General features: G+C 39.2%; 5 protein-coding genes across 15 annotated transcripts; 4 read left to right on the top strand and 1 right to left on the bottom strand.

The window, feature by feature from the left end:
• Positions 1-18,945: 18,945 nt before the first annotated feature.
• cpeb2 (cytoplasmic polyadenylation element binding protein 2) lies at positions 18,946-48,775 on the top strand. 4 transcript variants are annotated; one of them, XM_038271645.1, is made up of 11 exons: positions 18,946-20,262; positions 23,068-23,337; positions 31,006-31,096; positions 34,705-34,755; positions 39,953-39,976; positions 42,384-42,557; positions 42,637-42,726; positions 44,628-44,746; positions 46,629-46,743; positions 46,845-47,026; positions 47,426-48,775. In XM_038271645.1, exons 1-11 carry the CDS (start codon positions 19,417-19,419, stop codon positions 47,651-47,653), a joined length of 2,190 nt encoding a protein of 729 aa, XP_038127573.1. In that variant the 5' UTR covers positions 18,946-19,416; the 3' UTR covers positions 47,654-48,775. The 4 variants fall into 4 exon arrangements, with proteins under 4 accessions (XP_038127573.1, XP_038127575.1, XP_038127574.1 ...); XM_038271647.1 differs by lacking the exon at positions 34,705-34,755; XM_038271646.1 differs by lacking the exon at positions 39,953-39,976.
• A 9,708-nt stretch (positions 48,776-58,483) lies between these two features.
• LOC119774238 (complement C1q tumor necrosis factor-related protein 7) lies at positions 58,484-68,333 on the top strand. The gene is made up of 3 exons (XM_038271661.1): positions 58,484-58,700; positions 61,588-61,824; positions 67,498-68,333. The coding sequence occupies exons 1-3, from the start codon at positions 58,679-58,681 to the stop codon at positions 68,124-68,126; spliced, it is 888 nt and encodes a 295-aa protein (XP_038127589.1). The 5' UTR covers positions 58,484-58,678; the 3' UTR covers positions 68,127-68,333.
• A 4,331-nt stretch (positions 68,334-72,664) lies between these two features.
• On the top strand, positions 72,665-96,143 carry cc2d2a (coiled-coil and C2 domain containing 2A). The gene is made up of 39 exons (XM_038271662.1): positions 72,665-72,824; positions 72,919-73,000; positions 73,299-73,352; positions 73,529-73,609; positions 73,695-73,833; positions 76,148-76,239; positions 76,336-76,446; positions 76,517-76,597; positions 76,682-76,882; positions 78,037-78,193; positions 78,267-78,403; positions 78,504-78,635; positions 78,762-78,971; positions 79,093-79,199; positions 79,287-79,427; positions 80,662-80,818; positions 80,903-81,162; positions 81,300-81,477; positions 81,591-81,744; positions 82,293-82,440; positions 84,256-84,388; positions 84,462-84,665; positions 84,775-84,867; positions 84,957-85,048; positions 87,095-87,262; positions 87,358-87,415; positions 87,502-87,611; positions 90,118-90,214; positions 90,286-90,384; positions 90,462-90,632; positions 92,636-92,650; positions 92,781-92,984; positions 93,053-93,142; positions 93,213-93,326; positions 94,311-94,445; positions 95,027-95,149; positions 95,216-95,274; positions 95,358-95,535; positions 95,701-96,143. Exons 1-39 carry the CDS (start codon positions 72,796-72,798, stop codon positions 95,884-95,886), a joined length of 4,980 nt encoding a protein of 1,659 aa, XP_038127590.1. The 5' UTR covers positions 72,665-72,795; the 3' UTR covers positions 95,887-96,143.
• A 1,126-nt stretch (positions 96,144-97,269) lies between these two features.
• On the bottom strand, positions 97,270-110,422 carry fbxl5 (F-box and leucine-rich repeat protein 5). Its single transcript, XM_038271660.1, has 11 exons — positions 110,264-110,422; positions 109,442-109,657; positions 107,548-107,643; positions 107,201-107,396; positions 106,919-107,104; positions 104,649-104,774; positions 104,243-104,397; positions 104,075-104,157; positions 103,223-103,933; positions 101,267-101,415; positions 97,270-98,071 (listed from the first exon to the last, which is right to left on the bottom strand). The coding sequence occupies exons 1-11, from the start codon at positions 110,345-110,347 to the stop codon at positions 97,995-97,997; spliced, it is 2,079 nt and encodes a 692-aa protein (XP_038127588.1). The 5' UTR covers positions 110,348-110,422; the 3' UTR covers positions 97,270-97,994.
• nek1 (NIMA-related kinase 1) lies at positions 110,315-135,820 on the top strand. Of its 8 annotated transcripts, none has more exons than XM_038271653.1 (36): positions 110,315-110,456; positions 112,776-112,924; positions 113,039-113,135; positions 113,220-113,317; positions 114,084-114,167; positions 114,260-114,327; positions 114,453-114,539; positions 114,965-115,019; positions 115,191-115,391; positions 115,490-115,562; positions 115,842-115,954; positions 116,071-116,136; positions 116,452-116,511; positions 116,593-116,640; positions 118,569-118,649; positions 118,755-118,936; positions 120,135-120,257; positions 120,346-120,463; positions 120,902-120,988; positions 121,397-121,480; positions 121,571-121,648; positions 125,503-125,598; positions 125,678-125,857; positions 125,932-125,985; positions 126,072-126,300; positions 126,415-126,537; positions 126,616-126,753; positions 127,667-127,801; positions 127,893-127,998; positions 128,159-128,235; positions 128,321-128,538; positions 128,905-129,062; positions 131,068-131,435; positions 131,572-131,705; positions 131,785-131,917; positions 135,094-135,820. In XM_038271653.1, exons 2-36 carry the CDS (start codon positions 112,808-112,810, stop codon positions 135,105-135,107), a joined length of 4,083 nt encoding a protein of 1,360 aa, XP_038127581.1. In that variant the 5' UTR covers positions 110,315-110,456; positions 112,776-112,807; the 3' UTR covers positions 135,108-135,820. The 8 variants fall into 8 exon arrangements, with proteins under 8 accessions (XP_038127581.1, XP_038127584.1, XP_038127583.1 ...); XM_038271656.1 differs by lacking the exon at positions 110,315-110,456 and adding an exon at positions 112,333-112,393 and having other exon boundaries at positions 120,361-120,463; positions 128,324-128,538; XM_038271655.1 differs by lacking the exon at positions 110,315-110,456 and adding an exon at positions 112,333-112,393 and having other exon boundaries at positions 120,361-120,463.
• The last annotated feature ends 8,359 nt before the right edge of the window (positions 135,821-144,179 follow it).

Below are 144,179 nucleotides of genomic sequence, written 5' to 3'. Positions count from 1 at the left end.
TTGGTGGTGATTAATTTCAATTTTCAATTCAATTCAGTTTATTTATATAGCGCCAAATTCACAACACATGTCATCTCAAGGCAATTTACAGTTCAACCAGATCATACAGTCAAATTGATACAAAGTTTTCTATCTAAGGAAAACCAGTTGATTGCATTGACTCATTGACTCAAATACAATCCCTCACACTAAGCATGCTTGTAGCGACAGTGGAGAGGAAAAACTCCCTTTTAACAGGAAGAAACCTCCAGCAGAACCAGGCTCAGTGTGAGCGGCCATCTGCCGAGGCCGACTGGGGTTCAAGGAGACAGAAGCAGAGAAACAAAAAGCAGCTGTAAAAGGCGGCACCGTCCAGGAAACACACAGCCAGGTAGACGAGCTCCAAGGCAGCTCCCATGTCAGAGGACGAAGAGAGCACATCCACTCAGTCACGGTCAGAGAAACAGGACTACACTGGAAAACAGGCCGATCTCCAACATCTATAAACAAGGGTGTTGATGGCAGCAGCACAGCTGATGTTTCTCTCCAGGATGACGTCACAGCCAAACAGGAACAGATTACTGATCATAAGGAGGTGGTTTAATTGTTAACAGGTGGCAGCAGTGGGAAAAGGCAATAAATTTGGAGTTAAACTAAGAAAAGCATTAAAAGAAAAATACAAACAGGGGATATCTACACAGTCCCCAAGAATATTGACCCTCAGTTAAAAAAATAGAAAGCAAGGGGACAGAAAAAGAAGAAGTTGAAGGCTAGAAATCCAAATAAGAAGTTTTACCTCGAAGAAAGAAGAAATATTAAAGAAAAAACTCAACTGAACACAAAACCAAAGTCCTAGAGACATTTTTCATCAGAGTTTTGGTTCTAATAAGAAAGAGAAATCCAAACTGAAAATATGAAATTCACTAAAAAGGGAGGCAGCTGCTGATCGTTAGCATAAAGGGTCAGAAAGCATTTAATTTATTTATGGAAAAAAATTGCTCATACTTCTGTAACTGTTTTGATGGCCTTTCACCTCTATGTTTTCTCAGGGAGATTAATGTGAACTGTGCTCCAGTCTAAATGAACGACATCCAAACAAAGAAATTGTTACTTCAAGAACAGAAGGAAGGGTGTGACAGATAAGAAGAACAATAAATGAGGAGACAAACATAAATGCAGGATTGTCTGCATCAGTTAGAGTCTGAGTTGTATCTAAGTGCAGTTTTATATCTTTATAAAGAGGTCAAAGGAGTCAAAAGTTTTGTAAGAAATTATATTTTAATAGGACACACACAGGCCTCTCCATAAGGGCCCCTGCAACACCCTTTTAGGAACACATTTAGGAAACAACTACTGATTCTTAAGTGTTTCAGATTCACAAATATTTTATCAACCCAAGGAGAAAACTGTAACACAGTTGAATTAATGGTTCGTAAAATAACAATTGCACAAAAATCTCATGATACATTATCATAAGTTTAGTGTGGAATCAGGATTCTATTCTTCTATAATCAAATCATTAACCTGATGTGAAGTCCTGATGCATCTGTCTGTAGGTGGCTCAAAGATTTACGTTTATGTTGTGGACAGAGGTTTTAAGGCTTTACTTTTAGACAGGTATAAAAATAAAATGTGCTCAGATTGTATTAAATTTGTTCAGGGGTTGTCAGCGAAAACTCTGCTGCCTGTCAGTGAGGGAGGAAACCCAGAGGACGCTTTAGTGGAACAGACCATAAAACCCTCACCTTATACTCCATCTACAACATCTCAGTCAAGTGAAGCATGTTGTAGAAAAAGCTCTGATTTAAATTGTTTTAAATAGACTGATTGACACACTCTGGTATTAGAACTCTAGAGGAAACATCACAAACATCTGCAGAAATGGACAAAGAAAATTACAAAAAAAGAGTAAAAAAACAGGATTTTATGGCTTTCAGTCAAACCTTGTTGCTTTTAGAGCAATTTAAAGATTTAGTTCTTTATTCCCTTCTCTGCTGGGAGGAAAGAAAAGACTGAGACTGCCCCCTTGTGGCCAGATCACAAAATTATAAATAGTTTTTCTGAAGATGAGCTACATGATTCATCATCTATTTATCAGCGCTCAAATTTTATCTATAACAAACACAGAAAATAAGAGACAAATATTAAATAAGCAGGAAGCTGCCAACCCAACCAAATACAAACAGAGCTATGACATCACATAAAAACATTCCCATATAACAATATATCCACTTTCCACAAATTTTGCTGATGTTTTGACTTAGTGTTTAAAATATGTTTCATGCTGTTATTTTCTACCCATCATTGTATTTGATAAATGTAGAAGAAGAAGAATTTTTTCTAAAAACTGAAACATGAAACAACACAAGAAAGAAAGAAAGAAATAAGAAAGAAAGAAAGACAGAAAGAAAGAAAGAAACAAACAAACAAACAAACAAACGGAGCAGGAAAAACTGCATTCATATTAGAAAAATACAGTCACACTAAGCCAACAATAAACCATGCAAACAAAGCATTGTAAGACAAGAAGAAGTTAACCTATACAGTAGATGACAAACAAATAAATCTACTTAATTCAGTTGTGGTCAGTTGTAAAACACATATTGTATTAGATATTTTATTAAAATAAATTCATTCATGCTGCATCATGCATATCCCTGCTGGGGTCTGGAGGGGTGCTGGTGCCTATCTCCAGCTGTCAATGGGGGAGAGGCGGGTTACAACCTGGACAGGTTGGCAGTCCATCACAGGGCAACACTGAGACAAACAGGACAAGCATTCACACACTCACACCTAAGGAGAATTTAGAGAAACCAATTAACACTAATGTAAACTGTGAGAGGAAGCTGGGGTACCTGGAGAGAACCCATGCATGCTCAGGGAGAATATGCAAACTCCATGCAGAAAGATCCCAGGCCAAATCTGGAAATATCTTGCTGCGATGTAGCAGTGATACCCACTGTGCCACTGTGCAGCCCCAGAGTAAATTCAAGTTTTAGAAATATAAATCTGCTGACTGTAAATAAACACAGCAGTTATCTAACTACTCTAAGGTTTGGGACAACTGGAAGGTTCATCTTTATTTATTTATCTTCAATTGTGTATCTTAATTTTCTTTGTTTATTTTCCCACTAGATGGGAGAGGCAAGCAGAGGTTGATTCTGTTTTGCCTAAATTATCATTTTTAAAGTGAACTCATAAAGTTTTTTGGAATCTGTGGACTTGTGTAAAGAAAATGACACACAGATATAGGCAGAAGATGTGCAGGAAAACTCACACAGGTAAGGCTTGTCCGTTTAATTATGAACCTAGTTAAATCAATCCACAAATGTAGGGTGATGTGTTCATTCCTTACTTCTACTAATATTTGCTTTTCCTGTTCTTTCTCCAAAAATGTTTTAGCACTGACTACTGAAGCTGTTAGCCTGTATATTATTAATGGATTATAAACTGCTTACAAAGTAAGGACAATAGTAATAAATGTGTAGATTTGGGACACACCTGGATGTGCAGGAAATTGGAGAGTCAATTAGGAGGGATGATTTTATTAGATAACTGTGAAAAAAAAATCCAGAAAAAAGGCTCACCCATCTTCTTAAGCTCCATTATCATTTTTATGTGGAATTAGAGGCCATAAGAGTGAAGAAACAGAAGAGGATTGGAGTCTATTTCTGGCTGTGGTCCATTGCAGCCCGTCCCCATGCCTACAGAATGGCCAAAAGTTTAGCCAAATGAATGAGGGAAAGCAGGGAAGCTGGCAGGAATGAGGCACCTTCCACTGTGAACCACACAGAGGCGTCAGGCTTCTCTGTAATGATGCCAGTACTGACTGATCCTTTAAACGCCACTAGATCTTTGTTAGCCTCAACATTTAGAGACAACCATATGTTAATTCTAGATTTAATTTTATCCCAGATGATATAAAAAAAAAAAATATCTGCCTTTTTGACCAATCTATTAGTGAGAAAAATTAAAAGAAGTTTATCACCTTTGAACCGTGCCTCCAATCCCTCCTCTAATACTCCACTGTTTATTACCTTGTTTTAGACTTCCTCTATAACAACCTGTTTTCTGGTTTTCTGGAGTTTTGCATTTTTTTCACTAAGTTTTTTTGTAATTGTGATCCTTTGCCTCTGTGTGCAGTTGGACCCTCCATTGCAAAAAAATCCTCACATTGAATAGATGAAACCTTAAAGAAAGATGCCTTTCGTAACTGTTTGTTTCCTGAAATAAAATGAAAGCTGTAGCTTGATTATGCTCCAGAAACAACAGCTTGAAACGGGGTTCAGTCCAGACTTCTAATGTTAATAATGAGTCCTAATTTATCCTAATATTAAACCTCAATTTTTGAGCATGGCCGGCTAAAATGTACACATTCCTTAGAAGCTCAGATAGAATTAAAAACTTAAGTAGTTTTTCCTAAAACTCCATAATCTGATTAACTGAACTATATTTGTAATCATCTTTCCTTTGTGATAAATATCCCTAAAACTAACTATTGTGGTCTAAGTGTGTTTTTCACTATAAATGGTTGTGTCAGAAAGATTGAAGGGCCATTTGGGAACCTTTTAATTCATTACTTCATTAAATTCAAGGGCATGAAGCATTTTTGGATTAGTAGCATAGAAGCTTAATAACATGTATTATATTACATAATTGATTAATAATCACGATTGTAACCAAATTCTCAAAAGTCCCTTTTATATTAAAATACGTTATGTTATTGGCTGTAAGATATATTAAGCTTTTACAGCACTGAAACACAACATGGATTACTAATTGGTAATTAGAGTATTATAGCATTGTCAAGCATTGTAGGCACAGTTAGCATATTTAGCTTTACAATAGCAGTGCTTGTTGCTGAATAAACATCCTCAGGTGACCTCTGGGAAATATTTGTTTAAATTCATTTATTTTTTTGCACAAAGAGATCAATTTGCCCAAGGGTGAGCAAAGGCCCCTCCCCTCCATCAGTGCACCCATGCGACTGCGGATCAGTCACCATAACCTTTATGTGATGTTGATGTTTTTTCACACTTAGAAAAGATAGTTAAATAACTTTAAAAAATAAAAAAGTGAGAAAAATAATCAGACCTATGTTTTTTTTTTTCAGGTTGGGAAGGATTTAACTTCCTGCTTTTAAATGAAACGTTTCATCAAGGTGAAATCAAATGGGAGGTCTTACTGATTATACAAGGAGTTTCATCAAACACGCTTTGCAACACAGCAGATAAGTATGCAAAAGAGTAAGGAGGCACCTTATCTCATTTGACAACATCTCACCTCCTCATATCCTGCTGTTGCCCCCAGGAGCGATGCAAACCGGAGAGGTGAGAACAAGCAAAGTGCAGAAAGGAGATGAAGTGACAGGAAGGCATTTAGTAACGCCTAACATGCCTCTTTTATAAGAAGCTAAATGGCAAGCAGAGCTTCCTGCTTCCTTTATAGTTAGTGGTATGAGGCTCTGGTAATGTATGAATCTCACATATTTCTTATTTTAACATTATGTTTTAAAGTATTTTGCCTTAATACTTTAATAGTACGGCTATAGATTGATAGGTTTGCTCTCTCACACACACACACAACAACAAAGATAAATATGAAAAGTGCTTCAATCATGACTATATATTTTAAGCATCAATAACTTTCCTCTAAAAAGTGATTCTCCGCCTTTGCATATTTGGAAAGTATAGAACATTAGGGCTATTTTACAAGAAGTAAAATCTAAAAGCTGTTGCATGCTTTTGTTTGCATTGATGAAGATCTTTTTGTCATGATTCTGGACTTTTCTGTTTGAAATTTTTTAGTTACACTTTGATTCATGTCTTTCTCTGTTTGCTAGTTCATTGGTTTCATTTCCATTTTATGGAAGTCTAGTTTTTGGTTATATTTTTTGACTTCTTCTGTATTTCTTCTCTATCCTCTGTTGCAGCCATTGTTTCATTCTCCTTCCACTGGCTCCCTTCTAGATGCTTCCATCCTCACCTGTTCCTTGTCAGTTCATTAGCCCGAATCTTTATTCTGTCTCCCATATATACTCTCCCTGTGCAGTTACTCATTGCTGGTTCCTCTCGTTTCTTGATCCTCGTGTTTTCTCCCTCATGTCTTCTAGTTTTTGATTTTCTGTATTTTGTTATTTTTGGGTTTTTGCCTCAGTTGCCATCCTCTGAATAATTAAAATTGCAAGAAACCACTTCAGCTTCCATCTCCGCATTTAGATCCTGCAAAACCTCCACTAAACCTGACACTTTAACAGTTAGATTTAGGTCTAACTGTTAACTTGGCAATTCTATTAAAAAGATCTGCTCTAGTTTGGTCTAAAAACCACTTCAGGTCCAGCTTTATGTTTGGGGAAGCTGCTTAAACGTGAATCTGTACCAGTCTGAAGCCTTTTTCAGCATCTATCAGGTTTCCTTTCCTGTGTTACCCTCTCTTTAGCTCCATCCATCCTCCCATCAACTGTTGAAAAGAAAAAACGCTAACAACTTATAATATCTTCCATTTAGACCAAACATTTCCCCCTTGGACCTATTGCGCCAGAGCACCATTTTCTTTATATATATTTGTTATAACCTCCCCAATCTTGTACATGTTGCAAATGAGACTTCCTGCTGTATTCTCCAACCACTAGTTTTCTTCCTGACTTTGTTCCAGAAAGAACAGATCACACTTGATTCGATTTTACATTTCATCTAACAAAAAAAGTGGGTCATGCAATGTCCATACCGATTAGAACATGGGGAAGTGAATGGGGCAGCACAGATAGCTTGTGGTTCTTCCTGACTGCTCCTCTGACTGTCTGACTAATCTGGTCAGACCTGCGCTGCATTTAAAGAGTCAGAAAGGAAATGAGACATGGTGGTAAGGTTAATCATTTTGGGAAAATACTACCTTTCTTTAAGACCAATACTATCTTTTTGGACAAATTTAAATTAGATAGGGGAGTGCAGAGTTTGGTTATAAGTGATGTGTTTTAGGTATAAAGTAATTTTCCTTCCATCACAATTTTCCACCTGAGCTGCTGTTCTTTGCAGACCCTCCTGAGCTACCATCGGCCCTTGGATGCTTCTAAGTGAACTATTTACTGAATAGGGGGATTTGGCAGGCAAAGCTTTGCACAGATGAGGAACGAGATGAGGAAAAAAGGGAAAGTCTTGTCCCAATTCAACTTGTCCAATAAAAATATAAAGATAATTCAGGAACTGTACAACAAGCCTAAGATTCAGATTGATGGGGTGCTATCAGAACAAATAAAAATTGAACAAGGGGGCAGACAGGTATGTTCCATGTCCCCGCTACTATTCGCCATATTTATTGAACATTTAGCACAATGGATTAGGCAAAGTACCAAAATACAGGGCATAAAGGTAAACCATACTGAACAAAAAATAGCACTATTTGCAGATGATATTTTAATCTACCTGGTAAGACCCTGGTATTCCCTCCCAGAAATTACAAAAAATCTTGTTGGAGTATGGAAATCTTTAAGGTTACAAACTGAATTTCCAGAAATCTCAGGTCTTGACATTCAAATATTCATCCAACAGTAGAAAAGTTCTAATTAAATTGGAACATGGTTTCAATTGTATACTCTGGAGTGACCGTTCCTAAAGATCCAAGAAATATTATCTCAGCAAATTATGACCCATTAATGACTAAAAAAGAAAAAATGACGTATTACAAAGCAGAGCAAATTAATTTATTGGTGGAGATGTGTGACTCCTTCTACACAGCAAAAGAAAGGAGATTGAATGTACAAGCAATGGTGTCTCCCTGCAAGCAGCAATTGCAAATATAGATTTAATAAAATACCTTAAAGAGCTCAATCCATGTGCAGAAACAACACTTAAGAACTGGTAAAATTAGTAAAAAAAATAAATAAATAAAGAGTTAATAGCATATGATCAAGATAATACCCAAAATAAAACAGATAATACTTTTAAAAATGGATAGAAAGGGTCTTGGTAAAATAGAATGATTAATATCATAAAGGCTGTCTGAGGACCTTTCAAGAAATTATGCAGAAATATGGTCTCCATAACAGGGATTGTTTTCGTTACAACAAATATTTAGAAAAAAACAACAAAAGATACCTTTGTCGGCATATTGGATATCTTTCTGAAATCATATCAATAAAAATCTGTTAATAGATTAACATTCAAAATGTATAACGAACTACAAAATTTGGAGGGAGGGGACACATTATATATTAATAGAATCCATTTATTGACCCACAATGGGGAAAATATGGTGTTTACAGCAGCAAAACGATTATAGAAAATATGGTCACACAAATGTGGACCTTAGAAAAGCGTGTAAGAATAACTCAATGGTGAAGAATTAATAAATACCCAAATTAAACACTGTACTGTAAATAGTTTTCAATACTGTGCGGCTTGAGAATAAATAACCAATATACTGCTATGATCATAAGGAGAAATGGGATAAGGAAGAGAACCACCTTATTCACATTTAAGATTGGCGAGACATTTTGAATGTACATCACTAATATATGGAGAATTTGCTTGGAAGGCTGTTACAGTTCTTCAAAACACCAGCTTATAGGGGCAGAATACAGATAGAACATGCTGGAGGTTGTGTGGATTAAACAAGCTGGCTATTTTTATATTTCATGGAGTTTAATTAAACAAAGTGTAGAGATGTTATTGGGGTCAATATTTCTCTAAACATTGTGACTATATTCTTGGGCAAAAGACCAAACTGTGTGAAGGGATTTGATAAAACATACCTATTTAATATAATGCTAATTGTCAATAAATATGCACTCACTCAGAAATGGATGACTGACAAAACACCCAGACTAGAACACTGGATAAACATCATCCAAGGCATTTACAAGATGGAGGGACTGACTTTTGCTGGAGCAAGACAATATGTTGGACCCTTTCATGAATGCCAGATTTAAGGATAATGAAAGTAAGAAGACACCCATTGCTCTTTACCCATATTTCAGTTTGGACCTTTTTCTCTATGGTTAAGAAAAGATATTCTGATGTGATATTGGTTTGTTCATTCTTTTTCCTCCCCATTCTTCTGAGAGGAATTGGTGTTAAGAAGGAGGAAAGGAAAAAATGGAAATAATTACATGAAGGGGTATTTTGTAGAGATCAATATGACAAACTAAATAAATGATTATATAAATCTATGCCACCTTTTATGAACATAAGAGATGCACGTTGTTCACCTTGTTCCTTATGAAAAATTTTAATGGAAAAAAATGGGGGAGACAATATAAACCCTTTTGAAAGAAAAAAAAAATCAAAAAGAATAATAATGTGCTGTGCTGCTTTTTACCTCTTTAAAATTTAACTCCTTTGGTACTTAAACAGACTTCTGTTTCCCGGGAGTCAACCAAGCATTCTTTCAAAAAAAGAAAAAAATAGCTATAATAAATTTTTTTCTTTTGACCAATTTTTCTAATTACTTGCAGAGCAAATTGCACTGACAGCATTGGATGAGTTTATCATATTAATAATCAGCAGGAGGTTCATGAAAAGCATCACCCTGTTTGGGGGGTGGGAGGGTGGGGTCAGCTAAATCTGCTACACCTGCTGGCTTTTCACATGACATCTGTAAATCAGAGACACCTGTCACAGATGACCTCTGACCTCCAGCTGCAGCTCCACTCCGGAGACACATGAGACGCTCTCTAACAATTTAGATGCACAGACAAACATCGGGACATACATGTATGCAGGCAGTGAAAGGGGGCGAGCACATGCTTAATTGTATTACCAGCAGTAATGCATTGGTGAACAGGTGCTTGCAAAGATCGAATCAGAAAACACTGCCTGTGCCCTTTGTTTGTCCTTTATACAGTAGAACAGGCATCCCTGCTTTTTTAGCCCTGTTTGGGTCTGACGCTAGAGGATGGGGGCGTGTCCTGTGCGTGTTTGTGTGCAAATAAACTGCCAATGAAGAACAGAAGGCTTCAGGTCGGTTATCTCCTCTTGTGAGTGTTTGCTGTTACAACAGCGCTCTGGCTTCTGTGCAACATCTGAAGGAAATTTACACTGACATTATGATAACACCCTCTCTTCCCTTTGCACAAACACAAACACATGCACGAGCTAGCACCAAGAAAACAGATAGATGTGAAATGGAGATGATCACTGGACAGCACTCATGGGAATATTGGGAATTGGATTAGGAGAGAGAGTCCACAGAGAGCTGAGACAAAGGAGACAGACAGATGAAAGTTCACTACATGGGCTTGGCTGTTCATTTGCTTGCTCCCACAACATTTTAAAGTCATATACCAAAGAATGAAAGAAAATATTCACCTGTTTGTTTTTATTTATTTTTTCCTAAATGAAAATGAAATGATTTTTTTTTTTTTATCCTTCTCACATATACAGTCTTAAATGGCCAAGCTCCATCTTATATCAGAGATCTAATTGTACAACCAGTTTTAGTCTATGAGGCAGACACTCTATCTATTTTTAAGGGTAGGCTTAAACTTTCCTTTGTGATAAAGCTAATAGTTAGAGTGTCTCAGGTTATTCTGAGCTATCACTATAGTTATGCTGCTTTAGGCTTAGACTTCTGGAGGACATAGGGACCCCCATTTCATCATCCTGGTTCATTCTGTCTCTATTCTCCCACTCTACAGAATCTGTTAGTTCAATCTCTAACGTTATGCTCTCTCTGCTTTTTCTCATAGTAGCTTCATCTGGTCTGTTCCTATTTGGTTGTGACACCATTTTGGAAAAAAATATCAGTTGTGCTGCTGCCATCAACACCTTTGTTTATAGATGTTGGAGATCGGCCTGTTTTTCAGTGTAGTCCTGTTTTTCTGACTGTGACTAACTGGATGTGCTCTCTTCATCCTCTGACATGGGAGCTGGCTCAGAGCTCGTCTGCCTGGCTGTGTGTTTCCTGGATGAAGCCGCCTTTAACAGTTGGCTTTTGTATCTCTGCTTCTGTCTCCTTGAACCCCAGTTGGCCTCAGCAGATGGCCGCTCACACTGAGCCTGGTTCTGCTGGAGGTTCTTCCTGTTAAAAGGGAGTTTTTCCTCTCCACTGTCGCTGCAAGCACGCTTAGTGTGAGGGATTGACTTTGAGTCAATGAGTCGATGCAATGAACTCAATTTTTCTTAGATAGAAAACTTTGAATCAATTTGACTGGATGATCTGGTGAACTGTAAAGTGCCTTGAGATGACGTGTTGTGAATTGGCGCTATATAAATAAATAAACTAAACTAAACTAATGTTTATGTTGTTTAGGGGGAAAATGTATCAAAATCATTGTAGGTCTATATAAGACTAGATTTAAGTCTGGACTTTGACTGAACAGCTGCAAAACCATCACTGAGGTTTTCTGAGGGATTCAGAAGGGAAATTGATTTAATACTTTGGATGATTATTGTTGGATGATAAACTCTGATCTTAAGGGAAGCAAATAAGGACAGTTATGAGCTTTCGGAGCCAGTTTCTCTCCTCTGAAGATATACCATGTACCACAATGTTCGGTTCAGACACCTTTATTTCTCAGCTTTCGTCATCCAGCTGTAATATGTTAATTCAGAAAACTGTAGTTCAGGCATACCTGGCCCATGATGAAGCAGATTCAGTTGGAAACCTTAATGTAACGTCGTTATCGACACCTCCTGACTGCATATCTCTGTGTTCTGCTTTATGCGTGAGGCAGAGATGACTGTTTGCTGAAGCTTTATCAGTCAGCAAACACAAAGAGCTATTCACAAGCCAGACAGACGCAACAAAGGGACAATTTACAGCAACAAAGACACCTCCATAGTGGAGGTCATGCCGGGTGCAAATTAGGACCAAACCCCTCCCATCAGCCAGCTTCAACTGCTGGATCATTGTGCAAAATTAGAATTCAAGATGGAGCAATAATTATACGTCATCAGTTTTGATAAAGGGTAAAGTGTATTAAAATGCACTGATGTGTTATTTCCTATTCATCTTAATGTCTTAAGAGCAACCAGATATAAACTTTCATCTCCTCTCCTCCTCCCCCCATACTCTACTATAGTCCTGCACTTTGTACAAAACACCAGAACCTCTGATTGTTTCCTATTTGATTTGGTTGATTAAGTTAATCTAACATATGAAATAAAAAAAAAAAGATAAACAAGAATGTATTTTTGGTTAATCTCTACCAATGTTGATGGAATAAATTTTATCCATCTCCTATAATCCTTAACTTTCTCTATTAGTATAGGAACCTAAATTCACTTTAAGATAAAAGGGATTTTTAGTAAGTTACAATATGTACCAGAAAGTAAAAGTTTCTCATATGTAAATATATGCAATATTTCTAATTTTACCAAAGTTCTTTTGCAAATGTGCATATTTTGTTGCTCATTAGCGAGCTTCTGGACATTTAGGGGTGTGGCCACTGCTTCAGTGTTACTCAGGTAATTGGAGTGGAGCCACACAGCTTTTTTTAACTCATTCACATTTCCCCTAATCTTCTTTTATATTTCTATTTTTGATGGACATTTCATACCTGTATCGTTTGTACTTTTTGAAGTAAATAGTTTAACCCCAACGGAGAGAATCCTGTTTGTATTTTTTTGCCATCAAGTGGATTACAGAGGGCGAAAGAACGTCAAGCTTTTGGCTTCACCTGGGTTTGAATCTGGCCTGTGGGTCCTTGCCGCATGTCTCTCCCCCTCTCTCATACCCCTTTCCTGTCAGCCTACTGTCGAAAAAAAAAGCCACTAGTGCTGTAAAAAACTCAAAAAAAAAAATAAGTTTATGGCTTCATTACTTAGAAACCTACAGTTACTGTATGCTGTGTATTTTCAGAGGTTTGGAAAGTATACGGCAATAAGTCTTCAATTATATTTATAAGATATTTTAGTTAAAATTTCACAGATTTTGAATTCAGGTTTTCAATGAGTTCTGACCTGCAGATTCTGATCGTGTCACACTGAGCATTTTTGGTTTTTAACACTAAAAAAACCAAAAAATAAGATAAAATGCGCTACAGAGTTATTAGGTAATTACAGGATTATTAACTTTTTTTTTTTTTTCCAAAGTGTGTGTCACAAACTTTTCTCATTTACCAAACTCAGAACACTGCATTCTGTTTGGTTATTATTATGCAATGTAAGCAGGGAGAAAGGGGCAGATCTTTCAGTGCTTGACCTGATGATAGATACAAAATCTGCAGATTCCATTTGCTGTCTGATTGCTCAGTGCATCTCTTGTTCTTCTTAGTTAAATGTCCTGCAGAAAAAAAACAAAAAAACTTCTGCTCATTTTTAATGCTATAACTGATTGCATTACTATTTCATTCAAATCAGGCCAAGTTGAAAACATTTGCACCAAATAATGCACTAATCAGTTTACATGGAAACTTCTGCTGCTATGAAAACCGTTGACTATTGACATCCACTTCAGCTCTATTCAGAAACACTTTATCTTTAAGAAAAATTTAATATTTCTTTTTTTTTTTTAACTCATACAAGTTTCTTGTGGATAATAAAGTTAGATTAATACAGCCATATTTCAAAACTGTTTTTATGGTTTAACCTTTTTTTTTTTTTTTACCTTTAATGATCTTAATTACAACTACAAATAATTATAAAAACCATTTTATCCAAAATGCAACAAACCAAGAGTTCTAAAAAAAAAATGGAAACAAACAGGGACGGATGTGATACAGATATCCTACAAATGCTCAGAAACCTCTCAGAAAGCATACTTGACCCACCTCAGCCTAATGACATCTTCTTAAGCGAGAGACATGTGTTAGCAAAGATGAAATTAAAAGTAGTGGAACACACCCTGCCAGTGCAAAAGCAATCATCGGCACTGATGGACGGCTTTATCAGCCAGACGATCAATGCCATCAGCCCAGCCCTGCAAAACATACACACAGACTGAGACAGAGCCTTTAGTCCAAACAGACTAATCAGGCATATACAAAAAGGAGATGCAGATTACTTGTTACTATGACGACTGCAGCTGTAGTGTGGCAGAGGGCTAAATTGAGCAGGCTTCAGATTGATATGGTTTAAGAGGCCAGGTGTGTGCTGATAAGAGAGAGTAGCAACATAACTTGTTAAAGTGAACATGGCTGCTTTATTTCAGTATCTTATATGTGTGACTGGAGAATATGCATAAAGATCAGAATGTTCTCTAAGTCATAATAACCTCTTTTTGGCTGTTTATTTTAGAAGAGACCCCCACCTCCTTTTCCTTCTCATAAACCCATTCCCTACCTCCAGCTCACTCATGAAGGGCGATCCCCCTACACTCCACCTACCCATCCCCAACTCATCCTCACCATCAGACACCAGCTGCTGGTAGGCTGCACTCAGTGAACTCCCTCCAGCTCTTTCCTGGGCCTGGCTAATCACTGGTGCTCACCAGCAACTGCAACCACCACACCTGCCCCCACTCTCACTGGTGGGACCGTCCCATCTGGGACCCAATGATTTGGGGTGTCTTCTTACAGCTCGAAAGAGGCTCAAGGTGCAATGAGGGGGAGGAGGGAGGGGAAATAAGACATCAGGGGCCGTGGAAGAAGGGCTATCACTAATGGGTTTGATGTGTTCGTACTGTGGGAACCATGGATGGAACAGAATAACGATAGAGGACCAATTAATGATGATGTATTTCATTAAAAATCTTATCTCAGTGTTGTAACAACTACAACAAACACCATTCTGGGTTTTTGTTGGGAAAAAGCCTTTGAATAGAAGAACATTGGATGCTGATTGCAGTTTGTGCGTAGATAAGCAATCACTATTAGCTGGGACCAGATGGCAGGCTGATAAGGCACATTGCTTAGCTGCTCTCATATCTACGCTTCTCATTAGGAAGCACATTCACACACAAGCTTTATTCTCAGACTCTGTCAGATATCAGCCTGGTTGTGTTCTCCAAAAAAAAGAAAAAATGATGTCATCATCACACAACAAAGCACTGGAAAAGCTCAAACAAACCCTGACCTTTAATGTAAAAAATAAAACACAGTGCTGTGGCTAATTTTGGTAGCAACACAGCTCAATCTGCATTGAAATAAATCTAATTAGCATTTTAGCTGGTCATTTACATGGGTTTAGAAAATAATTTAGCGGATTTTAATGATTTAAGTTTACATATTTTAATAATGTAAATTTTTGTGCCCATAGTGCTCGGTTTAAAAATGAAACTGTCACTCATTATCTTCCTGCTAAACAAATCTACCAGTTGGACACATAGGAATAATATTAACAATTGCAATCTATAACATATTTATTTTCTTAATTATTAATTAATGCTTTGATCTGAGCTTGAAATACATTTCAAGTCCCTCCTACCGAACCTCCTTGATCCCCTCCCTTCCCTCTCCCTTAACAGCCAGCTATAGGATTCACAAAAAGTCTAGTCCTTCAATCTGCACAGAAATAGACTTTCCCAGCAGCTATGCAGGCCTGGGGCCGCTGCTGATGGCCATATACGAGGCTGATCATATGGTGGGGTTGCTTGCCAGTCGATGGAGATCCGTCTCCCCCAGACAAGGGCTGACATAGAAAACTATATTTAGAAGCTGGCATCTGGTAATGTGACGCTGCTGTAGACGAATGCCTGTGAACTGAATGCTGATTGGCAGGAGCTCTGGTAAATGTAGTCCTTTTATGTTTAGGGACAAAAGTGCCTAAATCCAATTCATAAAAAAGTTATTAAACTCTTCACTCACTATATGAAAATAATATAACTAAACATTTCTAAGTTAAAGGTATCTAGATAATCGAATGTAGATATACAATATAACTTTGTCGTTATTATAGTATCGTTTCATAACATTTTGATCCTTGTTTTAAAGTGCAGCTTTAAATAATTTTAATACTAATCAGGCTCTGTCATCTCATTGGTAAACCTGCACTCTACGTTCACTACAGGTAAATATTTCATAACAGTAGTTGTATTAGCATGTTTAATATAAAAAGATAATAAAAAATGCTTGAATGTGTAATTCTATACCTAAAATAGAATGAAATCCTAAATCAATTAAGAATTAACCAATAAAAAATATTTATTGTTGTCAAAATTATTTGGTTGAAATATATTTTTTTTCTGTAAATATGATTCTTTTAGTTCTGTGCTGCCGAAAGTTATTTTTCTCTGTTAGCGTGGGGCGGCTCTAGACCATATCTGTTAGGGGGGCCAGGGTAGAACCAGCATGTTTTTTTATGTGTCATGATTTTACTAAAATGCTGAAGACCAAACAGGGAGACCAGGAGAAAAGGTTTAACAGGTTTTATTGAAGAGATAATGCAGAGAGAAGTGTTGCTCTGAACACTGCTCAACCGGAACTGAAAAGTGAGGGGAAGACACAGCGGTTAGTTCAGGCTCAGTGGGAAATTTGATTCGTGAACTCAAGAAGAGGATCTGGTTGCTGACTCACGTTTCCAGAGAAGTTGTTGAATCTTTGACTCCAGTCTGTATGCTGTTGTTCCAGTGTTTGTCTGATTCGGTGGAGGGCGGAACAGGGTTTACCCAGAATGCAGTTGCTTATAGGTGAAAGGAGAAGCTGACTACCAGTCAGATTTCCTGCGGCACTTGAACAGATCGTAGTGGAGATGAATCCCTTTCTCAGTGTGAAGCTCAAACGATCTCTTGGGGAAAGTGGATCCAAACTAGAGACTGACACGGGAGTGGATTTTCACTCCTGTCCCGTCCCACTCCCACAGAGAAAAATTTTGTCCCGTCCCGGGCCAGAGTAGATTGTGTCCTGTCCCGTCCCACTCCTGGTGAAATTACTCCCATTCAGAATGACTCCCGCTCCTGCACCACTCCCATTCTTGTTGTTTTCAATAAGATTTCACTTTTTCAAACTTTTCGAAGTCGAATTCGCCACTAACTGTTGGTCCCTCCATTGTTGTTTTTTAAGCGGGTGAACAACTCAGAGCGGAAGCACTGTTGGTTTTTGGGTCGTGTAGTTTATTTGACTCGCATTATAGTGTAGGCTCCAAGGAAAAAAACTACAAAATGGCGATGCCAGTACTGGATTTTTTTTCTTTCTATTTTATTTTTTGGCATCGATCCTAGTTTTTTTTAAGTTACTATTGGTTTGCTCCCGCTCCCGTCTGCTCCCGATAATGTTTAATCCTGTACGGTCCCAATCACGTGATCGTTACTAATACTGCCTCCCATCCCACGGGAATGGGAGGCAGGCCATGGGATTCCCGAAAAAATGTCAGTCTCTAGTACAAACCTCCTGTTTGTAACCCCAGCTCAGCTTGAAGCTCTGTTGATCCTTCCAGGGAGAGAAGGTCCGAGAAATCCAGTTTGCAGGACAACTTCCTGCCGAGAGGCAAAGACAAAAACAATGTTAAAACTCAGGTTGACAAAACTCAGTTTGACTCAGCAAAACTCAGCTTGGCTAGAGTACCCAAAACTGGCAAACACTCTGGCGTCAACATAGTGGCACTCAGCAGCTTAAGAGCACTCCGTTAACGAGGAAACCATCAGCAGGTGTGTGAGGAGGCGGACCAGAACCAGGTGCCTCCGGGTGGAGGAAGGGAGACAAACACAGAACACAAACAGAAAGACAGGAGTCCTGACATAATGGGGGCGTAGAAAAACATTGAACAAAAAACAGAGCAATAGTTCAGCATTTAAGATATATTAAGAGAGCTGCAAAACCAATGTGTTACTGGTGGCTCTGCACTGAATGAAGTGACATTTCCATTTAGTTAAATTAAAATTAAATGTTCTTCTAACAAAAAATTTGGATTATTGGCTTAAAAAAGTTACTTCTTACCTGAAATTAGAAATTCCCTACCATAAAAAAGCAACTGCAATGATCAGTCACTAAATACTAAATGATAAAATAGAGCTATTTTCTGGAATATTGTTTTGATGTAAATTCATAATTCAAGAATATTACATATTTTTGAGTTATTGTAGATGAAAATCATCAATTTTAATGAAATCTGAATTATGTTTTTGTTGGGTTCAAAATAACATTTGGAAGATTAAAATTTTGATTATATCTGCATTTGACAGAATCTAAAACCTTTTTATCATGATTACTTTTATCATTACATTTTATTTTACTTCTTTTTCTCTTTGTATTATTTCTTATCACAGGGGTCATAACAGGGGGCGAGGACCATTTCTACAGGGGCACAGGCCCCAGTTGCCCCCTGTAGAACCGCCCATGCTATAAGTATTACCCATCAAAGACAGTTTGTAGGGATAACAATTGTGATTTTCTTTTATAAACAGTTTTTATAAACTGTTTGCGCTTCAGGTAATTAATATTCTATTTTAATGCCAGTCTCCTGTTCTTCTACATCTGCTGCCTACCTGCTCATTTATCACCAGTCCCTACCTCATCCTCCTCTCTTCACTTATTTCTTTCTCTCTTTTTTTGTCATCAAAACATATTTCTTTTTTTATTGCTCTCCTGCTGCCCCCTCTCTGCATTTGATTCCCAATCAACCATCACCAAAACAGGGCCATGTTTCATCCTTAGTGGTACTTTTGTGAATGTTATATATATATATATATATATATATATATATATATATATATATATATATATATATATATATATATATATATATATATATATATATATATATATATATATATATATATATATATATATATAGATAGATAGATAGATAGATAGATAGATAGATAGATAGATAGATAGATAGATAGATAGATAGATAGATAGATAGATAGATAGATAGATAGATAGATAGATAGATATATAGATGTAATTGATGCAGCTATATATTTTTATACACATTCAAACTAATAAAGGGTTAATTTAGCTTATTTTTCTATATATATTGTGGTACTTGTGGTGCTTAAACCTTTTAATCTGTGTTAATCAAGCATAAACTAAAGCTGCTGGTGCCTCGCCCTGCTGTAGGGCTGTAGTGAGGGTGTGTAGGCCTACTGCACTTTATGAATAATGAAAAAGTGACGTAAACAATGCGGCTCTCTTTGCGGCTCCAGGCTCGAGGCGGGCGCAAGGAGGCGTGATGCGGCCGTGACGTGGGTTGAGTCGGGGATCTTTAATCCTCTGCCGCAGCAGCCCAGCCGGTCACCGGAGGAGGGGGGCAGCGAGGGTTCGGACAGGAATGGGTCGATCAGGAAGGGTCAGCAGGCCGAAACGGTTCGGTGTTTAGGTGGATGAGTCCGCCGAGAGGAGCGGAGATCACGACAGAACGAGGCGAGGATTTCTGCCTAGGCCTGACCCCCTCCAGCCAATCCGCTCCCCATGAAAGGACCACACACAGATAAACGGCTGCTTTAATACATCTATATATTCATTTTGAACGCATTTTTATTAGTATTAGTAGATTAGTCTGCGTAGGGATCCTGCGCCTCGCCCTGCCGACACTTTCCTGTGCGTAATTCCTTCCTCGGTTCGCCCTTCAGAAGCGTCGCCGCGTCCCGTTTTTCCTGTCAGCTGCTGTGCATCAGCACAACATGCAGGATGAGCCTGTGGGGGTGACAGCCGCGCACTTACCCCCATCAGCCGAAGAGGACGAGCGCAGCAGCAGCGGCGGCAAATCCGCAAAGCAGACGGAGAGCCAGCGGAGCTCCTTCTCCTCGGATTACAGCCACCTAACCCAGAAGATCGCTTTCCCCGAACATTTCTGCCCGCCGCAGTCCCTCTGTGACCTTCAGCACTACCGAGGCGTCCATCAGCAGTTAGAGTCGCCCCCACCGCAGACGCGTTTCAGTCACCTGCAGCCTTTCTCCGGCGCTGCTGCTGCTGCTGAAGCCGATGCTGTGACGCCATCGCCTTCCTCTGTGAACCTGAACAAGCTCCAGATGGACTCCCCCATCGCCCACCATTTAAATAACGGCAATGGCAGCAGCAGCAGCACCGGCAGTATGCTGTCCGGGGGGCTGAGCGCCGCTTTCCCAAACCTCCCCGGACAGGAGGTGCAGAGCGCCAGCGGCGGCCCTTCCTCGCCCTCCCTCCCCGGGTTTGGCACCCCTTGGTCCGTGCAGACCAGCTCCTCTCCGCCTCCTACAGCCAACTCCATCAACCCCATCCACGCCATCGGACAGATTCCCAGCGCGGACTCTGAGAACAGCTTCTACCCGGGCATCCCTTCATCCATCAATCCGGCCTTCTTCCAGAGCTTTTCCCCGGTGTCGGCTAATCCGTGCGCCGGGATTAACGTGCAGGGCTTCAGCGGGCCCTTCTCGCCTCAGATGAACGTTCCTCAGCAGCCGCAGAGCCGCAGGTCACCGGCCAGTCCCCAGATGCACCCCCACCAGGGCGCCTTTCTGCAGCAGAGGAACAATTACAACCAACACCAGGTGAGCTGCTGGACAGCATCCATTCACATAACATTGGCATGAACCAATAGGATGTGGTTACATTTAGGCCTAATGTTAAATATTTACTAATATTCTGGCTTAGGTTATGGGTTACACCTACTGACAGTACAACGCCTTATAGATAAAAAAAATATGTACATGTTATAATGTTTGCAGAATCCACAGCCAGGCTCTCTGGGGGATAAACATTTCTTTTCATAATGCATTATGCAAGGGTTGGAGTTTCTACCCCCAAGGCATGCAGATAGAGTAGGGAACACTGTAACAAGTGAGCATCTCTGAATCTTCCTGTTGTTCTCTCCTGGAAGCTGGCAGTGGGATGCAGTCACATGGCGTCGAACCATCCCTGTCTTGTGGCTCACTCACTGGGAATACAAAGGCCTGCAGGGTTGTGTGTCCTAAATGGATGCTTATTTGGGTGGAATGAAAACATCCAGTGTGTTGCTGGCGTGGCACACCCTTAGGAGGAACAGCAGAGGCTTACACCAAGAGCCCTGCTCTGCAGGAGGAAGGTTTACAAGCTGGTAGCCTTCAGCTTCAGGTTTCTCATGTGATTTGCACACTGGGTGTGAGCAGGGGAGCGTGTGTGAGTGGGACTAGGTGTGACTGGTTGTGCTTTTGCATTGTTGTTATTTCCTCGCCCTTTAACCCTTTTCCTTCAGTCCATTGTAAATATATTTGCATGAAAGCAACAAAGACAATTGCAGGATTGTTCTCTGTCACTCCACCCAAAATCAAATAGTTATCCAAAAAAAAAAAAAAACACATTACCCCGCTGAGAACAGGAGCCATGTTTATGAGCGATTTGGTAAAAAGTCGTCTGCCTTCTATTCAGTGATGTCGCTGGGATCTTCAAACTCTGATTTAACTTCCTTCTGAACTGAGACAAACTGCAATATTCCATTATTCTCATATCCTATTGATCTTATGACTCCCCATCTGGCTTTATTCAAAGTCTACACCCATTAGACACATGTGGCCCTTTTTTCAAAGGCAGATTTTAGCAAAAGTCTATCCTGCTGATATAGATTTTAGATTATTCTAATTTAACTTGAAATACAAATAAAATAAAGAGCAATGCTATTTGGATTGAATTAAACTATTTTCTCCTCAACATTATATAAAGATATTAGGGGAGCACTGATCACAGGTTTTTTGGCCGATCCTGATCCGATACTGATTTATTTTTATGACTGCCCTGTCAGTCGTCATAAGATCACAAGACATCTTCAATATTTCCATCTTAACTTGTTGAAAACACATCAATCATTTCCTATGAATTTATAAAAACTGAAATAACAGCTCTCAAATATAAATTCAAGTTTATGGCATCAACAGTTGGTGTTTTTCAGACCTTTACAGAGGTTGATCAGATTGGTGAAGGAGGTCGGTTTTACTTCCAAAATATCTAAAAATCCCCAAATTAAGAAAACTGAGGTGAATCTATTGATGCACCCTTAAAGGACACAGTAATGACAGTAAGATTAGATCACAGGCCTAATGTATATCCTTCACAATACTGAAACTATAGATATAAAGCAGATAGCTATGAAGAAAATAACCATTTAGAAAGAAAGCTAGAATACCTAGAATATGATTTATACTCCAGATTTTTTATCAAAGCACATCAGATAATATTAGTTCATTATGTTATAAGATTATCTAAGAATTGAAAAAGCTACAAAAGCTCCAATCCAACACCCGGTACCTGGATCAGGTATCACTTCTGATTGTGACTAATCAGCTGGATTGGATGAATAATGCCGATCCAGCATTCCAATCAATTATTTTCCTTTTTTATTCACATCACACACAGCAATACAGTTACAGCGATCTGTAGCAACATACATACATTTTTATATGACATTTCTAATTATGTATTTGCAGTACACTTTACATAGAAGTGTTATTTATTCCCTTTTTTGCTGCTAATGTGTACTCCATCTGTTAATAAATACTATGACGTAGATTTATATCTTTTCTCTTTTTTTTTAACGTTAATCTCAAGCCTGATGCGTTCAGTCACATGGCAAGATATACGGTTTATTCACTCAACAGTAGCATCAGAGCAGAGCAGGAATAAATGGTTTGGTGCGTATCTATAAAAAACTGATTATTCGCTTGATACATGAGAAGGAAAAACGGTCAAATCTAATGATCTAAGATCATTTATTCATTTATTTATAGAGAGAAATATCTTATTTCTATCAGATTAAATCCTGGTATCTTCTTCTTAATGAGACAGTGTGAATGGAATGCTGACATCCCTGCATGGGAAATTAATTTTCTTTCTTTGAACGCTCTTTTAAGTTTCTTCCGACTATTTTTAAACATCTTATTAAATAGAAGATATCTAGGCTAGCTTCTTTGATTCTTAAAGAAAAAAGACAAATCAGATAAAGGTGGTTCCTCAGAAAACATTCAGATTTAGCAGCTCAGGAAAACCTAATAATCCTGCATTTGATTTCCACCTGGGATGCCAAAAAGAATCAGTACATGATGCGTAAGCAGGAGACACAAGGTCCAGGTGGAGAGAGTGTGTAAGTTACAGTGGTGGTGTCGCAGGGCACGGGATACTTAGTATTAGTCTTAAAGCTCTAAATCTTCTTATCTAGCCACCCATTACAGGAGCAGATAAAGTTCGACAGAGGCTGACGAGGGGAAACGAGGGATATAGGATTAAATGTAATAACGTAGTTTTATGAGACAGATGCTTATGCACTGTATTTTTATGTGTTTGATCTTTCTAAACCTGTGTTGGCCCTCTTCATGTTGCTCTCACAGCCTATGGTGAAACCATCCCCGTGGGGGAACCATCAGGGGAATGGCTGGGGTTCCGGGGGGATGTCCTGGGGCCGGGACCACCGCAGAGGGAGTGGCATGGGCGTGCCCGGCTCAGTCAGTCACATCTCCCCGCTGAAGAAGCCCTTCTCCAGCAACGTCATCACTCCCCCAAAGTTCCCGCGCTCTGGAGGATCGCTGGGACCCAAGTCCTGGATGGAGGAGAACATGTTTCGCACAGACAGCAACAGCAACACCATGTTGCCCCTGCAGGTAGGTGTTCAGATGACCCGGCAGCTGTCGATCTGTTATTCTAGGACTGCAGCACTGGATTGACTTAATGTTCAGGTCATATACATGCATAGATGCTGATGGCAAACAAACATTAATATGCAGTATGGTACAGCTGCCAGCCTACCGGAGCTGTAAGGAGAGTGTTATTTATAGAAGCAGCCAGGAGGCACATGGTTGGAGGAGATGTTGACAGGACAATAATCAGCTGTTAAGGATGATTGACAAAAGCAGAGACATTTAAGATGTTTGTTATGAGAATTTCACTGTTTACCACAAGTCATGTGGAGGAAACAACAAACATCTGGGGAAGGAGAGGCTCCAATCGGAGGAGGCAAAGTTACAGATTGACTGATACAGGTTTTCTAAGGCCGATTATTTTGACATCAGTATAACCGAAGACTAAAGATTGAGCTGAAGAGATTCTCTTTCCACTCAGACGGTGACCTAATGCAATAAACGAGAACAAGATAGAATGGTCTGGGCCAAAGCTTCATGTGTTAGAATATACAGGCTTAAATTCAACTGGGAATCTATGACAAGACTTGAAAGCTGCTGTCCAGTCTGACTGGGGGGGCAGAATTACTACAACTGAGTGTATTAACTAATGGGAACTGAAGACCAATTAACACATAACTTTTCCGATTAGATTAGGAAAGTATCCCTTTATTGCTTCCTCACACTTTGTGCTACTTTGTGTTGCTCGCTGAAATTAAAGCCTAGTAGCAATTCAATTCAATTCAGTTTATTTATATAGCGCCAAATTCACAACACATGTCATCTCAAGGCACTTTACAGTTCAACCAGATCATACAGTCAAATTGATACAAAGTTTTCTATCTAAGGAAAACCAGTTGATTGCATTGACTCATTGACTCAAATACAATCCCCCACACTAAGCATGCTTGTAGCGACAGTGGAGAGGAAAAACTCCCTTTTAACAGGAAGAAACCTCCAGCAGAACCAGGCTCAGTGTGAGCGGCCATCTGCCGAGGCCGACTGGGGTTCAAGGAGACAGAAGCAGAGATACAAAAAGCAGCTGTAAAAGGCGGCCTCATCCAGGAAACACACAGCCAGGCAGACGAGCTCCAAGGCAGCTCCCATGCCAGAGGACGAAGAGAGCACATCCACAGCAGAGACGTCTGTGGTTGTAACATGATCAAATGTGGAGAGGTTCAAGGGAGAGGAATATATTTGCAAGGCAAAGGGCTAAATCACTGATTCGCATCATTGTTTTGCTGGTTTCTAAGGAATACAGTAAATCAGTTCTCCTAGGACTTTCCAGGTGTAGTTGTGAAGGAATAACAAATAGAAACAAGAGAAAAAATGTATTTTAATAGAACCAGACACCTGAATAATAACAATATTCATCCTCATTACCATTTTGCAAAAAAGCTTGAAGTAAAACCAGTTACAACTAAAATTTGTCAAAGGTGAAGTGGAGGATTTTCTTTTTTCATCTTGATCATCAAATAAGTCGTCCTCCTAATTGTCAATCATTCTGGCAATATGTTTGCGTAACGCCGTCCTACATGCTCGCCCCCTTAGCTATCTTTTTTCTGCGCATGCACACTTTCAGGCGTATATCTGTTGTGAGCTATGGTTTCAAACAGTCATAGAAGCTCACCTTTCTCACCATGGTTTTTTGAAAATGGAGGATGGTCGTAAGAGAAAACATGTCTACGAAGTGTATGAGAATAAAAGAAAGGCCTCAGAAGAGGCAGATATTACGCAGACTGCTTTGCGCAGAGAGCTCTCCTCGCAAAGCATTATGGGATTTGCTGTCAAAGCGGCCCACTGTTGCCATAGTCTGTCACTACCCGACATGGGCGATTAATACCAAAGATGGTACAGGCAGCACAGATACGTGACCAGGGGAGCATAAATTAGTGATCACCTGTCCGAACGGTCAGTTAACCGAGTTCACTATAAACTCCACTATATAGTACCCGCTCTATATAGTGATTGAAGTGATTGAGGGGTTTAGAGGTTAGGGCGGACGTTCGAGCACAGTAAGCTTTTATGAGCTATGAGAACAGCAACTTTTAAACAGAGCGTGCACAAGGAGAAATGGGCTCGTGCACGCTCTCCCACGCGTTTAATAGGCATTCCCTCCCGGAGCGGGTACAGAGTTGTGCATGTGCAGTTTTTTTTAAAGTGAATAGGGCGGTTCTTCTAAAAAAAAATCATAAAAATCCTCTACAATACCTTTATCAACTGCAGTTAACAAATTAAAGAGGAAAACTGACTCTTTTGGAATAACAGTTGTAAGGGAAGTTGCTGCCTGTCATTTAATATTAGTGATATTTACTGACATCCTAATCTTTCCCAAGTTTAATTAAAGGTAACAAAGATGTTTTTGATGCGTTTACGGAACAAAAACAAAGATTTACAGAACATAAAAAAAGTATTTTATTTGAATCACACTTACCTTTTGTATTGTGAGTCATCACTTGTCATGACTATACTAGACTGGGAAGAGTTGTACTAGTTTCACTCAGTTAAGGGAGGCGAGACTGCAACTCGTTTTGGTTTTAAGATACATTTCAGGTATAAGCAAGTGACATTTTCTATTTAAAACATGCAATAAGAGAAAAAAAGCACATTCAAATAGATCAGCTGCATCACACGAATCGACTCCAGTCTTAAACGAATGTAACTGAACTCTCTAATCTGAGCTGTTCTCTCACATACACAGCAATGATAAACTTAACAGCTCAGATGATATTAAGGAGAAACATTATTATCTACACATTATCCAGACTTCCTCAAACTGGAGCTTTCCTCCTTAAATTCTCCCACCAAGGCCTTTAAACAGAAACCATTGATAGAAACCATCACTGATTTTACACAGCTTAGATCTAAACCTGTGTGTTGGAAACTATACCAAAAATACTTGCCGTATACAGGATGGAGTTAATAATCTCTACCTAATGAAGCTTTATCAGAGTTGAGTTTTTACATTTATTAACTGTGTTTTACATGTTTTGATTCACATTAAGTCTGAGCGCAGTAGGGCTGTGGCTCTGACTGATGATATCAGCTGGAATAACGTTACCACTGAGTTGCTATGAGTTTGTATTATTAGTCGCATCGGTGCCAAGAAGAACAACGCTTCCATTCCAGGAAACAGGCTTTGACTTCATGGATAAATTTCCATAAACAGTGTCAGACTCAGAAATTTTTCAGATTCCAAGTCTTTTCCTTCCTTCCTTTCTGTTTAATGTTTGGCAGTCGCTGACGGACCGTTTCTCTGCTGCGGCACCTTCTTACCATCACAAGGGAAGGAGGCTAAAGGGGAGAGTCACCTCTGCTTTCCCTGTCAGAGTTCAGAATAACTGAATAAACAGTTCTGCTGGAAACAATCAGCGATGATCGGTAGCCATCACTGTTTGCAGTTCAGACACTTTAATAGGACTAAAGGGCAGATTTGTTTATTTCTAATGACTGGACGTCACTAAGAAAATCTCACTGAATTGAATCTCATTGAAAATAGCTGATTCTGAGTCTGATCAGCTTGAGATTATCATCAGTTTTTAAGTCTTGCTCCAGATTCTCCACTGAATTCAGGTTGAACGTTAACCAGGTCACTCTAACAAATATTTATGAATGGATCCAATCCATTCCTTTGTTACTCTAGCTTTTTGATTAGGGTTGTTTTCCTGTTGGAAGGTGAACCTCCACCTCAAGTCAAAGGTTTTTATACAGCCTTTGACAGGTTTCCCTTCAGAATGGTTCTGTATCAAACAGTTTCTCTGTCCCTGCTTGAAATAAGGTTAGAGCAATGGAGTCATCAACCTGTCCCATCTGAGCTTTATATGACGGGGATGAACAGTGCACCGTAAGGCATTTAACCCTTCATAGGGCAAGTTACAGTTTCTGATTACAAATGGAGGCCACCCCTGTCCCTCAGTGAGGTCTAGAAGCACAAGATCTATATCCAGCCATTCAGCAAAGATACTGCTACATGGCTGTACATCTTATTTTGGCGTTAAACCAATTAGATGAGCTGTAAATAATAATAGTTTTGTATCGATGCATCAATCCTACAGCTGACGATCCCACGCATCGACACGTCTGCAAGAGTATCGATTCATGTTTTATCCATTTGCTCCTGGATGTAATTCTGACTCCCGTGCTGCGGTGGCACTAAACCTATTTTGCCCTCCTACCTCGCTTCCTTTAGCCACTACCCTCTTTCTGCTTGCACACACACTCGCATAAACACAGAGGCATTATTATTTCTCCCTGAATGAGGTTTTCCTAGGCCTAGGTGGAGTAGAACTTTGCTACTTCTGCTATTTGCTGTTGCAAATAAAATGCATAACGATATTACAGCTTTCATTGATTTATTTTAAATTTGAAACATTATCTAGCCTGTAAGGTTAAAAAACTAAAATATAAAAAATTATTTGAATCGAATCAAATCGTGGTGTATTCTTGAGTATAGAAAATAATCAGATCCTTGGGTCAGGAAATTGATACTGTATCGAATCACCATGATGGATGTGAGTTACACCCCTACTGTAAATTAAGTTGGGGGAAAAAGTGAACAAGTCAAGAGAAAAAGGTAAAAAGCTAATTGAAAAGTTAAAAAGTAAAGTTCAAAAGTTAGTTAGTTAACAATTATATTTACTGTAGGCTAATAAACGAAAACATTTAAGTGCTAGTATCAGCATGAATTCATGCATTTCTTATAGAAGCACTTTTGTTGTTTTTCTTAATATGTATTTGGTCAAGTTGGCGTATCTTGCTATTGCATTGACATTAAGCTTTGCCATCAAAATATCCATATATTTTATAAGGACTAATAAGGACTTGTCCTGGATTCCAATAACAGTATTGGCTGACAGTATTGGGGTGAACAATATATCAGCATCAACATCAGCCAATGTTGTTCTTTATTAAAGATATAGATATTAACAACCATATTATTACCATTCAGTTGCTGTCTTGTTTCCGGAGGGGAGGGGTTGATCATGTGGTGTTTGTTTAGTCATGTGACAGCAATAATGGTGCACTGCGGAGAAGCAATAGCTACGGTTAAATATGCATAAATTCCAATCTAAAGCTTTGTTGATGGGAAATTCCACATCTCTGTTCATATGGACACTGAATAAAATGATCCGATCATGACCTGTGTATACATGTACCAAGCACTGAGTTAGATTAAATAATTTAAGCATGCACAGGACTGTCTAATATTGTGGAAGAACGGAGGGGGGGTCACGCTGATGTTGTACACATGCAGAGAGGCATGGAGATTATTTTGCTCCAAAGAACCGAATGGGCGCATATGGATGCCAAACGAAACTGAGAACCACAAAAGCCATCTCTTATTTACTCTTTCTTTCCAGTTGGACGGAATCAGATTAGAATCTTTTTCAGAGGCCAGTTTTTCAGTGTTTAATGGATTCTAAATATCAGTTCTCCGCCAGAACTGTAGTATTGACATAAGATTTCAGCCCAGGTATCATGTTGGTTATCGTTATAGCGAAAAAAGTTCCTTCATCCATCCATTTTCTTTATCCCTGCTGGGGTCGCAAGGGGTGCTGGTGCCTATCTCCAGCTTTCTACGGGTCGTCAGTCCATCGCAGGGCAACACAGAGACAAACAACCATTCACACTAACACTCACACCTAAGGAGAATTTAGAGAAGCCAGTCAACCTACCAGTCATGTTTTTGGGATATGGGAGGAAGCCGGCATACCCAGAGAGAGCCCACACATGCATACTCCATGCAGAAAGACCCCGGGCCGGAAATCAAACCCAAAACCTTCTTGCTGCAAGGCAGCAATGCTACCTACTGATCCACTGAGCAGCCCAGAAAAACTTCCTATCATTATTAAAATGTTGATTTATCAATTGAATAATAAATTAGGATTATTTATGTTAACAATCTAGAAAAGAAATGGCTTACTTGTTGGAATTTATAGATTTTTTTACTGTGTTTTTGACCATAGAGCGTTAAAAAATGCACAGAATGTGAATAACTGCAGTTATTGCGTACATTTAGTGATAGAAATCCCTCGTATTTATGTAACCAGGATCCTAAAAAAGCCTATGTTAGCCTGTATTGTGGAGGATTTTCCTGATTTTTTTAAAAATTGCTCCACTTTAAAAAAAATTGGGCGTGCGAGAGCATGCACAAGCCCATTTCTTCTGGTGCAAGCTTACTGTGCCCTAACGTCAACCCTAAACCCTAAATCCCTCCATCACTATATAGAGCAGGGACTATATAGTGAACTTCATAGTGAACTCAGTTAACTGACCGTTCGGACAGATGATCACTGCTTTTTGCTCCTTTGGTCACCTAACTCCTCCTCCACTGTGCGGTGCCTGCGCCATCTTTGTTATTAGTCTCTGTAGTATAGTGACAGCGTGCCACTGTCACTATACTACAGCAGTTCACTGTGACAGCAAATCCCATAATACTTTGCGAGAAGAGCTGCAGGATATATCTGCCTCTTCTGAGGCCTTTCTTTTCTTCTCATACACTTCGTCGAAACTTTTTCTCTTTCCATTTACAAAGAACCGCTGTGAGAAAGGCGAGATTCAATGACTGGCTGAAACAATAGCTCACCACAGATATACGCCTGAAAGTCAGAGCATGTGAGCGTAGCGGAGCGTGGAGAGAACATTGGAACGGAACGGAAGAAATATGGTGGAGCGCAGAGTGGTTTTCAATTCAAAAGCCGGAGCGAGGATTTCGCTCCGCTCTAGTTTGCTGCGATGCGCTCACAATGAAACAATGTTGGATCATAAAGTTTGTAAAATAACCTTTATTTGATTTAAGTGTATTTTTTTTACAACAATTAATGATTAAATAGGAAACAGCCCTGGCATAATTACATGAAGGAAAAATGTCAGAAAATACCTTCTCCTGAAAATCTGAGCGAGTGTGGAGAAATTCCGCCGGAGCAACAGGAAAATTAAGGTGAGCGCAGAGCGGATTTTGAGCGGAGCGTTTTGGCGTAACTTTGAGTCCGAATCAGCGAACATACTCCTGAGCAAGGAGCCGGAATTGCACGGTGCTTTGCTCCGTTCACATGCTCTGCTGAAAGTGCGCATGTGCAGAAAAATGTAGCTAACAGGACCAGCCCATTGGACGGCCTTACATAAACTGAAATCGAAATATTTTTTTGTATTTGTGATCATGGGGCCTAATGCAGCTACATCCAGACTGCAAGGAACTAATACAGTTTTTTATTGTCACTTTTAAACTTATCACAATACTACCACAAACTATATTGATAAGATTTCAGTTCTCCAACCCTAGTCTCTAACTAACCTCTTTGTCTTTAACCACACAACCCTGCACCTGCTGAATCTGGTCCGTCATAGAATCTCATTAGAATACATTGATTTTCAGCGTTTGTTATGTACATGTTCTCAGTTTAATGTAAACAAAGGTTTCTTACAGTTAACCGTCGGTTAAAGGTTTACATACAACCTCCTTTGCTTTAATAAATATGTAAAGAATGTAACCTGAGGGCCCTGCACATCTAAACCAACTGCATGCTAAGGATAACAGCCACGTTTGAGAGGCGTCAGAACAGTGTACGTGGCTTCCACGCGCATCACGGTGAGCCGTGAGCTTGCTTTATTTAAATCTGTGGAATTAATGAACACCCCGTTTGTATTTTTCAGGACCGCTCCAGAATGTACGACAGTCTGAACATGCACTCCTTGGAGAGCTCTCTGATTGACATCATGCGAGTGGAGCAGGATCCAATGAAAGGTAAGACGGCCGTTCCCTTTTGGTCTTCGTTTGCGGGGTCAGAGGAAGGTGATCTGTCATTCTCTCTGCACAGCGCTGTGCAGAGAGAATGACAAGCCTGTTTCCCACCGGAGCTGTGTTGTTTTTCCACACGTGGGCTTATTTTCCTCCCCGCTAAGAGCTTAAGGCTTGTGCCACCAGCTGCATGTTTACCTGACTTAAAGCTCTGATCTGGTGGCTGCTTAACCTGTCCAGCACAGATCTGGGTAAGAAGCAGAGAGGGAGCACAGGAAGAAATCTGCTGCATTTTGTCAGTAAGCTCTGAACTTCAACAAATAGGTGCTGAGTTTCTTCTGAATTATTTCTAAGGGTTTGACAGTGACATGCAGAGAGGGTCCTATAGTGTGACACTCTGCTGGCCGCCTGCGCTCAGCTGCTGAGCATCAGAGCTGCAGTATCAGATGACTGCACCCCTCTTACCCTCCTCGGCTGCCACCGCCTTCCTGTGGCTCATTTACAGCCTTGCAGGCCATATATGCTCTCAATTTACAATATTGAAAGAACAGAGGAAGAACAGCAGTGGCACAAACAGGACCGCCTGCTTTGGTTACTGATTTGTTTGTGGACAAGCAAAGAGCCCCATCCTTTTTCAGTTTATTAGGGTCCCACCTGTGTGTGTGTGGTTGGGTGGGGGGGGTCATGGTTGAACAGATGGACAGGACATGGACCGGTGTGCACAGCAGATAGAAGGAGGGAGGTGGGCTAATTTTAGATGAGATCACCCCTCCACACTCTGTGTCTGACAGCCAAGAGGGAAGATGACAGAGGGCGATTGCTTGCAAGGCTCTGATTGGCTGGTAACGGCATTTTGGTTAACAGATTTCCAATATAAGAGCATGAATATCAATATTACATTCTGATAAAAATATTATCAGTTTGTTTTTTTATTAGCCAATCAACCCAAGAAGCTTAATACATTTATTAGATTTAACCTTTTTCACCTAAACATTGATTTTCTAGTCAGTTATATAATCTGGAACCAAAACACGACATTGCAGGAACCCGTCATCTACTCCACTATGACTCATCTGAAGATGACAGCTTCTGAGTCGGAGCTTTGGCTTTATTTAGGAAGAAACCAGATAATTTAAAAGCATAAAATTGGTCAGCACAGCTCAGATGACCTGAAGATAGAGCAGATTCTCAGTTGACACACCCAGCTGTCACCTAAAAACAACAGTTAGATAACTTAAAAGGAGTGGGCCTTATACCAAATTCAGTATCTTGTAAAAATACCTGTGAACCAGCTCATCTGTCATCACATGAGGACCACACAAAAGTATAGCGTTCATTAGGGCTGAACGATTATTTTTCCCAAAAATCTAAACTGTGATTACTTTTAACCAAAGGTTGCAATTTTATTTCAATTTTGTAATCAATCTTGTAAATGTTTCACCCCAGGCTTTCGAGTTTTGAACACTTTCTTGCCCAGAGTCCATTGTTACAGGACTTTACTATAACTATTGTGTAAATGCATGGATCTATGTCAGCTGCAACTCTCTACCTTTCTGTGTCGCTGCAAACCCACTTCAAGTGTTTAATCACCACCTAAAGGCTGGAGGGAAATATTTAGTGTTTTAGCGCCTCTGCAATTTGAAAATTGCGCTTTGTTAAATTTGAATTATACTTTAAATGCAGTGAATTGCCCAGCCAGCCGCCTTTTCTCTGTTACATCTGAATAAAATACAATCAGTTTTGTTTGTATTTCAGTGTAAACCCAGCTGCTCTTTGTGGGTCTTAGAATAAGCTTCAGTAGATCAATCACACTATCAGTGTGAGCTAGACATGGGCTGGTGTGAAACCTTATGGTATGATGACCTTTGGGGAAAAAAATCCCAGTTTCACAGTATTATAATTACAACTCTGTTACTGAAATGTCTACATTAAAAAAGAGAAGAGTGTGAGAACTTTTCTTCTCCCTAGGCATTTTGGCTAGTGGTTTTCCAATATTACTTGCCACTCTTTTCACTAGCCATAATTAGAAAATTATTATGTTTTATATGATTTAAGCTAAATGTGGCATTTTCAAGTTTACTTAAACTACACTGCACTGACCCTTCTACACATTTATCTAACTACTTAAAATGTCTTACACTACCAGTCATCAAGTATTCAGTTCAGATAAGATGTTGCATAATGTTATTTTTTTTACAAAGATATGTAGTGTACTGTAAAAAGTAATTAAATGTGCTTAGGGCTGAAACAATTAATCTTGATTAATCGATTATTGAAATAATCATCAACTAATTTAGTAATAGATTAATCATTAACTGGAGTATAGATACTTGAAAACATTGCTTTAGCTGACAGAGCAACCGACTTAGAGCAGAAACTGTACCAAAATTGTAAAAACAAATATACATATATATAAATATGTTAAGATAAAAACTTTTTTTTTTGTCAGTATGCTCTATCCAGGAGAAGTTTTAGTTTGACCTGGTTTAATTCTGTAAAAAATCCTCTTTAAGTAACTGTTGCGTTCAAATTATTAATCAATTAATCGAAAAAAAATTCAACAGATTAATTGATTATCAAAATAATTGTTAGTTGTAGCCCTAAACGTGTTGATGTATTGCTTTTGAAAATTGTTACAGGGATTGGAGTACTAATATAAAACATAAAAACTGAACCGTAAAACAACAAAAAATGCAAAACAGTTTAAATTTTGTTTCATTTTCTCATACTTACTGCAAGACTGAATATTTACTGTTGACTGTATTTACATATGTTATTATTGTTTATTTATTTGGATCCCCATTAGCTGTCAGTAATTTGACAGCTACTCTTCCTGGGGTCCTTTTAAAATTATACAGATACACAAAACATATCAAATGATCACATCATAAGAACAACTATACATTTCAAATTATTTCACATTACAGTACAATCTGTTACACAAATATTCATATATTAAGGCTTTCAACAAAGTATTTTTTTTTAAATATCGTAGTAGCAGTCAAGATGTTATGAGGCAGTTTGTTCCACAGAGTCACAGCTCTGAACAGCACTATTAGCATCATTGATTTGCAATTACCTCCACCAATAATGAGATATATTTTCATAAAAGAAGAATTCTAATATTAGTTTCTACATAAGGCTGGTCATCCGTTTGCGAAGCCCCATTCCACCATGGAGGTCCAGAGTGATAAAATAGCGCTAACACGCAGGATAATCTCAGAAGGCATGGTAAGCATCTGAGCTTTAGCTGTAATTGTGTAAACAGTCATTTAGCAACAGGAAGCCAGCATTATGATCCATACTCTGACTGCATAAGGGAGGATTCTGCACTTAAAACCAAACAGCATGATGATGGTAAAGTCTTCCATATGTGCTTTCTTTATTTAAAATGGTTTTTCTCCTTTATGCTCCAAATGTTGCACACACATTACTCACGATGTGATCATCTCAATTGGTGCCTGTTTCCCCCCCCATTTGTTTCTGTATTCGCACACATTTAAATCCATCATCTTCATCCTGTACTGTCCTCCTGCTTCTTTTTCATCAGCACCTGTGTTTGTATTTCTGGGGCTTTGTGTGTGTTTGTAACATATGCGTGTTTCTCATGTCAGGCCGTGTGGGCTGCCCTAACCCCGGGGCCGACGGTCTTCTCATGCTCAATGGTAATTATCTCTATGTATCATCTCTCCTCCTGTGTCTCCTGCTCCCCTGATGCATCCTCTGATACTCCTTAACCTCAGTGGACACATTCTCCTCTTACTCCATATGACCTGCCGTACACCTTGTTTCAGGCTTATAAAACCTCTGTTTTAAAATCCTAGTTTTTTAGGGCGACAAACTCCCAACATGCCTTAGAAATGCTTTGTAATATACGCTTCCGACATGACCTACTTTGTTTAAGCCCAGTCATGGTGGCGGATTGTGCCATTAGAATAATTATCATGCTGCAGAAAGCTGCTTTTAGCATCACATGCAAGTCAGGAACATTTTGAAATGTAATTTAAAAAATGTAATTTTTCCTTTGTTTTTTTTCTCCTTTTCATCAAATTTTAAAATCTTTTAATGATTACAATCTTACCTCAGCAGAACCTGAATTTGGTTCAGAGATCAAGCAGAAAATGATTGAGGATCTTTGGGGTTTTATTTTAATGAGGTCAGTTTGCTGTGTCCTCCTAACATGCAGCAGTTTAAACATCATTTTAGGAGTGGATTTGGGATTATGCTTTTAAAGCCACGCATTTTGCTGCTGCTTGTCATTTATGTTGTTCCCTGACACAGGTAGGATATGAATGTATTGAGATTCAGGTGTAAGGATTTGTTTAGGCTGATTTCTGATCTCCAGCTCTTAGAATAAAACTTTGACCTCCTAATATTATTTTAGCTGATTTAATTTCTCTTTTAGAGCCCTAATATTAGGAGATTACTTATTAATCCCTAAAGAAATTAAATTAGACGCACTAGTAGACCAAAAATCATTCCTCATCATTTGGAGATTTGGATTTAAAGTTGCTTTTCTTTGCCATTTTATAAATAATAGCCAAACAATGTACATGGGGGAGTATTTTTGAAAGAAAGTAGTTTTCCTTTTATTTAAATTTAAATTCAAAATTCCCACGCAGGATTTTTATTTTATTATTTGTAAGAAATATTTTTATTAGTTCTTCCCTTTTTATATAATTAGTTAGTTGTATTCCAGTAACAAGCCATTATAGGTTAGAAGAGCTTCTTTCCATCACCCTAATTTTTAGTTCCAATTATGGATTATTTCTTAGATTTAAGTCGAGTCGCTGGATGGGCAGAACAAATCATGAAGGTTAATGATAAAAATTAATGATTTACGGCTTAGCTGTAGAATTATTGTATTCAAATTATTTATGTCTAGTTGTCCTGCTAATATATTAAAAATGAAGGTTTTGGCATAACCAGTGCGTATTGACTTACATAAAAGTATTGTTTAGAAATGAAGAACCATAACTCTGAGATTTCTGAAATTTAATTAAATCCAAATCCAGTTCATTAACCAGCAGACGGAAAGTCTTGCTCTCTCTCGCTCCCTTGTGGTCAGAATGAAACGCGGACATTTATCAACTGGTAGCAGCTGGTGTTTTCACTGGGGAAGGTTCCTTTATTAATCCCAAAGGGAAATCAATTACTTTTATAAGGGCTTATTCAACAAGTTGTAGATCTGGATAGCCATAGAAAAGAAAGGATCTACTGCAGGGGTGTTTCTTACAGAAGACTGGAGAAGCTCACATTGAAGACACAGAGAAGATATGCATCACCTTGCTGCAAACATTGAAGGGCCTCCTTATAAAGAACAATCTGGTAGCATAATGTTTATAGTGTTTGACCAGTTTCTGTTTCTCCTGACATTTGCACCAGTGGCGGCTGGTGAAAAATATTTTTGGTGGGGCTGATATAGCCTAGTGTATGTCTCCAACTAATCCGGAATAAGAATTCGATTAAACAATTGGACAATACATACAATTTAACAGTAATGATTTAATTTACTATATAATAACAGTAACAGTGATGATTTGGGTCACTGTGACGGGGTTCTTTGGCCTCCAAGAATCCAGGCTCAGTCTGGTTACCGGTGTTGGTGATTTATTGAGCTCAAAAAATCAAAACAGGGTGCAAAAGAAACTAAACATATACAAGATACTCTGGGCCTCAGCCTCCCTCCAGTTACCAGCAACGTAACAAAGAAACAGAAAACAAAAATTGCCGCTTTTCTTCCCACAGCCCTCATTAAATAGTTTAAGCCCCTCACCTCAGGCTCTCTTATTTCTGATTTCTTCTCATTAATCAGTTTTGTCCATATATTACCTCCACAAACAATTGATTTACAAAAACAAATAATTTTTACAACTTAATTCTTTTACACAGATTCATTGACTTATTCAATTACACCAAACTGGGTTTGAACCCAGCAAAGACGCAGCCAGACTGAAGATGACAAGTCCCCATAGCATAAACACGTACACACCCACCACACACACACACACCCCCCACATACCACACACACACACGGCTAACCCCACTGAAATATTAAGTGTGCACCCTCAATACGCCAGCAGGTAACCAGGAACAGCTTGTGTGTTTTAAGTTCATGGAGCTACTGGTCTCAGCGCGAGTGAATTGGTCCTCACAAACACAGTATAACAGGAATGTGTGTGTGGCGCGCAAAGTTAGAGGATGTTTTAAGCGACGAGGTGGATTCGTCACAGTCACAATAACCATGACCATCCTACAACAGGGATGTTCTTCTGGCAAACGGGTAGATAAATAAGGATCTCACCGAATTTGGTGGAAGCTGCATCTCGCTCGTTACATTCGCCATCTTCCCTCTAATTGTCTGCACCTGCGCTTGGGTTCAGAAGCCTGTAAAAGTGCAGTATTTTCAGCGCCCCAATACCATAAAGTTCCGAGACGCTGATTGGCCATTAAATTCACCTAGCAAAAGTACATGATGGACAGATTCTCTGCAAATGTGGGTCAGTCTGATCAGCGCCCCCAGAACAGAGACGGTAGGAGTCTGTCTGTGGAAATCCACAAATTAATGACAGTAGATAGCGAAATGTTGTTTATATAATTTGTTTTGCTTATAGGTACACAGTCTAGAGAGTAAAACTGACATTTATGAGTTAATTTCTAAAAATATATTTTACGTTTCTCTCTTCTTATCAGGGAGGGCGGTGCCCCAGCGCCCCCTATGGGCCGGCCGCCACTGATCTGCACTCATCCTCCTTTTTATTTACATTTAAGCTGAGATGATTGTTTCCAAATCATGCCATGAGTGCTTCACCGGCTCCCTGTATTCAGCTTTCTGTCCATCGCTGATACAAGTACAGAGTCATCTGAGTGTTTCTGCTGATGACAGAAGTCTGTCTTGTCCAGGAAGTCAGAGGTCTAGAGAGTAATAATGAATGACAGGAAAACTGCTCCCTTTGGTGCTCCTGTGCTGCTGATTTTCATGTTAGACAGCTGACCCTTCAGTCTAAAAAGCTGTGGTCTGTTTTTCAGCTAGTCTTTGCTCCAGATGATTGCTGAGGCCTCCATGTGACTCTTTTATTGTTTCTGAAAAAGCATATCAAGCTGAATCGTGTTAAATGCATTGGAGAAATCAAACAGGGAATGGATTAAAAGCAGAGCGCCGCAGTTCTGTACCCTGTATGATGCAGGCGCTATTAGTATGTAAAAATAAGGTGGTAATCGTTCTGCAATGATAGGCTTTTTATCAGACAACCTAAGGTTTTACCTAAGAAACATTCTGATTGGATTTAAAACACAAGAAACATGAATAGTAAAACAAATTCAGAAGTTATTTACGCTATATGGGAAATGCCTTGTCACAAATATAAGAACTGCTTCAATCTTTCTATTAACTTTTTTTTCCCAGCCACGTCCAGGGTGAATCCAAATGCCAAAAAAAAAGTTTTTCTTCAAAATTGAAAAACTTAAAGCCGCAGCAGCTCTCATAACTTCCCAGTCGCACGCGCTCCCTAAACATTTGGTGCTGCCATGTTTTTTTTTTTATCCCTAATTATTGCAACATTTTATTCTCTGAACAGCTGACAAGGTGAATCCATATAAGATGGAGAAAATGAGCTCAAAAACTATCAATGAGAGGGTTACTTTAAGCCAAACCTTTTTTCTAAATCAGAAAACAACTGAGTTTTTTATCACCTCCATGTTGCCTCGTTGTGTTTCTCTCATCGCTCATCTTACAACCAGCTGCACTTTAGGGTGTCACACCCATCTTTGTATTACCAACATCAGCCTTTGAGTGCAGGATTAGTTCACCCTATATCTCCTTGCTTTCTGTATCCCTTTGCTTACATTGATTTATTTTCAAACACCTCAGTGATGCTGCTAACTTTGAACCTGGTCCATCTTAAAGGTAGCCTGGGTGCCACTCCGAACTTAGTCCCGCCCACAACGTTTGAGGTCGGGAAGTTCGGTCTGGCTCTGCTCCATAGTAGCGCGAGTATCATCGCCCACTCTCTGGCGATCTAATCAAATTGTCAGCGCGGGCTTTATACGATGATGGACAGATGAACAACAGTAACGTAATAAACCACGTGACCAAAGCGCGCATGGGTGACAACAACAATGACTGCCGCTGGATATTTGAGGTGTGTAGATTCTTCTATTAGGTCTGTTCTAGAAGATATCGACAGCAAATCAATTTTAAAAAAGGAACAGAGAAACGCGATCAAGGCTCATCTTCTTATTCTTGGCGTGCAACTGCACGCTTTTTTTTTGAACTATACAAATATATAGATTTTTGTTGAACATACGTCACGCACTCCGTTGCTCTTATTGGTTGTAGGTCTATCCAATTGAGTGCAGAGGCATTTTTTTTCCTAGTTCGTTCGAAACACGCCCCATAATCACAGCTCTATGGAGCAGTATCAGACTCATATTTTGACTAGAATTGAGTCTGACTACGTCAGGCTATCTTAAAGGCTGATCCAGTTAAAAATCATCAGATTTTAAACACCAGCTTATTTCAGTTGTTTTTTAGTTTGTGCATAAATCTTTTTTTTTTTATTGAGTTAAAATTCTGGGTTTTCATTCTCTACATATAAATTAGTAAAATATGCTACATTTGCTATTTATTTTTTTTAATATAAGGTAGATGATACAATAGCAAAGAAAACCATATTCACAAAAAAGGGGAAAAAAGATTTTGCCCATCTGAGGAGGTTGAAAGCATCAGAAGCATTTGATTAAAGTATTCCTTATAAATGATTTGTAGTTGATAAAGATGTTGCTGGTTAAAATCTGCCCAAATACCCTTTAACAAATGTTCATTGAGCTGAAACTTGCCCTCTTGTACTTTTCCACATGCAGCCAGGAGCTATGGGAGACGTCGAGGTAAATACTCCGCTGTGTCTGTTCTCTCTGAGTCTATGAACCTGCTTACTGTAAATGGGCCTTTAGAACTCACTGTATTCTGGGTTATAGGTTCTAGATCATGTTGGTGTTTTTGTTCTGCTTGTAATCTAAAAAGGTGTATCTTTTATTTTGTTCCAATACTGCTAAAAATGATAATTATTTGAAAAAAATTTAAAATTTAAAGATGATATTATTTTAGTGTCCAAAAATGTATGATAGCAACTGTGTTCATAGCACATAATGAAAGGCTTTGGATGTGCTTCCTTTCAACACAGAGTGGGAACATATTACCCCAGACTTGCCAAGATAACCTTAATAAAATACAACAGTTTAAATGAATCTGGGTATTTAAACCAAATCATAACAGACAACATGATGTATTGAATTTTTCCTAATCTGAACTACAAGAACTATGTTTTACCATGCATGCAGTGCTGAAGTTTTGTATTTATGTTTATAAAAAAATAGTTAATATTATACAATAATATTGGACATATACCACATATTATTGCATGCATAACAAAATACCCTAATGTGTACAGTCTGTTTTAAAAACATGTGAAAGCTTCGTTACATTTAAATTAGAAGTTGGCAAAATAATAAAACACTCTTTGTAGCTTTTTTAAATAATAAAGTTTTTTTTATTTAAATGTCTAGATATTTTCCTCGACCCGAAGGGTTTATTGGCAGTTTTACTGTTATACTGTATGATTGTGTTTTTTTAAGGTTTCTGCTAATTATAGCAACTTTGGTCTTTCCCAGATGAAGCGAAATAAGCATCTCTGAGGTAGATACCTAAATCTATCTATAATACAGAAAAAAACAAATACAGTAGATAGTTTTTTTTTCTTTTACAGGAGATGCAGCCAAGTAGAGCTAGGTATCGTCAGCATAACTGTTAACATTAACAAAGTGTCTGCTCTTCATAACCTAAAGATAATGGATAATAATTGTACTGCCTGCTTATGTAATTCCATTTCTCTTTGAACCATTGAATGCTTTAAATATTGAACTCTAAAATAAAGTGTGCATAGTTTGTGAATGCATTATAATCATAAAATTTGATTTTAAAAACCTAAATAATTAGCATTAAAAAATGCACCATCACAGTGTTCTAGGCGTGTTTGCATCCCTTACCACACATAATTTGAGCCTCACTTAGATGAAACCTTTCAATCAATGCAATAAAGCTGTTTGCAAACGCAAAATATCAGTGTTTAGTAAGTGATTTCAAATGATCTGAATGTATGAGTCAGAGTCAGTCATTGACAGCTGTTAGCAGGACCTGCAGCGTCTTGCTAAAATATTCATACCCTTTGTTCCCGACCTCATTTTAACTTAGAATCAGCAGTTTTATACTGAGGTTAAATCACACAGGTGGACTGGATATTATTAAGGGGTATCAGAGTAAAGAGTGTCAGATACAAATATATAGATATATATATATCTGTATATATATATATATATATATATATATATATATATATATATAGGGAGAGAGAGAGAATGATGCTTACATTTTTTGCCTCTTCGCACGTAGTCTTCACTCTTTGTCTTGATAAGCGATATTTCAATTGAATATATAATGAAATGGGTTTAGTTTAAGTGGTGTGAATACTTTTGTAAGGCACCCCAGGTTTGGTTCAATATTTTCCAAAGTCCAAATTGATCCGAGGGTTTCCCTTTTCCCTTTTCTGACAGTCTTGTGATTTTTTTCTCTCAGGAACCTTTGCTGACACCCAGCTTTCTAAATTTGTAATGCAGCCTCATTTCAGTTTGTGAATGAATGTTTTAGGATTTCTTGGAATTCAAACTGTCTGTTTCATTTAAGCTAACAGGAGCTCCCTGCTTATTTGGTATCCAAAAACCTTTTTTTTAATAACCACAATGGAATGGTCTATATAAATCAGAACATTTAATTCAGATTAAACCAAAAATATTTGCCTTCTGCACAGCTGTGGATAATTTTTTACTACACCTGTCATATCTGTCATTTTTATCATTTAATTGGCATGGATTAGAAACTGAACATTTTGGTGTCCTTAGGATTTTGTTGCAGCTTTTCAGTCCTGCTTTATCTGCCATGGTGCTTAATATGGAGAACAGATTATTATGTCACAGTCACAGATCTGATCTGACAAAACTGAACTGCACATAATCCTGGCTTTAAGCTGCTGCTTTGTCTCCGTGTTGCAGTGTAATGAAAGCAGACATTTTTTTTCTAATAGAGAGCTTTGCTTTTAATCTCTCCCATTCCCAGAGGAGGAATGATGTTCCTTAGAGAGGTACTGATGCTGTGACCTAACAGGAAGTGATTATGTGTTTATGCAAAGACTTTTTTTTTTCAATCTGCTGTGCCCTCACCTTCCCTCTATGTCCCCACCAGGCCGCTCCTCCCTTTTCCCGATTGACGACAATCTCCTTGACGATGGCCACGGCAATCAGGGTGTTCCAGGTGTCCTTGGATCCCCAAACTGTTACCCCCATCAGAACGGGGAGCGCACCGAGCGCTTCTCCCGTAAGGTTTTTGTGGGGGGGTTGCCTCCTGACATAGATGAAGGTGAGGATCACTTGAACACTTTTTGTTATTTCAGTTCTGTATCTTGTCTTCATCCCTCTGTTTTCTCTTTTTTATTTAGATGAAATCACCTCAAGCTTCCGTCGCTTCGGTCACCTGGTGGTTGACTGGCCACACAAAGCTGAGAGCAAATCCTACTTTCCACCTAAAGGTATAAGCTAAAAGCATGAGCTGCTGGTATTTAACTACAGAGACATACCACTTAACCCAGGGTTAGGCAATTCCAGTTCCTGAGGGCCTCCATGCTGTAACTGTTAGAGGTGTCCATGGTCCAACAAACCTGATTCAAGTAATTAGATTATTAAAAGAACTGCAGAAACTGACAGCATACTGAGGAGGTAATACAGCAAATTGATTCAGGTGTTTTTGACCAAGGAAAAATCTAAAAGCTACAGCATAGCGGGCCTCGGGAACTGGAATTATCCACCCCTGACTTAACCACTACCTGCTGGAAACTCTAATGAAGATGTATAAAATCATTCAAATAGATTAATCTTGTATTGCGGTAGCAATGTCTCACACTAAAAATCTTTGAATAGTTTTTATTTTCAATAATCTGTTAAATAATCCAAAACATCTTATTATGCTTGGGTGTTAATATGATATGGAAGTAAATCTGTGTCGCTGGGATTTGAATTAAAAATGCCACTGAAATTTAAATGTTGTATGATTGTTCTTACTGTTTCAGTGTTAAAATATATTCAGAACACATTTTTGACCTAAAAAAAATTTTTATTGTCATTATTTCTACACAGCTGAAATTTCATTTGTTATTTTCTCTTCAAGCTAAAAATTCACATTACTATTTCAAAGTGATTACATTTTCAATACTTATTTTTCAGTAAAATGTTTCAGTGTTAAAAACTCAATATTTTCAGCCTCCTGAGATTCAACTGGCTCTATTTCACTGTCTTAAATTCGGCGTCTAAATTCAGTGTAAAAAGGGAAGGGTTACTTCAGGTCACAGACATTAGCCATGGATTGTGGTGTCCAACACCCAGCCAATCCCATTACGTTTTCTTAGTCACATTAGTCAGTTTTCAATATAGAAGAAAACAGTAGCTCCTCATATTTATTTTTTTTCTTGGTTGAAATGTGTATTTTGGGTTTTCTGTCTCTCTTTGGAAGTCAATGATTAGGCAGAAAGACACATTATTTGCTATTCGAGGGATTCTGCACCAAACATTATCCCAACAAATCTGTGTAGCCACCTAAAATTCAAACTGCAGTGATCCGTGAGCAGCTTGATACACAGAAAGAGCTGGAGTTTATGGAGGGGACTTTTCCTCAACTTAAATACATGCTTCATGTTTTTATTTCCATCTTGTCCTGTTCAGCATCTTAACAGCATAGTGGTGGTCTTACTCTTGTGTGGTACCAATAAATAAACTCATTATGTTTAATTTTTATATTTTGTGTAAGATATTTCTGTTTTAAAAGTTGATTACACATCAACATTTTTTATTTAATTATCCAAGTTTTTTCTCTCAGGGTACTCTGGCCTCCTCCCACAATTCCCTTCAACGGTAGCCTCTGGCCCGGTCGCCTCTTCAGGGTTTTCATCTAATGTTCGCACTGACTGGAAGGCGTTTTTCATTTACAAACTGCAGGCATCAGAATAATGAAAGCGAACATATTTTGCTTGGAGGTTTCGACTTTTATGTTAATTTAGGCGTTAATAAACTGTTATCATAGGAGTGATCATAGTGATCTGCATCAGCAGTGCTGTGTCTGTCTCCCTGCCAGCTCCCAGATCAGCTTATCTGATTGGTTGATGTGGAGAGTCGAGCCGCAAAAGTTACATTTTTCCAACTCCAGCAGCTGCTGCTTTTGCAGCGCATGCTGCATCTCAGATGCTGAAAAGCTCATGAGGTGCTGCTTCAGCTGCTCTAAACGCACTGCAGGACCTTTTGCTGCGCCATGATGCGCATCAACCATTGACTTTGCATGTAAACTAGCTGCTTCTTCTGCCTCTCGCGCATATGGTCTGTAGCATAATGCTTTTGCAGTGAGCTGATATTAAGATCCTGGATGTTTGTGTGTCTCTCCAAGGATACGCCTTCCTGCTGTTCCAGGAGGAGAGCTCGGTGCAGGCCCTGATTGATGCCTGCATGGAGGAGGATGGGAAGCTCTACCTGTGTGTTTCCAGCCCCACCATTAAGGACAAACCTGTGAGTTTAACATGCAGCTCTCAGACAAAGACAGAAACAAAGTCATGAACCGTTTTTTTTTTGTCTTATAATTATGGATCCCAATAAAAACTTTTAATCAAGTTAAATACAGGGGCTGTAATGAATTAATCGCATTTTAATCAAAAACCATATCAACAAAATAAAACAACTTTTCAATTCAAAAAGCCTTTTTGCTCCCCAATTATTGAATAACTACCCCCTAATCCCAGAAAAGCCCATAATCTTTTATGCAACATCTTTGAATAACTACTTCTAACCATATATTATACCAGCAAGGCATACAATATTGCCTTTAAGACTTTACATTTGCTGTAAACAGAAAATAATTTGTCTATTTCCAATACTGACAGAACTGACAGGTCAGCTCTGCATAAAGCATTGCTTTACAAATCCTATTCAATGTGCAGCATTTAGTGCAGTTAAAACATTTGCCACTGAGGCTGCTGTTTCTTGTTAAGTCAGCAAAAAATCAATGTTCCTGGTCCTAGCTCCTTCCTTAATGCCAGCACTATTCAGATAGCATTTATTTTTCAACTGTTGACACACTAAGCTTAGATATCCATAGCTTAGATGTCCATACCCATTTGAGGTATTCAGTTCGAGCCATGATGGTTTTTCAGCCTGAATATCCCCACCTGCTTGCTTATCATATTTACCGGAGTACAAGAAACATCAACTACGAAGTTCAAAAAAAAGAAAATAAAAAACAATCCACTGGACTTTGTTTCCAATTTTGAAGACGTTTTGCTTCCCATCCAAGAAGCTTTTTCAATTTAATATGTCAGGAATATCTTTGAGTTGGAAGTTTTATTTAGTAGCCCATCAAAACCTTGAAATTGAAACAGACGAAGGGTCCATCCCTTTGGAATGGGGGTCGTTTGGCTTCTTTTGTTAGACTGCAATGCCCCATACCTGTCTAAGTCTTTGAAAGGGGGGTCGTTAAGGGAAATTGTTGGCCTGGCTGAATAGATGAGGTCCTCCACTCTCCTGTGCAGAGGTTGGGGCTGCGATGATAGTGGGAAGGGATTAACTTAATGCTGCATTGTAGGTTTTTGAAAGCTGGAACCTAAATCCACCCCTGTTTAAGGTTGTTTTTTCTTTCTTAACATAGATGGCTTCTTCCCCTCTCAAACCACCTATTTTCTTTTTCCAAAATGTGAACATTCTGGTCCTCAAAAGAATTGCCTTTGTCCAAAAGGTGTAGATGTACTACAAAGTCTTTTCCCGAGAAGGTTGCTCTTCTGAGTTGGGCCATGCGTTTGTGGAGAGGTTTCTTGGTTTCTCTAATATAAAGATTCCTCACTGCATTGAACTGCATACACCACTCCGCTCATATTTGGTCTGTGGGTTTTGTCCTTGGGATGCACCAGTCTAAGTCTAAGGGTCTCGTTTGGTTTGAAATTTATTTGGATTTTGTGTTTGGGGAAAAACCTCTTGAGTTTTTCAGAGACTCCAGCAACATATGCGATGGCGATGTTTTTGCATTTAATCTTCTCACCGTTATGTTCTGCTGACTGTCTTTTGGATTTCCTTGCTGATTTGAAAAAGGTTCCCACATGGGAGTTAAGTATGTATATAAGGAAATCCAATAAATTATGTCAATTTTTAACAATTGTTTTATTAAAATGTTACTAATTAATTAATTAACTTGTGATTACTGCGATGGACTGACGACCTGTCCAGGGCGCACCCTGTTTCTCGCCCGTAGACAGCTGGAGAGGCACCAGCACCCATCGCGACCCCACTTGGGATAAGCGTGTTAGAAAATGGATGGATGGATGGAGGGACTTGTGATCAATTCAAGTCCCTGCCCAACTGTTCACAGATTAAATAAAAAAAATCTTACTGTGTTTGACTTTAGGTGCAAATCAGACCCTGGAACCTGAGCGACAGTGATTTTGTGATGGATGGATCTCAGCCTCTCGATCCCCGTAAAACCATCTTTGTGGGAGGCGTCCCTCGACCCCTGAGAGCAAGTAAGCAAACCTGACTTTGTTTACTGGACACCAGCATAACACACATATCATCCAGAGTATCTGAACATTCCTCTCATCCTGTTTTTTTACCCCCTGTTCAGTTGAGCTGGCCATGATCATGGACCGCCTCTATGGTGGAGTTTGCTACGCAGGAATCGACACAGACCCAGAGCTCAAGTACCCCAAAGGGGCGGGGCGGGTGGCCTTCTCCAATCAGCAGAGTTACATCGCTGCCATCAGTGCGAGATTCGTCCAGCTGCAACACGGCGATATTGACAAGCGGGTACACATCTAGCGATCTTAACCCTTTAAAGCCAAGTGTATCACATTTGATACATGAGTTTTTGAAACCTCTGCATCATCAGTGTGATGTTTTTGTTCTTGAAACCCTGACTTACATAATCAGACACATGTAGTGAACAGAAAGCATATAAAAAAATGATATAGAAATATAAAGAAAGAAATATATCAAAATTGATGCAAATAAATGATGTAATTTAATGTTTACAAAATTGATATAGTTATTTCATTTGTCACAAAGTTCAGTGACAATTCTAATTTTGGAAAATTAGAATCTTCTGTCAATTTTTTCCTGGTTCAGGTTTTAAAGGGTTAATGAGATGTGATATTCACACAATTTCTGGATTCATAGCACGTGTTAACGTCATCGTTGCGATTGCAGGTGGAGGTGAAGCCCTACGTCCTGGACGACCAGCTGTGTGATGAGTGCCAGGGCGCCCGCTGCGGGGGCAAATTCGCTCCCTTCTTCTGCGCTAACGTCACCTGTCTCCAGTACTACTGTGAGTTCTGCTGGGCTAACATCCACTCCCGTGCAGGGCGAGAGTTTCACAAGCCCCTGGTGAAGGAGGGCGCCGACCGTCCGAGGCAGATTCACTTCCGCTGGAATTAGCGGCTGCACGTCCACCATGGCGGTCAGAGTTAAGGGAAACACTGGCTGATGGGAAAAAGAGCCTCACTCTGCCTCTCCTGCTAACCTAAGCTATCAGTATAATCGAGTGCGTAACACTATACAATATATACTAGCTACATATAGCTATATATCTTTTGTAGCAGCCAAACACCGCAAGCCTCAGTTTTTCACCAAAACCCCCCCTCACATCTCAGGCTCTGACAACTCTACAACTCTTTTATGGTACTTTCATCTTTTTCTAAGAGGAGATTTAAAAGTAAAAATAAGAAAAAGAGATTGATTTTTGTAGCTTTTTTTATTATTATTATTATTACAATTATTTTTATTTTTGTATGTGAGATCTAAGTAGATACGGGAATGTTTTTTGCATGGGGGGCAGCTCGTCTGTCTGTCTGTCTGCTGCTAGCAACCACACAGTGTGTTCAGCGCACACCAGTTTCTAGGAGAAAAAAAAAAATCTCTAACTTCGACTCGTGCCGCAGGGGATTAACCAAAGGTAGCATAACGATAAGAAAGCTCAAAAACTGACACACTGTCTGCCGCGGAAACAAGCGTGACTTTCTAACGCTATCATGGGCTTTTTTTGTTTTATTTTTTAGAGTTTATTGAAAGGAAAGAAAAAAATAGGGTTATTTTTTTCTGCTCATTCTAACCTGTAGAGCGATACCTCAAAATACTAAATCTGGTTTCCGCTAACATTTATACTTAAAAAAAAAAGCTATTTTAGAAGCTTTGCTGCTATATATAAATATATATGAATAGATATGTAGGTGTTATATTTAAACCCAAAATCATGTAAAGTGAAATGCAGTATGCACACAACCACTTAACGGCGCCACCGAAAGAATTAAAGTGCATGCAATCACAACAGGCTTCTAGCTGCAGGAGTAGCATGCAGAATATGACGTGAGAAAGAGAAATAAACCAAAACACTAAAATCTTATTTAAACGCTTAAAAACTGAGATTCTTTACTGGGTAGCATGATCATCAATGACAGATTCCCAAGTGGGGAAGCATAAAATAAAAAATAAAAATCAGAGGAGGTTAAGAAAAAAAAAAAAACGTACATAAACTTGCATGCTTCGATGTTTCTTTGTTGTTTACATACTATCAATACAACAAGTGATATTGGTTCTAATGTAGACTTAGTCGACGCCGTCTTCTGGTGACATGGCGGCTTGTATAGAAAAACAATAGGAAATCAAAAGCAGAGTGGTGTTCAGTGGTTTGTGTTTGTGTTTGTCTGTGTTGTGTGATTGTTTTTAGTGTAGACTGAGACTCTAGTTTAGTTATCAACAGATGATGTAGAAAATAAAAACCCAAAAACATGCCTTCACTTATCCCGTCTTTGAACCTTGGAAAAGGCTCTGGATGATCTCAGACAGCGTCTCTCAAACCGAAGACGTCTGAGTCATGATATTAAGCGTCCTTCATCTGTGTTTAGCAGAAGTTTTCATACCCATGGAGCTTCTCCTCACTACAGCTACAATCTCCAATGCTTCATTGTGGCGTATATTATGTTTTAGACCAACACAAAGTAAGGTAGGATTCCCAGATGCCTTTAAAACCAGCTGTTGCTGCTGTTGTGCTGTTGCTGTCTAGAGTCTGACATTTCTTTGGAGACGTAAGGCCAGTCAGTTTACACTGTTGCATCTGTAGATATCAGGTTTTTTAGGTCTTTCCACTTATTCTCGATTGGATTTCAGTCTGTGCTCTGACTGCGCCACTCTAACACATGTATGTGCTGTCATCTGAAACACGGTGTGGTGTATTGAAAGTCAGGATCGAAGGCTAACCTTTTAGATTTAAGTTTTTAAAGACTCATAGGTTTTCTTCTAACATTATTGCATATTTAGCTCCATTGATTTCAACAAGCTTGTCTCTTTAAGCATGATACTGCCACCACCATGTTTAACAGCGGTGTGGGCTGTACACCAGGGCACTTTTGAAATTTTAAACACCAGTTTTCAGCTCTCTATTGTTTCATTAAGGTTGGATTAGCTGAGATGTGACTGAGGCTGTGTCTGAATGTTCACCCTAACCCATTAATCCTTTAATCACTAGAGCGGGGACTATATAGTGGACTTTATAGTGAACTCAGTTAACATTCGGATACAGGATCACTACTTTTCGTTACGTCACTTCACCTCCCTTCATGGTGCCTCTGCCATCTTTTTATTTGCCGCCACTGTCAGGTAGCGACAGCTGTGGGCGACAGCGGGCCGCTTTGACAACAAATCCCATTTGCAAGGAGAGATCTACTTGCAGAACATTCTGGAATATATCTGCTTGTCTAGTGACCGTGGATGATCACTATTTTTCAAGGTGCATTGTGGTTAATTGTTCACTACTTTTTCATCCAACACTCATCTAAAATGGCATAACCACTATATAGCGCCCTATATAGTGATTGAGGCGGACATTCAGACACAGCGTTTCTATCAGCACATCTCCCTCATCTAGGCTGCAATTCTCTGCAGTTCCTCTACAGTTACTAGTTGACTGCTTCTCTGATTTCAGTTCAATTCAGAAACACTTTATTAATCCCAAAGGGAACTTAAACGTTGCAGTTTTTAATGAGATATGTAGGTGTTGATAGCTGCAGGCAGGAAGGATCTCCAGTAGTGGTCTGTCTTGCACCAGATCTGGGGAAGCCTCTTACTGAAGGCGTTCTGTTGTGGTCTAACAATATTCTGAAGAGGATGCTCACTGTTTAATGCTCTGCTGACCTGCCTGCTGTTTTCTCTGATCTCTAAGTAACCTCTGAGGCCTTCACTGAAGAGCTGCATTTAAATTAGATTACACACTGGTGAAATCTGAAGGGACTCAGTTGCACTGGGTTTTATTCGGGGGTCTCAGAGTCAAGAGGGATCAACTATTTCATGCCAAACTTTTTATATTTCAGACAACAAAAAGTGCAAACATGTCTCCCTTTTTCTTCTTTTCCACGGTTTATCCAGTACTTTGTGTTGGTCTGCCTCATAAAATCCCAGTTAGACACAATGAAGCGTGTGGCTGTTATGTGAGGAAGGTGAGAACGCTCTGGGGAAGCTAAAATGTTTTGCAAGGCTCTGTAAATTTTCTAACGTGACACCTCCAAGCTTTGCGGGTCCCATCTTGGCTCGTTTCCGGGAGGACAAAGTAGCTCCTCTCCAACGAGGAAGATTATTATTTTTTTTTATGAATCTCATTTGTTTTTACACGTTTCCTCCTCTACCCTTGAAAGACTTTTGAAAAAACTGTTTAGGGACAATCTTGTCTGTGAGGAAGGCCTCCCGGCCCTCCGCTCAGTACTGTACGCTCGTGTCGCTCCTGTGTCGTCGTGATTTCCGTGTCCCCTCCTCCCTCCCCCTCTATGTCAGTCAAGTGACTGTGTTACGAAACCTTAACAAGGACGGAAACTCTAAAGCTTCTATATTCTTATAGCTGGTTTGTATAATTTAAACTGTCTGTGTCGACCTCTACTTACCCATCACTTGCTCTTTCAGATGTTTTTTGATAACATTATTATGCACTACTTTTCTATTCACCCCCACCCCCAATGATTTCAGTGCAAATGTGACCTCTGCTTATTTATTATAACTGTATAGAGGATTTATTAGATGTTATTTTTACACGATTTCTTATTTAACTCGTAGTGTGATGCAGTGGTCTTAAGTTATCTATGTTCTCTGTGATAAGAGCCAGAATCCCAGGTTTTCTTATAATAATAGTAGAATTTGGATGTTGTTAAGGAGCGGGAGTCAAAGGAGTAAGAATAAAGATTTTGCGTTCTGCAAAGGAAACCCCGCCTCCCTTATGTTGCCGCTGCACCTGATGATGTGTGAATATGGTCACCTGTAAACACTTGACTCGTACTGTTTTTCCGTGAGGTTCTATTTTCTATGTTGAACACTGTTCATTTGCTCTGTACGTGTCCTTGTGTTGCTTTTGTAAAAGCATATTTATTTCACTATTTTTGTAGAGGAGAAAAAAATGTTTTGATTTTGATTGTATTTTTCTATTTAAATAGGATTAATATTGCAATTTATCCCCCCCACCCCACTTTATTATGCCCCCAAACGTTCAGAGGAGTCACATCATTCATAACACCATCAGATGTTTTTTGATACACAGGGGAATCTTATTTTAATACAAGAGGCACATGTTTGAAGGAAGGAAACATGAAGGTTTTCTTTTTAATCTGGGAAGACACTTGACATTCTCACCCCCCCCCCCCCCCCCCCCCAACCCTCTCTGTTGCATCGAGGCCCCGGCTGCCTGTCCTCGTAGATGCTCTGAAACTTGAATATAACACATTTTGAAAGGCCGACTAACCTCGACTCTGTGTTGTGATGTGCAATACTGTTTCTAATGTTTGTATAAAAGTAAGAACTACAGTGTAGACCTTTTTAAATGCAGATTTATTTTTTTCATTGCATATTTTGCAGATTTCTGATCCACAGTGTCATTTTTTACCGTCAGAAAAACGAACCCCGTTTTTTCATTGCGAGTATTTTTAAATCCAGATATCTTTGTACTGATGTAAATGATTGTAGTTATTTTGAATAGTGTTTTGCTAACAAAAGGAGAGACTTTTTCATGCGTATTTCTATTTCCTTTCATCTTGTTTTATCCTGCGTTATTTTTTTTTATTTTTTCCTTTTAACGGTAGCAGGTTTTTTTGAATAATTTTGTCATATATTCAGATGTCATTGTTTTTCGTGGGTTTTTCCTTTGTATTTTTATGTGGAGACGCATAATATATTTGAGAAGCTAACTGCTGAGATATTTTGACGTTTTTTGGTTATTTTTAAAGCTAAGTTTTTGTAATTTTGTTGTTAAAGTGACTAATTTCTAAATTGAAGTTTGTGTAAAGATTCACTATGGGGTGTTTGGATCGGGATTATTACTGAATGGTTCTTTGATAGGCAAGATGAATATCATGGTTATTTTTATTTTCGTTGCTTTTGTATTTAAATGGGGTGTTGATTACAATCTTCTCTTCTTTTACTTCCTGAATAAAGACCCATTCTGTTTGGACACACTGTCTCTGTGTGTTTTTCATTGTGAGTTTCAACATGAGGCAATGAGCAGGAATCAGTTTAGAGTGGAGCAGGTCTGTTTAGATTTGACAAATCCATTTACTTAAGATTTTAAACAAAAATGATCAAATTCACCCCTGAATCCTTAACAAATACATTGATTTGCATTTTGGTTTGCATTGTATTTTATTACACACTAACCTTTAAGCTTTAATTTACATTTGTTGCTGCAACTTCCTGCATACAGTAAATGTGCAATTAACCACAAATAAAGCTCTCCTGCAGGGAAGGCGTGGTGCTAGCAGAACCAACTTCAACTCCACCAGTCAGCGCCAACCAAGTTCAACTCAACCCAGTCCTGCATCATCTGCAGCACCATATTTAGGCCAATTGTCAGCATTTCTGAGCATTAAGAATGCTTAAGGTTAGTTTAAGTCAATTAGTCCATTGAGGTGCACAGTGAAGAAGCCTTTTCCGTTCCACATCTGGTTCTCTCTGTGGGACAGACATGATGGATCACTGTTTCCCTTTTTTTTTAAACATCTTTAAGTATTTGTGACACCCCTGATTGAATGGCATCCAGAGCAGTGAGCCAAAAAGTTAAAATCATTTGTCACAGTTTAATCAAGTTTCTTAAAGTTGAAAATTTTACTAAAACAGAATTGATTAAAAATTTATTATAAATATATATTTTTGTTTCTGATGGTTTTGCTGCTCTATTTAAATCAGTCACCTGTGAGTTAGAGGCAGTTTGTTCATTAGGTTTTATCTATATGATTTGGTTTATCTATTGTATTGGTTCAATTCATGCTGCCACATTTCAGATAACATAGTTCTAATATTAAAAAGCTTAACTGATAAAAATTAAAGAAGTTGAAATTGTTTTGTCCAAAAAGAATAGAAAATATACACTAATTAGCTAATTTCTTATACTACCTGGCAGGGGAGGAGCTAGATGGGGGGGCTAAGGGTGGCCATAAACTTTTCATGGTCTTAAAGTTTGGCTATACAATAATGAGACAATGTCCAGTTTTTTACCCATTTCTAAACTAAATTGCTTTCATCAGCAATAGTTTTCAGACGAAACATATTTTCGTACGTACAAACAGCTTGATATATTTTTCTGTAATATCTGAATCTCTAAGAGTAATGATCTGACTTTCCAGAGGCAGGCAGAGTTCTTACTTTCCAGAGGCTGGCAGAGTTCTGACTTTCCAGAGGCAGGCAGAGTTCTCATATTCCAGAGGCAGGCAGAGTTCTGACTTTCCAGAGGCAGGCAGAGTTCTCATATTCCAGAGGCAGGCAGAGTTCTGACTTTCCAGAGGCAGGAAGAGTTCTCACTTTCCAGAGGCAGGCAGAGTTCTGACTTTCCAGAGGCAGGAAGAGTTCTCACTTTCCAGAGGCAGGCAGAGTTCTCACTTTCCAGAGGCAGGCAGAGTTCTGACTTTCCAGAGGCAGGCAGAGTTCTCACTTTCCAGAGGCAGGCAGAGTTCTGACTTTCCAGAGGCAGGAAGAGTTCTCACTTTCCAGAGGCAGGCAGAGTTCTGACTTTCCAGAGGCAGGCAGAGTTCTCACTTTCCAGAGGCAGGCAGAGTTCTGACTTTCCAGAGGCAGGAAGAGTTCTCACTTTCCAGAGGCAGGCAGAGTTCTGACTTTCCAGAGGCAGGAAGAGTTCTCACTTTCCAGAGGCAGGCAGAGTTCTGACTTTCCAGAGGCAGGCAGAGTTCTCACTTTCCAGAGGCAGGCAGAGTTCTCACTTTCCAGAGGCAGGCAGAGTTCTCACTTTCCAGAGTTTGTCTATTAGGTTTTATCTATATGTTTTGGTTTATCTATTGTATTGGTTCAATTCATGCTACCACATTTCAGATAACATAGTTCTAATATTAAAAAGCTTAACTGATAAAAATTAAAGAAGTTGAAATTGTTTTGTCCAAAAAGAATAGAAAATATACAATAATTAGCTAATTTCTTATACCACCTGGCAGGGGAGGAGCTATATGGGGGGGCTAAGGGTGGCCATAAACAGACAGAGCCATAAACTTTTCATGGTCTTAAAGTTTGGCTATACAATAATGAGACAATGTCCAGTTTTTTACCCATTTCTAAAACTAAATTGCTTTCGTCAGCAATAGTTTTCAGACAAAACATATTTTCGTACGTACAAACAGCTTGATATATTTTTTCTGTAATATCTGAATCTCTAAGAGTAATGATCTTATCTAAAAACCTTGAAAAAATTTTCACAGCAAATTGTAACTTTTTGTCATTATATAATGACTCAAATCATGCATTCATATTGGTTATTATCTGTCTTTTCAGTATTTACCTTCTGTTGTTGTTGTGGAAATCTCTTGCAACATGCTGTAGCAACAGTGGAAAGGAAAACTCTCCTTCAACAGGAATACACCTTCAGCACACTGTTGCCAACTCTTAAGCAAGGAAAGTCACTATTGGGTGTCTCAAAAGATGAAGTAATCTCCAAATCTGCACATTTGGTAATAATTATCCAGCCTTAGGAAAGAGAAATATCAACATTGGCTAAACAGAAAGTGATTAAATGCACTCTACTTACATTTAAAACTGAAAACTAACTAATTAATGAATTAATTAATGAATGTGATCATTCATTAACACCTTACCTGAACCCAAATTACATAAATCAGTCTTATCAAATAAAGAAATTCAACTTAAAGGCAGTTTGCAGAGGTACAGGATGAGCCTCTTCAGGAATTAAATAAAGGGAGGGATGTATTTTAGTGAAACCATTCTAAAGGGAAAAAAAATTAAAGATTTACATAGTGTAAACACAGACATTTGTTGTCATTTTGTTTATTTTTTTAATAAATAATATAATATAAACAGGCAATATATGTATATATATATATATATATATATATATATATATATATATATATATATATATATATATATATATATATATATACATATATACATATATATATATATATATATATATACATATATATATATATATACATATATATATATATATATATATATATACATATATATATATATATATATATATATATATATATATATATATATATATATATATATATATATATATATATATATATATATATATATATACATATACAGGTGCTGGTCATAAAATTAGAATATCATGAAAAAGTAGATTGATTTTAGTAATTCCATTTAAAAAGTGAAACTTGTATATTATATTCATACATTACATACAAACTCATATATTTCAGATGTTTATTTTGTTTAATTTTGATGATTACAAATGACAACAAATGAAAATCTCAAATTCATCATATCAGAAAATTAGAATATTGTGAAAAGGTTCAAAATTGATGGCCCCTGGTGCCACACTCTAATCAGCTAATTAACTCAAACCACCTGCAAAAGCCTTTAAATGGTCTTTCAGTCTAGTTCTATAGGCTACACAATCATGGGGAAGACTGCTGACTTGACAGTTGTCCAAAAGACGACCATCGACACCTTGCACAAGGAGGGCAAGACACAAAAGGTCATCGCTAAAGAGGCTGGCTGTTCACAGAGCTCAGTGTCCAAGCACATTAATAGAGAGGCGAAGGGAAGGAAAAGATGTGGTCGAAAAAAGTGTACAAGCAAGAGAGATAACCGCACCCTGGAGAGGATTGTGAAACAAAACCCCTTCAAAAATGTGGGGGAGATTCACAAAGAGTGGACTGCAGCTGGAGTGAGTGCTTCAAGAACCACCACACACAGACGTATGAAAGACATGGGTTTCTGCTGTCGCATTCCTTGTGTCAAGCCACTCTTGAACCACAGACAGCGTCAGAAGCGTCTTGCCTGGGCTAAAGAGAAACAGGACTGGACTGCTGGTGAGTGGTCCAAAGTCATGTTCTCTGATGAAAGTAAATTTTGCATTTCCTTTGGAAATCAAGGTCCCAGAGTCTGGAGGAAAATAAGAGAGGCACTTCATCCACGTTGCTTGAAGTCCAGTGTAAAGTTTCCACAGTCAGTGATGGTTTGGGGTGCCATGTCATCTGCTGGTGTTGGTCCATTGTGTTTTCTGAGGTCCAGGGTCAACGCAGCCGCATACCAGGAAGTTTTAGAGCACTTCATGCTTCCTGCAGCTGACCAACTTTTTGGAGATGCAGATTTCATTTTCCAACAGGACTTGGCACCTGCACACAGTGCCAAAGCTACCAGTACCTGGTTGAAGGACCATGGTATCCCTGTTCTTAATTGGCAAGCAAACTCTCCTGACCTTAACCCCATAGAAAATCTATGGGGTATTGTGAAGAAGAAGATGCAATACACCAGACCCAACAATTCAGAAGAGCTAAAAGCCACTATTAGAGCAACCTGGGCTATCATAACACCTGAGCAGTGCCACAGACTGATCGACTCCATGCCACGCCGCATTGCTGCAGTAATACAGGCCAAAGGAGGCCCAACTAAATACTGAGTGCTGTACATGCTCATACTTTTCATGTTCATACTTTTCAGTTGGCCAACATTTCTATAAATCCTTTGTTTTTATTGGTCTTCAGTAATATTCTAATTTTCTGATATGATGAATTTGAGATTTTCATTTGTTGTCATTTGTAATCATCAAAATTAAACAAAATAAACATCTGAAATATATGAGTTTGTATGTAATGTATGAATATAATATACAAGTTTCACTTTTTAAATGGAATTACTGAAATCAATCTACTTTTTCATGATATTCTAATTTTATGACCAGCACCTGTATATATAATATATCATTACCATTCTTTAGATAGAGAATAACGTTTGGCGCCATCTAAAGGTAAACTGCGGTAGTGCATAAAGGTCCACACTAATGTCAACAAGTTGCACACTATTTTGCTCTCTTCTCGGTTTCACCTTATTGTACTGCATTTAGCCAACTGTGCGATGATTCTCATGTGACCAGTGGTGTCAAAAAACACATTTGTTACTTAAGTAGAAGTATAGATACTGCAGATTTAAAACACTCTAGTAAAAGTTGAAGTATCAACTTCACCTCTTTACTCAAGTAAAAGTGAAAAAGTATGTGCTCCAAAAACTACTTAAAGTATAAAAGTATAAAGTAACCTTAAAAGAAAACAGTCAGATGCCGTTATATGAATTGAAAGCTCAATTTTTCGACTATCTCAAAAATTTTCTGAGATAGGGCCAAGGATGACGGAGGTCTTGTTGGTCTCCGTCTCCCGATTCGCCCTCGCCCTCACCTTTCAGACATTTCAACATCTTTTTCTGAATCCCACATTGTAGCATGGCATAGACAATTCACGTTTGCAGTTTGAAAAACAACTGCTTGCTTCTGATGATAAATTCTTTTGGCGTCATCATAAATTTGATGAATACCTAACCAATGAGTGTTTGCGTTGTATGACATATGCAATTACACTAGTTTTCACTAGTTGTGGATGGCGCCAATGATCTGCATTGGATGGAGCACATGACGGGAAATAAATATTTATAAACATTAAACCGAAGCCAAGAGTAACGAGTAATGTTTGTTTTAAAAATGTAAGGAATAGAAAGTACAGATAATTGTTTGAAAATGTAATAAGTAGAAGTCAGAAGTAGGAAGAAAAATAAGTATTGGAGTAAAGTATAGATAGCTAAAAAGTGTACTTAAGTACAGTAACAAAGTATTTGTACTTCATAGCTTGACACCTCTGCATGTGACTCATCAGTCCTCTTCCATAACTCTGTGGACTTGATTACACATGCGTTCACTGGGTTTGACATGATCTAAGCTGTTTGCCTTGAGAAGTTTATGGAACAGAGAAAAGGGAGTGGATCAGGAGGAGGAGGGAAAGTTAGATGAACTGTGAGCCGCTGTCAGCAGCAGCAAAGCAGCAGAGTCCTGCACACCAAATGTGTGAGAGGAACATGTTGTCCGGGGGCTTGTGTCGTGGAAAAGGCTGGAATCAGAGCAGATAAGAGGCGGATATCTTCAAAGTGAAACACTGACCAGCAGTAGGGATGCACAGCTGCAGATTAAGGGGTAAGAAAATGTAAAATGCATGTATCCTTTGGACTCTGACTAGATGTTATTCATTTGGAAGGATGAGCAGCACAGGAATCCTTTGTATATGCATACTGATGTGGTGAAATATATAAACATGTTGCATGACAATTTGCAATAAGTTATTACTGCAATGAAATGTGTCTGATGTAGGGGGAAACTGTTTTTTTTATTTTTTATTTTTTTATTTCTTCCTCTATCTTCAATCAGGAATGGTTGACATCACATTTTAACAGTTAGAAACATCTTAAAGAAATTAAAGCAACCACATTTAATGTGACAAACACACACTTTTATATACAGTAGTCCTTTAAACTGAAATGAAAGTGTGTATTCTGATAATAGGAACTTCATTCCACCTTTTAGAAAAAAAGGGTCAGAAAATGTTGCAGTTGTTACATGACTTCATGGTGAGGGACACTCGTATTGGAAATAATCCACATGAATGACCCAGAGGTGCTGTTTAGGACATCCCTGCATGCGGGTTGGGGTGTAGAATCCATGTAAATGTGTAATGAAGGAGAAACAGCTCACTGTCTGTTTGAGGACTGCCAATGAAGTGATCGTTCCCTGTGGGCCTGACCCGAATGTTCCACTGACCAGAGACAAACAGCAGATGCACTGTATGCATTCTTACACCCACTACGGGAAATGTGCCAAAAGAAAAATGATGTGCATCCATCATATCTGCAAATGCCCTCTGCAAACACTGCTCACTGGAAAGTATTACTTGCTAAGTATATATCCAAATAGTGTGAGAATGTTCATCTGGAAAGTTCCTAGATGAATAGTTGATTTGACTGCACGGCTCCTGCGGGAAAGACATCCAAAGACGGGTCTCAGCCTTTTTCTGTGGGAAAGACTATTAAAATGTTCTAAAGAAGTCCCTTTGCCTCATGTTTGTAATCTCCTGACAGAAGTCACTCTGTGTGTGATGTCAGAGCTAGAAAATGTTTTGGCAAAAGAAAACTTGGAACAGATTTCTGTTTTGATTTCTCTCTCATGTAATCCTGGCTGGTTGAGAAGTATGTGAATGAAATATTAGCTGATAAAAGAATCACATCTGTGCTCATACTCCATTCAATAAAGACAAATGAAGCTCTTTTTATAAACGTTTTTATGCTTCCTGCCACCTTGACAAATCTAAACAAGGATTCAAACTGAACCTTATATCATTCCTTCATTTATCATCTGTATGCCATCTTTGAAGAACATTTTTAAGCATGTAAAGTGCCTCACAAGAGTATTTAAACCCCACTTTTTACATTTAGTCATGTTACACTGACAAACTTCTATCTGTTTTATCAGGATGTATAGAACAAACCACCACAAAGTAGGACAGAGTTTGTAATAACAAAGGAGAGGGATCAATTCCATTTTTCTTACATTTTTTTTAAACAAACCAATAACTGAAACAGCCTATAGAGAAAAGGATGGGGCACATATGCAAAACAATTATAAGCAATATAACAGAAGAATCCAGCATAGAAAAGTTACAAAAAATAAGAGCATATACTGATGGTATGTTGGAGAATGACATTGAATGCATTTGTGTTTATTAGGGGATAATCTGAAGCTGCAGAGGCAGAAGAAAAGTAAGGAGACTAAGGGAGGCAGACTGATTAACACAAATTGAGCTAAACTGAAGCACAAAGACAGCAGTAAACCAAGGCGGAAAGACTAACTGAGCTAAAAAATACAAAAAATAAATCAGAAATACTGTATATAGAAAATATACATAGAACAGAGCTGAAGAACAAAATAAGGGGCAAGGCACAAAGAAATTAACTAAAAAAGGAAATCTGGGGGGAAAAAATAAAGAAAGAAAACCAAAACACAAACATTGAAAACCAAAATCCATGACAATGTATGATTTCCTCTCTGCAAATGGAGGCGTTCTGTGAATAATTCCTGAAGACGAAGAAACACAGCAGACAGGTCAAGGATAAAAATGAATATGTAATCTTTAGGACTTAAATCTGCTGGAATAGTTGTAAGAACAAAGCAGAATCAGGCCAGGTACTTAAGGGTGTACAGCAACTGTGGAGAATGCAGTCTGGTCAATTTTGACCTTTTTGCTGATGCCAACAGTTGTGGAAAACGGAAATCAGAAATGGATGTTTACCTTCCCAGGAGCTATTGGAAAAGGATAGAAATAATAGGAATAATTATGGTTTAAAAAAAAAAAAGGGGAGTGGTGGCCTAGTGGTTAGGGCATAGAGCTTGGAATCCTGAGGTTCTGAGTCCGAGCCCCACTTCCAAAGACTGCCACTCTGGGTCCCTGAGCAAGACCATTAAGTACACACTGCTCACCGGGCAGAATGGAACCCAACTGCTCCCCAAAGGATGGGTTAAATGCAGAGGTAAATTTCTCCAATGTGAGGTCAATAAAGTCCAATTATTATTATAATTTGTATTCTTGAAGCCATGTGGGAAAGACAGTTACAGTGGTCTAAAGAAGTCCCTCTGCTTCATGTTTGTAATCTCCTGACAGAAGTCACTCTGTGTGTGATGTCATAGCTAGAAAATGTGCCAAACTCCCAATATATGTAGTTGAATGGGCAAGTATTTCAGTAGAAAACCTAAAATACTCTAAAAATACCCCAAATACTGCAAACACTATCTACACCACAGCTAAAGTTGGTTTCAGAAAGTATTGAAGTAGATACTAGAATAAAATGAATACAACATTTTTTACATTTGCTCCAGATCATGTTTTTACCATTTTTTTATTCATTTACCAATTTAAAAGGATAAACTATTTCTCGTCAACCAGTCAGCATGAATGAAATACCTTAAACTTCAGCACTCTACATGCTCCTAATATAACACTAACTTTCCCGAAATAAATTGTGTGATTCTGCAGATTTGAAGATGTGGGCATTCATGGGAGCGGTCTATCTTTGTCACTGTGCCACTGGGCAGCTGCTTGAGGCCAAGCTAAAAGGGACACCTCGACTTGTCTGCAGTGTCCCCGGGTCACCAGGCCCGCCCGGCAAACCAGGTCCCAGTGGGCCGCCAGGAGCAGATGGGAATGTTGGCATTCCAGGACGAGACGGCAGGGATGGTAGAAAGGGGGAAAAGGGAGAAAAGGGAGATACAGGTATGATATAATGAAATGAACTGACTCTTTATTTGACATACTATACATTTTAACGAAATAAAAAAGCTTAAAAACAGGTTTAAATCATCATACTTGTTTTGCTTTGAAAGATGCGTTACCATTCTGTGTGCAACAAGCTAAAAGTTTAGGGTTCATGAACTGAAGAGGTAATAAACCAACTTGTTTAAGAGAGGAAAAAATCATCCTCACACTTTAAAGGAACTAGCAGCAGGATGAGGAAATTAGACGAGTGACACACCTGGCGCTGCGGGGAACTGCAACCATCAGCCAACCCAGCAAGAGAGTATGCAGAAACACTTCACAGACAGGCAATTTTCACTGCACTGGTAATGCTGAAAGACCGTTTACTACATGAGGGTTAACTGTTAATATTTGCAGGTTCTATAACAGCAACAAACACAATGTCAAGCAAGTCTTCAGTCAAGCTCAGAACAATAGGAGCCAGTATTTAAGGTGGACAGTTTGACTTCTCAAACTTTTATTGGAAACAGAACCGTAGGGCGAAGCATCGGCGTCTAAAGCAGGAACCTCTGTGGGTGGAGACAGCAGGTTAGTGACCACATATTTCTGGAAGCGGATGATAACGATAACGATCACTAAGCTGGTCTTATAGTTCAGTCTGAGCCCAGAGGTTGAGGTTGGTTCCAGCTGATTGGCTGCCAAGGCAACGCAGCGGGCACCGCCCAGAGAGTCTCAGACGCTGATGTATCATTGTTGGGAGAAGAGGCAGGAGATCAGAACCGACCAGACGAAGGTAGACAAGATTATCCAGAGGGCGAAGCCAAAGCTGGTGTTGTTAACGTTCTTATGCAGAACAGAGTCAGGAAACAGTTCCAGGTTTGATTCCCAGACAGGCAGAGATCCGGCAGCAGTCCGAAGGACAAGTCAGGCAAACAGATCAGACGGGGACAGTCAGGCTCAGAGGTCGACAGGTAGAACAGGTCAGGGTCAGTATCAATCACAAAACCAAGAATGCTGGAGAACTCTCACCACCGGCTCCAAATAAACTGGCACTAATAACTGTGAGCAGACAGGTTAAATAGAGACTGAAACAGGTGGATCAGAATGAGAACTGGGCGGAGATAGGCAGGTAAGTGAAATGAGTAATTAAACCAGATATCAGTGCCAAGATCATATCAGTCTTCTGCTACTACTACTGAAATAAAACTTGACATCCTGTACCAAAACTGCTGGGTGCGCAGATGCAGCATCAATTTACATCACATCTGTAGGACTGCGGCAAATAAGCCCCCTAATCTCAGCATATTATGCAACATACAGTTCATTCAAGGCAATAGAAAAATACATGGGTTGGCTCGTTGGTTTTGGTTTTTAAGCTTCATCAACAAAATTGATGATGCATGTGTACATGTAGTCTTTCACGATTCCTGCCCCTAGTTCCTTTAAAAAGTTATCAGATATCAGTTACAGTTTATAACCAACCAAAAACACTAAAGCTACCCTGAATTTCACATATCTAAAGTCAGGGATAAAAAAACAAAACAAAGCAGTATCATGACACCTCCACTGCTATGCTACACAGTTAGCTTCATGCCCTTTCTAATAAAACTATCACCACTGTTAAATACCATGAACCAATTCTTTCAGACAAAGACTTAAGGTGATAACTACAGGTATATCTCCCCCTGGTAAGTAAATGGCACACCCTCTCCTGCCTGCTCCTTTTCTCTATGGTTTGTCGGCTGACTTTTGACATTTACAGTAACTTACATGTCAAAAATGAAAATGCCAATCTCTTTGTAGCTCCTGATCTCCTTTGCTTCCCTAAGTTGACATCAATGTTCAGAAGCCTGACCAATGTTCCCTCTGTTTTTTATTTATTTTTCATTTGTTTTCTTGGCCTGAAATTGAGAAATGTGACAGAATTGTAATCAAATTTAAATGTGTTATATACTTTGTACCCATTGCAACTTTTTTTTTCCTAGTAAAATGAATACATTTTTATTTTTGCTCCACTCTAGACTATTTGTGGTATTTTCCCTCCCAGTAATTGTTTCACACAAGCTGCACTTGATGCCAATCCAAGTTTCTCCCAATATTATTTGTAAATTTGATATATAAATATGAAACTTTCCGAACTTTGTCAGAGGTAATCAAAACTGCCAGTTGACTTCAGCATTTTATTGACAAGTCTTTTGACTGTTGTGTTTTTATGCACCGCTTGTGAGTTGAGCTGCAGTCCAACGTAATACTGGGTGTCTAATTAGCCAAGAGACAACTTTTGGAAGAAGCTAACCATGCAATGCAATTTTCAGGCATGCACCAGCAATCCCAAGCCCAGCAACTCTATATTTGTATTAAAGTAACACTGTACAGGTAGATAGAAAACAAGAGGCTTATTACAAATATATTACAATACTTCCCATTTAGAAAGGTAAATTAAAATCAATTTAAAGATTTAGATCTTAATGAAGGCTTGTGTGTTTAAATCAAAGTCATACTAAAATATTAGATTATTTGCGCGTGAATGGCTTATCTATTATGGAGATCAGATTCTATAAAAGTTAGAACCATTATATTTCACATGCATTTATTTTCTTAAGTATGCTTTACATGTGACCCTTACACAAAGGCTCTAATTTAGCTGCAAACCTAGAGCTTGCATTTCATACCAACATGAAATACCAAGATGTCAACACCTATGATGTCTGCAGCACAACAAATCTGTCGACGGTTAAAAAAAGGAAGAGGAAAAAAAGTCACGTGTTTATGTTTTCCATTATGTGTGAAAACATGAATTTCTGTCTAAGCCTTCCGGCCCTCTAAGCCTGCTCAAACATAAAGTGTTTCCATGCTCTGGGATATTTATTCTGGAAGGACCTGATTGGTTATTGGGCAGTGTTGACTGGAATCATGCCAACACTGTGCAGCTCAAATGTCTAGGTGGCTCCATTCCAGTGGTGACCTAATAAATGGAGTGGGCGTAGAGCTACAAATGAAACATCTAATAGAAGAGGAACATAATAAGGAATGAGAACATCATGGGAGCATGACGAAAACATCCACTCAGCCTTTGAACTTTTCACATGTTGCTACATTACGAGCACTAACTGTGGATGACTTTACTAAGATTTCACGTCCCTGATTGACAAAAAGTAGTGCATAAACTGTACAGTGGATGGTAAAATATACACCGTTTTCAATATTTCCAAAAGAAAAATCTAACCAGGAAACCCTCTTTCAGATTAAAAAACTCTTATACCAGAGAGTCATGCCTCAAGACAGACATAACCCGGAGGTTGAGGGTGGAGGAGGTGCAGATCCACTGCTAAGGTTGAATATTCTGCCAATGGGACATCTGTGTCATGCACTCCACAATTCAAGAATAAAGACATAATAAAAGAAATTGTAATGTCACTGTTGCAGTTTGCTTCCAATTGTTTTTTTTTTTTTTTGGGTTGACTAAGAGAGCTAGGCAGATTGGAAGGGGAGCTGTGTTGAGTCAAATACAAGGCAATAAAAGAGAGGCTAAACCAGTGGCGGCTGGTGAAAAATATTTTTGGTGGGGCTGATATAGCCTAGTGTATGTCTCCAACTAATCCGGAATAAGAATTCAAATAAACAATTGGACAATACATACAATTTAACAGTAATGATTTAATTTACTATATAATAACAGTAACAGTGATGATTTGGGTCACTGTGACGGGGTTCTTTGGCCTCCAAGAATCCAGGCTCAGTCGGGTTACCGGTGTTGGTGATTTATTGTGCTCAAAAACTCAAAACAGGGTGCAAAAGAAACTAAACATGTACAAGATACTCTGGGCCTCAACCTCCCTCCAGTTACCAGCAATGTAACAAAGAAACAGAAAACAAAAATTGTCGCTTTTCTTCCCACAGCCCTCATTAAATAGTTTAAGCCCCTACCCTCAGGCTCTCTTATTTCTGATTTCTTCTCATAAATCAGTTTTGTCCATATATTACCTCCACAAACAATTGATGTACAAAAACAAATAATTTTTACAACTTAATTCTTTTACACAGATTCATTGACTTATTCAATTACACCAAACTGGGTTTGAACCCAGCAAAGACGCAGCCAGACTGAAGATGACAAGTCCCCCATAGCATAAACACGTACACACACCCCCCAAACCCCCCCCACACACACACACACACACACACACACACGGCTAACCCCACTGAAATATTAAGTGTGCACCCTCAATACGCCAGCAGGTAACCAGGAACAGCTTGTGTGTTTTAAGTTAATGGACCTACTGGGCTCAGCGCGAGCGGATTGGTCCTCAAAAAACACAGTATAACAGGAATGTGTGTGTGACGCGCAAAGTTAGAGGATGTGGATTCGTCACAGTCACAATAACCATGACATGAAATTTTCCTATCCTACAACAGGGATGTTCTTCTGGCAAACGGGTAGATAAATAAGGATCTCACCGAATTTGGTGGAAGCTGCATCTCGTTCGTTACATTCGCCATCTTCCCTTTAATTGTCTGCACCTGCGCTTGGGTTCAGAAGCCTGTTAAAGCGCAGTATTTTCAGCGCCCCAAGACCATAAAGTTCTGAGATGCTGATTGGCCATTAAATTCACCTAGCAATAGTACATGATTGACAGATTCTCTGCAAATGTGGGTCTATCTGATCAGCGCCCCCAGAACAGAGACGGTAGGAGTCTGTCTGTGGAAATCCACAAATGAATGACAGTAGATAGGGAAATGTAGTTTATATAATTTGTTTTGCTTATATGTAAACACTCTAGAGAGTAAAACTGACATTTATGAGTTAATTTCTAAAAATATATTTTACGTTTCTCTCTTCTTATCAGGGAAGGCGGTGCCCCAGCGCCCCCTATGGGCCGGCCGCCACTGGGCTAAACTCATAGCCAAAGACTAAAGGTTCACACTAAAACTTGCAAAGATGGTAGAGAGACATTCAGGAAAGCTTGGTAGTTCTCAGTGGTATTACCGGTAAATTAGACAGAGATGAGTTCAACTGAATGCCACACATTTCAGATTTCTGTTTTTATTATGAATACATTGTATAGTTTTCTTTACCATTTCGACATTGGTCTATCATAGAATCCATTTAGCAAATATTGAGCTTGTAATGTCACCAAACGTTGAAAAGTTTAACCTCTCAAAACCCACCAGGACCCATTTTAAAGCTTTTACAACTAATAACTCAGAATGCATGAAAATTACACTGGTAAAATGTTTACCAATATAGACACTTCGTTGAAAAGCTTAGATTCTCCATTATTCATCCACCAAGTCCATTTTATGGACACAGTTAGCATCAGAGCACAATTAACACAGATATAACAGCATGTCAAAATGTAAACATGACAAAGCAACCACAACAATCAAGAATGTCTTTATTACTGTTGTTCAAAAAAGACCTATTATTTTCAAGAATAAAAAAAAACAACTTTGAGTCTTGTTTGAACTGATGCAGCTTGGGCTGTGTTTTACTCACCCAATTTTCATGTATATATTCAGAAACAAAGGCGTTAGCTTTCAAATATCACACATGTAATTTTGGCTTAGAGGTCCTAAGTTATTTGCTTTTCCATTTGGGTATGAAAAATAGGTCATTAGGTGGATGTTAAGAGGTTCAGTGTAAAGCTCTGTAACGCTGAAAAACTCTCATTTGACTTGTTTCTGTTTTAGGGGTAAAGGGCAGAGTTGGCCCAACAGGTAAAATTGGAGAGCGAGGTGAACGCGGCCCTGCTGGAAAACGAGGCCCCACAGGAGACGACGGAGAGGTGGGGCCCCCTGGCCCTCAGGGCCGAGATGGAGACAAGGGGGATAAAGGCGGGCGAGGACCCCGTGGAACAGCGGGAATCTGCAAATGTGGCAGCCTGCTACCCAAATCTGCATTCTCAGTGGGGATCACCAGCAGCTACCCAGCAGAGAAGGTGCCCATCAAGTTCGACAAGGTCCTCTTTAACGAAGGTGGACACTACAACCCGCAGACGGGCAAATTCATCTGTGCATACCCAGGCATTTATTACTTCTCCTATGACATCACACTGGCCAACAAACACCTGGCTATTAGTTTGGTGCAGAACGGTCAGTACCGCATTAAAACCTTTGATGCCAACACTGGAAACCATGACGTGGCGTCTGGGTCCACTGTGATGTTCCTGAACCCAGAGGATGAAGTGTGGATGGAGATCTTCTACACTGATCAGAACGGTTTATTCACAGACTCCAGCTGGGCCGACAGCTTGTTCTCTGGATTCCTGCTCTATGCAGACACAAACTACTTCGACACACTGGCAACGGACTATGCATAGAACTGGAAGAGCAAAGCAGAACCAAAAAAAGTGTGTTACTGTTATCATCACACATTCAGCACACCTTTGGGATGAAACAAAACATACCTGGACTGCCTTAAGAATAGAAAGGCATTCATTTAAGGCTGTTTTATTTGGTAAAGCTTTCAGTGATTTATATGATGTTGATTCAAAAATGATGTAAATAAACATTCCAGTCAATTTAAACTAGATTTTGTTAACTCATTTTGGAAAACACTATAATGTAAATCAAGGTTTTTTTGTTTTCACTGTTCAATGACCCTCTAATGTTTCCGATCATCAAGCAGTTTTATTTAATATGACAAGCCAACATGCATAAATATAAGAACAGTTTTTCTTATTTCCTAATTTCCTTTATTTAGGGGAAAAGCTTTTGGAAGGATTGTACAGTAAATAGCAGCTGCTTCCAAACCTAAAATTGTGCAGTACCATCCTTTAAAGGAACAGTCTTTTACAGAATAGTCACCCTATCTAAATAGAATAGTTTGTTCTGTCACGTTGGGTGGTTCTAGAGAATGGTCTATTTATCCCTCTGCAGAACACTCTAAAAACTTTATTCTATTGTTGTTTCGTTTTTAGCTACACATAGTGGGGGGCTTGCAGGTGTAATTTAAAGTACAACTCAGCTCATAATCTATGGATTATGAGGTAATGGATCAAAGTAAGATATTGTCCTTCTGGATTTTCAGTATCAATGCAGAATTTTTGCTTTAGACGTCAAAATCCTGGAGCTGCAAAGCATCTCCACAGTTACTGGTTCACTGTCTGTATGATGCTTCTTTAGAAAATACTTTTATTAGCTCTATGGCTGTGAGAAAACACTTTTTCTATTTGCTAAATTTAGCCCCTGCCTCAAAATATAATGATCAAAGTTATTTAGGGTAATCCTAACTGTTTTCAATAAATATGAGACAGGCCTTTTGTGCTCTTTTTTGTTTAGCAGTAATTTTGGTCTCAGAGGTCTTTTTTTTTTTTTGGCTTCGTTTCTCCTGGATCTGCAGCTTGGTGTCGCAAAGCCTGATATCTGCTTCTTGTTTCATGCAATTCAATCCAGCTTAGTTATACAGCACAAATAAACAATATTTCATGGCACTTAAGAAGTAAGTCAACATACACTTCAACTGATTCCTGTTATGAAAACAATGCAGCCATGTTCAATTCTGTCATGATTGTTTTAAGAGATCTGACCCCACATGCAGAGAACCACTCAGAGAACCAGGGAAAAAGTTAATCAGGTTTATTGAGGGAATGAGTACAGAAGTTGGATCTGGAACTCAGTGAACTGGTGAACCGGAACTGGAAAGTCTGGAGGGGAGATCACAGTGATCAGTTCAGGGACCGTAGGAAAGTTGACTGAAGCTTGAATACTGTTGGAGTGGGACTCACATTTTAGGGGGTTCTTGTTTGTCCTTGAATCCAGTCTGTGAGGTTTTATCCAGAGAAGAGGAAACCCGTTGGAGAGCGGACAGGTAGACACTCGTTGAACCTGGAGGAGCAATGGAGCGGGCTGTCCCTTGGATTTCCGAAAGGGACTTAAACGGCTCATGTGGATGTTTTCCCCTGCTCAGTGTGAACTCAGTTAATCCTTCCAGGGGGAGAAGGCCAGTCATCCGGTTACACAGGAAGGCTTCCTGCCAAAGAGCAAAGACAAAAAAAACAATGTAAGAATCAGAGAAACTAAGGCTCAGGTTAGACTCAGCTAATCTCAGCTTGGCTCGTCTCCAAAACTGGCAAACACCCTGGCGTCGAGGTAATGATAGCCCACTGCTCAAAATACTCCTCCAGATAATGATCCAACGAGCCGAAGGTGTGCAGGGAGGCCCAACGAGGTTGGGGCACCACCTGGTGGTGGAGAGAGAAAAACACACAAACAACCCACACAAACTGGATTCCTAACAAATTCCATTCAATTCAGTTTATTTATATAGCACCAATTCACAACCCATCATCTCAACGCACTTTACAGTTTATATTGAATATTTAAACAGAAATAATCAGCACACACTCGGCATAAGGATTTGGAAGCAAAGTTATTCACCAAATATGGGCATCATACAGAAAGCTTAAATAAAAAAAAAAACACAGGGTGGAAAACGGGAAGACACATGCAGATCGAATCTACTAATTAACCCAGGGCTGCGGCTGAGAGAGAAGTGAACAGGGATAAACAGGGAAAATGCTGTAAAAGAATTAAAATGAACTACCCACTAATTAAGAAAAACTCTCCAGAGAAAGTAGATTTAAAACAAACTAAAAACACTATAAAAATAAGCTAGGAAGCATCTAATAAACAGAAGTAGTATGGCAAGAACTTAAGAACCAAAAACAAGGCTGTAATATAACCTGCAGATCCTGATATATCACCACTAAAAACAGTGTTAATAGTTAATATTTTAATCTATAAAATAAAAAAAAATAAAAAATGGCTTTTTCTCACAATCCAAAAAACATGACAGTTTGACTGATTGGTGTCTGCAAATTTCATCTGAGTGTGAGTGTCTGTGCGTAGTAGTGTCTCCTCATTGTCTGCAAAGATCATCATTTACATAAATTCTCTAAATAGCAAGAGGAAGAGAAGTGCATTTTTAGTGTGCAAGTAAAGGATTGGACAGTGTTCACTCTACTTAAGTGCATTGTAAGTTTTTCCACCTAAACACATTTAATAACAGTGTATTAAATCAATATGACGATACTTGACAAAACACTTACAAAATCAGATTTTAGAAAGGCCATATTTTAGTATACTAGTTTTGAATCATACTTGAATATGTAATCTGACTGGAAGTATAATGAGTGTAATAATGTGATATAGCAAAACACTCAATACACTGCTGATGTGGAAGACGTGTGTCTCATCTCATTTTTGAGAGTGATCCAGTTAATCCAAATGTTTGGACAGAGGATCTTAGCAGATAACTTTAATATCTAAGGCTCAAAGTACGAGTTGAGAGATAGAAATAGTGTTAAAAAAAAAACAAAAAAAGGGGAGATACTGGTCATTTCAGTTCATTTAAGCTGTGCCATGTTGGCTGAGGACACAAAATCTCTTTTTGCCTTTGTAATGTTTCCGCTCTTTACTGTCTTTGGTTGTATCGTTTTTTTTATTTCTTAGTAAACTGAAGGGGGTTTCTTTTGTCTGTTGTTTTTGTTATCTTTCTCATTTCAGATATTTATAATGTGTTTTTTCTGTTATTTGCCAGTTTTTTTTTTTTTTTTTATCATTATTACTGTTAATTTAGGCTCATTTATAATGCTTACACCAGACAATGCTTTGGGAATACTAAGCAGTTTTGTGTTTTTCCTACTCTCTGGTCTAAGGGCATTTTTCGTGCTCTTTTTGTGTTCAAATATATAACTCTCGTTTTAATGTGACTTGCAAAACAGTTTTTCTTTTTGTTTGTTTTGTCTGTTTTAATCTTTTAGAGGTTATTCTTTCCAATAATATTGCCTGTTTTCTCTCCCTATATAGATAAAGAAGTCTTATTTTGTAGTTTTGCCCTTTCCTGTTATCATTTGTTTCTAATTTTTATTCTGAAGTTAAGAGGTAGATAAGGAAGATAAAAACAGATAAGGAAGATGGATGACATATTTATTAGAGGCCAATTGAGTAAAGAGGTCTGGGGCCAATTTAAAATAATAATGATAATATTAAAAAACCTTTTCCTCATAAGCATCTTCCCAAAAAATCACACAATGGTTAAAAGTGCAACAAAGAGACAAAAAAAATATTTACCTTTTACCTTTTATTTACCTTACCGTAATGGTCTACTGATTTTTTTTGATATGTATAACCAATAAATGCATTCTTTACTTCAAATTCTTATTTCTTTGTACCCACTACCATATTAGGATAAGTTGCTGTTTTGTGAACGTTTTAGTTACAGCTTTCACTATCTAATTAGTTATATATCAACATATGAATGGTAAAATTGCTCCCCCTGATTTTTAACTGGCTTATTTTGTTCAGAGGGAGAAATATTAGAGAGTAAGGTGGGACATTTGAGGGCCAGAAGTTATAAAACACAATCACAAAATTAAGTATTAAATATAAGGAAGCTATCATGCAGAATTGTAGGAAAACGTTTCTTTAAAATGGTAGGCTGAATTACCTTTAACTTTATACTTTAGGTAGTATTTAAAAATGGTAAGTTTACACTCTTAGTTGAGTAAAAGGCTGAAATTACTGCTCTAACTTCAACAAAAGTGTTTTTAAACAGTAGGAATTATACTACTTGAGTAATAAACAATCATACTTTTGACACCTCTATTAAAACTTTATAAAATTCAGCTTGGGTGACTTGGTTTGAATCTACTACAAAGAGATCTGGTGTTGTGAAATGTTTAAGTGAGCCAAAAATATAACATACAGACTCAAGAAAACTTTCCTGGTTCCTTAAGGTTCCTGTAATGGAAACCCATTCTTGTCGTCCTGACAGTAAGGATGTCCCTCCTCGCACACCGTAGTAGGAGGGTTGGTCTTGATTGGCATCTATCTGACCAATAAAAATCCTCGTCGCGAGGTAGTTTATGTCGTTACTAGGCAGCGTTAGCGGAGTTCCAGGCGTTAGCAAAAAAGCTAAAAGATAACTACTCATTTATTCACACACATACTGTTAGAAATTGAACCTTTTTTACGACAACTTACTAAATGTTGATGAAAGAAATGTCCGCTTCAAGGTAAACATTTCAACTACTCGGTTAATAAATTAATCTGTTAAGTAATTGAGTTTAACGTGCGTTTAATAAAAAAAAAAAAATAATTTCTGTTCAGAGAAATTCGAGAGAAACTACGAAAGAAACAAAGGGCTTTGCACGATACTTTGGTAAAAAATAAAAATGAGGACGACATCCAGGTAAGAATAGATAATCCTACAGTTTGTACAGTACTTAGTGGGCGTACGCAGCCGCTTCGGATGTTATCAGCCTATAAAATGGCCATTATTAGCGGTTATCTGGAGCTATTCTATCGGACATCGGCTAATTAATGGTTGATCACATCCGAATCGGCTGTATCCTGCACACTCATATTTCATTAAGAGGCCATACTTTCAGTGAGCTTTACTTTTAACAAGTCTTATCATAAATGGAAGGAGAAATCACAGCAAAACATAGGAGCTGCTCCTGTTTGATGAATCTAACTATACCCTATAGGCTCTGGTTCCGTCTGCCAACATCAATGTGGACAAACAACCGACTGAAACGAAGGTTGGTTTGTGTTTCAGATGAGCTTTTAGGCTGTAGTTTCCCTCCTCTGTGTGCTGCTCGCTCTTCATCACCATCTGTTTATTCTAAGCCTTCCTGCAGCTTTAGCGGCTAAAGCAATGTGGACCTGGGTTTGCTGCAGCTCTTCTCCATAAAACTCTGTGCGTTTGTTTCCCTAGGAAGCTGAGGACAGTGGTGAGGACCAGGGAGAGACTCTAAGACGAAAATTTAGAGACCAGAGAGAGAAAAGAAAGAAAAAGGTGCAAGCATGTGGTTTGTAGTTTGTCTCATGGCACAATCATACTTATGTTACGTCTAACTGAAGCGGTGGCTCCTGTTTATTAGTTGCTGGAGCAGGGTGTTTTGCAGAAGTCTCATGATGCTGAGGATACAGAGGATGTTTCCACCTCTCAGCGCTACAGTCTAAATGAGAGATCAGCTGATTCTGTGGTTTCTACAAGACCCCCAACTGGTTCTCAGAGAGGTGTGTGTTCTTGGTTAAGGATAAATACTGGCTTAGCAAAAGTATTTATACACCTTAAACGTTTTCCCATTTTGTCATGTAACATTCACACTTTTGAATGTTTTCTTTGACCTTTTTTTGCAATACATACACAAAGCAGCATGTAATTGTAAAGGGGAAGGGAGAAAAATAACTGCTTCCCAAACATACAATCTCATAGATGAAAAAGTGGCCTGTTTTTTTTTTGTTTTTGTTTTTTACTCTGATCCCTGAATAGAATTAGGTGCAACAGTTGCCTTTAAGTGTAACATATCTATAAAACATGGTGGTGGCAGCATCATTGTGTGGAGATATTTTAAGGAGGGGTTGGAAAGTGTTGATGGATAAAAGCAAATAGAGAATCCCTCACCACTCATACTGCCTCTGTCCTTATCCACAGCCTCATCACCTCCCGTATTGATTATTGCAATTCTCTTCTTTTTGGCCTCCCTCATAAATCTCTCCATAAACTTCAACTTCTTCAGAACTCCGCTGCTCGTGTCATCACCAGAACCCCCTCCTTCCATCATATTTCCCCTGTTCTTCACCAACTCTATTGGCTCCCAGTTCAATTCAGAATTCAATTTAAAATCCTTCTCTATACTTTCAAAGCCATCCATAACCTTGCTCCTCCATATCTGTCAGACCTCCTTCACATTGCCACCTCCGCCCGCTCCCTTAGATCCTCCTCCTCCATCCACCTCACTGTACCCCCAGCTCGACTTGTCACCATGGGGAGCAGAGCCTTCAGCCACTCTGCTCCTCAGCTCTGGAACTCACTTCCTCCCGACCTCCGCAGTATTGACTCTCTCCCCTTATTCAAAGCCAGACTCAAAACCCATCTGTTCCAGCTCGCTTATCTGTGGATATACTGCTCTTTTCCCTATCCATGATTGTTTTTTTTTATTTTGTTTTTTTTATGTTCCTGTATCTGTATTTTGTATTTTCATCTCTTTTTATTTATTGTTTTGTATTATTTGTAAAGTGACCTTGAGTGTCAAGAAAGGCGCTGTTAAATAATATGTATTATTATTATTATTATTATTATTAAAAGAAAAACTATTAGAGGCAGCAAACAGTCTGAAACTAAACAACAAAACAAACAAAAAACAAAAACAATAACTACCTACGAATAGAATTCATAGACTTCCCATCTTTCAAAAACACAAATATAATTGTAGACATGCAGGGGATCCTAACTGTCAACTGTGTGCGCGCTTCATTACCAATTTAACATGAGAATAATGAAGGCAACAAATACACTCCCATTTCTAGCTATTTGGAAATATTAACTTTATCTCTTTAAGATTGTGAAACATAGAGGTGCCTCAACATTAACCATTCATCGATCTTTTATATCGATTATACCATAAGGCTCAGAGGGGTCTAATGTCTATCTCCAGCAGTGTTTCCGCAAAAGACAAGGTGTTCTATAGACAGATCGTCAGTCCATCGCAGGGCAACACATAGATACATAACCATGCACACAAACATTCACATCAAAGGGCAAATTAAAGGCACCAATCAGCCTAAAACTCACGTGTTTATGGATTCTGAGAAGCCACAGGGAGGACATGCAGACTCCATGCAAAGTCAGGACTTTGTGCTTCAACAATCCTAGCAGCTTTGCCATGCTGGCCACTATAATACTACCAATTGTGTTATTTACTTTAATTTCTGTAGAGAATTTCTTGTAGTTATGTAAATGAAAGCTGGTAAAGTTTTGGAGGCAACAGACCAGTTAAGCTAAAGGCATCTTCACAGCCTTTCTTCATCTTTATCTCTAAATTAAAACATAAATATATTTTAAATAATAGTTTTTAGAACTGTGTTAAGGTAGCGACTTAAGTGGCCTCAGTTTCACATTTAGAAAAAATGCTTATTTCAGGGCTAAATTTATGGAATTGCTTGTGGGTTTATAACGCTTATTATGTTAATAATAATAAAAAGAAGAGTGAAAACTGAACCATCCATATATGGAGAGCAGGAGCGTTCATTTTAGCCTTGATGGAAACCCATTTTATCAATTTATATAACAGTAATGCACACATTTTTTTATATTCTATGACATAGTTCAATAAAATGAAATGGGGTTTATGGTCATAATTTATATTTTTAAGAGACATTATATGCAAAGTAATGTCAGGTTGAACGTAACTGCAGCAAAGCAGTTATCTTGCTGACTTCTGATAGAAGATCAGTTTTTAATCAGAAATACAATTGTGCTGCTTTTAGGACCCAAAAGATGATCCTGACCAAAATGAATCCTTATGTCTTGATGTATTTGGTTTCTTAGGTTTCTCTGTAAGATCGGAGCATTCTTCCACCTCTCAGCACTTAGACACATTAGTGACACGACATCTGCAAGAGAAGCTGAGAGCAGCAAGGGTAAATACAGTTTTTCTTGTGTATTATTCTACAAAAGCATACCACTCATTTTTTAGTGAATATGTTGACACATAAGGTCTGTCGTTCGCATTACAGTCTAAAGGAGATAGCCTGCAGCAACAGGAAGCCTCAGAAGCTTCTACCGAGCCTGTCAGCCGACTGCAGAGGCTCAAAAACAGAGACACTGTAACCAGATTTGATAGGGAGGTGAGCTGATCCGGTACACAGCACATTTAATAAAAACCAGCTGTAGAGCTAACTGTCCAACTTTTACCAGATCGATCCAGTCATTGCAGGGAGACAGGATGACCCCTTGACCCTTCGCTCCAGAGTCAAGTTCAGAGAAGCTGCTAAAGCAGTAAGGTTAACACAGATGTTTAAAGAGTTTTAAGATTCTTAAAATGAATTTTTTTTCATACGTTTTTTTTATTTCTACATAAAGGTAGTTAAAGACATCCCAACGGCTGAGGAAGCCTACAATTTCTTTACTTTGAACTATGAACCCGACCCACCAAGTCGGATAGAGACAGTTAGCAGGAAGAGACAAAAGCAGAGAGACCAGGAAAGTGGAGATGAAGAGGAAGCTGAGGTGGAGGAGGATGCTGAAGCAGAGGAAGAGAATCAAGATCAACACGAATACCAGGTAACGTCTCAGTACCAGTAATGGGGAGGAATGCATTCACTCTTACTTATCACTGGCTTCTGGATGATTCACATACATTAAACCTTAGGACAACTTGAGCCCTGATTTCCAGTCAGAAAGTCAGCACATATAGCATGCAATAAAACCAATGTGAAGGATCTGTTTCTTTCAGTTTGTTTGTTTTTTCAGTTTTACTTTTGTTAGTTTTAGTCTGATTATAAGTCTATTAAATGCCATACTGTTGATATTGATTTCTGTTCAAGTGGGTATTCTCACTTCACACCTCCATTTTAACTTTTAATTTTCATCATTTGGATTATTGACTGAATGTAATTTCATCCAAAACATCATTCCAGTCTGCAGAAAATCAGAAGCAACTTTGGCTCCTATCTAAATCTGTTCATGGTTGATAGTTTGTAGCCTAGTGAGACCATCCTGATCTCGCAAGCTTTCAAGATTTCACTCGCTAATCAGTCTGGAGACTCTCCGTTGAAGAAAATTTGGAGCCGTTCACCAAACGAACGTCCAATCAGCGTTGGCTTTGAGGCGGGTTGAGGTGTGACGCAACGAGAAGCGCGACAGTTCAGTCTAAAGAACATGGCGGCTTCAGCCGATGAAACTAGCGTTAGCGTGGCTATCGAGCAAGTTTTATCGGAATTACAGAGTATTTCTTCACTGAAAGAAGAGCAAAACACTGCTCTGGAGGCTTTTCTCAGAGGAAAAGATGTTTTTGCTCTTCTCCCGACTGGTTTCGGCAAGAGTTTGATCTATCAATTGGCTCCTCTTCTTCGTCGCTCTGTTAGTACGTCATATGCTTCGTTGATCTGATTGGTTTATTTGGCCCATCTATCACCAACATAGGCCAATCAGCTAACCAGTATTTTCGCCCCTTCCCAAAATTACTTCTACGGAAGGTTTCCAGATGGATATGCGGAGCAAATCCATCTGGCGGAGTCAGGTTAGATAGTTCGTACTCTGAGAAATTGGACATTTCTGATTTTTTTTTTTGTATTTGAATTTTTTTTCAACCATTGTCTTTTTATATAATAATAAAATGAAACTATGTAAAAAAACAAGGAGAGGTATGAATACCTTTGGGAGGCTCTGTATGGGCTGTAAAATTGTGAGTGAATGGTTCCCGTTTCTCTCCTCAGAGTGAAGAAGCTCCTCTGGTTCGGAGTGAAGATGATTTATTCATCATTGACCATTCGCCGCAGGACTTTGTGGAACTGAGGAAAGCGGAGTACATCAGCTACCATAAGCGTGTTCAGCGAGACCGTGAGCTCTTGTTTACTCCAAGCTTTCGAACAGGTAACTTTTATTCTGATAGCAACACCTTTGACTGGCAGGTTTCTGTTCCTAATTTTGTGCACATTTCCTGCAGTTCCGACCTCTGTTAAACTGCCTGAAAATATGAAGCCCCGCTTTCTGGAGGATGAAGGTCTCTATGTAGGAGAAAGGCCTCCTGTATTTGGAACCAATGAAAACATTTTGGAGAATCGCATTTTAAAAATGGCGGAGGTATCATCAGCTGATGTGTTCCCATAAAGATCCAAATATATATATTTTTTTTTTTTTTCAGATTTATTCAGTTTCTTTTGTTGTTTATTTCTCTCTTAAGGGAAACAAATGGTTTGGAGATGATGGGAAGATTCTCGCTCTGCCTAACCCTATAAAGGAATCATCCACCAGGCCACCTCTGTTCCACATGGAGGGCGACTTGGATCCCGCCCTGCAAACTGTTTACAGGAAGGTCAGACTCTCCTGCATCCTTCAATAAACTTTGATGTCTGGACTGGAAACTGGAGCATGGGAACACATCGGAGCAGAAAATGTAAATGACCAGCACAGTGGATGATGGTGTTTTTATTCCTCCCAGGCTCTGAAGTCCAAGTACGCAAACCTGTATATTGCTGGAACTGCAGACCCTGAGGGAGACTACCAGCTTGACGTTGATGTCTCTGGGCTGATCTTCTCCCATCACCCTCTCTTCAGCCGCGAACATGTCCTGGCGTCACGTTTAGCTCAGCTGTACGATCAGTACCTCACCAGACAACATAACAACCTCACAGGCAACCTCACTGATAAGGTAAGCTCTGATAGGTTCAATGTTAGGGTACAGAAAGCAGTTTTTACAACAACCTGATCATTTGAAATTGCTTCATTGCAATATTTTGAGGATTTAGTCCATTTTTCCTCTTCCTCCGTAGTTGAACGGTCTAAGGAATGCCCTGCGTAATATGGTGAAGATTCACGGTGAGCAGGGCTCCTCTGAGGCCCTGCAGCAGAGGGTTTCTGAGTACAGTCTGGAAGTGAGGTGAGGTGTTTTTCAGTCCATCACTGTTCAGAAGCAGTATTAGCTACTAAGCTCCCTGCTGGATATTTTCCTTTCGGGCTGTTACAGGAACACTCGGCAGCTGAGAGACACAGAGCAGGAGAAAGACAGGACTCTGCTGAAGAGCATCACTAAAGTGTGGAAGGAGATCAAGTCCCTGAGAGAGTTTCAGCAGTTCACCAACACACCTTTTAAGCTCTACCTTAGAAGGTTACATCTCAGTTCACACATCTGAATGTTTTTCTTAGAGCTCTGCTATTCATTTATTATAATTTCACTTTGAAAACAAAGTCTTTGACCATGATTGATGCTTCTACATTGTAAAAATACAGCCACCCTCCAATGATTAAACAGGTTAACGATATGGGTCTTTTTTATTTTATTTTAATAGTTAAAAGTTCTTTACAGCAGCGGTTCCCAGGCGTTTCAGCTTTGACCCAAAACTTACGATGAAACAAAATGGCCAATCCCTATAATACATATAATTACCCACTTTACGTTTTTTTATACATAGAAAGTGAATTATATGAAATTTTAAATACATATTTTTTATATTAAATTGTTAATTCATTATTTTAAATGAATTTTTAATTATTCAGTGGCACACTAACTGTGCACTTTATAATTTATTGGCGTGTTAAATATTTTAATCATACAGTAGATGAATAAAATGTTATATCTTCTTATTTTCATGGTCAGTTTATTCATTTAATAATGTTTAATGAAATATTTTAGCCTTCCATATATATATCAGGGATGACAATGATTCTGAAGACCATGTTATGACCCTAAGGAGGGTCCCGATCCCCACTTCAGGAACTCCTGCTTAAGAGAACATCAATTAACAAACAGGAGAAAGTTGACTTTTAAGCAATGATTTGGTGATAAGACAATATTCCATTTTTTGAAACTGACAAAACATTTATCTGGAAATAAGAACAGTATCACACAACTATAAAAGTACCAACACCATTAAAGAGAGAAACAGTTATGCCACAAGGCTTATTTTTTCCCCAGAGGAGCTGCAGGGAACTGCTCCTCAGGTGGGAGAACCTGCTGACAGGAACACTTATGAGAGAGTAAAAGGAGGCGCCCTTCAAATTCTTCCTGCTCTTCACTATGAATACAGCCCCCCACAGATGTAAAAGCATCACACTGCCGGGTTGCTTTCCTTTAGCAAAAGCCATTAATCTCTGTTTCTTTAGAAATTCTGCATTATTATAGTCCAGTTACAAAATAATGCATTTCTTTAAGTTCATCTATCGGCTAAAATCCCTGCAAATTACTGAAGGTCTTCATTAACATGAGGATATAAGGGGAATAAATGAGTTGGCGTTATTATTATTCCAGAGCACAGCACATCAGTTTATCATATTCAGGTTAGGCTTAACAGGATTGTGTAAATTTGCATCACAATTTTAGTATTTTGGTGTCGATCGTTTAGGGAGAATGTAGATCGGGCTTCAGATGAGCGGGAGTATGAAGGTGAAATCTCGGCAGAGGTTTTGGAGCTGGCAGCAGAAATGGAAGAAGAATACCAAAAGAAAGCGGCAGAGTACAAGAAGCAACTGGAAGATTGGAAACTCTGGAAGAAAAAGCAGGTACCTATGGGTCATTGTTCAGCCTCGTTTGGTGGAGCTTCACGGTCATATTCAAACACGTGTCTTTTTGCTCACTGATTGTAGAAAGCCAAAATGAAAAAGAAGAAGAAGAAAGGCCAGGCCCAGGATGACACGGAAGAAGAAGATCAGGATGGGAGCGAGTCTGACGGGCCCTCTGAGGAAGGCCCTGTGAAGCCAGAGGCCCCTGAGAGACCAGACATTGAATCCACGGAGCAGTGGGTGAGAGAAACGGCCTCCAGGATTCGCAGGAAACCAGGAGAACCCATCCTGATCCCAGAGCTGTCTGCATCAGGTAGCATCACAGCCAGTGAACTCTGCCCCAGGTACAAACCTTAACCCATGATATAAACCAAAAAAAGGGGGGGGGGTGTTCTCAATGCTGAGGGGGTTTGCATAGTAGACAGACTTCCAGAGTATTTCATTTATTCCGGATTTGTCCTCTTACTCCCTCCTCTTTCAGGTCTGAAATAGCTCGGCGGGAAGACGTTTCCAAGCGTTCTCTTTTCATCAAAATCCTTTACAACGACAAGGAAGTTTCCAGAACTGACAGCCGCTCACTGAGCAACGACTTCAGAGTTCACTTTGGTCAGATTTTCAATCTGAAAATACTCAACTGCCCCCAAAGCATTAAGCTGCAGGTACAGTAGAAGTATTCTGTCAGTTTTCACACATTTCTAAGTTAAATAATTCACTGCAGTCTTCCAGTTTTAACCGGTTTTGCCTCTATGTCTGGTGTGCCATGTGTGGGCAGGTGTTTGAGGAGATCGGGTCGTCCTGCTCCCTGCTGGCTCAGGTCTTTGTTCCGGTCCCTGACCCAGCCGTCGTTACAGGCAGCGCTCCTATAGAGGAATTTGAGTTCAGCAGCAACCAGCGGGTGATGTTTGATCACGAGGGAGTTGGAAGTGGTAATTTTCTTCAGGCCAAAAACACCCAAAAATATCCAGCATTGTTGAAAAGCCCTTTGTCACTCCTAATATCCTTATTTAGCTTCAAATGTAGACCTCTCTATGTGTGCTTTGTTTGGGCTACTTAACAATGACTGATTCTAGCATAATAGGGGTACATGTGAAGGACTAAAAAAGCTACAGATAATGAGCACAGAAAAAATATCTGAACCGGCTCAAAAATGCGACAAAATGTTTGCTTTGTTTTTTATTGAGGGGCCTGTGACAAGATGCCTTACTTTCAAGTTTAATTAATCTTTGCAAACATTTAGTTCATCTCATCACTAAGATGCATTTTAAGGGTTGAGCTGCTGCACAAACGCTGCAGTAATGTAACTATATTTTAAAGCCAAAGTTAAAAAAGGAAAAGATTTCAATCTCTAAAATAGAAAACAAGGCAAAGTTCCTTTTTACTCTTTTGGTGTAGAGCTTTAAAGGCCACTAGGAACTGGTTCACGGTTCTGAGACATGGCACCTTATCAAGACACTCTCTTTAAATATCTCCTCAGATGTTCCGCTCTCCTTCGAGCCTGATGGAAGCAACAAACTGACGCTGCTGACCTCTGGGAAGCTGTCTTGCTGTGTGTCATGGGGGATCGGGGAAGAAGGAGTCCCGCTTGCACCCCCTGCTTCACAGCAACCGGGGGGCACACACAGGTACTCACTGCCACAGAGGGAATGTTAAAGGACAATATTCCTAAAATTATAACACAAAAATGGCCAAACACTGATTCACCAAACTGTCTACAGGTTCTAAATGTGTGGAAAACTAAGTTTCCATGTCATTGTAATACTTTGATTTAAAAGCAGATCTGTAAGTAGCTCCACCAAGCTAACAGCATCCTTCTGTGCTGACTTGGCTGTATCCGAACATCCACCCTAACCCCTTAATGTCAAAGCAGGGTGGAGGTTGCTTAGGGACCCAAATACAGAGAGGAGGAGGCAGAGATGAGTTTTGCTGATTTAATGAAAAGGGGTAACAGAAACAAAATCCAAGAACAAAATACCAAAAACCATTAGACGACAGGTGAAAATATACATGGGGAGTCAAGCAAGAACGACAAACCAGCAGAGAGTAACTGAACAGGTGGTATATATATGGGAGACAGAAACAATGGGAGGACTAATTATCTGATGGGGAGCAGGTGTAGACAGAAGTAACCAGAAGGAGCTAATGGAAAGGAGACCTGCACAAGAGGGCAACAGAGAGCAACTGAAAAAAATACAAGACTGCTTATAACACAAAATGGGAAAGATACCGATGCACAAGAAAACATATAACATAAATGAAAGTGGAACTGAAAAGCTTTTAAAGAAAGTTAAACAGAAGTCTACACGGGGAGAACCATAACACTTAATCCTTTAATCGCTATATAGAGCGAGAATCATATAGTGGACTTTATAGTGAAAGTTAACTGACCTTTCGGACAGATGATCACTACTTTTAGCTCATCGATGGTCACATAACTCCGCCTCCACTAGGCGTGGATAAAAAATCGGCTAGACTCTGTCCAACAAGTTTTTCTAGGCAGCAATTATCTCCCTTCAAACATTTCTTTCAAAAGTCGTAGCAAACACTGATGCATTCATGAAATTCTAAGTTTATTGTATATTGAAAAAAGAAGACTGAAAGACTTTCACTTTAACTGATATTAACTTGCCTTCCAATATTATGGTTTTTAGGATTCAAATTTAAACTCTTTTTAATTTCATAGAAATGATAAATAAATACAAACTCATTAGGAGAATGAAGGAGAGAATACATGGACATGTTTTCTGGGTATAAACCTTTATGTTTATAGAACACTGAGCCTGGTTCTACTAGAGGTTTCGTCCTGTTAAAAGGGAGTTTTTCCTCTCCACTGTCGCTACAGGCATGCTTAGTGTGTGGGATTGCCTTTGAGTCAACTAGTCGAAGCAATCAACTGATTTTCCTGAGAAAGAAAACTTTTCAATTTGACTGTATGATCTAGCTGAATTGTAAAGTGCCTGAGATGGGATGTGTTGTGAATTGGCGCTATATAAATAAACTGAAGAGAAATTGAATTGAATGTAGGTATTGTTCCCATAAAGTTCAATCATGTTTATCTGGTAGTAAAGCTGTGAAATTGTCCTTTACCACAGAATAGAAAACTGATAAAAAAAAAGTCTGATTTAAAGTAATGTTGCTCTGACAAATAATAAAAAACCCAGATTTAAAAAAAAATGTTTTTTTAAAAAGTCTAAAAATGAGGAATTTGTGTTTGGCCATGTACTTAATTTTAATTTATAGAAACCCTCTGTAAAGAAGATGCTATGAAACAGCCCCACATTAGTGTGGTACAGTCATATTTTCATCCGACTCATGGTATTAAGTGGGTGGGCAGATTGGTTGTATTTCCTTGGTTTTCTAAAAATGAGAGTACATTTTTTTTTTTTTTCTTTTTTTTTTCTGTCCATGTTAAAAGTTTTGTTTTTCTGTTTTTCTGGCAGAGGCCATCTAGATGCTGTCTCCTATATCGGGGCTTCCGGACTGTATGACATGAAAAAGATTGGTGAGTGGGCCACACAGTCACGACTGGACCCCAACGATCCGAAGAACACCTCCATCATGCAGCTGCTGAAAGTGAGTAACGGAAAAGGTTGTTTCCTGGATTTGAATCAAAGCCTAAAGAGGAACGGCTGCTGCTTCCTTCCAGGTGGCGAGCAGCGGAGAGGTGACCGCCCCCGACTACTTTCGCCTTGAGCATCTGCAGGAGGAGTTTAATTTCGTTACAGATGAGGAGATGGAGCGGTCCAAAAGGCTCCGCCTGCTCAGGCTCAGGAACCAGGAAGTTCCAGAGTTTCGTAATTGCAAGTTTGTTCCTCTTCTTGAAAGGGAGATCCCTGACAAGGTGTTCCAGGTTAGCCTTCCAAAACTTGACCACATCACAAAAACAGATGAAAGGATTCACACATGGTTTGTTAGGTGCAACTGTTGCTCTTCTTTTGCTTTGGTTCCAATGAGTTTAGGAGTATGAAAAAAGATTAAAAGATGGAGAGGATATTGACACCAAGGAACATTTGGATCCTCACAGAGCTTTAGCAGCCAGATACCTTCACAAGGTCTGAAAATACAGTTTTATGTACAAGCACCTGTTTTTTCCCCTGAGGTATTGAGTCAGCTGTTGTGTAATGGTGGAATTTCCCCACAGATAAGGGAATCGGTCATCGATAGATTTATTCTGGCCAAACATTCCTACCAACTGTCCGACCTGGTGATTGAAGAAGAGATACCAAGCATTGGGTAAATATTAAACCATAATACCTTTCTTCCTTTCAGATCTTTTATTTGCTCTAAGCGTGTTATATCTGATCAGAGGATGTAAAATAATTTACTGCTATCAAAATACTAATCCGCCCCATAAAAAGTGATGCTTTTTTTTTCGCTTATACTTTACTTTTTTGAGGTCGATCAGCATTTCTAGAACTCAATTCAGTTTATTTATATATCGCCAACTCACACAACACGTCATCTCAAGGCACTTTACAGTTCACCAGATCATACAGTCAAATTGATTCAAAGTTTTCTATCTAAGAAAAACTAGTTGATTGCATCGACTCATTGACTCAAATGCAATCCCTCACACTAAGCATGCTTGTAGCGACAGTGGAGAGGAAAAACTCCCTTTTAACAGGAAGAAACCTCCAGCAGTATCAGGCTCAGTGTGAGCGGCCATCTGCTGAGGCCGACTGGGGTTCAAGGAGACAGAAGCAGAGATAAAACTTCTAAGTAGTAATCTTGGACCTTTTGGTTCACGAGTAAACACATGATTCAGGGACTCATTTCTGTTGGTTAGTGTTCCATAGACTAAACTAAGATGCTTGTTTATTCTGTCAGAATAGGATCATGAGAACGTTATTAGAATTCCCATTATAGTCTCATCTGGCAGGCTTTCTTTATTTTGCCAGGTGAGACTATGGTTGTGTCCGATTGTCTGCCCTAATCGCTATATAGGGCACCATATAGTGGCTACGCCATTTTAAATGAGTGTGCGATCGTCTAGTTGTCGGGCAGCAAAAGCGATACGGAGTTACATGACCAACAGGGAGCAAAAAGCAGAGTTCACTATATAGTCCCTGTCCTATATAGTGATTGAGGGATTTAGGGGTTAGGGTGGACGTTCGGAAACTGTCCTGGTGCCTTTGGCATAAACTAACGGATGGGTATTTGAAAAGCAACCCCCTTGTTCTTTGTTAGGTACGGTGGAGAATCTGTAAGTCTCTGGGGGCCTGAGGCTTGTCCAGCGGTTTTTGGGACTTTGATTAGAAAGCATGAACTCTTCAAAATACTAAAAGATTGTTCAAAATGGTCTGGACACAACCAGGGAACCAGAACTGTGGTTACCTACAGGGAAACGGTTCTAAAACATCTGAGCTAATAGCAAAATAATTTGACCAGACAAACATCAGACTGTCTGCTAAAAGGAACAGAATATGGAGGAGATTCTCCAGGAAGGGAAGGATACTGAATTTTTTGCTTTCGTCCACTAAATAAATGGTCACCAGCTGTAAAAGGAAAAGTAAAAAGTGAGGGGACTTTTAACAGATCTTCCAAAGGAGTGCTGATAGAACCACTGAGGTCTGTATGATATGTCTGAATAAATGTGCATCAGTTAAAGCTTTTCTGTTCTTGTCATAACTGTGACTGAACGTTTAAAATGTGTTTTCTATGTTTATGCCTTTCGTTTGCACATCACTTTTAAAGTGGTGCAGGTTCAGGGTATGTGTGTAAAGCTTTTATTTTGCCTCTCCCCTGCCCCGCCTCTGTGTGCTTTTTAGTTGCAAACTTCAGGTACCGAAACTTAGTACCTATAGACCACTGGCAGTATTCAGTCCTTTTTAGAAGACCACTGCAACACATTTAGAAATTATCATGAAGAATTACATAACTGTGCAAACATATAACTATGGCATACATTATCTTTTTGCATTTTTATGTGTGGTTTCGCTGCTTTACAATATTTTTATCTCAGTAGACATTTTTAGATGAAAACATGATAAAATTTAGAACAACTCTGTAAACTATTTATCTGCTGTTATCTTCTGTACATCAAAATATATATATATTTTTAAGTCTGTATCTTGTTTTAAAAATGTGCTATTTGAGAAAATGTTGCATCACTCTCTAGAAAAGCTAGGAATTAAATAAAACAAATTAGTTTTAACTGCAGAAATCTCTTCCTGTTTCCTTTGGGAACTGAGCACTGTTAGTAGCCAGCAGTCCCATCCATCCATTGCTCTGTAGTTTGAACCACTGGTATTTAGACGTTATGCCTGTTGCTGCCAACAGGATTCTTGGAATTAACCTTTTCAAGCTGGCTGAGTCCAAACGGCCACTGAAACCTCAAAGGAAAGAAAGGAAAAAGGTGACTGCCCAGAATCTGTCTGACGGAGACATCAAACTGCTCATAAACGTCATCCGGGCCCACAACATCCCCATACGTAAACCCCAGAGCAAGTGAGTGGTTCTTGTTTTGATGATCTACAATGGAAGGAACACACAGCGTAGATGTTGTACTTTAGGATGCCTGTCAACGAACCTCTGATTTCCAGTAAACCAGGACAGTCTTCTCAGAGTGTCCTCCAGGGCAGTGATTGGTACCTCAGCCAGGTACTGGACACCCCTACCCCACATTACAGCTGGAACAGTCTGACCTATAGCTCCCATGTTAAGTATTTATTGTTTCTGTAATGCAGATACAGGTGAGGCCATTTGTGGAGGTTTCCTTCCAGCGCACGGTGCTCCAAACAACCACGGCTGAGGGACCAAATCCAAGCTGGAATGAGGAGCTGCAGCTGCCGTTTAGGTAACCAGCTGCACACTGAAGCAGGCTCTTCTTTCCTGAATTTATTATTAGATCCTATTTCAGTAGGATAAAAGATAGAGATCCGGTTTAAACCGCCTGTTTCAACCACAATAAAAAAAGAACCAATTAAGGTGAAGGAGTTTTTCGTGTAAAATGAATAATTAGGATTGTATTGATTTTAATATTATTGTTCAAAATGGAACTCTATTTGAATATTTCTGTTTTTATTATATGAAAACCTTAGATTTAGTCCAATTAGAACAGAAATGTGTTGGTATGATTGGACACATATCATGTCTGTAGTGTTTTCCATGATTTTGGAGGACAACCAAATATCTCTACATGAGAAAGAAATGTGCTGCTCTGTGAATTATATATTGAGATCTTTAGGGAATTAGAATTTTTGTATTCTATTAGCCGTGGGCTACGATCTTTTTCATTCTGTGTGAGATGAATCTATATATATAAAAAATATGTATTTTAAACCACTCTGTGAATTAGGATTACAGTGAACCCTCGCTATAACGTGGTACACTTTTCACGGTCTCGCTGCTTCACGGATTTGCATCATGCATTGTTAAACTTTATTGTCAAACATTAATGGTGGCATGTCGGTTTATAAGGATCTTGTGGCCCAGAAGAAAAAAGAGCGACAACAACTACCGATAACTATGTTATTCTCTCCAAAACAAACACCTGCACCGCAGGCTTTAGAAGAAAAAAACGCCACAGAGCAATCAGGATGCAGCAGCTCCATCAAACCGCAGTGAAATACTGTACTGTACACGTCAGTCACTATTTGTCCTACTGTACTTTGTATTTTTTCATTTTCTCCCGTTCCAATCCGTCACGGCGGGGCGGTGCTGATCTCCGCAATAATAACCCTTCATTATTAAAATTATTACTTATTTATTTATAACTATATTATTTTACTGTACAGTAGTTAACAACGTTTATACCGTACTTTTATTTGTTAAACAAATGCTTGGGCCTGTAAAAAGTTTTTGTTCCTTGATTTCAATGTTGTATGGAGGATTTCATTGTATTATAACTGTAAAAAAATTAAGGTTTCTACTTCACGGATTTCACCTATCGCGGGTTCTTTATGGAACGTAACCCCCGCGATAAACAAGGGTTCACTGTATTGGAAATATATGCTTATTAGAGGCTGTTTACTGTACATACTGTAGATTTACCAGAAAATGAAACAGCCCAACAAAGTGGTGTCCCTTTTAATAACAGTTGGAACTTCCAAACAAGTAGATAGTAGAGCCCCCGTTGCTGTTGTGACTTGCTGCAAGCATGCTTCACAGCCAGACACCAGCTGCTGGCAGTGTTCCAGAGGAATTTGAGTTCACACCTCACAGACAAAAGGCATCTAGTTTGCTGCAACTGCCTGTTTCCTTTGCCAGTTGGCGCCCAAACTAAGGCCATTTTACAAACAGCATCCCGCTTTTCTCATTGGATTTGCTTCATAGTATGTAACGCAGCCCCAGAGCACCACCGAGCCCCTGCCATGCCACACTACAGGCATGGCGTCTTTTCAGTGTACCACCGACCCACAGGTCTAAAAACTACTCTTACTGGTTCTCAGAACAGAATCTCTAAACCTTGTTTCCCTATTTATAAAGCCTTGGGCAAATTGGGGCTGTTTTGCAGAAGTCCTCACCCTCGTTGTCCTCCTGTCTCCCTTCCTGTCTGTATGTAGATTGGCTAGCAATAACCCCCAACAGTCTGTTATCGTCACTATGCTGTCAAAGCAGCATTTGGATATCCATTTTTTACATTCTTACAATGCAAATAATTAATTTGTGTATCTCCATCACTGGTAAAAATCTCTCAAATGTGTTCTTACCCTTTTAACATTTTCCTATTTTTAGGTTTTTAGGAGTGTGTGTGTTTGTCTGTTTGTCTTTCTGTGTAAAGCACAGGAGTCAAACTGGTTCCAGAAAGGGCCGCGTCGGTGCAGGTTTTCTTTCCAAGATTGGACTCCCTTGATGAGATGACTGGAGTCTGGTGTGCTATTGCTTGGTTGGAAACCTGCAGCCACACGGCCCTTTACTGGAATTACTTTGAAACCCCTGGTGTAAAGGATAACTTAGAAAGTTATGGAGGGATTTTAATGACATCTTTACCAGAGGTGCGCCTCATACCAAGGAACAACCTCTATAATATTAGTGATGATCCAAATCATAATCCAGATAGAGGTTTCTTTTTAAAGGATTCTTTAACATTGTAAGATGAAGATTTATAGAAACAAGCAGTTTCCCCCCTAAACCAGAGGGTGGGACTAGTGGCTATTGACAGCTTCAGCATTGGACTCCAAAAGTCATAATCTAACGTTTGGGTTATGCAGTAAAATATGCTGCTTGGTGGAGGTCTGCGCTCTGAATGCTTCTCTAGTTATCATATTAAAAGCACAATTTTTAGTGTATTTATCAGAAGGTTTACCTGTTGCTTTATTGAGTTAATAAAATGAACTTATTTCTTTTCCGTCTTTCCGCAGCGCGCCTAACGGTGACTACAGCACTGCCGGCTTGCAGTCTGTCAAAGATGAAGTCTTCATCAACATATTTGATGAAGTGCTGTTTGAGAGTGGACCGGTAAGCACTGTTCTACGTACGGTTGATCTAAATGAAGGTGCAGCCACAGTAACTGTAACCTTTCTGCCCAGAGTGACAGACAGAGGATGACGTCCATTCACACGCAGGTAGAGAAGCACTGGCTGGGCTCAGTCAAGATCCCCTTCAGCACCATTTACTCCCAGTCAAAGGTGAGATTCGACCACGTGGATTTTGTTAGAGGGCATTTTCTAGGAAGATTACAAGCAATGCCTTCTCAATCTGACAGATTGATGGAGCTTTCAAGGTGAACACGCCGGCCGTGTTGCTAGGATACAGCAGGGAGCACAGCAGTAACAGCGTTTATGATCACTGGCGGAGCACGTGTGGAGGGACGTTCATCCGACTCTTCATCACCATCGAACCTCAGCTGGTGCCTGGAGAGTCTATTAGGGTTAAGGTAACCAAGTCCTCAGGAATGGAGATCCTGTCTGATTTTATTTTTATTTCAGGCTTCCATCAATGTTCCTACTCATACTGGTTTAATTTTACTAACCAATGTATTCGTGCCACTTGAGCTTTTTAAGTTTTCACGTTAAAAATCAAATGGTTCAATGTAGTTTATTAGGTATTTTTTCTTATGGAAGAAGGAAGGTTTGTTACCTTCCCATCAGCTGCTGAGGTTGGAGATCTATAAAGGGTTAAAGTGTAGATTTTACGATACAGACCGACACAGAGTCGCGACCAGTTGTAAAGCAGAAGGAAAATGATCCATGTGTGAGTTAATCATTTTCAGAATTATCTATTTTTCTTATTCTGGCTTTTGAGGTAGACGTTTTCCAGCTTTACAATTCTAAAGATTATTTACAAAACTCTGCTAAACAGGATTAGATAGAGTATTACCTAAATCTATTTTTTTAATTGTTTTAAGGTCTGACCGAGTGATTCAATGACTGTTCTTAACCAGCGCTGCCTGCATGTTCATTTTCAGCCTCTAGCAGTTTTTCTCTTTCTTTTTCATCTCCAACTGTGTTCAGATCGTCTCTAAAACCAGCATGATGCTACCACCATGTTTCAATGGTATCGTGTTCAAAGCGATGGGCAGCAGTAGTTGGGATTATGAGCATAAAAGTTCACTTTTCCCAGGATTGAACAGCCACGTGTGAGCTGTTTAAAATTTGGGATTAAGGTTAAACCTTTCCAGCCCTGTTCTTTGATCCTCTTGATGCTGTTTTACTAAAAGCCCCCTGAAGCCAGAGCAGGCTCGGACTGGGAATGATCTTCGGCCCTGGCATTTTTCCATCTACACCGGCCCATTTATAGACCTGCCCCCCACATTATTAATACAGACGTGACAGTAATTGCTGCTGCGTAACGTCAACACCTGCACTCACTCACACAAACAGCGCCTTCACTGACTCACATTTTCCAGCCCAAAAACTTTTCATAAACCGCCTGATATACGTAATCTCACCCAATTTGAACCAAAGTCTATTGATATCTTAGGCTTAAAAATCTAAAGAAAAACATTTTTTACACATAGACAGCTATCCTAAACTACCAGATTGGGAAACATCCCAACCTGGCAACAATACATGTAAGACGGGAAACGTTAGCCTTTAGATGCAAAACCCCATCATGCACCGCAACATATTTTACATATGCAAAATATTCTAACATAAATTCGGCAAATATAAGAGGAACATCGTAGTTTGGTTTAAAGAAAGCATTTTAGTTGTAATTTAGTTTGTTGCAAGGATATTACAGTTTGAAGAAATAGAAAATTACACCATATACCAACCGTCTCAAGGATGTGCATGACAAGGAAGGCCTATAGAAACTGCATGCATCAATTCTTCAGCTCCTTGAGTTATTTACTGTCACAGGGAGGTGCTTCGGCCGGAGAGTAAATGTTGGGGTCGGTATGATTTAAGGACAGCCGGCCCTCGCATGCTGACATTAGGACGGGCCCATCATCACATATTACCAGTCCGAGCCTGGGCCAGAGTGTCCTCTGGCCTCAGGGTTCTCTGTACACAGCTGTAAGGGGGGTGGGGTATCCAACTTGCATTAGATGAAATGGCACAAAGTTAAGTCTGTTTATCTTTGACACTTCAGGACGCAGTCAGCTGTACTTTATTCAGGAGATATCAGAGTAAAGGTGGCCTTTCCTTCCACTTTATATGTCGGTTAGAGTGGAATACAGTTAAATGTGTGATTCTAATGTAACAGTTTGAAAAGGTTAAGGGGAGCGAATACTTTATCAATTGCTGTACCTTCAAATGTTGTTTTTCTTCCTTCCTGTTCTATCAGAGTTAAGAGATTCCTTAGCAAGTTCACGTTTTTTTTTACCTTTTGTTTTAGTCTGTTTATTTGTTTAGCAGTAGATGGTATTTCTTTAATAATTTGTTCCTTGTATCGTCTGTTTTTTTTTACCTGCTTTTTTTCTGCCTCATGCACTAGATAAAGGAAGTAGAGGTAACCTTCCGTTGTTTTTCACCCTATTCTGAATCTTTCACACCAACCTGTGCTTTAGATAAAAATGTTTATATCAGAACACGTCCCTGAGCTGTGGTTAACTGAAGTAACGTTTGGTGCTTCGATGCAGTTGGACAGTCAGGAGGATGAGCGTTTACTGCAGGCTTCAGGGAAGTTTGAGAAGGACGCAGCTCAAGGCTTCCCGGACCGACGCTGCGTCACCACAGTCATAGACCTCAGTGGGAAGACGGTCTTCATCACGCGTTACATCCGACCACTCAACCCCCCACAGCAGTTCCTCGATGCCTTTCCTAACAACCCTCAGGAGGCAACGGTCAGTGTAATCTTACTGAGCACAAATTGATATCGACTTTTAGTTTATCGTTTTCGTTCATCTTGCAGACCCTGGTGGCCCGATTTGTCTCCCTGATCCCATCTTTGCCGGACCAGGTTTCCTTCTCTGGAGCCTTTGACTTATGGAGCACATGCGACGTGAGTTAAGATTTGGGAATAGTTCCAGGACGGGGAATTACCAATCTTACATGTTTTCATTTTGTTTCAGCAATTCCTGACTCTACTGGCAGGAGATGAGGAGGAACATGCTGTACTGTTGTGCAACTACTTTCTCTTTTTGGGAAAGAAGGCCTGGCTTATAATTGGCACAGCCATACCAGAGGTAACTGACCTGGGCATGTTAAACCTGAACCTATCGCCATTACAAACTTACCCAGCACTTCAGGCTTTTGAACTTTTATCACGTTGCCACAAGCTTCAATGTATTTCTTCAGGAGTTTATATGACAGACCAACACAAGTTAGTGAAACATTAGAAAGAGGGATGACAGGATACTGGACTTTTAAACATTCTACTAATACAAATCAGAAAAGTACAGCCTCCATTTGTTTCTGCCTCTTTTAGCTCTGATATCCTGGGATAAAATCCAGTGTAAAGAGTTTATTTATTCTCGGCATAGATCCAGCTGTTCTTTTAACCCCCCATGGTTTGATAAAGAACATCAGAGAACAGGCAGCAGCATCATCATCATCATCATCATCATCATCATCAGTGATGTGGGGAAAGTTTAAAGCAGACTAATGTTATAAAATAATTAATTGAGCTTTCAACATCTTAAAGAAACTCTGTTCAAGCCATTATCTGAAAATGGAAAAAGAGACTAAAGACCTAGTAAGGAATGAGCTTAGAGGCTAATATGAACTCTGGAGGAGATGCAGCGGTCCATAGCTCAGATGGAAGAACCTGTCAGCTGTTTAATTGTGCATTAATTGTGAAATTGTTAATTCCAGCCTTATTCTCTGAGTGACATGAAGTCCCTCACTGCTGAGGGAAAGCTATAAGCAGTTCTGTCTGCCTACGTGGATAAAGGTGACTTGTCAGGATTAGATCAAAACTGAATTATTTCTATAAGCTGCAGCTGTAATTGCAGGGAAATGTGTTTCTACAAAGGATTAACCCACTTCCTTTTTTCCTTTTCACCACTCCTTTCAAATTGGTTTGTCACAAAAATCACAATCAAACACACTGAGGTTCGTGGCTTAAAGGAAGTAAAAAAGGAAAGATATTAATGCGGTATGACCTCCTTTGGAAGGCACAGCAAATTCAGAAAGCACAGGCCTAACTGTTTAATGTGGATTTTCCACAGGGACCCACAGCCTATGTGCTAACTCATGAGCCGAGCGGCTACTTCATCTGGAACCCCAGCAGCGGACAGTTCTATGAAAAGGACGACGCCTTCTGCCCCCTGCAGACTGTGGGCTGCTTGGTTAATTCTGACAATGTGAGTGGAAAAAAAAACGCTAGATAACCAGAAACTTTCCTCATTGATATCACTGTCAGCTTCCTACGGAAGAGGATTAGGGCCACTGAAAAAAAAAAAAAGTAAACTGATTTTTAAATTTTATTTCAGTTTAACATGGGAAAAAAGTCAGAATTCTGAGATTAAAGTCAGAATTTTGACTTTTTTCTCAGAATTCTGACTTTAATCTCAGAATTCTGTCTGAAATCTGACAATAAAAAAAGTCAGAATTCTGAGAAAAAAAGTCAGAATTCTGAGAAAAAAGTCAGAATTCTGAGATTAAAGTCAGAATTCTGAGAAAAAAGTCAGAATTCTGACTTTTTTCTCAGAATTCTGACTTTTTTTCTCAGAATTCTGACTTTTTTTATTGTCAGATTTCAGACAGAATTCTGAGATTAAAGTCAGAATTCTGAGAAAAAAGTCAGAATTCTGACTTTTTTCCCATACTATACTGAAATAAAATAAAAAAAATCAGGTAACTTTTTTTTTTTTTCCAGTGGCCCTAATCCTCTTCCATGGCTTCCTCTATAATGATAGAAAAATTATTTTTTTTTATTGTTTAGGTTTGGTTGAACATTCAGGAAAATCCCTCACCCTTAAACACAAACTTTGACATCACTAAGGCCAATATGTGGAAACCATTTTTCTCCCGCTCCTTCTCCCACCCCGGGCTGTCTAGTGTACAGGTAAATATATAACTTACATTTAAACATTTCAATTATCAATTTCCACTAATTATTTCCCTCCTGTAGCCAGAGGAGTTGGTGTACCGCCAGACGGACGTAGCAGCTGCAGCTGAGCTTCAGGACAGGTGAGCGACAGGAACGATAGCAGCTATTATTTTATTAATAAAGCGGGGGAAAAAAGCCTCAATTTGCATCTAATTCTGGATAGAGTGGAGAAGATACTGAAGGAGAAGATTATGGAGTGGCGCCCACTTCACCCAACTCGCTGGAACCGGTACTGTAACTCAACCCTGAAGCAGTTTCTGCCCAAACTGGAGCAGAGCCGCGGTCAGGATGTGGCTGAGGGCCACCGCCTTGAGCTGCAGAGCCTCCTCGGAGACTACAGGGTAAATAAGAAACCCGGCCACTCGTCCAAAACAAAGATTATATGTAACGACTAACATTTCTGGCCTTGCATTTGGTCACAGTGATGTGCAGAAACCAGCATAAAGTGTGACTTTTGTTTGGATGAAGTTCTTTCAGAATGACCTGGTGTATCCTCGTCTTCACAGATTGCCGGATTCCCGCTCCATCTGCCATTTTCTGAGATCCAACCGATCGTAGAGGCAGTTCACAGCACCGGGGTTCACAATATTCACTCATCCAATGTGGAGTTTGCCATGGCGGTGTACGTGCATCCTTATCCTAACAACGTGCTGTCAGTGTGGGTTTATCTGGCCTCACTCATCCGCACGTGATCAAAGACCGAACCTCTTCAACATTTCACTAGCTGTTGCTTTTTATTATAACTTTTTATCTTGTTTATATAGGTACTAATGTGTATATATGTTAATGTTTTGATAAATATTTTCAACCTGTCATCACTCCAGCATCAGTTCTAAGTGCCTTACAGCATTAATTTGCCCTGAACTTGTACTCACTGCATTAAACCAAAACCTTAATGTACTTAGTTTATATATAATGGAATAAGACAGAGTAAAAATATTTTTGAAATTACAGAAGCATGGTTTATGGTTTCCAAATGCATGTTTCAAAACTATAGTATACATTTATATTTTTCCCCTTTGGTCGGTTGTGTGTGGAACCAGATATTACTGAGGTTAAAGCTTTAGGTTGATTGTAGTATAGCTACCAGGTTTATGTATTTGGAGGCTTTTTGCTTCTGCTTTGCTAAACAGTTGAGTAGCGATGGGTTCAACAATACCAATGCAACAACCGAAGAGCAAAACATTGTATCGGTGTGCTTGTCGGTTCAAGAAAGTCATGTGACCGATACAGGAGTTGTTTCTGACTGATTCACTAAACTGTTCCAAAACATATCTGTCAACGTGATGCATGTGCTAAAAAAATATCTAATCTTTTGCGGTTTATCATTAAAATTATCAAGAATTTTGGAGCAGCCCTAAATAGGGAAGTTTCAGCCATGGCGTTTTTTAATTGAATTTCGTTGTGTCATTTTTTTCCTTACAGTTATCACCCAAATTATGTGAATTAAAGGTCATTTGAAATTTACTCTTAGTTTATTTACCGTTTTACTGTACTTATTGTTTTAAAATTATAACTTAAAATCTTGGTCCACAAGCATCGCCTAAATTTTGACGTCATGATATAAGTTTACATTTATTGGCTGCATATAAAAATATCAAAGATTTTATTTCATTTTAAGCATAGATATGAAATAATACAATTTAGCCTACAATAATTTAAATTATATGATTTTACTAGGTCATCAAATCAATTCAGTTTACTCTGTCAAATAAGCTGCCTGTAATGTCTTTAAAGATCCAGCAGGTGTCAGTATTCTGTGAGACAGTATCAAGGCTGCATCAATACAGTTCAGTCATGTATCGAAACGCTTCAACAATCTGTTTAATGGTTCTTTCTTGGATTTATATTTAACCTGAGCCATTCCAACACCCAAATAAAGATGTTTTAATCCAGCCCATCCCATCATCTTCCTGTAAGAACACCAGTCTTTGCAGCCTCTGTTCAGAGATGATCCTGTACTTAGCTCTATGCTAGTTTCTAAACAACTGACACCAAATGACTCCTTAATGACCACTGAGGACAGCCCACAGTGGGAAACAATTGAAAATTTTTTCAGAACACAGTAGACAGAGTGCAGTGACCAACTCCAAAGTTTTATTATTAGTCAACAATTTCAACAGATCTCATGCAAGATTGTAGAACCAGAAGATAAATCTTGCTGCAGGATCATAAAGCTGTAAAGACCGCAGACCCTCCGACATGGTGCTGAGGATTCCTTTCATATTAACATTTGTTCTTTTTACCCACTGGAGTGCATAAAGAAAGAAAAAAATAGCCTTTACAGGACAGCTGAATGTCCAGAACACTGAAGAGCCCAACCACTAATGCAACATCATCTGCTATTTCCTATGTCTTTTCTGCCTGGATCCCAAACCAGAACTTTCTCTTCATATTTTAGAAGTTGATTCACGAGGTGCCGATTCTGTGAATAACCCGCATGCTCCTGCATAAACAGAGATCTGCACATTTAGGATAGTTGAATACACCAACATTGAGGAACTGTCTGCTTTTATCTACAAAAGCAGCTGAATTTACATACAAATTTCCATAGCTTGAGACAAAACTGAAATCTTTTAGAACCTTGTGCCCCTGTTTTTCCTAAACCAAAAGGAATCTAAATGTACTTTTGCACCCAGTTTTCTTCTTTCTAAACTATTATCTCCACTGTAGTAGTAGTAGTAAGGAAATAGCAGGAGCTAATTACATATTCATAAAGAAACAAATGACAAAACACAGTAAATGGTTTTGCCAGGATAAAGTGCAACGATAGGGAGAGGAGAACGTCGGAGGGGCTGAGTCACTCTCCAGAGCGACAGCAGGCTCGGAAACCGCACTGCAGGTTCTGGCAACCGCTGGCCGTGTCGGCATGAGGACCTGGAGAAAAAGTCACATGCTGGTTAGCTGCTAATAAACTGAAAAGCAAATACTGTGCTCCAAAGATGCATTCACACACTTTATAAAGGTCTTACAATTTATTGCATTATAAACCACAAACCAGAGATCTTCGTCTTTGTGGTCAAGGTCTGACTGTAATGCAATAATGCAGGGGGAATCAGGAGATTCTGTTTGCAACCCGTTCCCATGGTTACCCAGCTTGATGCCTCTAGAGACGTTAAGTTTTTTTATCTTTCTTTGCAAAGAAAATCAGGATGTCTGGAACATCTTTGAACGTCAGTTTCTTACCAAATTTTCTAAACTTTGGGGACAATCAAACACAGAAAGTACTTATATTACCAAAAGCATTGGTCTATGTTTACATGTACAAGAACAATTTGCTAATGAACTACTGTGCCCACAGTAGCAACTTTAACCATTACATAAGGACTCTAGAAATAAAGTTTAGGGGTATGTCCTTGTTAGAAATTGCTGCATCTGCTCTAGTTCAGCCCAAAGGTGTTTTATCTACATGGCTGACTTTAGGACTCTGTAGGCCAGTCAAGTTTCTCCACAGCAAAGCTAAATGCAAAAGCAAATGGATTATCTGACCTTACTGATTTTTAAGACAGCGGCTCAGGAGGTAGGGGTTTGTCCTGTACACTGTTGTCAACTTAGCGACTTGATCGCTATATTTCTTGACTTCTTATAGGCCTCTAGCTCCTTTTTATTTATTTCTTTAAAGTCGTAGGGAAGCGGCTGTTCCAACCGTTGCATTTCAGAATTCTCCCGAGTGGTGCCCGACTTGACACGAGTGAATAAAGTGGATGTGATTGGTAGTTTATCAAGGGGGCAGGATTGTTGTGGCGGAAGGTTCGCAAGCATATTTGGTTGTAGCTGGTTTGTCGGAAGCATGTTAGTGCTAGTAGGTTCCCAATAGGAAATTACATTCAGCTTCATGCTGATGTAGATTTTTTTTCATATTTGTCATATTAAATTAAGCGTTAATTTCCCCATGTTTTGCTCCTATGAATTCTAGCAATTATATCGCGCATGCTCTCCTCAAATTCCGAAGAACTCGGCACGGGGCAAGGTGGGAGGAACAGCGGAGGCTGTAGACTCTGCTTTGCGCAGGCGGTCTGGAGGGGTTGCAGGGCAGAGCGGTGACGGAGCGGTGATGGAGGATGTGGGATTTCGGGGTGAATGAATGGAATGTGAAACACTTCTGGGTCCTTATAATTTATAGTGCTATAAACATGCCTTTTACCATGATGTCATTCACTACTTTTGGTAATAAAGTGTAACTTCATTAATCCCTCACCTGATAATCTGTTCATGTTGACTCAGTGTTTGATTTACACCATATAACTTGTATCCCTAAAGCCTTTTACATACTCAGCCAGAAGATTTTTTTCTCTTGCTCACACAGCTGCAAGAACAAAGTGACATCGTATAGCCCCCGGCCTTTTATTCTAGGTCTGGAAATCCATACAGTGATCCGTTAAGGTGTGGGTACCAGATCAGCTCGGGCCCTGCGCATGCCAGTGACGTGGGCGCTATATGATTGGGTGAACATTGCCACAAGACAGAAAATTTTTGGTTGCCCAGACAACGATAATAATGCAGCGTCCATCCGTGTGCAGGATCAGGAGCATCTGTAATGCTAGCCTGTCTAATGACTGATCAAGTTTTACCTGATTGATTAGGCTTAAAAAATAGTTAACTGCAAGACCATGATATAAAGGGGGAGAGCTGTCTAGCTGTGCTAAGTAGCTAACAGGTTAGCCTCTTTAAGCTCAGTCAGTTAGCCACATTAAGCTACTTTTAAAATTGTGTCAATAACAACCGTTTCAATTCAATTCAGTAAATTTCTATAGCACCAATTCACAACACATGTCATCTCAAGGCGCTTTACAGTTCACCAGATCATCCAGTAAGATTGATTTAAAGTTTTCTAAGGAAACCAGTTGATTGCATCGACTCATTGACTAAAAAAGGCAATCCCTCACACTAAACATGCTTGTAGCGACAGTGGAGAGAAAAAGCTCCCTTTTAACAGGAAGAAACCCCCAGCAGAACCAGGCTCAGTGTTTCTTTTCTACAAGTAGAATATTTTTTGTTTTCTTTGTCTAAAATCTATACGAAAGTCTTTTTTTTTTTATGTTCTAATTTTCCTTCACTGATTCTAATTAAAAGAATAAGAATAAGCACTGTGATGCTTTGTGTCACATTGTTAAATGGTAGAGTCCTACTTAGAAGGTAGTACTTTCCTTCAAGACTGGGAATTATTGTTTTCTACCTCCGGTTACTTTAGTTCGCCAATGAAATTTAAAGTGATAGCAAATATAGGTAATAATCTATTGAAACTTCAGAAGGGATCTGATTCTTAAGAAACGGGTGCAATAAAGTTTGGCCGAATGGTGTTGTAGTATGATGACATAATAAGAAGGGGGAGGGCTCAGAGCAGATCTGGTACCTACAACTGGATGGAAAGTTTAAGGATCGGCTGTCAGGAAACATGAACATTTCTATGATACATCTGGATATAAAGATTGTGCTCTCCTCCTTATCAATCAGAAAAATCCCTCCTCTGCCATTGTGTTGTTGTGTTTTCTTTGTGGGTCTGACATACGCTGCAGTTTGTATGAATTTGGCAGCTAAACTTCTTGCAAAGTATGAATACTCGGAAGCAAAACAAAATGCTTTTCACCACAAAACAAGAACTCTGGCTCTAGCAGATTATGCAATGAGCTTAACTTGTCTGGTTTTAATTAAACGTAATAATCTTGCACTGATGTCTTCCAACAAACAAAAGGCCTTCATAGACGAGCTGTGGACTACAGAGGTAGTTTCTACTTCAGATTTATGCTCTACATAGCAGTAGCTTGAGGGAAAAAAGCAAAGAGGTATGGATTACGGTTCCAGGAAATGTAGTGACCTTTAGTTCAATAATATCTGCAGGTATGAAGCTCATAAAAAGGCCCAGGCTGACACTGCTGTAATTCATACTTACCTGACTGTAAAGACTGCTGCATACTGTAATAAAATCTACTGACAAATCATTTACAGTGGTCAGAGAATATGGCACTAACAATGGCAAAGGTCTTCATCAAGGCACATGTTAGATGGTATAAACAAGACGGATTTTGTTGCAGGCAAAAATTAAAGGACCTCTGGCAGCTTCACTTGTGTTACCGTTAATGTTGTCGCAGTAATAGAAGTGTTCATCATTGAGGGAAGGAGAGGCGGACACCAGCTCCTGCAGCCCCACCTCAGTGATGAAGAGGCAGCCAGACAGATTGAGATGCTCCAGGACAGGAAGCCCCCCATGCTGAGATAAAGCCCTGAAATATAAGGGAGGGAGTCAAGCTTCAGTAGCATTAAAGGTAAAGAACTATGCAGACCTGTAGGACATGTATAGATATAGTTAATCCAGATTTAGCCTAATGGAAGCTGCACTGATGCAGTTGTAGAATAAAAGCTAATCCATGTCCACTAATGGAACCTTCTTTACCACACCTTAGATTGAGGTAGATTACAAAAAAGTTGATTCAAGGTTTCTATGTATTAATTTTCAGTTTGTTTTGCAGTTTTTTTTGTTTTTTTTTTTTTGCTTTTATCTGGTTTTATTTCAATAGAATACAGACCTTGGTGTGTAAGATAACAGCTATAAACCTGCTTTGAAAGTAATCTGTCCTCATCTGCTGTAGGTTCAACAAATAATGAGATTAGGTTCAGATTTTGGGAACTGGGTCACTGCTTTAGTAGCATCTGGAGCAACATAGATCAGCTAGGAGTGGTCTAAAAGAGAATAGATTAGGGCTGCAACTAACAATTATTCTGCAAATCTGGCATTTTTGAGATAATCGAATAGCAAGAGGTTCCTTAAAACCTTTACTAAATTAAACAATAAGAAACTAAAACTTTTCCACCTAAGGGGGTTTTAGATGGGCATATTGGCAGACGAAAACATTTTTTTTTGCCTTAAATGAAAAAATGTTTATATATTGTCTTAATTTTGGTTTAACTTCTGCTCTAAGAGGGTCGCTCTGTCAGCTAAAGAAACGTTGTACTCCAGTTAACGATTAATCTATTACTTAAATAATTGACAATTATTTCAGTGATCGATTAATCCAATTAATTGTTTCAGCCCTAGAATAGAGTATTTAAATAGTTTGTCAACTTTGCAACTGTGTTTTTGGGTGTAAAAACAAAAATCAAATAAACAGAAGTTATTCTGTAAGGTTAAACGACCTGTTTTTTTAAAAACTGGGTCTAAAATACCAAAGTATTTACCAAAAATAGGGTAAAATAACAAAACATTCCAATCAATATCATGGAAATCAATTAGTGCATTAGTGGAGGTTTATAATTGACGAAAAATGAAAAGTTGGAAAAATCCCCCTCTTCTTTTTAACCCTTTATAAGACACTCGTTGAAATACTTTGAACATCAAAATTTCAAGCCAATAGTGTTATTGGAATCCAGGACAAGACCTTATTACCTCTGTAACATTCTAAAAATATGAATATTTTGTTATGTAAATAAAATGTAATGATAAGAAAAGCCAACTTGCCCCAAATATATTAAGAAAAATAAAAAAGTGAAAGAAATTTTTTTTTCCTCAATTATTAATGCTTATACTGGCACTTATATTTTTAGTTTACAAACCTAAATATAATTGTTAACTAGGCTTATTAACTTTTCAACTTTATTTTTTTATTTTTTAATTAGCTTTATACCTTTTTTTAAACTTAATGTACAGTAAGTAATATCATTCAAGGGCTCATCTAATTGGTCAAATCCTAAAATAAGATGTACAGCCATGTAGCAGCATCTTTGCTAAATAGCTGGATATAGATCTTGTGCTTCTAGACCTCACTGAGGGAGGGGGGTGAAGGCAGGGCTCCATTTGTAAGGGGAATGCCAGCGATCAAACTATAACTTCATTAAATGTTCCCATTTATATACTCATCTGGTTATTTTTAAAAAAATTTTACTTCCCAAAACCTCTGAGAACTCAAACTACTGTTGTATTTAAATATTAAAGTCTGTTCAGTACACTTGTATAAAAAGAGAATTTAAGCAAGAAATCATTTCCTCTCCAGTAAAACGTGTCATTGTTAGTTTAAAACAAAGCAGGATCGTTACCTTAGACCCAGATCAGTGATTTGGTAACATCCAGAGAGGCTGAGAAACCTCAGTGACCGTTTGGCCTTTGAGCAGTCAGTCCTGTTCTCAGACTCCAGACACTCCAGTACCCCTGATGGGGAGCATTTAGTCCTCAGTTCTGCAGTGCCTGAATCCCTTTGGGGCCCAGTAAAAGTCCTCAGGGCCTTGTCACTAGAGCAGCAGGTGGAGTGGCCACAAAACATGTCCCCAGATATGGCAAACTGTGGATGCAAATATGAGGCGGTGGAGCCAGTCCTGTGCTTCCGCCTCCTCCTCCTGCAGCAGCAGGAACCCGCAACCAGCTGCGTCTCTGCCAGGCTCTCAGAGAAAGGCATCCCACCGCGATGACTCCACTCTGCAGCGTCTTCAATATCAGCAAGGTCAGAAGTGTCCAGAAACCACACCGGCGCTGGGATGCAGGCAGAGCCCCAACGACCAGTCCCGTGTTTAAAAATAAAGGCCTGCTGCCTTCTCCCAACCGTGTGCAGGTTTCTCTCATCCATCAGTTTAATGGGGACCGGGCAGCTTTTAAGCAACTTGGCCCGACGGTCTGAGTGTTTGTCAGAGCTGATGGAGGAAGTGAGGTCGCCCAGACCTACGGAGAGCTTCTTCAGGGTGTGATCGGTTATCTTCTCACAACCTGATAAATCCAGATGTTCCAGAGAGAGGCAAGCTCCAAGATGAGACCAGCTGGAAGAGGAGAGACAGGGAAGAGTAATTAGCTTTCTCTAATAACCAGGCATGTGATCATTTCAACACCGGCCTTACTGAGCGGCCGTCATACAGTTTATTAAAGGTTGTTTTAAATGAACACCAAGTTTGAAGTTTTACCTGTCAAAAGCAAGATCAGTGACATCAGTCTGGGTCAGGTCCAGATGTGTAATATTGGGGCAGAGACTGAGAATCTGGCGGACCTGGCGATAAAAAAGAAAAACTTTCAGCAGATCTGTAGTTCTAAACAAGCTAAAGATGTAAAACAAAAGGTGCAGTTCCACATACCATTTTGCTTGAAACTGTAGAACTATAAGCAAGAATAATAGACTTGACAGAAGGACCGACAGCTGGCAGAAGGTGGTGGATGATCCCGTTTAGGAGCCTTTTCTCCCGCTGAGCTGTGCTGATTGCGATGGAGCTTTTAGTGTGACCTGAAACATCTGATGAGGCACAATAGAAACAGAATAACTCTCCTCTACTGTTACATTAATGGAATCTACTGAAACATGCCGACTCTACACGTCTGTCCAACTTCTGCCTGGGATCTAGAGAGAACTAGTAGAAACTAGAACTGACATTTCCCACCTATCAAGCAGCTTCCACATTAAATATGTGTTATATGCTGGAGATACGTTTGTTACATTTATTTATTTCTCCATCAGTGATGAAAACGTTAAAGAAAAAAGCACACCTGACTCATCCACATCAGCATCCTCATCCCACTCCTGATAGGCGCGGCCCTCGTTCTGACGGCTCTGCACCCAATCATCATCTGGCTCCTGATCCAGATCCCCAGGAGGACCGCTGTAATAATCCCCTAAAGAAATAAAACAAAAATAAACACAAACGGCATTGTTTTTTCTTCAGGTCCCACAGTTTTTTTGAGATTTTTAGATATAAAATAATCCTCTCTCTATTTTTCATTAAGGAATCCCACCCGCTCGTCTTTAACCCTTTTAAACTTTGAGATCAAATATTTTTTTTAAAAACTTACTATCACGTTTCTAAATGCAAAGAATATGTTTCCCCAATTTTTCTTTTTCCCTCAAAGAAAACAAAAATCGTCTCTAATCGTTTCTGGCACCTCGACTGTAGGAGCCTAAATTCAGTCCAAGCGGAACCAGTTATATCTGATCAAATATATCTGACGAAATTGTTTTTATAAAAGTTTTTTTTAAATAAAGCATTTTAAATGCCACGATAATAACATTTAATTAATTTTAATGCCAATAAAGGCCTTAACTTATAAAAATATTTAGTTTAATGACTTTAAATGATTTTTAATGACCTGTGGAAAACCCGAGATAAGATAAAAACTAATCATTAATAAGTTAAAGTAAATTTTAGAGAACAAAAGGTTCTTATATGTAAGGATATTTAATTTTTCTAATTGTACTGAGGTTCTTTGCAAAGAGCATGATTTCTGGATGGTTTCTGGCATGTTGAGGAGAGTGGCTTCTGCTTCAGTGTTGGTCAGGTAACTGGAGTGGAGCCACAGTTTTTTTTACCTCATTTATTTTTCTCCTCATCTTCTTTTATCATTTCATTTTTTATTGAAATTTAATACTTGTAAAGTATTTTTTATTTTTGAAGTAAATGGTAGAACCTAACAGAGAGGATCCTGTTTTGTTTTTTTGGATTACAGAGGGGAAAAGAGTGTCACGCTTATGTCTTCATTACTAAGGAAACTTCACCGACCTTGTTACAGTTTTGTATTTGTTGTTTTATTAGGAGTAATCTTAATCGTTGGTAAAGACTTGTTAAAACCTAAAATATGAGGTTGTTAAATATAAGAGACATATATATGTCTATATGGATTGTTTTTCTTACCTATACTGTAAATGTTTAAGAAATAACTTCTATTTTTTGTATCTCTCTCAGGAGTCAAATAAGCTGAAGCCGATAACATTCCAATGATAACATGAATTATTTTCACAGCTTAAGGTTCAAGGTCAAGATAAAAGAATGTAAAGATATAAGCCAGCCTTTACAGATACAACAGCCTATAAAGATAATAATAGTTACTCTTCTTAAGAGCAAGAATTTGATAAAATGGAACATGTCTGTAATGGAGCCATTAAGAGCCAGCAGGTCATGTTACGGTGAGGATTGGACACCTGACACAACCTATCAGGTAGACACTAACTTGGTGTGACACGGTTTACTGATATCACTGAAGTAAAAGGAAACATCATTCATTCTTTTGATGCCAGCGCAGACGACTTCAAGCTACAAGCCCAGTAACTGTACCTCTGACTGCCATTTCTCAGCCAAACCAAAACTAAATGTGATAAATCAATCAGAGGACGTGTTTCTGAAAGATGGAATGCTCCAGGCAAATGATCAGGGAATAAGCTGGGAGGAATTTGTGCCTTCAGGGGCAGAAGCTTTGCTCACATGTTCAAAGCTTTGGTAAGAGAGGCGGACATCTTAAAACAAATGACTATCACTACAAAAAAAAAAAAAAAATCAATGGTTTAACAACAAATAACTCAATGCTTGCATGATAATGACTTAAATAACCATAAACTTACTAAAGGAAGTAAGGCTGAGTGATATGGCTTAAATAAAATTTACTATTTTTTCCAATTTTGTATCATAAAAATAAATTAAATAATAGAAATCAATAATCACTTCTGAGAGCTGACTTGCATTAAAAGTGTAACTACATCCAAGCTGTAAAAATGCCGGTAAAAAAAAGCAGTTTTAGTTCCTGCAGTTGGGAGCAATTAAAGTTTGACATTCAAAATGTTTGCAGCTGGTGGTTTTAGCCAATGAGCTAGTTAATCAGGGCCGATGTCCTTCTGACCTATGGAAGCTCAAAGAGTGCATAAGTAAGAAAATATTTTAAAATAAAAGAACATTTTCATAGAAACAGCAGAATAAATGAATCTATAAAATCACCAGATCCTAAAAGTGATTTCTTTTTTTTATGTGAAACAAGTTAGAGCTAAAGTATACCTCTGGCCCAGTGCACAGGATACAGATGCTTCCACAATGAGCCAGCCTTGGCCAACTCTGACCATGCGCTGCACACTTGACTACAGCGACACAAATCAGCAGGACCCAAGTAATGGAAAAGCCTCAGCATCACTTCTGCAGGAAGCTGGGAGATGTGGGTTGAAGAACTTTTACTCTGTTCCAGATCTGAGAAAAGACAAAATCGAGCCTTTATTAGCTAATGCATATAAAGATGCATTACATTCTTTAAAAATAAAAAAATAAAGAAAAAACCCTATTTACCATAGTCTGTCTTCTCATGATCAGCATATTTAAAAGCCTTTTGAAGCTCTTCAGCCTGTGTCCACAGACTGAAGCCTTTCAGCACCTCAGCGGCGCAGTCCAGCTGCTGCTGGTTGCAGTGCTGTGCTATCACCTGTTTCTTAATGTCCTTCAGCTCCTCATATGTGAAGTATTGCATAAGCATTGGTTGAAACACCTGGAACACATCTGACTAGTTAAAAAGCAGCTTGCAGTAGAGAAATGCATTGAGCTACATTTTACAATGTCAACAATAAACTTTGACAATCATTACAGACACAGATCAATAAAACATCTGTAAAATAAACAAAAATCTGAGCGTCCTCTACCTCTTCTTCCTCCTTCATGTGGGGCAGGAAATCTTGTGTAAAAGCTTCCAGTTTCTCCTTCAGCTGCTGTGCATAGTTAAGCTGCTCATATTCACTCTAGAATCAGAAATGAATAGTTAATCTGGGGGGTTGTTAATCTTAAACAAAAACCTTTCTCCGCAATTCATTGTCATTTTTATTCTGTTAAAAAATGACAATTTTAGAATGTTGGCAAAAGGCAGTAATGTACAGTGTTGAATTTAAGGAAGTTCTGGCTTAAAGAAACAGTGAAATGTTTGTTGCTGTTGGGTTTCTGAAGCTAGATTATTAGATATTTTAATTAGCCTCCCATGACCCAGTGTTCCATATCTTTTCTTTAAACAGAGCAAAAATCAAACATATTTCAAGTATTTATAAATATATCAGAGTAGAACTGTTTATCTCTACGGAACAAATCTTATTTTGGAAAGGAAGCAGGATCTCAATCCAAACCAAAATGAGGTTTTTGTTTAAAGCAACCAGCAAAGCGGAAGCTCCGATTTACAAAACATTTATCCAGAACATTTAGCTGTTGCTTTTTCCTCACTGCTCTATTTTCATAAAATCCTGAGAGACAAAATAAAGAAAAAAATCTCTTAAAACCCCAAGCTAAAGTTTTGTTTTAAAGGATGGCTACGAAATAATTGGAACAATTGATTATATCATATGCAAAAACACACGTTAACTCAAAATTGTTTCACAAACGGCATGTTTTTTGTTGTTGCAAAACAACAAAAAACAGGTCTGATGCTGTTGTTTTTGCATGGCAGAGGTTGTGTGGTAAATATCATAGTAAATTTAATAACACAGTAGTAACCCACCATTAGCTGAGCAGTGCTCATTTCTGCCAAGCCATCATTAGAGTACAAGTGCCACTTACAAACTGGACATGACATTAAAATAGTCCAGGTAATTCTAAATCACATATTCTCAGTTTTGCTTTTTTTTGTTTTCTACTGTGCAGTGTAACTTTTTAATGTTGGTCTTTTTAATAGAATCTTGCATCTTCAACCTACTGCTTCTTTGCCACTGAATTTCCCCACAGTGGGACCTATAAGTCGTAGGGAAACGGCTGTTCCAACCGCTGCATTTCTGAATTCTCCCGAGTGGTGCCCGACTTTCCACGAGTAAATAAAGTGAATGTGATTGATCGTTTATCAAGGGGGCGGGATTTTTGTGGTGGAAGGTTTGCAAGCAATTTTGATTGTGGCTGCTGTCTCAAAAGCATCTTGCTAACCAGTTAGCAACTTAGTGCTAGTAGGTTCCCAATGGGAAATTACATTGGGACCAAGTGGCACTGAATTGGTGACTGAAAAACGACACTGTCAAGGAACGCTATGGACAGTATAAACATGCAAGAGGAGGAGAGTTTTGTGTCAGGGGTCCTGGATGACTCTCCTCCGTCATACATTTTTTATTTAGAGGAAAGCGGGGATGAAGATGTTGTGGAAGAGGACGCCAAGGCAGCAGAAGCTTGGTTTGGTGTAGAAGGCTTTGAGCCGTACATGTTTGAGCCCTTGCCTCGCAACGCTGCCAGTTCTGTTAGCTCTACGCCTGCTGAAGACACAGACTTCCATCTCCATGAACACTGGGAGGTAACTCAATGGTAAAGTAAATGATTCTTATTTCAATAGTTGTGTATATTAGCTGCAACATATGAATCAAGATGCTATAAAAATGTGATTGACAGATGACCGTTGATATATGATTGGCCGAATTTAGGTGTACAAGCTGATGCATAACTAATTGGCCTGCTAAATTTTGGGACAATATATTCTGATAGAGAGTACATTAATATACGTGTTTAAGCCAGAATGATCTGACATTTAAATACGACTTCCCTGCGACTTTAAAGGCCTACTTGTCTTATATTCACCTTAACACTCTGCAGTCCCTTTTCAAAGAGGGACAGCATCTCTGACAGCTTGTTGTCAGAGTGAACATTGTAGACAGTGCAGCACCGCTGCTGCAACAGACCGATGATATATTCGTTTTCAATTTGCTCATGCATCTTGAATTCCTTGAAGGTGACGCATAGGGACTGAAGAAAGGATCGGAAGTCATTGTTGTTGGAAAAGTTGGTTTTGGACAGCTGTGGAGAAAACAAAACAACAACAGAAAAAAAGGTCGGGAATTATTAAATGCAAACTTTATTCTAGCGGAACTGCATTAATCGCGAACCCACAGATGACTTCAAACATCATAATAACAGATGCTTTACATAAGTTGGAAGCATGCATAACATGACAGCTGTTTTGCAACCACGGTCGCTTAGGTTAGCAGTGCATTACCTGCCATCATAAATGAGCTTATCAGACACAGGAAGCCTGCTTTCAAATCCCATTATTATATTCAGCCCTGTCTTATGAAACACTTAGATTTGGATGTCACATTTAGAACACGTTGCATAACAAAACATACTGCACATCAGGCTAGCAAAGTAAGCTGCGCTCCAGTTATGTAGAAAGTTTAAACATTGATGATAAGAAACGTAGCATAGAATTTACAGCCCATCAACTAAATAAGGCCAAAGATACACAAACTAAAAACCTCAGATAGTCGGACTCACTGACAAACAAACAGGCTAACGCCTGTTAGCTAGCGTGCTAGCTGGCCGTCCACACCCCTGTGAACCACAGGGCGCTGCTTTTTGTTCAAAACAACTAAACATATTGGAAGTCCTTTTCTTTATACCCACCTTGTCGCAGTACAGACCCACCAACTGCTTCATTCGCCAGTGTGGGCCAGTAAAAACATCCACTTCGTCAGGAAAAGGGGCCATATTCAATGACTGGTCCTCACTGCGTCATCTGCTGTGATAATCAAACGAGGAGGTGTGACGGAGTGTGCGCGAGCCAAGCACGTGACACGGCGAAAGAGCGGGTTTTACGGTAAACAAGCCGTTTAATGGTTTATATGATTGTAGATCTCATAAAACTACGAAATAGATTAAATGCATGAAATAAATTAAATGTATGACCGGACTATTTTTTACTTTATTGATAGCTTTAGACTTAGACAGACTTTATTATCTTTTTGTATACACAGAATGTATACAAGAAATTATGTATATTAGTTACAGTTCCAACATTCATGTTTTTTTGTTGTTGTTTTTTCGTCAGATCTCATCAGATCTCATTTTGATCTGGAGAAATCTACTCGTTACATCGGCTCAAATAGTCAAAACGAAGGCGCAATACTTTATATACAGTATATACAGTACGTCAACACACACATATATATATAGATAGAAATATCTGTCTATAAATATATGTATCTATATATACATACATATATAGAGAGAGGGAGATACCGTATATATGTACATATGGCATATATATGTATATATATATATATATATATATATATATATATATATATATATATATATATGTAAAAGTCTTTTTTGCATAATATACATATATATATACAGTATATCAAATCTATTTATCTATCTAGCTATATATATATATATATATATATATATATATATATTAATAGACATTAATGCTAAAGTGCTTAAAAATGTAAAAATTGTCAAAAACAACTACTTAAGCTGTTGATGCTGTTTGTTATTATTATCACATCCGAGGTTAACCCCTTGAACCCTACGGACCCACCGGCGGGTCCAGCTGCTACGTGACCTCGTAATTTTACCAAACCCCCAGTATTGATGTAAAAAACATATTTGGCACAGTTTGGTGACATTTATGGATAAATGTGCCAAAATGGCCTCTCCGCCTAAGAAATTTCTCACTAATACCATTCTAAAATAAATATGATTCATCTGATTGAGTCCAAATTTGGTATATTTTTACACAACATTTAGATTTAAAAGTCTGTACTACTTTTTTGTGCTATAAATAATATTTTGGTAGTGTTTTGCAATGTTTATTTCAAAGAAAATTTTGGCGAGGTTCAAAAAATGCAAAATATTTTGTATTTTTTCCCTAATATTTCAGGCAGGGTCAAAGCTACAATGGTGCTGACACCAGAAAACCATTCTATGACATCTTACCTTTACAGACGTACCAAAAGTTTCTTCTTAAATCTAATAGCTGTGAGGCTATAAGTGATTTACTTTTGTGTGTTTTTATTAGGCAGAAATTTATTTATACCCCCTTAGGGTGTAAGAGGTTGCTGCAGAACAGTTTGTATAAGACGGCAGAAGCTTTATTGATTGTAAAAAAGGAACCTTTGTACTTTTCATGGCAGAAGGGATCAATTGTAGTGCTCAGACAATAAAGAAAACCGAAAAGAATCAGAATAATAGTGAAAGCTGCAGAAAAGTATCTTGAAGTTAGAAATTTAAACTGAGAAATAGTTGAAAGTATGATGGGAAAAAGAGAAGGACCATAAGAAACTGGCAGAGTGACGATAACTTAAATATAAATTAGAAATTAGGAGGATGAATTTGATTAAATAATCATTATGTCGTGTTAAGTTAAACAGTTCGGAAAAAGATTTAAAACATTTTTATTTATGTAATTTTCTGGGGGTGAGTCTTGTTTCCTGTTTCCTTATTAACTCCTTATCAGATGGTGGCGGTAATGCATTTTTAACTAGTTTGCCAAGCGCCATAAAACCTTATAGGAAGAGAAGAAGAATCTATGTCGGTTGCTAGGGGAAATGTCCACAGCAACAGAACAGCTTGGAGAGGGGCTGGGGCATAACACGTGAATGGCAGTTACATTAACCAATCATTCGTCGACAAAAGAAGAGTTAACCAATAAAAACGCAGAAAAATCAACTGACGTTAGAGTGAGCGATAGGACCCTGCCAGGTAGCAGAATTTTCTGCAAGAAGCACCGAAGCGGAGAAATAAATGGTAATCCAAAAATTAGCCTTCTGCTAGCATCTACAAACTGTTGCTAAGCGAGTCTTTTGGTTTTATTGCTCATAGTTTCGAGCTTTTAAATGACAATTATTCTGTCGAACTGGATTTTGTTGTCACATCCTCGTCTAGCTGCACAACCATGAGAACATTAGTTAGCCATCTAGCGGTTTGATGTCTTTCTTAGCATCTCAACCCTCAAATGTTGTCTGACTGACATGAATGTCTGACATGTTGACTCAACATCGAGGCATCATAACAGGAAGATTCGTGTTTCCAGTGTGTGAATTAATGGTTGTTTGTATGGGAGCCGCTATCGAAGCTTTCATAACAAACAAACAGTCTTCCAATGCTCAAATGTATCTGTTTTTTTTAGATTCACTATGCGGGACCTGTTTCTGCAGTAGCATGGAAAAGTACGAAAAGGTGGAACAAATCGGGGAAGGTTCATTTGGAAAGGCCATCCTGGTGAAATCTAGAGAGGATGGACGACAGTTTGTCATCAAGGAGATTGGAATATCTGGGGTATGGTCTTAAAATTATTATGCATGTTTTATTTTGTGCAGATCTGAGCCAATATTGCCTCTTTTTCATATTTATAATAATAATTTTTTTAAATCTTTTAATTTCTTTGAGCAGATGTCCAGTAAAGAGAGGCAGGAATCTCGGAGAGAGGTTGCTGTTCTTGCCAACATGAGTCATCCTAATATCGTGCAGTATAAGGAGTCTTTTGAAGGTATTTTTCACACCCAGCAGTTTATCTGAATAATCCTTGATTCATTCTGATCACAATATTGTCATTTGTTTTATAACTTTTTAGAAGGAGGGTGTCTGTACATAGTCATGGACTACTGTGAGGGAGGGGACCTTTTTAGAAAGATCAACTCTCAGAAAGGAGCACTGTTTTCAGAGGAACAAGTAAGACGCCTTCACTTAAAAATTAAGAAGCACCTTGTTGAGAGGTTGGAACTTTTATTAGTTTCCTTTTTTGTTTTTACCTTGATACACTATTAAAAAAAAAGTCATGACCTACAGATACCAGGTTTTTGTCAGATTATCATTCCTTTTTCTAGAACAATAAATACCAGGAAATAATTTCTCCACAAGAGCCCAAACCTACAGTGTTTCTCTCAGCATGCCTTAAATTTACAAATGCCATAAAATTATTCATGTTATAAGAGTAATATTTACACAAATGATTCTTAATCTAATTTAAAAAAGGAAAAAAAAAAGCAGTTCATAGACCGCTAACTTTTTTTTGTCCTATATGTGTGATGAGGTGAAGAAGCTCCAATTTACACTGCATCATTAAATCTATCATTCCTTAACCATACAGGCCCCTTAAGAAGCTCCTCTGGTCCAGATCTTTAATAACTTTGATTAGAACCAAATACATAAATATGAATTTCATTATATTTCAAAACAAAGGCAAAATTCTCAGTACTCAGTTTAGATTTTTTTAAAGAGCGTATGTAAGCATTTCAAACGACTTATTACAATTAGCCTCACTATAGGCTTAGCAGTAAATGTCAGTTTTGAATGTCATTTTTCCTCGATGTAATAGTATATCTAATTTGGTTTTGATATAAAAAAAATGGACCACTTCCTGTCACCCATATATGCAGATTGTTTTTATTGATCTTTTTTGTTTGGTCATCTTTTATTCGTCTTTTGTCTCTCTCAGATCCTAGATTGGTTTGTGCAGATCTGCCTGGCACTGAAGCACGTACATGATCGGAAAATTCTCCACAGGGACATTAAATCTCAGGTATTTTCCTTTTGCCTAGCTCGGTCTCTTCTTAATAAATCCAGTATGTAGAATTGCTTATTTCATTTTTTTTTATTAAAACTCTTTTCCAGAATATATTTTTGACCAAAGAAGGGACAGTTCAACTTGGAGACTTTGGGATTGCGAGGGTTCTGAACAGGTATGTTCAGCAGTTTCTTTCCAGCAACTTTCTGTAGAGAAAGAAATGTTTGAATTGTAAGAAAAGATACATCGACCTTGTTTGCCTCTTTTTTTTCTTTTAAATTTTCGTTTTGTCTATTGCAGCACTGTTGACCTGGCGAGGACATGTATAGGGACACCATATTACTTATCACCAGAGATCTGTGAAAACAAACCGTACAACAATAAAAGGTACTTGATCTTTGCTAAAATTAAGAGTTAGTAGTTTGTCCTACTTGTCATGAAAAGATCTGATGAACAATCCTGATCTTCCCATCCGAGTCCTCCAACATTATCCCGTAGTTTGATCAAGCTAGGAGGATAACGGGTCGTTAGCCTCTCATTGGCTTGTTTACATTCACGGTGGAAGCTGATATTGATTTCCTGATCAATTTTAGGTTCCATGTCATCCGATCCACTTTGTTTAAAGCTCAGAGTTTTTTTTTAGCTCTTTAAGTTTGATTAGAGGTTAAATTTGTTATACTGTCAAAAGCATGGTGACTCCTGTGTGAAATGGTTACCCTACAAAATGAATGCAGTGTCAGTCTAAAACCTCTCCCTGTCATTCTGTATTCTTGTTGTGGTCTCATATTTCCCTCCTTTCCTTCCCTCCGCAGTGATATTTGGGCCCTAGGGTGTGTACTCTATGAAATGTGCACTCTTAAGCATGCAGTAAGTATTATATGTGAGCTAGCTGTTAACATATTAAGATCCATCTAATGCATCATGTCCAGAATTGCTGTGGTTATGTTTTACCCTGGGGAGCCTAGTTATAATGCTAATGCTACACTTATCCCTAATACCTGGTTGTTGCTATGGTAATCATAATTGCTCTTCCCGTAGTTTGAAGCTGGTAACATGAAGAACTTGGTCCTGAAGATAATTCGAGGCTCTTACCCTCCTGTATCGGTTCACTACTCCCAAGAGCTGCGCTCCCTCTTAGCACAGCTTTTCAAACGCAATCCCAGAGAGAGGCCTTCGATCAGCAGCATTCTGGACAAACCTTTCCTTTCGTGTAGGATAGAAAGGTTTCTCACACCACAGGTATGGTGCAACCTTTGCTCTCGGAAGTTGCCGTTACTTTCCGACATCCTGATGTTATCCTCAGAGGGGAAAAAATGGAGCCTCTTTTCCCCTTTCAGATCATCGCTCAGGAATTCCGCCACACTTTTCTTCACAAGCAGCCTAAAATGGGTGTAGCACAGGTGCCGTCAGGTAAGGAAAGTCCTCACAGTGCTGTTTCTCCCAGTTACCTGTAAGTTTTAACTGTTTATTTTAGCCAGAATTGAGTGATTTGATCAAACAGAAGAGCTTTGATCATCTTAGGTTTTGTAGAGTATTACTCCTGAAGCGCTATTGATGGATGTACCTGCAGGCTTTGATATTTGAAGTTTAGTTACCTTGTTGTTAGCCTTAAGCAAGTTTCCATATGCATTTAAATCAAATTAAATTGGACGAACTAATCCTTTTTCTCTTTGGATCTTCTAACTTCAGCCCAGAGGATTACAAAGCCAGCGTGTAAATATGGAGTGCCTTTAACAGGAAAGAAGGTTAGCGGTGGAGCCAAGAAGCCTTCAGAGAGGAAGGCTGAAATCAAAAACAAACCGGTGAGTCTCTGTCCCCGCTGGTTGCGTAGAAGCCATCAAAATGTCAGTGGGTTTTTCCCATGTATTTAAGTCACGCTCTGTCAGCAAACTCTGAAGCCACATGTTATGTCGCTCAGGCCCTTCTCCCAGCAGCTCCTCAAAGAAGGATCAGTCAAGTGGAGGAAGACAGAAAAAAGCCCGAGGTACAGCTTAGTGCCCCATTTAACTTGTCTTCTTTCTAAATTTCCCTTTTCCTTCCTTCATCCACCCACACATGTGGGTTACTTCCTGCCAGCATTTTCAGTTTTCCCTGCCATTGCACCTGATCCCTGCCCTCACTCGGTATCCCTACAACCGGTCCATTCGGAGCATTCTTCCTGATTTCTTTTGCCCTTTCCTAACCAGCTGTTCCCTCTTCGTCTGCCTGCTCTGTGACGAGGCAGTCCTGCGTCACCTGACCTCTTTGGGGATCTGTTCAACACGTCTTAAACTTTCAGGTGCTTCTGTCTCTTCCTCAGGATGGCATCAGAAAGAAAAAGATGGACCCGCTGGAAAAGGAAAGGAGGCAGGGAGAGCAGGTAAGCTTTGCATTAAGTCTGTATTAATAATGTAAAATTAATGTTTCCAGTTTTTCTTTTTCTCATCTCTGTCCTTCACAGATGTTCCCATTGAAAGCGGAGCAAATGAAGAAATACGAGAAGGAAAAGGTGAGCAGTATTTTTGTTTTGTTTTTCCATTTTTGGATGTTAAAACTAATGACTTGATTCTACTTCATTGAGATTTTATTTCATAGATTTACCGAAACTGGCTCACAATGGTGAGGAGGAAGAAAAAAGTTAATGTTGCTTAATTTGTCTGTATAATTCAAGGACTGCGCTTAAAGGGGAAAACTGTTTTTTTTTTTTACATCACTGTCCCCCAGACATCCTCAGTTATATTTTTAAAAATCAAAGCTGAGCGTGTATGACTGGAGTTGTGACAGGCAGCCCGGGCCACAGGCGGCTATGCCCTACCCCTTCTATTCATTCGGCTAGCTAATCTGAATCGTTCAATTCCAGTTCGAGAGCGAGATCATTCTGTAAAAAATCTGTGAAATTAGTAAAAAAATTTTACATTAAGTGTGTTTACCCTTGATTTGAATAGGTAAATGAGATAGTTTGCCAATGGAATTAGTATTTTTACTCTTAAAATAAGATAATTCAACAATATGCACTAGAAATAAGACAATCCAATTGTGTTTTTTTTTATTTTAAATTTAAATCGTCTTATTCCATTGGCATTATGTCTCCTATATCTCCTTAATTCAAGAACAAATGCAATTATTTTAAGAAAAAATGGCTTATCTAGATTTCCATTTTTTCCAGTGTAGCAGTAGACAGCCTCCAGGCATGTGAGTAAAACTAGCAGCAGTTCGGCGGACAGGATGAATCAATGGTAGCCGGCGCTCGTGGATTATGTCATACACACTCCGCTTTGATTTAAAAAGATATAAAATATAACCGCAGATGTCTGGAAGACAGTGATTCGCCTACATGTTATGAATGCTGGCGTACCATAAAGAATAAATTATGAACAGTTTAGTTTGTGCCTTGAAGTCGTTGCCCAAAGGAAGACATTACTTGGATATAACCTAACGGAACATCTTTAGAACTGCTCCAAATGACACAAAACTCATATGAGTGAGTAGAACATGATGGAATAACGTAAAAGGCTTATGAAGTTTATAAAGAACACCAAATAGATTTTAAGCTGTGTGAACCTTAAATCTGATAAAAGTTTACAGTTTGTTTCAGGACAGGTATGCCATTCGATTTGCAGCCTTTTTTGTAGTTTATGATGGTTCTACAAATAAGGGAAAATGGGTCAGTAGACAAAAATATTTAGATGTTTGTCAAAATCCCAGGAAGCTATTTTATTTTAACCTAGGGTTGTCAAAAGTATCGATACTGAAACGTTGTATCCGGATACAATACTCATTTTTAAAAGTATCGATACAGTGCTACCACCAGTGGCACCTAAACATTCATCTAAAGTGCAGAATAGAGGAAAATGCACTTTCTGAACACTGTGTGATTGAATAATTCTGTGCACTTTTTAGATTCAGACTTTTTTTGCAACAGGTGCAGCTGCTGAGAATTATTTTTGTTTCTTAACCCGTTTGGCTAGTGTCATTGCTATGTGTGCAAAGCATAGCCAAGTACGGAAAACTTAATTTTAATTTTATAAGTTTTTTTTTATCAAGCTTGCTTAATACTGTGCACAGCAAACAACCTCATAATATTCTTCTTAATGTTTATTGTATTTATTTATTGTATTTAAGTTTTAATCAAAATATTTCTGTTAAAATTTGGAGTTTTTATCCTTGTGGTATCGAAAATGGTATAGAGTATTGAATATTTTCCTTAATATCGTTATCGAATTGAAAAGTTTAGTATCGTGACAACCCTATTTTAACCACCACCTCTCAATCCTGCACTTTTTTTAATTCTAATACATATAACATCTATTGAAGTATACAAAAAATACAGTAATATAGCAAAATGTTACGACTTTTGAAACGCACTTTAACAGACTGAAATTCACTATTAAATTGTGATTTGATCATAATAAAGTCAAGATCTTTGATGCCTTACAGATCAGTCGAATAAACCAAGCCAGGGAACAAGGCTGGAAGCATGTCTTGAGTTCAAGTGGCGGCAGCAGTCCGGAAAGGAAGGTAATGCACACGAAAATATGGTAATATTTTATTCATTATTGTTTAAGTTAAATTGGCGTATATCCTTCAGTAATACAAGTTTGGCTCATACTCTTTTGTATTCAGTGTTTTGTGGGAGGTAAAAGGCCTGTGGGGGTCCAAGCTTCTGTTTTGGGACGCTCTCCGGCCCTTAGCCACAGCAAGAGCACATATGAGCACTACTATGCTGCTCTGGACCAAATGGCTAAATCCCAGCCCAAAGACGGCAGCAGGGAGGGATCCTCAGCAGGACCTGGCAGTCCCCTTAGGTAAGTGGTCCATATTTTGGATGTGAAACACCTGAGTGATACTTTCTCTAACTAATCCCTGTTCACATTTGGTGGCCATATTTATTCTGTCCCGTTGAGTGAATATTTATACCAACTTTTTGTGGCAAAAGTTGGAGCTGCATCTGTATTTTGCCACAGTACAGTTGCAGAGTTTGTGGGGCTTGTATACTTGCTGATGGTGTTGTTTTAGTCACTTTTTAGCCTGAAAAGAATTTGACAATGTTCGTTTGTTGCACCTGCTGCACAATGTTGCACACTATCGCCATCTGCTGGCAGTACTAGTTCATGGACTAGTACTGTCAAGGAAGTAGCAACTAATATTTATTTCTTTTTTTTTACATTTTTGCACTCTCATTCTTGGACTTTTTCACATCTCCACTGGGAGATATGTGGCTCCATTACTTCCTTGTTTTTTCATTGAACACCTACTCCCATATTGTACCTTGTCTTGTTATGGTAAATGCCAAAAAAAAAGCTGGGACTGGAGCAATGACAAAGTCTAAAACTGAAATAAAATAAGCTAATGGGTTGCCATAATTTAATAGGAAAGTTACCAGAGTGAACTACCGGTGAGAATGTTTAAGCAGTGTTTTTTTTTATTATGTGATATCTTGGTATATATGAAGAAATGACACAACAGGGTAACTAAAGGATCACTATTTCTTTTTTATCCTGACACAGCTGTCCATTATTCTCATTCTTGCCGATAACCTAAGCTAACCTACCTTCTACTGGGTAGAGAAGGCAGTCTGTCTAAATTGATGAAAGAATAGTTTGTCTTCTTGCAACACAGCCCTGACAATCTGTCCTGTTTAATTTGAAGCAATAAGCTCTAATAATAAGCTCCTTCTGTTTTGGGTCTTTAAAAAAACATTATTGTGACAGTGTGCATGACCCGAGGAGAAAATGGTGCATTACTTTACACACAAGTAAAACCAATTACCGATTTGGTGACCTTTTGAAGGTGGTTGGTTTGATTTTATTTAAGATTAATAAATGAAAGGGGGTTGAACATTAAGCAGTTTTTTTTCTTAGTAAATTCTGTTAAAACCATTCGTCTGTGTCCTTTTACCTCGCAAGACGTTGTGGTTAATTATAGAACCTCGGAAGATTTGATTGCCGATTATGGTGGTAACATGACAAATGGTGTAAAAAGAGATTCCCCCGTGTTCCGCAGAGGTGTACCAGCAGCTGCCGGCCCAGTACTGCCTAACGGATCTGCCCATCAACTGAACTCTAATGCAATCAAAAGAGAACTTCAGAGGTTGCACCATGTTTCGAAACATGCTCAGATTAGCCGGTTAGTCCACCCGTCACATTCTGATAAAAATAACCAGTACCACCAGATGATCTCTGGGTTAAAACAATGATCTCTTCTATCTGCTAAGGTGTTCTGTTTTCAGGCAGCGTGGTCAGATACCAGCTGAACGAGCCTTTCAGGTCGAAGAATTTCTACAGAGGAAGAGAGAGGCAATGCTCAACAAAGTGAGAGCTGAAGGACAGCTGGTAGGTAACAAAATATGACCAATGAGATTTAAAAACGTTGAGGTAGAAATCTAAGAGACTTGTATGGAATAAAATGGATCATTGCATAGAGTTAAATTAGTCATTGGATGTTAAGTATTCAGCTTTCTTTCTGCTGGATGTTTCTGAAAAAGCCTTTAACTGAAAACCAGCAATCCCATCAGATGGAGGGTGTTTGTTTTAGAGCAATACTGTCTATGTACTGAAGCTTTTCCAGCTTTCCTTTACTGTAGCAAATTTTAAAGTTCAGATTTATGAAGCCTGTTTTCTCCCTACAAAGGCTCTTTTTTTATTTTTTATTTTAAACTGAATATTTCTGATTGGAGTGTTGGATTCATAGATCCAGCCTCTGGATGTTGTTGTAGTCTGAGGCTGGGGCCTGCATCCTGCTAAATTATGGCTAACTTAAATACTAAACAGGGTACTCGACAAAATCTGACTGCAATCTATGGGAGCCGGGCCGGTGCGGCTCGATGCAGGCGACCTAAAGTCAACAAAGAGGAGGAGGTAGGAGTCAGGACCTGAATGCCCAGCCTGATGCCTCCCTTACTAACAGCACGTCTACCTTCCCTGCACAAAACCCCTTGCTATTCAGACATGAGTCCACCCACCATTTCAAAATCATGCTCCCTCCATGCGTCAAGTTCGATCTTCACCATCATGTTTGATCAGTGGATGTCTCCCTAAAAATGCCTGTTGTTATTTTTTTTAAATAATGTCTTGTTTGTAATACATGAGGTCATTCAACTTGGAATGATGTTTGCAGCTTTTCTTTTGGTTATGTCTGTTTGTCTTATTTGCCGTTCTAACAATGTGCTCACAATGCTGCTAAGCATGTTTATGCGAGGATTTATGTTTGTGATTATTTATGCATGAGTTTTTGTCACTCTTCATGAAAGATTGATTTGTTCTCAGGAGTACCTGGCAAGACTCAGGCAGATCCGCTTGCAGAACTTCAATGAGCGTCAGCAGATCAAAGCCCGGCTGAGAGGAGAGAAGGTACACACCTACACACTAGGAGTCTCAAATGTGGCTGTAATGAGACTTCTTCTGTTCTGATTACCCCACTGTGTGTCGTCTGTGTTTCAGTACGACAGTGACGGCTCTGATAGCCAGGAGTCAAATGAGGAGGCAGAGCAAAGGAGAAAAAAAATAGAGGTTTTAAAAGTGAGTCTGCAACAAGTTCAAAGCCAATGCTTATTATTTATTTCAGTGTAAAGGCATAAGTTGTCTAATAAAAACTTAGGAGTATCCCTAGATGACTTTATAACAATCAGATGAGAGTTTGTTTAATTCTCTTTAACATTGTGGGGTCCTGGTTAAAGGTTTGGATAAGCTCAGGGTGTTAATTATTATAGGCATTTAAGCCCTTATTTCATTTTATTTATTTTGGACAGAGTGGTTTATGTTCAACAAAAATTTACAATGAGTTCCAAACAACAGATTTAAGTCCAAAGCTGAATTTCCTTTCTTTTTTTTCTCTCCTTTTAACAGTTTTCTTTTTCCAAAGAGGTTTAAAAACAAAAGTTATGTATGTAACTGCAGTTCTAGGAATCCCGGAGGACCACTGGAGGCCGGTGCTGAAAGCACTGAATGTTACTTTCCCGCACGCTGTTTGAGTAATTATACCAACATGGTCATACCTGTGGCGCCCTGGTTGACCACCTAGAAGCTATATTTGCTGGTGACATCTAGGGCTCAGTTCCCACAGAATCTTCTCACAGAAGCAAGAATTCTGAGCGACAGAGAATTTCTGGCTATCATTAGGGATTCATAGAACCTTAGTTACATTCTTTCATCACTACTGACCACCAGAGGGCTGTGGTGAAAGCACTGAATGACTAATACCAACCATGTCATGAGGATTCCTCGGAACATACTGTACCTCACTGAGGATGCCCAGGCGAACCTCATAAAGAACCTGGCCCTGCGTTATAGAACCTGGTGAATGTGCTTGAAACCAATGATGCTGCAGCACATATGGCCTCCAGTAAAACCCCACTAATAGCAGCCCAGGAAGCAGAGATGCTCCTTGTAGTGTGGGCCCTCACACCGACCGACAGCAGGCGGTGCTCTGAAATGTAGGCATGGTAGCTGTGATCCACAATCCAGTGGGATAGACGTTGTTTTGAAAGGGGACGGCCTCGCTTGGAACCTCCATAGCACACAAAAAAAAGCTGCCCTGAGTTCCCTACAGTTGTAGTCGCAGCGACTATATGCCTTCAGCGGCCATATAGGGCACACTCAAACCCCTCCTCGGTCATTCCAGACTGGTTGAAACCAGGCCAAACTCAACAGCCACATGGGGCCACACCACAAAAGCAGTGTTGGGCCATAAGGTAACACCAGACCTATTTGGATCCCATTGGAGACATGAGGGACAGACAGACAGGGTATGTAGCTCAAAAACTCTCTTAGCTGAAACGGTGGCTAACAAAAAGGCAGTCTTATATGATAGCCACTTGAGGTCCGCTTGCACCAAGGCCTCAAAAGGGGAACAGCACAATGTGTTGATAACCAAAGGCAGATCCTATTCAGGTACTCAAGGAGCAATCAGCAGGCACAACCTACGAGCACTGAGCAGAAAAAGAGACCAGACTTTGACCTCCTACCGGACGGTCATTGACAGATGCATGACGATATGAGATGCTGCCACATACACCTTAAAGGTCAAAGGAGAGTGACTCTTATCAAGAAGTGACTGTAGAAACTCCAAAACAGAAAATACTGGGCAGGAAAAAGGTTCCTCATTGTGGGCCGAGCACCACTGAGAAAATGGATGCCATCTATTGTTGTATTGCTCCCAAGTGGAGGGTGCCTCAGCATTCAATACGGTGCCCCTGACAGAGTCTGAACAGTCATTCAGCCTCCCAGTGGCCGTTGTCACAGCTGGAGATGTTGTGGGTTAGGGTGCTACATCCATCCCCCAAAACTGAGGCATCAGATCTCTCCTGGCTGGATTCCTTTGAGAACCCTCTGTAGAGTAGGCCAAATCAGTGAGAGGGGTGGGAAAGCGTTCAGGAGAACCTGACGCCCCTGTCAGGAAATATCACAAAGGGCAATGGGTTGATTTCTATGTGGCAAACTGATCCACCTCTACTTGACCAAAGCTCTCCCAAATCATCTGCACCAGATTGCAGTGAATAGACCACTCTCCCAGAGCAGGGGCATAGCAGGACAGAGAGTCTGCAAACTGATTGTGCACCCCAGGTAAATGCATACCGGCCACGAAACTTTCCATGTTGCCACACAGTGCTCCAGCCCGTGTGACTGGCATCTGTGGTGACCACATCTCTGCAGTACACCACAGAGACATCCTTGGAGTAGTAAGTGGTGTTCCGCCATAGGGCCTGGGCATGAAGGTGCGTCCACATGACTGACTGTGCGATGCCTGTGCAGGATGTCATCCAGAGGAAAGCTGTTCAGCCACCTTTGAAAGGGCACAGCACGGTTACAGAAGTCAGTTTTCCTTGCATCTGCAGGGAGGTGCTGTAGGGAAACCGCCCGCCCAGCTTGAGTATGGTGAAACTAAAAAAGCTAAGAACTTTTGCCGTATCCAAACCTCGACACGAAGTCTGCCAGACTGGGTAGAAGTGAAAACGCTGCTGCACCAGTCGTAACAAAAAATGACAGCAATGACAGCAAGCTGCAATAAAGTCACGGTAATGACAAGCTGTGAGCTCGCCGTACGAAGATCAACCTGTTGCAGGTCTAGGAGGGCGAAATTCCTGCAGCTTCAGCTTTTAGCCTGGCTATGATATCTACTGACAAATCTGGCCTTTAGAGGACACTAGTGATGGGTTAATGAGGCGTCTTAAAGCGTTTTGATACATTGCCAAACTGTATTGATACTGTGTTTATACAGTCTCACAGAATACTGACACCTGCTGGACCTTTAAAGACACTACAGGCAGCTTATTTGAAAGACTAAACTGAATTGATTTGATTACATAGTACAATTATATAATTTAAGTTATTGTAGGTTATATTGTATTATTTCATATCTATGTTTAAATTGAAAATATCTTTGATATTTTTAGATGCAGTCAATGACTAATGTAATGATAAACATATATAATAGGGTGAAAATTTAGGGGAACCTGAATGAGGATGCCCGTGGACAAGGATTTTAAATCATATTTTTAAAACAATAAGTACTGTAAAAAAAAAAAAAACAGTAAATAAACTAAGAGTCACTTTGAAATTAATCTATGGGCTCGACTCATGCACCAACGCATCGGTTTTACCTGACCCATCACTAGAGGACACAGCCACTGGATCCGAACACATGAATAGCTTCTGATTTGTCATCCAGGGTGTCACAGGTGTGACTGTCTGTCAAACTAGGCCTGTACTAAGGGAACATTCAGTGCTGTTAGCACCTCCCTGTGGTGGTCAGTAGGGATGAAATAGAACTGCACATACAGTCTGGAATACCCTGCATAGAAAGGACTGTCTATTGATTAAACAAATCCCAGGAAGAAGCCCAAAGTGAAATGATCCTTCCATGCAGCAATTTTCTTGACGAGATTTCTTGATTTTGAGATTGTTAATTCTAGAAATAAGCATGTTGAACAGTTAAAATAAAAACTATAATTTAGAGCAAGCAGCTATTCTAAATGTTTTTTTTTTTTTTTTATCTTGGTAAGAACCAAATTTGCTGTCTCTAAAAACACCCTGACTGACCTTTGGCTCTGCAGCCTTTAGATGTGCTTCCATGTTAACAAACCTGGATCATTAGCAGAGCGCTGTGTAACTTGTTCTTAGTCATTTCATTCAGGTGTGTAGGGCAAGGAACATATTGATCATAAACTTTGTATACGGTCTTTGTTTGCCTTCTGTACTCTCCACAGCTTATTCCAGATAATGTGCATGTGGGTTTGTGCACAGTGAATCATATTCTTATTTATTAAATAATTAGAAATTCTATGTTTCATCATAATTTTGAATCTTAACAATAACTGTAACTTGTTAAGTTAATGATATTAATGTATGCGTCTGTATCTGTGTAACCATATAAGGCTCAGGCAAACGCCCGTGTTGCTGTACTGAAAGAGCAGCTTGAGAAGAAAAGGAGGGAAGCAAACGAGAGAGAGAAAAGAGCCTGGGAGGATCATGTAGGCATCACACTTTTTTTTTTTTTTTTGTGCTGATTGACTACAACCTGGTCTGAAAAATAAATGTTTTTTGTTGAAGCTTGCTGCGAGTCGAGGTGCCAGATGTGGCATTGCAGCTGGACCAGCATCCTCTGAATGTCCTCCTTCACCAGCCGCTCCACCCCAGCCTGACCAGGCTGTCAAAGTTGCAGCCCCGCCCACATCCAAACCCTCCAGCCCTCCTATTTCCATGACCGCTGCCCTGGAGAACGTCGGGGCGGTCAGTTTACATTCACAAACAGCTGTAGTGATGCCTTTATGCAAAAGTTTACTTTATTTCTTACCAATTTACAGATTACTCCGCTAAAAGAAAACCTGAATGAGACTGAGACGGCAACAGTGATCCAGGTTTGTTGGTCAGATTCAAAATGAATACTACTTTATGTAATCTGGGTTTGGAGAGGGCCAATTCTGCTGATTTTTCTGCACATCAGAGTGAAAAGAAGCAGATTCTGCGCAGACTAAACCAGAACCTGAAAGCCCGCAGCCCAGTGGATGAGCTGGAGGAAACCCCTCAAGCGCCTTCAGAACCAAGTCTGGAGCAGTCTGAGGCAGAGAAACTACCACCTTCAGATGGAGATCGGAAAAAGTGGGAAGTGGCGGAGCTCCCTCTGCTCCCCGTTCCTCAGCAAACCCTTGGGGAGACGTGCTCTACATCAGGCAGTGAGTTTAAACTCAGTTACTGAAAGTGAAACTGTAACTGGGTCAGTTTGCCATTTAGCTCTACACTTTCAATACTTCAACAGTTTAAGTCTTTCTTTCTTATTGTTTTATTAGCCACTATAGGATCTCCTGAGCAACGGCCATCCTCTGGAGACAGGAAGAAGTGGGAGGCAGGGGCTCCTCTTGTCCTCTCTGTTGCCAAGCAAACACTTGAAGAGACATGCATCCCAACCATTGGTTAGCATCCACTCTATAGGGAGAACATAGGAGCTAGAAAACCCTTCATTTTATTTTTATCCTGTTTTTTTCTCTCAGAGCAAACCCTGGGGGAAGTCATAAGGATGGGTGAGCTGCAGGACGACAGTCCTGGGAAAATGTGGGAAGAGAGTCCAGTGTGTGATGGGCTGAAGGGGCTTCAGGGTGCAGCTCTTCAGCCAGAGATTGCTGCAATGTGTAAGCTGTTTTTTTAGGTTTTTCTTTTTTTCTAGTCTTTGTTTATTGCGTTCGACTTGCTGATTAGTTGTCAATACGTATTTTATAGATCATATCTAGAAGAAAGCTTGTGCAGCTTCCATTTGATCCCAGTAAAGCTTTGACCTTCCGTAACACGATTCTGACCTCTTTAGCATCTATAAAACACACGACACTTTATTTTACACTTTTAGGATGATTTTAAATTTTATTACATAAATCATAAAATGTTTGAAATACAATAAAATGATTTCACTAAACCAGCTCTGATGCAGAGCTGTCTCTCCCTGTTTAGTTGAACTCTTAAATAAGTCAATTCCTGCAGGATTAGCTAGCATTTTATGAAACTCAACTATACGATGCCTCTTATACCACTTTCTATTAAAGATTATGGTTTGAAATATTTTTTATTTATTTAAAAGTTTGTCCAATTTTTTTATCAGTTTATAAAATTTTAAGGGCCTTTTTTCATGTTGTAAGAGTGGTCAATCATACAGCTGCAAAATAAATGCAGATCTTATATTTCAAAGCATCTGAATCAACATATTAAGAAAAAAAATAGCTTTGCTGAAACACATTTTGTTTGCTGGTATGTTGAACAGATGCCTCACACATTTTGGGCTTCTTCTATCTTCACATATGTTTTCTTTACCGATGCTATCGGTGCCTTCTGCTTTCTCCTGCAGTAACTATTTTCGCACTGAAATAAACCATTATGTGTGTAAAAAGATGAGCCTCAATAAAAATAGAAAGTTCAGCTCACCTACTACTTTCCAATCTGTCAGATTTTTATACATGCTTGTCATCATTTTGTATTTACTCCTTTCTGTGGGTCCCAGATGAAAAGACAATGATGCTTTCATCTCCCAATATAAATGTCTGGTTTCTGTTGCAGCTGACAGTGGGAAAATGCCCAGAGAAGAGTTCAACTCTGCTGCTGATCAGAGACCTACAGATGGAAACCAGGATTCAGACCAGAACGCACCAGTTGCAAAAGCATCGCTGTTGCCCAGCCATACTTACAGTCAGGGTCAGACATCACTTCACTTCATTTTAATTATCATTCAGAAGTTTTCTGTTTTCAGCACATTCAAATCCTGTTTTGGATAAATTCTCATTAGATACAGCTGACCTGGAGTCAGTGATTTTGGAGGAAAGTCCGAAACAAACATCAAATCCACCAGCTGCTGTTCAACAAGCTTGGGAACAGGAAGCCCAAAAGCAAATGTGAGCACAGATGTATATATTTTAAAGTTGCTTTTTTTTTGGGTTTTAAAAGCATAGAGAACACATGTATGTAGATTTTTTTTAAAGGCTGCAGCAAAAACGCATGTTTAATTTGTTAATGGTTTTTATTTATTTATTTTTACTGGTATTTTTTTTACAGGCCAGAAGGGGGCGACGTAAGACCAACAGGCACTCAGGATGTTGAGAAAACTTTAGAAAAACCAACTGAATCCTCATGTAAGGTCAATGCATACTGATTCAGACCTCTCTGTTTTTAATGGCATCATAATCCTGATTAAATCCACCATGTCTTGGTTCTCAGCAGGTTTAGCTCAGCATGAGGAGCCCCTGTTCCTGAAGTGCTCACCAGCCCACAGACGGACCGCTGCCCTCGCTGCACTGTCTGCCCAGTCCTCCATGGATGAATCATCCTCCTCCCTGGCCTCACGCTCACGCTCGGTCTCACCTTTGCGCTCCAAGAACCAGAACGCCCTCCTCATCGGTCTCTCTGCAGGCATGTTTGACGCCAACAACCCAAAGGTGATTAAATATGCAGCTCTTAAAGACATTGTGTGTTTAAGGACAACCACGCTTCCGCTCCACGCGATAAATCATCTATAAGAGTCCTCTGCTTCAAATAGGGGGGGAGGCTGAGGAGGAGTCGGAGCCATTAATCATTTGTCTAAACACCCAGTGGGCTTAAACTATCGACCTGTCTTTTCATAACTTCTGTTAGTGACTCAGCGGCACGACCAGCTTCAAAACTAGAACATTCCCACCAAAGAAGTTGACATGTAAACTTTTTACAGAACCGCTGTCTGTATCTTTTGGGATTTTATGAATTAAAAAAGAAAAAAGGTATTCTGTTCCTTTACCTCTAGCTCTACCATGAATTTTTACCATTAGATGCTGCGAACCTGCTCCTTACCCGACCTCAGCCGACTCTTCAGCCCTCAGCTGGACTCCGCTGTAACTAGCAAGGCCAATGCTTCCCCAGACAAAGACCTGGAAACAGAGGATCTGGAAGAAGCTGTTAAAGATGACGACCCATCAGATGCTGAGGAGTAAGTAACACATATGAATTTATTCATTTATTCTATGGGATGCTAAAGATTTGTTTTTTATATAAATAGACCAGGTCAGTCTAATGCTTAAGTGGGAATCGACAGGAATACTTTTGTTGGGTGTTTGTTGTTTATTTTTACAAATGGGAATCAGAAATGTAGAGTGCAAAGTGGTCCCCACTCCTGGAATACTTCGTGAAATACAAGACCTGCTAATGTAATTCTATTAAGAGTTCATTTTACAACCAGTTTTGCTCGTCGAGATAGACCTAACTACCTACCCACCCACCCACGGGCCCCAGTCAAAAACAAAGCCGATGCTAAATTTAAAGTTATAGGGGAGGATTTTCGCAAATGTTTTTGCAAATGCTTGCCCTCTCCCCTTAAAAAAATTGCACATGCACAACCCACTCCTGAGAGAGAACACCTATTAAATGCGTGCGAGAGCGTGCATGAGCCCATTTTTCCTCGTGCACGCTCTTGTTTAAAAGTTGCTGTTTGCATCTCTCGTTCAAGCTTCCCTTCCAAAAGATTGATGTGAAAAGCACAAACACATAGGAGGGCCTTATGTTAACATATCACCAGAATGATTGACAATTAGGAGGACCTAAGTGGATTTGATGATCCACTCAGAAAGAGAACGTCCTCCGCTATACCTTTAAAGTAAGGGCTATGAAACAATATCCAAAGCCTTAAACATCTCAGCTCTTATAGGCTGGAAAAGGAGAGCATCAATTTGGAAGGCGTCCAAGAGACCTCAAGTGGGAGAACTGTTCTGAGGCTACTTGGATTAGGCCTGGACGATATAGAAAAAAGGTTATTGATTACAAAAAAAATGCATATTGATCGATATCGATAATTAGTGAAAAGATTTGAAACCATATTTAATGTGCAGCTCTGCCTGGACATTTTATGATATTGCTAAATGATTTAATTTTGATAAAGAACACAAACACAGACTTCCAATTAAATCTTTATTTAACCAACTTTTTTAGCCATACGCAGAATTGTTTTAAAGAAAAATAACTTAAGAGACCTGAGTTATGTTATTAAATACTGACAAAGAATAAACTAAAGTGACCAGAAAAGTGACCAAAATAAATATAACAAATAAATAAATAGAATACTCTATTTGGGTGGGAATAGTACACCACCAGCTTGTGGTAATTAAAAGATTGTAGGACTAGGCTACCATGTAAACAAACTCCACTCAACAAGAACAAAAACCCAAACAAAAATCAACTCACCCTTTAGCCTAGCATTTCTATGGGGTATTTTTTCTCACCCCTATTCTTCTAGAGATGCTGCTGGCACCCCGTTATGGTTCAGCTTAGTTTCCTGCTTTAACCCGAGTTATTACTTTGAAGTTTCTGGCCCCTCAGCATGTTTCTCTCAATTGTTAGAAGCACGTGGGTAACTGCCCAGAACTGAAAATATATATATATATATATATATATATATTTTCCCGAAGATTCCTCGGAGGAGAGCCGCACCGGGGCCTACACAGCTTGTACTCCTGCGGATGTGAGCGGCTGAAATGATAAAACACGTTGGTTGTGTTATCAGACTTTGTTTTCACTGGTTCCCTACACATTTTACAGATGACTGTGGTTTGTTTTTTGTCCGACTTGCCATGACCGAAATACTGCCAGACTGGCGAACTACAAAAACCCTTCTTTGGAACAATTTCCTTCGCCTCTCCTTGCTGCGACATTTTCATGTGCTCTGTGTTGTGGTTTGAGAGGGAAGTAAAACTGCGTTTCTTTATCGAACTTTTATCAACCCTCTTTTTCTATTGCGCCACACGTCTATTGATCGATATATATCGTTATTGAATTATCGCCCAGCCCTAACTTGGATTAATGGCTCTGTTCTGTGGTGCATCTTTCTCTGGAAGCAAACTGTTCATATTTTAAAGTTAATCTTTTTTCAGAGGTTGAAGATGGTGAATAATTTAATTCATGATGTGAGCATACCACGACTTAGGCTTTTCCTTATTTCTTAGTGGGTATGAGGATGAAGATCTGCAGGACATCAGGGCCTCAATGGAGAGACTCCTGCAGGAAGAAAGTGACAGGAGCCCTCCAGATGTCATCGGCGACGGGGATTTTAACGGGAACCCTTCACAAGATGGAGACCAGGAGTTGTTCGACAGAATGGCAGCTGAGCTCGATCAGGACAACAACCAGATGGCTGTAGATGATGATGAGGATGATGATGAAGAGGAGGAGGAGGATGAAGAGGAGGACGAGGATGAAGACGAGGAATGCTCCAACGGAAGTCCTGGCGACGACGGGGCCAGGGAATTGCTTTCTAATGGCGTGGGAGGAGAACGGCAAAATAACAGCAAGCTGAATGAAGACTGGCAATCAGGTAGGAGGGGAGGTCGCATGAAACAAACCACTGCTGGATAAATCCACCTCTTTAGCCTTTTTATCTTCATTTCCTGATGTAAATAAATGCTAATCCTAACATTGCTAAAGAAATGAGCCCTTCTGTTCCAAAACAGATGGAAGTGGAGAAGATCAAGGGGTGGAGGCTGACCATCATGACACCATCTTCAGTCGTCTGGAGGAGCTTCGCTTTAACTTGGAGCAGCAGATGGGTTTTGAGAAGTTCATTGAAGCTTACAATAAGATTAAGGTACAGATTACTCTTCGGTCGTCCCTAGAAACCTGCCCATGCTTCCTCGCTTTAAACATCCCTTTATTTTCTATCTAAGGCTATACACGAGGATGAAGACGAGAACATTGAACTGGGTTCCAGTTTGGTTTCAAACATACTGGGAACCGAGCATCAGCACCTGTACCCAAACATCCTTCATCTAGTGATGGCAGATGGTGCCTACCAGGAAGGTCGGTGTGTTTTTTTGTCTTTTTTTTTTTTTTTTTTTACCAAGTCTTGAAAAGCCTGGATAACTTTGAAGGACAAAAACTGTAGAAAAATTAACTTTGACTGTAAAGGATAACCATGAGACATTTGGGAGAAATCTGATTAGTGTGTTTTCTTCAGGTTTCTCCTGAAGATAAAACCTTAAGTTCGGGTTTGCCGCATCAGTGTTTGTTCTTCACATTTTTTGATCATCTTAGTTTTCTTGGTTATTAATTCACTTCAGTTTATTTACTCAGATTCAATTCACAACACATGTCATCTCAAGGCACTTTACAGAGATTATTCAACCAGATCGTTCAGTCAGATTGGTTCAAAGTTTTCTTTATAAGGAAAACCAGCTGATTGCATCAACTCAAAGGCAATCCCTCACACCAAGCACGCATGTAGTGACAGTGGAGAGGAAAAGCTCCCTTTTAACAGGAAGAAACCTCCAGCAGAACCAGACTAGGTGTGAGCGGCCATCTGCCGAGGCCGACTGGGTTTCAAGGAGACAGAAGCAGAGATACAGAAAACAGAGACACAAAACGCACTGTCAAACGGCTCCACAGGCGGCCCCGTCCAGTAAACACACAGCCAGGCAGACGAGCTCCGAGCCAGCTCCCATGTCAGAGGATGAAGAGAACACATCCAGTTAGTCTGTCAGAGAAACAGGACTACACTAAAAATAAAAAAAGCCAAGCTCCAACATTTATAAACAAGGCATTGATGGCAGCAGCACAGCTGATATTTCTCTCCAGGATGGAGTCACATCCGAACAGGAGCATGCCAGAAGAAGCTACTATGGAAAAAAGCAGAGGGGGCATAACATTAGAGATTGATCTAACAAATTCTACAGAATGAGAGAATAGAGATAGAATGAATATATATATACACTCCTTTTTACATGAAAAATGGTTTTACACTTGACCTCTAGATCCTTTAAACTCCAGGTGTTTCTTAAACGGGGCCTTAGAGCACTAAAAAGCCTTTTAACTAAATCAGTAAGTCTTTTAGATCTGATATGGATCCATTATAATTGAGTTTGTATTTCTATTACCCGTAATATTCTACATTAAAGTTAGATGTAAATACAATTTTTATCTGGGAAATTCTAGATATAATATAAATTAACGTCTGTGATAATAACAACCAGTGTATTCCTTTTCTTTTTGTTTTTTACCTTATCAGTCCTCAGCACATCTCTGTCCTCATGACTATTCATGGGTTTCTTATACTTTATCTCAATCGCCTCAATTATTTCTAGATATGTGTCGCGATTGTAAAATCACAATCTTCTCTTCATGTATTGCTGCAGCAGAGAGGATGTGATGCTCACCCTCTGGTTCCTCCGCTTTGCCTAATTTGTCATTCTCTGTGCCTGATCCGTTTTCACACCGTGGCCACACCAGGAAGAGATGTTGATGGAGACAGAGGCTTGAAAGGTTCCCGTTAAGATTCAAACAGTCTGCAGGAATGTTTTCCCTCTTTGACATCTCTTTGATTTTTACTGTTTTGAAGAAAATCTGCACATGCTGGATATCTGCCCTGAAGACTCATCTCAGGATCTCTGTGCTGTATATTTTATTTCCAGAGATGGGAAGTAAGGAAGTACAAATACTTCGTTACTGTACTCAAGTAGATTTTTCTGATATTTTTACTTTACTACTTATTTTTATGGCGACTTTTTACTTCTACTCCTTACATTTTTACACAAATATCTGTACTTTCTACTCCTTAGATTTAAAAAGATTGGCTCGTTACTTTAGTTTTGAATCATTTCAATGGAGTTACCGTTATTATTTTTCACGTCATCAATACCAAATTCAATCTAATTGGATGGGAATCTACGTTGCATTTGACGCACCACTACAAGATGAATGGACAGATTCGGCGGTATTCATTGGCGGCAAATCATTGCAGCTTGGTGGCGGTGGCGTTAGCATAGTAGCATGGACGATGAGATGATTGAAAATGAACACAACGGAGATCTAGTCCTATTGGCAGACATCCATTTAAAATGTAGGCAGCGGCATGAAAAAAGTGGTTTCTACTTTTACTTTTATACTTTAAGTAAATTTACAAGCCTGTACTTTGTTACTTTTACTTGAGTAAAGAAGTTTAACCAGTACTTCCACTTTTACCAGACTATTTTTTAACCCAAGTATCTGTACTTTTACTCAAGTACGGAAAGTGAGTACTTTTGCCATCTCTGTTTATTAGCTCCACAGGTACAGCAGTGATTATCTGAAAAGTTGTTTGGAGCAGCTTTCTTTTTTTAATTAGAAATGATTAAATCTGACAATTTATTTATGCTTTTTGAGTTCTGAAAGGAAAAATGTGGATCTTGAAAAGGAAAAATCTGCTGAGGGGATTAAAACGATGTCACATGTACAGGGGAATAATGAAATAATTGATATTTGGTTTGGTTTTTTTCACACTTAACCAGCAATACCAACAGGACTAGCATGCAGCCTGATGCAGGGACGCAAAATCTAAAATCTATTTTACCATTTTTCTGAGGTGTCAGATTACAAGATGCCATTGAAGGCTAAAACTGGATTTATTTTGGGTTATTTCATTATGATGAATTTTCTCTACAGTCATCTGATTTTTTTTTTTAAATCACCTCCCGCTTTATCCTAAGGTCAGTTTAAGCACGTAGTCATATCTTTTTCTTACTAAAGCAATAATCATAGGAGCTGTTAACATTTTTGTTTTCTTTGAGAATCCTTTAATACTGAACACTGAATCTGATAATCTATTCCAGAAGCGTCCAGACTTTTTGCCACCGTATCTATAAAGGGGTCTGATCATGATGAACGTTACACTTTCAACAAAATATTGGCTTTGTACCTGCTGGACAGCGTTTTAACAGGACATTGCCTTATTTTTGTGCAGGATTTGTCCATCTATACTGATCTAAAACATAATGATGGTGACATGTGTTTGACCTTTTCAGAAAAGAAGTCAGAAAAACACTTTTCTTTGTCTGTTTTTCTTTATAAAACCTTGCCTCAATGTTAATCCTCCAAAGTTTTGCATATTTACATTTGTGAAATATATCCGCATCAAACCAACCATCCAGATTTGTGCTGTTCCTGAAATGTGGTCCACGGGCCACACAGAACCTAATCCCTTTCTCCTCTCCCATCTCATTTAGACAATGATGAATAAGGTACTGAGCAGTGGAGCAGCTGGCAGCTGTCTGAGGTCTTCCCACAGCACACGACAAGCAGAAGGATGTATGCATGAAGTATGGCTGCCCTCACATGTTGGCCACTGGTTTGCATGGACCACTTGAGACTATTTCACTTTCAGCACTCTTTTCTAACCAGTGTTTGTTTAAAAGTACATTGTTAAAGGTACAACTTCCTCTGTTGACCAAAGTTCATTTCAGGTGTGTGTAAATGTTTCTTGCTCAATCCTTCCTCAGTTTAATTACACATGTATGTTTGAGCTTTTTCACGTTCTGTTGGTTTTGATAAACTCCATGGTGGCATTTAGTATTGGGGAGGGGGGGGGGCTTAAGATCTGACTCTCTCAGGTGCTCTCTTGCTGTGCCACACTCAACCAATACTTCATATTACAAAACCAGGTTAGCTTCAACATAAAGGACTATAACCTACTCAGAAACCAATTATACCTCCCTTTCTTACAGGAATTTCTACCACGTCCAAAATAAATACAGTCTAGCTTAATTTTCTGGATAATTTTTTATCGTTTAAGTTAAATCCAAGCAAAGATTTGTCACTGAGGTACTGTAGCAGCACTGATGATGTTTGTAGGTCTGGTTAGCCTAAATGACTGTCTTAATGATGTAAAATGATGATGTATATTTGTTTTTTGTTTTTGTTTTTTTATTATTTAATAAACTTTTTAATAACCCAGATTTTGTTTTCTTTCTCTGTTGGAAAGAATTAAGTGGTGTAAATTGAGTCACGCCAGCTTTCTGATGTTACACCAGATGCTCTAGAGCAGAGGTCTTCAACAGGGGGTCCACAGAGTTACTGCATAGGGGTCGCGAAACTAATTGAAATGAATTCAACACGCTGTAGTAAACAGATAAATGGAGGCAGAAGATGTCTTTCAGTCATCAATGCACACATTCAGCAACGCACAGGAGCTCTTTTAAGCTGGGCACCGTTTCATTCACAACACCTGTCCTATCAACCAACTTCAATCAACTTTAATAATCCCAGGGCCAAATTACTTTCATTACATGACTCCATCTGTAATAGAGTGACTATAGGACCAGTGTGATATAGCACAATTTCATACTATCTATATATATATATATATATATATATATATATATATAAAAAATTAGGGGGTCCCTGGCCTGGAAATGTTGAAGACCCTTGACATAAAGTAAATGTGACCTTGTAGAACAGCTCTGCAACCAGTCGCAAGTGGCTCTTTGGACCCCTACAAGGGCTCCTAACACTGGCTAAAAATTATATAAATATACTAAGATTGTAGAATCACAAGTAAATCTTTCAAAACATTTTTAAAAGTATATTTGAATTGAATTTTCAAATAAGATTGACAATAAAACACAATGTTTAGATCAAATTTTCTGGCCTTTGGAAATCATGCAAGTTTGTAATTGTTTGGCTATCTATCTATATATATATATATATATATATATATATATATACACACACAAGAAAATATCTACTTCATCTTTACGAAACGTTTTTCATTATTTTAAAAGCTCAAAATACACAAACTGTTGGTTTGAACTAGCAACAAATTTCTTATGGCAGATCAAATTTTAAAGAAAGTTGTTTTATTCAAACTTTATGTAATATTTGTGGCTCTAAATGGCTTTTTTACTTCGCCTGACTGAGGGTAAAATGGTGCTTTGGGTTCTAAAGGCTGCAGACCCCTGTTCTAGTAGTAAATGTGTAGTTTGACATTGTTTTTAGAGCACGCTCGACTTAAGATAAACAAAATCAGGCATATTGTAAGTGTAAATGCAGAGTCACGATTTATTTAAACCCTTACAAAGGTTGCAGCTAATTCTTCCCAAAAATATGACTAATTGTGATAATACACCTTAAATTATTTATGACTCTCCAGAGGTGCCACATTAACTCGATCTGTTTTTCACACACAGTATTTGAGTTGGTTGCTCCGAGGCCTAATTAATATATCCCATGCTCATATTTGTCTGATCTTGTTCATATGTTTGAAGCTTTGCTGTTCTGCTAGCTTTTGTCATTTGCATCTCGGTTGTCATGTTAATTATTCAAAAGATGAAGGCTAGCAAGAATCAGCATGAAAACTGAAATAAGAGCAGCTTTTCTGCTCTGCTAATGCGTATATAATCTTCCCAGAGGAAGACAAAAGGCCATTCATTAGTTAATGCGTTTAGAAATAAAATGATGCAGAATAATTGTCTGGCACAGGCTGTTCATAAGGGCGGTGGACCTACTAATATTCTAGCACATCTAGATCCCACATCTTCCACTGTTCTATGTGTCCAACTCTATATTCGAGCTCATGGATGGTTGTCATTGACGTCTGCCCTTCTGTTTCCAGTTTCAGCTGATTTCCCAGAGGATGGTAACAGAGAATGAGAAAAGGATCTTTGACAGCAGAAAAACCTCGACAGAAAATAGAGCGCTTATAAGATTCTTCCCCTTTTTTACAGTTGCTAAACTAAACTAATAGCAGTAATGGATGTTGCTGATGCATTTAATGAGACCTAATGATCAAAGCAAAAGGGTCTGATTTCTAGTTGATTGGCTGGTGCATCTCTTGCCCAAATCAAAATACTCACCTTTAAAGTCAGTGTTGCATCAACTTGACCAGTGGTCCTATTGTTTGTTTGACCTCTTCAACAGACCAATATATTTTTGAAGGCTGCTTCACCGGATCTGACCCAGTCGACCCATCATAATGTATGCATGTACTAAGTTCATCTCCACGCCCTCTCTGGCCCTCTCAGCAGCAGTGACTCTCAGACAGCAGGAAAACAGACTGCTTTACTCCTTCCTCCACCAAGCTCTGCAGCCTCCCAGCAGCATGTTGCAGTGTGGGGATTCCAGACCAGTGCTGAGAGCAGTGATATTGACACAGCTGAGAAGTTCATTGGAGCAGGAGCTGCCTCTGTTGGTTTGACTGGATCTGGAGCTGGTATTGGAACGGTCTTTGGCAGTCTTACTGGATTTTTTTTTCGTTTCGTTTTTTTATTATTACAATGTTACAAGTACAGAACAAATAAATAACCTCTCTGCATTTAACCCATCTCCTTGGGGAGCAGTGGGCTGCTATTGTGCGTGGCCCGGGGAGCATTGTGGGGTTAAGGGTATTTGCTCAGGGACCCAGAGTGGCAGACTGTGGAAGTGGATCTTGAACTCCGAACCTTAGGATTCCAAGTGCAATGCCCACCCTCCCTAAAGCAGACATTAGCCTGAAGGGTCTTTCCTAAGGACCCACACTGGCAGCTCCTTCCTCCCAGCTGGGATATGAACCCAGGCTTCCTAACCCAGGAAATGCAAGAAACTCATCTCAGAATCACCAGCTGTTCTTTTATGCCAGGGGTGCTTAAGGGCTCTTATCCTGCAACTTTTTGATGCACCTCATTTTTAACACACCTGAATAGGATGAGTGGCTCATTACCATGCCTCTGCTGGGCTAAATAAGGGGATTGAGCCTTTTGCTTCAGGTGTGTTAGAAAAGAGAGGCATCTAAAAGTTACAGGATGGTAGCTCTTGAGGACTGGACTTGAGCACCCCTGTTGTATGCCATCTCCGTCTTTGCACTGCCTGAAGTTATGGGTCTCTTCTGTCTAATTGTTGCATTCCTCATTCTCTTTGCCAGGTAAACACCTTGGCCCTTACTGTACAAGGACGCATCAAAAAGTTAAGAGTCAGCAGTTGAAATAGAGCGATGATTTCAGTCTTCCTTGTAGATTACTAATCTGTTAAGAACCTCTGATAAACTGAAGTCATTCTCATTATGGGTCTAAACTACTTTGCATTTAATTAAAGGTTTTGTTGACAAACATGCAGCGTAAGGCGGAAGTAAAACACTTAACTCTCAACTTTACCAGGGGTAACGGCAGCAGACATGAAAACATTTCTTTTTTTTTTACTTTTGTTAGTTTAACTTCCTGAAATCAGAACATCTTGGAGCCATTCTTTAATTCTCTCTTCTTTCCAGGTCAGCTGTATTGTTAAGATTTTAAGAATCTTCCCTGCTCACTCCCAGCCGTCACATGTCATGTCAATCTTCAGAGGATAGACTCTTCTTTAGAATCCATCTGACATGTTACACCAGCAGTCTTTTACTGAACTGTTGCTGAAACTCTCCTCACCCTGATGTGTCTGCTGCTGTGGGATTTCTTTCTTACAGCAAGATTCAAGCCTGTAGAAGGCAATATATGATTCCAATAGTTTAATAACTTATTTAATATATATCTTTCCCCCCCTTATTTATTTATTTAGTTTTATTGATTTATCTCTGATAAATAAAAAGGCAGTGAAAGCTGCTTCTTTTTGCTATAAAAATAACTAAAAGGGTATTAATTTATTGAGGCTGCTCGGTGAAGCAGTGGATAGCACTGCTGCCTTGCAGGAAGAAGGTTCCAGGTACAATTCCTTTCTGAATGGAGTTTGCATGTTCTCCCTAAGCATATGTGGGTTCTCTCCGGGTACTCCGGCTTCCTCCCACAGTCCGAAAACATGACTGTTAGGTTAATTGACTTCTCTAAATTCTCCTTAGGTGTGGGTGTGTGTGTGAATCGTTGTTTGTCCTGTTTGTCTCTGTGTTGCCCTGCAGTGGACTGGTGATCTTTCCAGGGTGTACCCCGCCTCTAGGCACCAGCACCCCTTCCAACCCTAACTGGGATTAGGCATGACAGAAAAAAAAGGATGTTGTTAATTTATGAAAGATGCAACCCTCCTGGTCTCCTCAAACTAATTCCAAGCCCTGATCATGATTTTAATCTGTTGCATGCATCTGTAATAAACATTTGGACAAGTGGGCCAAACTGAAATCAAAGTGAGCCAGTTGGCACCTCATTTTCAGGTTGATGTATCTTTTCCATATGTATGGGTTTAACAAACATTTCCCTCTGATTTATCTGTTAAAAAGATTTGGTGAGTTGAAGTCAGAATAAATTCAGTTCTCTCAGACATCCTGGATCATGGCTCAGGAAATGCTTTTAAGCTCATTCATAAATGATTGAATCATTTTTTTTCACAGATATTCCCTCCAGCGTTGTCCCATTCAATAAAACGTTGCTGTGAAGCCTGGCGTCCATAGAAACAATGACTGATAGTCAGATTTTATTAGGAGCTTTAAAAAGAACTGTTTTAAAGTGCTTTGTGGCGTAATGCTAAAAGTTGGTTTTCAGTTTAAAGAGCCTAAGTTTTTTGACAATCACTGAAAGGCTCTCAGTTCTGTGCTCCAAGTTCAGATTGTTCAGTTTTCCTGTCCTGTCATAACTTTTCATCAATTTGATTTAGTTGTGAACTTTGACTGGGTCTTTCTAAAAGATTAATAAGATCTGATCTAAACTAAGTCCAAAGTCAGTCCTGCAAATTTTGGATCTCTTTTTGAATCAAATAGATGGCTCACTACCAGGTCGCTGCAGAACATAAAGACACTGCGAGGAGAAAGTTTAGCCATTTGATGTATTAGAGGAGCAGCACACAACATGCAGGACTCCAGAAATTAAATAACGTCATTTAAATGGTTTCCAGGGGAAGGTTTTTGAAGATCAGTGATCATAGCTTCCCTTTTTTTATATTCTCCCCCTTAAGCTTTGGATGCATGGAGAGTCTGCTTGCTTGGCCTGTTAGTTTTGATAGATCCGGATGATGGATTGAGCAGGATGTCATTCTTGTATGATAAACATCCATTGATCCATCTATTTTCTGATGTATGATAAACAACCTCAAAGATTTAGAGGTGAAGTATTTCAAATGTTATTCTCTTTTTCAGAGACTCTAAAGCAGTTTTTTTCCCCCAGCATCTCCTACTTTAGCTTTAACAAGCACATCAGCTAAGCATCAAAAGAAAACACTAGTGATGCTGTTTCTCAATAACATGCATGTAGTGAAATGTGACTTTTAAACAGATCTCATCAGTCATAAGAAGATCAAGCATCCAAACTATAGCCTCGTTTGCAGGAGGAACAAAGACACATCTCAGACTCACAGAGACTCTGTGATGCCATCCCACTGACAGCTAGGATGTAATTAATGTCATTTTGTTTGGGGTTTTCCTCAAGCTTTCCGGTCCCAGCTTGGTCCTACAGTACTGGAAAGAGCAAATCAGTCCACACAGAAAATCTAAGGGCACTATTTAATATTCAGTTCAGGTTCTTAATCTAATTCGAAAGCAAAGAGCCTCAGGCTGAGTGAATAAGTCTAAAAGTCTTATCAAAGCCAGGATCAGGGGGATGTCAGGATCCTGATGTAAGGATTGAGTAAAGCCGAAGACTTTGCTTCGCTTTAACTTGAGAAAAATCAACTGGTGGATATCTGCTCTTTGCCCCTAACAGAAAGGACTCTCTCCTAATTGGTTTGGAGTTTGCCGTTATGCCGTCTATCTTGAATATCTATGAAGCGTGCAATAGGGTGCAATATTCCTGTCATGATTTATTCTTCAGTGGAAATGAGGGCATTCGTCTTGTCAGGTCTTCCCCCCCTGCTCTCCTCTCTCCCCCCTTCATAAGTGGAAGCACAGCTGTCACTTCCATCATCGGCGGCTCCGTGTGTGTGTTCATCCTGATCTTTTCTTCCCACCCTCAGGTGCGGTTATTATGAAGGATTACAGCCTTTCAGACTGAACAAATCGTTCCTGTTGCCTTACTGAATAACATCAAAATAATGTCTGCTTGCTTTCTTTCTTATAAAGCAGCTGTGAGTGTGTGTGGCGGTGCTCAGGCCTTCACAGAAGGCCTGAAGCCTTTGTGTGAGTCTAGAGGTGGAGGGGTGGAGCGCTGCCTCCTCACTGTTAGAAAATACGACCCCGGGGCTTCTACCAGAACCCACCGGGACCACATGTGACAGAGGAGAGCTGCCCCCTGAATAAATCAGCCTCTTTATTGCTCCTCTCCTTCATCTCTCCCTGTTGCTCAATATGCGTTGTGTTCTGGACGGGCTAAAAATAAATCACATGTTTACTGTCTGGCTCCGTCTCATTGGATCTTCACTCTCTTTTATAGCAGCTTTTTCGCCTCTTCTGTGAAGGTTACTCGGATCTTGAAGGTATTTTTCAAATTTATATTTCAGAATAAAAGCAGCCCCTATTAAAAAAAGCTATCTGTCTCTTCCTAATGGTCTATTTTTGTGTGAGCCTCTAGAAGTGATAAGGGACTGTATCTTATAGCATTGGCACTCAAAAAAAGGAGAAAGTATTTGCAGAATAATGTGCAGAAGGTAAAGAAATGTTTGTCACATCTAAGCTATTATCTACCAACAAAATCATTCCCTCTGTCCCTTAATGGTTAATTATGTTAGTATTAAGTAACAGAAGGGTGAACATAAAGAAAACATCACTATTAAGAAAAAACATTTGCTTGTTTTTGATTTAAAAAAAAAAGTGTAAGAAGATTCTACCAATTCAATTCAGTTTATTTCTATAGCGCCAGTTCACAACACATGTCATCTCAAGGCCCTTTACAGTTCAACAGATCATGCAGTCAAATTAAATCAAAGTTGATTGCATCAACTCATTGACTCGCAGGCAATCCCTCACACTAAGCGTGCTTGTAGCGACAGTGGAGAGGGAAAACTACCTTTTAACAGGAAGAAACCTACAGCAGAACCAGGCTCAGTGTGAGCGGCCATCTGCTGAGGCTGACTGGGGTTCAAGGAGACAGAAGCAGAGATAGAAAAAGCAGCTGTAAAAGGCGGCTCGGTCCAGGAAACACACAGCCAGGCAGACGAGCTCTGAGCCAGCTCCCATGTCAGAGGATTAAGAGAGCACATCCAGCCAGCCAGTCAGAGAAACAGGACTACACCGAGAAAAAAAAGGACAATTTCAAACATCTATAAACAAAGGTGTTGATGGCAGCAGCAGAGCTGATATTAAAGGAATAGTACACCCAAAACATGATTAGCCTTCATTTTCTACTCACCCCCATGGTGAACAACACTCTGGAGTACTTTTTTGATATCTCAAATGCATCTGGAGATCTGGGAGGCTTCTTGCTGTCTGCTGACATTCAAATAATGGAGGTCTATGGCGCCCGAGGCAGAAAGGTCCATAAAAGTCCACAAAAAATGTGTCAATATTCCTCCATACTGCTCGTCCAATGTATTCCAAGGATCCTGAGTGGGTAGCATCCAGAATTTACTCGAAACGAAGTCATTTAGAAAGTTTTTAGAGCATAAACAGTAGTGTATAGGATTTCCTGAAAGCGCGCACCTGCGCGTTCACGGCGCTACGGAAACCGCGGCACACCAACCCAGACGAAAGTGCGCATTCAGCTCGGCAAAGAACTCATGCTCTTCCTCAACACTGAAGTCCTCAGACATTTTTCTTTCGTTGTTTCTTTCTTTGCACAGGTAAACGGCACATTTCTTCTTCTACGCTTGCATTATCGGCAGAGCAGACGCTGAATGCGCACTTTCATCTGGTTTGGTCTGCCGGCTTCCATAGCGCCGTGAACGCGCAGGTGCGCGCTTTCAGGAAATCCTATACACTACTGTTTATGCTCTAAAACATTCTAAATGACTTCGTTTCGAGTAAATTCTGGATGCTACCCACTCAGGACACTTGGAATACATTGGACGACCAGTATGGAGGAATATTGACACGTTTTCTGTGGACTTTTATGGACCTTTCTGTCTCGGGCGCCATAGACCTCCATTATTTGAATGTCAGCAGACAGCAAGAAGCCTCCCAGATCTCCAGATGCATTTGAGATATCAAAAAATTACTCCAGAGTGTTGTTCAGCATGGGGGTGAGTAGAAAATGAAGGCTAATCATGTTTTGGGTGTACTATTCCTTTAAGCTCAACCGCACTTTGAAGCTCTGTGCCAAATAAACCCCCCCCCCCCAAAAAAAACAAAACAAACTAAACACAATTTTAATAGGAAGGTTTTGGAATGGCCTAGTCAAAGTCTGGGCTTTTACAGTAATGTAAAATGTATACAGTAGAGATGCTTTGACCTTAAACCGTCAATTTCTGCAAAGAGGAGAGGGGCAAAACTCGCCAACAACTGAGCAAATACTAACATTAATCGAAAATAGCTAACAGTTTAGGAGTGAATTAGTTTATT

This window comes from Cyprinodon tularosa, unplaced genomic scaffold (assembly GCF_016077235.1).
Source record: "Cyprinodon tularosa strain WSP-4 unplaced genomic scaffold, ASM1607723v1 ctg802, whole genome shotgun sequence".
Classification (NCBI taxonomy): Eukaryota; Metazoa; Chordata; class Actinopteri; order Cyprinodontiformes; family Cyprinodontidae; genus Cyprinodon; species Cyprinodon tularosa.
Note: the sequence above shows the minus strand (reverse complement) of the source record. Positions and strands in the feature narration are given on the sequence as shown.

Bases quoted from the DNA above. Each gene is read 5' to 3' on its own strand.
- cc2d2a (XM_038271662.1), top strand. From the start codon at position 72,796: ATGTTGATGAAAGAAATGTCCGCTTCAAG. The intron at 93,327-94,310 runs GTAACTGACCTG...GATTTTCCACAG, and splicing joins TTGGCACAGCCATACCAGAG to GGACCCACAGCCTATGTGCT. The intron at 95,275-95,357 runs GTGAGCGACAGG...AATTCTGGATAG, and splicing joins GCAGCTGAGCTTCAGGACAG to AGTGGAGAAGATACTGAAGG.
- LOC119774238 (XM_038271661.1), top strand. From the start codon at position 58,679: ATGCACAGCTGCAGATTAAGGG. The intron at 58,701-61,587 runs GTAAGAAAATGT...GTGATTCTGCAG, and splicing joins GCACAGCTGCAGATTAAGGG to ATTTGAAGATGTGGGCATTC. The intron at 61,825-67,497 runs GTATGATATAAT...TTTCTGTTTTAG, and splicing joins GGGAGAAAAGGGAGATACAG to GGGTAAAGGGCAGAGTTGGC.
- fbxl5 (XM_038271660.1), bottom strand. From the start codon at position 110,347: ATGGCCCCTTTTCCTGACGAAGTGGATGTTTTTACTGGCCCACACTGG. The intron at 104,158-104,242 runs GTATGTGGAACT...TTTTATCGCCAG, and splicing joins CTACAGTTTCAAGCAAAATG to GTCCGCCAGATTCTCAGTCT. The intron at 101,416-103,222 runs GTAACGATCCTG...CTTATATTTCAG, and splicing joins ATCACTGATCTGGGTCTAAG to GGCTTTATCTCAGCATGGGG.
- cpeb2 (XM_038271645.1), top strand. From the start codon at position 19,417: ATGCAGGATGAGCCTGTGGGGGTGACAGCCGCGCACTTACCCCCATCA. The intron at 44,747-46,628 runs GTGAGTTTAACA...GTTTGACTTTAG, and splicing joins CCACCATTAAGGACAAACCT to GTGCAAATCAGACCCTGGAA. The intron at 47,027-47,425 runs GTACACATCTAG...TTGCGATTGCAG, and splicing joins ACGGCGATATTGACAAGCGG to GTGGAGGTGAAGCCCTACGT.
- nek1 (XM_038271653.1), top strand. From the start codon at position 112,808: ATGGAAAAGTACGAAAAGGTGGAACAAATCGGGGAAGGTTCATTTGGA. The intron at 114,328-114,452 runs GTATGTTCAGCA...TGTCTATTGCAG, and splicing joins ATTGCGAGGGTTCTGAACAG to CACTGTTGACCTGGCGAGGA. The intron at 128,236-128,320 runs GTAAGGTCAATG...CTTGGTTCTCAG, and splicing joins AAAACCAACTGAATCCTCAT to CAGGTTTAGCTCAGCATGAG.